Source organism: Bos taurus, chromosome 19 (genome assembly GCF_002263795.3).
Source record: "Bos taurus isolate L1 Dominette 01449 registration number 42190680 breed Hereford chromosome 19, ARS-UCD2.0, whole genome shotgun sequence".
Classification (NCBI taxonomy): Eukaryota; Metazoa; Chordata; class Mammalia; order Artiodactyla; family Bovidae; genus Bos; species Bos taurus.
In genome coordinates this window covers 15,461,664-15,604,385 of record NC_037346.1, presented here as the reverse complement: position 1 = coordinate 15,604,385, position 142,722 = coordinate 15,461,664, and the positions used below count along the sequence as shown (strand labels likewise).

Here is a 142,722-nt window from a genome sequence, read left to right as displayed (position 1 = left end):
TGATAAACCAGAATGGAAGAGAATATTCAAAAAAAGAATGTGTGTACATAGAAGGGCTTCCCTGGTGGCTCAGACAGTAAAGAACCTGCCTGCAGTGCAGGAGATCCAGGTTAGATCCCTGGGTTGGGAAGATCCCCTGGAGAAGGAAATGGCAACCCATTCCAGTATTCTTGCCTGGAGAATTCCATGGATAGGAGCCCAGCAGGCTATACAGTTCATAGAGTTGCAGAGAGTCAGACACAACTGAACCACTAACACTTTTAACATACACATGTATGACTGAATCATTTTGTTGTACAGCAGAAATGAAGCAACACTGTGAATCAACTATATTTCAATTAAAAAATAAAACAAAAATTTTAAAAATGGGTCCCATCAAACCATCAAGCTTCAGACCACCTTTCCCCTCCATCCTTGTGTATCTGGGATAGAGATGGGAAATTTTTCAGGGGAGCAAAGAAATGAACAAGTTGCCTCCTCTCCCCTGCAGCTTCTCTCATCCCCCCCTTTATGTAATCTCTGATGGTCAGACAGAAGCAGGTGCATCCGCAGGTATGGAGAATCCTTCTGCTGGGGTAGCCTAGGCATCCTTGGGGCAGCCAGGGAGGCAGCATATAAGGAACTGGCCAAGCAGACCGGGAGGGCAAGGGGACCTCTGGGTTCCCTTATACTTTGTCCAGCCTGAAATTCAGGGCAGACAGGCAGACAGGGGGCCAGGGCAGAAGCTCAGGTGGGTAGAGAGGAAAAAGAAATCCCCTATAAATTCCCATAGTGAAAGAGGAAGAAAAGAAAGAGGCAAAGGAGATTCTGGGCAATGGTCTCCATTTGCCATCCTGATCAGCCAGTTCCATCTTTCCACTAACTTGTTACGAGATGTTAAGCAAATAGCTGGTTGCCAGTTAAAGTGGCAACTTAATAGTTTTGCCTCAGCTTCTTCACCTATAAAGATGGAAAAATAATTGTACCTAGCACAGAAGATTATTGAGTTAATATGCGATCATTCACTCAATGGATATTTATTGCTCATCTATTATGTACCTGTCACTGTCTTAGGTACATAGGATAGAGATGAAAAATTCCTGTTTTCATGGGCTTTGCACTGTAGGGAGCAGAGACAGTCACAAAGAGTGAATGTGTAATACAGTAGGTGGTAGAAGTGCTATGAAGAAATGAGGCTAGAAACTGACAAGAAGAGAGGGCTGGTTTATGCAGAACCATCAGGGAAGGGAGGACCTGCTGAGGAGATCCTATTTGTGCAGAAATCTGGAAGAAGCGAAAGGGTGGAGGGGTGGGAAGGGGAACCTTCCATGCAAAAGGAACAGCATGGGCGAAGACTCTGGGGCAGGGCTGTGCTTATCAAAAGCCAGGGTGGCTACAGCGAGGGGAGAAGGGTAATGAGATCTGAGAGGCAGTGAGAGACCAGGGAATGAGGGGCTTGATGACCACCGTGCATGCTTTATCTTTTATTCATAGTGAGATGAAAGGACATTGACAGCCTTTGAGGAGTAACATGATCTGACCTGTGTTTTAAAAGGATCTCTCTGGACAGCCTGTGAAAAATAGATGGAGGGCAGCAGGGGTGAAGGTCAGTTGGGAAGTTATTGCATAACCTAGAGGAGAGACGATGGTAGCTTGAACAAATGGAAACACACCTATAATACCTCAAACAGAACCCAGAACAAAGAAAGTGCTCGGTCAGTGTTACCTAAAATTATTAATATTACTTCTGGTACCATCAATTTCACCATCATCATCATGGGTAGGGAGTCAGTAGCGACTCCAGTGATCCAGTGGTTAATGTTCCCACTCCCAACGCAGTGGGCTAGGTTCAAGCCCTGGTCAGAGAGCTAGGTCCTGCATGCTGCAACTGAGTTCACATGCTACAGCAAAGACCTCACATGCTGCAATGAATACCGAAGACCCCACGTGCTGCAACTAAGACTTGGCTGCCGTTGTTGCTCTTCTCACTCAGCCAAGTCCAACACTTTGCAAACCCATGGACTGCATGGTTCCCTGTCCTTCACTATCTCCCGGAGTTTGCGTAAACTCACGTCCATTGAGTTGATGATACCATCCAACCATCTCTTCTCTGTCACCCCCTTCTCCTCCTGCCCTCAATCTTTCCCAGCATCAGGGTCTTTTCCAACAGTTGACTGACTCTTCACATCAGATGGTCAAAGCATTGGAGTATTGGCACATAGACTTGGCACAATCAAATAAATAAATTAAAATAATTATTTAAAAAGTAGGGAGTCAGGGAGACCCTGAAACAGCCCATGGCCTCAGAGAGAATCAATACCAGGCCACTCTGGACCCCACATGGGGCTGTGTGAACCCGGTGGGCCCAGAGCCTCTGGGCAATGGTCTTCCGCTGCCTCTGTGGTTCCCTCTCAATCTGTCCCCTAAGAGACATGACAGAGCTTTTTGACACTGCATTAGTTTGGAGAATGAACCAAATGGAGAAAGCCTAGGGGCGTGGATCTCTGGAAGAAGGGGAAAGAAAATGAGATGAGCTCAAGTCAAGAAGGGCAAGTTGGTCCTATCTCCATCTGATCATCTCATTTCATCCTCAAAGTGTGTCCAGGAGGGGTGAGTTTATCTTCAGTTCTCAGATGAGAAAAACAGGCCTTAGAAAAGCTAACTGCCCAGGATCAGTAATAGAAGAGGCATCTGACATACAGGTGGTTGGTCTCCCGGGCACCCCTGCTCCTCCGGGTACAGCTCAGCCTCCGCAGGTTGGTTGCGTCCGCGCTCTGATGTAGGTCTAAGAGCCCTGTTCAAGACTCAGACCACAGGTCATATTTCCATGTGCTTCTCCATCTTCAGACTCCAATCCATGGAATCAACCAGCTCTGAGATGACTCTTCCTTTTGCACCTTTGTTTACAAAGCTAAGATTTCTTCTTCTTCATTGAGGGAAACCAGTAGATCACCAAGAAGTGTCATCCGTCTTGAGACTGTTGCTTTTGCAAACCTAAGAATGATATGCTCTTACCTGGTAGACTTTTCCAAACTTATCTCAGGGAAAGTCAGCTATCTGTGCCAATCAATCTGACCTCCTTGAAGATTTCTGGCCTTTCTGTTCTCACCAAAAAAAAAAAAAGTGGGTGGGGGGAAGCTCATCAAAGCTTTTTCTCCCTGTGAAACATCATGTATAACTATGTCAAAAAAATTGAGTATCCTTGGAGGAAAGGCTAATGCTCAGCCCAAGACAGGAAAAAGTGCAAGATAAGCCAGAACATCTTCATACCAGAAACAAGTGATCTATCAAACATTATCAACGATTATGGGATTTGTGTCAAAATGACTCAGGAGCCAATTTGAATAGGCTCCCACTGGTCAAAGCTGGTACAATTTCAGCATCAATAAGGACAATTCCTTGTATTAAAAACACATCAAAATGTTTAAATTCATGAGTTTATAATGATACTCCAAAAATAAACTTTGTCGGTCACCTCCAGAGGATACTAAGGAACAAGCTTATTCTTTTGAAAATTGGCAAATAAAGAATCAAACTCTTATCCTGCCTTTGCTATACATGTGGTGGCATTGGTAACCAAATACTTTATAAAAAGAAATTTATATTAATAGAACTGTTATGGTGGACAAATGAAGAGTGAATAACTGCCATATCATTTTGTTAAAACTAATGGATTAGTCAATCTAAGAAAGGGCAGCCACGTGACTGAAAAGTAACTGGATATTGATACCTCCTGTTGGAAGAACACAGCACCAAAATAAACCAAACCTTGACCCCAACAAGCCTCCAGACCTAACTGACTGCCAGTTTACAGGTAACCTGGGGACAAAGAAACACATCAAATGGCACCATGAAGTGTTGGTCACTCAGTTGTGTCTGATGCTCTGCGACCCCATGGACTGTATGTAGCCCACCAGGCTCCTCTGTCCATGAAATTATCCAGGCAAGAATACTAGAGTGGGTAGCTATTCCCTTCTCTGGATCTTCCCAACTGAGAGATTGAACCCAGGTCTCCTGCATTGCAGGCAGATTCTTTACCATCTGAGCCACCAGGAAAGCCCCAAAAGGCACCATAACATTCAGCAAAATCAGATTATGGAAAAGTCTACAGGATAAAGGACACAGGATCTTTGAAAAATAAATTCCAGGAAAAAAAAATTGGAAGTGTAAACTCTAGATTAAAGGATACATAAAAGACTTATCCATCAATCAAAATACACACACCTTAGTGGAACCCGATAAAAACAAGCAAAGTGTAGAAAAAACATTTATGAGATAATCAACAAAATTTTGATACTAATTAGTTGTTTAATGAAATTAAGGGCTTAATACTCACTTTGGGGTATGCACCAATTAGCTATTGCCGAGTAACAAAGCACTCCAAAATGCAGCGACTTGAATCAACAGCTGTTTTGTATGCTCATGATTTTGTGAGTCACCAGTTTGGGCAGGTATCATCTGCAATGGCTCAGACCTATCCTGCCCAGTGTAATCAGATCACTCATAGGCATGCACTCAACTATGCCTCTGCCTCTCTCCCAGGAGGCCCGTCACTTTCAAGAGGGTCAGCGTGGGCTTTAGGTGTCTTCATATGCTGGCAGAAGAATTTGCAGCAACAACAAGTAAGGTAAGGCCGTTCTCTAATCGCACAACTGGCCTTCAAGATGGCGCCAAAGAAAGACAAGAAGCTTAAGACGTCAACCTGGAAGTTCAATTTAGACCTTACTCATCCAGTAGAAGATGGAATTTTTGATTCTGGAAATTTTGAACAGTTTCTACAGGAGAAACTTACAATGAATGGAAAAACTGGGAATCCTGGCAAGGCTGTCCCCATTTCAACACTTCAAGAGTAAAATCACAGCTGTTTCTGATAAACAGTTGTCTAAAAGGCATTTGAAATACTTTACCAAGAAATAAATTCCATGAAAAGGACAATCTTTGTGATCGGTTTGGTGTGGCTGCATCTGACAAGGAGACTTGCAAACTTCATTACTTACAAATTAGTAAAGATAAAGACGGTTCCGAGTCTGAGGACTATATGAAGCCATCCTATATAGGGATGCTAATGAGATGCTTTATTTACTAATAAAACAAATAAAACATACAAGAGGAACTTCTTGAAGTGGACCTTTATCAGTTTTTTAATGAATAAAAAAAATTACTCTGTTAAAAAAAAGAGCATTTATCATCTAGCAATAAATATTCAATATATTTATATGTGTATAAATATATCTTTAATATGGCATATTATAATGTTGGATACAAATGATATGCTTCAAAGTAATCGAGAGTGGGTGGGCATGGAGATGAAAGAAGATTGTGAGTTTATTGAGACTGATGGATGAGTGTATGATGGGTGATTATATGATTGTCTCTACTTTTGCATGTGGCTGAAGTTCTTAATGATATCAAGTTCTCTTTTTAATGACTGGTTAACTTCCAAATTCCACTGGGTCCAATGACAGGACCCAAGGGAAACAAGGGCACCCTCATCATTGTAGCTGCTTCTAAATATCGTGTCCTGCTTCCGAAGGTAAGAAGGACTGAGGCAACATCAGGGGAGCTTTTCCACGCCCTCTGCTTCCTTCCCCTCTCTGGAGAGTCACGTGAAACTGAACAGCTTGCATAAGCCACGTGGCGGGTGAGTAACTCGGTCAGCCCGGGCATACCCCATACCTATGATTTTATTTATTAGCGTTCACTTTTCTTCCCAGGTTATTTTGAAACTTGGGACACGGACCTCTTCTGGATGATAAATTGCAAACTATTGTAATTATTAACATAAAGAAGAATGAGAAAATGGGGACTCGGGAGCTGTAAAGAGGGTGGGGGAAGGAGGCAGGGGCCTCCATGAACAGGAAGTTAATAGAGAAGGAGGAAGAGTAAAGGAGATGAATCACATCCAACTGGGGTCAATCAACATTCACCGCATGCATAATATGTATTGAACATTTGTCTGGATAGAAAAGGGGAAAATGTTAAAGTAAACGGGACGTTATTCGTCCTCTTTAAGTGCCTACTGCCATTTATTCACTCAAAACATGTATCGGAGTGCCTACTGCATGCCAGGCCCTGTTAGTGACTAGATGATAATGAAAAGATGATTTAACACACGTTTCCAATTGGCATTAATGAGGGCTGTTCCAGTTGTAATAATACATTACAATTCAAATCAGCTTTAAGCAGAAACGAGAGCTCACTGGCTCGTCTAACTGGAAAGTCTAGGGGTGGCTTCAGGCGCATCTGGATCCAGGTGCTCCGGTGACGTTGCCAGGAACCTGTCTCTCTCCATCTCTTGGATCAGCTTCCTTCTGTGTGGGCATCATTCCCAGACAGACTTTCCCACTGGCAGCAACAAGTTTACATCCTACCATGTTGGCAGCAAATGTCCCGGGATTGGGGCTCCCTGGAACAGCGTGGCCCAGTGCCCGTTCCTGGTCAGGGAGAAGAAATGCTCGGATGGGCCAAGCCTAGATGGCGGGCCTGGCTTTGTGACTGGGGAAGAGGCTGGACCTACTCAACCTCAGCACAGAGAGAGGAGAAGGTTCCCCAAAGGATACTCACAGCACGGTCTCTGGAGGGAGAGACGAGGGAGATTGGCTGAGCAAAGCAATCAACACTCTCCCAGGGCCTCAGAGTCATTCATTCATCCTCTGCTTTCACTCAGTAAATTTTCACTGAGTGTGTGTTGTGTTTCAGACTCTATTCTAGGTGCTGGAGATACCAACAAGACAAAGGCACTGGGATCGTATTCCAGAAGTAAGGACAGAAAACAAAGATATCAGCAACATGTTTGTATTTAAGTTGCAGATCATGGTGTCCCATGAAGCAAATAACACTGGGGACCCTTCAGAAGATGGGCTGGTGGGGAAAGCTCACTGCGACGGCTTGTGCAAGCTGAGACGGGGAGGCCGAAAGGAGCCTTGAGCATCCCATGTGCGTAGCAGGTGGGTAGACAGACACCCTGCCCAGCAGGACAGCAAGTGTTCTGTAAAATGGACAGGATCCCTCCCTTGGGACATCAGGGAGGAAGCAATGAAGTCCTCTGGAGGGGCTGAGGGAGGGCAAGCACAGGGCGGGGTCAGAAGGCTTTGCACAAACTCTTCTGTTGCTGTTGTTATTTAGAGCTGGACACGATTTAGCAACTGAACAAAACAACAACAATCCTTTTTTTTTTTTTGGCCTCCCCGTAAGGCATGGGGCATCCTAGTTCCCCAACCAGAGACTGAACCTGCACCAACTGCAGTGGAAGGATGGAGTCTTAACCACTGGACAGCCAGGGAAGTCCCCGCACAGTCATTTAAACTAAGTCTTCAAAGAAGAGTAGATACAAGGTAGGTCATGAATGAGAGAATTACAGGCAAAGGGATCAGGCACGTCTGAGCAAGAGTGAAGCTCAGCCTAGTGGACACCTGGGGTTACAACAAGGGAGAGGCTGGGCTCCCCGGCTAGGGGCTTTAACAAGGCCTTGATTGCTTTTATAACCGCCCCCCTCTCATTTGAATGAATGAGTCGCTCTCCTTTTTATCCCCCAACAACTAACACATCTTGATGAAGCCAGATAGAGGGCGAGGAGACTCACCAAACAGAGTGAAGCACGACCTCTGACCTCAGCTTGCTGGCTTGTGGAGTCCGCTAATGGACCGTGAGTGAGACTCACCTTGGCTCTGCACTGGAAAAAGGCTTGAATACAATCTAGGGCACCTTGCAATTTTCTAACTGGGGCACTGAGGTTCAGAGAGGGCAGGCACCTCGAACAAGGTCACACAGAACAGAGACCAGAATCAGCCACTCCCCCAGCTTCTGGGCAAATGAGGGCTTTACCCCTGGGACCCTCCACCCTGGGGTCCTGTTTCTACCCTCAGGACTCCTGGTGCAAGTCCAGGTTGTTAACATGTGAAGAAGAGGTGGAGACTCCTCAGCTTTTACTTCCCCAAGTCCAGTTCCTCCAGCCTGACTCCAGTGTCGCAGGGTCAGACTCTCCCCCGGACCCCACCTCGAGTTGGTCGGTCAGCCTCACAGTGCAGTGCTGGGGGCTGGACCCCAGCTTCCCACAGAGAGAATCATTGCCTCCTTTACTCCGAGCAAACTAACCTCTCCGCCAGGGTGCTGTTCAGAGAAGCAGGAGTTGAACTCAGCTCCTCCAGGGTCATTTTCAGCAACTGAAGATTCTTCCAAGAAGCCCTCCAGGAAGGTTGTTTGTGGACTGCACGGGGTTTGCACCGGGCAGGGGACTTAAGAGTGGGCTAGCTGGAGGCGGGAAGCTGCCACGGCCAGAAACGTGAGCCTGGGTCCTTCCCTCTCTCTCAGCCCTGACCATCGTGCCCACCTCTGCTCTTCCTGAAGTGGCTGCTTCGAGTGATACGTGGGGTGAGCAGAGCACTTTGCCAAAAGCCTGGAGGCCTTTTTGCCTTGTTCTGCCTTGGGCCACTTGGTCTGCCTCTCCAGGCCTCCCTTCCATCATCTCTAAAAGTGTGCTTACATGTTTACACGGGTGCCTTTCTCTTAGGCACTGCTGACAACAATCACTGATTGCTGGAGGCCACCCCAAAGCTTCCCAAAGGCCATCAGTCATCACGGTCTCTGTGCAATTATGAAACGGGGCCCTTGTCTTTAATTAAAAATGGTTTTGGTTAAGAGTTGGGACTGTGCCCTCCCAGCCAGGGAGATGCTCCCAGACCATCCCAGAAGCAGTAGGAAGGAGCCATCAAGACTAGCTTGGCCAGATCAAACGCAGACCCCCCTGTTAATTTAGATTTTGGAAAAACAATAAATACATTTTTTAGAGTAAGTACATCTCAAATCTTCCATGGGGCATTCTTATACCAAAAACAGTTATTTACTATTGATCTGAAATTTAAATTAACTGACCATCCTGTGCTGTATTTTAAATGGATAACCTACAAAGGCCAACTGTATACATATACATGTATATATACTACATGGACCTCCGCTCAATGTTACGAGGCCGTCTGGATGGGAGATTTGGGGGAGGATGGATACACGTACATGGGTGGCTGAGTTCCTTCGTTGCTCACCTGACGCTACCACAACATTGTTAATCGGCTACGTGTGCTGTGCTTAGTAGCTCAGTCGTGTCTGACTCTTTGCAACCTCACGGACTGTAGCCCCACCAGGCTCCTCTGTCCATGGGGATTCTGCAGGCAAGAATACTGGAGTGGGTTGCCATGCCCTCCTCAAAGGTAACCAGCTATACCCCAATAAAAATGTAAAAATTAACTAATTAGCTGACCATCCTGTGTTTTTATCTGCTCAGTCAGAACCAGGCCCAGGTGTTGGAGGAGGGGTTGCAGGACACTAGCTTTAGGGGTCTTCCCTGGCGGCCCAGTGATTAAGACTCCGCACTTCTGCTGCAGGGTATGCGGGTTCAATCCCTGGTCCGAGCACTAAGATCCCACATGCCAGGTCACAAAACCAAAAAAATAAGGGAAAAAAAAGCACCCGACTGCATTCCCACCCCTCCCCTCCCAGCCCTTGTCCTGCCCCTGTGTGGTCCTCCCTGCCACGGTGCTGGGAGAAGGGAGCAGGGAAGGAGACGTGGGGAATCCCTGCCTCCCCCCATCACCGCCAAGAGCAACAGCAGGGGTGAGAAAGTGTTGGAAAATAAGGCAGAGAGACAGGGCCTGCCTGGAGGCTGCCTGCCGCTGCAGGAGTGGGCCGGCAGGGGTGGATGGAGGGGCCACTGAGCCCCAAGTTCAGACCGTGGGCCCTGTGTGCTGGCCCCTGAGATGGCAAAGCTTCTTAGAGGTAAATTATCTCCCTGCGAAGCAGCGCGAACCCCAGCAGAGACAGAGCAGAACAAAAGCCGATTACTGCTGACAAGCTGGGGTTTTTTTTTTTAAGCCCTTCTAGTTCTCACTCTCTTAAAGACCCATCCCTGCCGTCAGTCGGTGCGGCCTCCGAGGGGGTGCTCAGGATGCCGGAACACCCATGATAATCGCCTTGTTTTTATTCCGTCTGAGAATGAGTGCCACGGCTGAGAGGGCAGCAGACGCCAGACTGAGCCCTGGACCCGGAGAGATGGTGCTGGGCAGATGCGCCTCCCGCTCCCCCTCCCCCGCCCGCAGAGCTCATTCTGTCTCCTTTCAGGATCCCTGCACCCTCAGCCACACTCCTGCCCTAGCCCCTGCCATTCCCCACACAGGCCCAATCCTCACTGACCTCGCCCTCCTCAGCAACCAGTTCCCCAGGCCTGGCGGGGAGCTGTTTAATCCAGCCCCATCCAGGCGCTGTCTTCTCAAACAAGCCCCTTCGGGTTTCCCAGGGGCCTTCCCTGCACAGAGCCTTGCATGACTGTTAAGGGCTGGGAGGGTCCTCAACCATGAGCCTGCACCCAAGGCAGGGATCCCTGGCATGCTCATAACCTGAGGGAAGAATGACAAGGGGCATGGCCCACCCTACTCCTACAGCCTGGAAAGGACATCATGGAGAGCCAGGAAAGGGGGGAATCAAGGGAACTTGAGCTTCAGTGTGTAAGCGGTATTGGGGGATGGTAGGGGCCAGAAACTATTTCGGAGAACTGGCAGCAGAAATTAACAAGTTCTCTCCCTGTTGCGCTTAAATTTTTCCCTGGTACCTTGATCCATCAGTCCTGTTTCTGCCCCCTGGGGCCTCCTAGAGCAAGTCCAGATTCTTTCTCATAGGTGAAGACTCTGCTGAGACTTCTGAGTCTTTTCTTCCTTAAGTCTGTTTCCTTCAACTTTGTCCCAGAGAGCTCAGGGTTCACCCACCTCCAGTTTGTCAGAGTCCATCTCAAAGTGCTGTACCTAGGACTAGATGTGGGGTTCCCACACAGAAGGGATTTTTCACCTCCTTGACTCTGAGCACCATACCTCTATTAATGCAGCCCAAGATTTTACTAAGTTTTAGCTAAAGCTTAGACTGAGTCCCAGACACTAACTCAGTCACAGTGTGGGAAGAAAACTCCCCCCAGGAGTCATATATTTGAGGAAACACAAACAGGAGGAGAAACTTCAAAGCTCTGAGTTTGACAAGTATTCTTTTTATTTTTGCACTTATTTGTCATTATTTTTTTAATTGGAGTATAATTGCTTTACAATGGTGTACTTGTTTCTGCTATAGAACACAGAGAATCAGCTCTATGCATACATATCCCCTCCCTCTTGAGCCTCCTTCCCATCCCATCCTCTTCCCACCCTCTAGGTCACTGCAGAGCACCCAGCTGAGCTCCCTGTGCTATTCAGCAGCTTCCCAGGAGCTGTCTGTTTCACATATGGTGGTATGCATATGTCATGCTGTTCTCTCAACTCATCCTCCCCTCCCCATCCCTTACTGCAAAATTTCTACTTCATCTTTCTACTTTCTGACACCTAGAGCTCTTCACCACCACCCTTCCCCCTCTTCCTTTCCTTTTCAGCTTCTTTTTCACCTCTTCTCATCCCAACATCAAATACTTATATGACCTTGGGCAAGTCACTTTGCCTCTCTGAAGCTCTCATTCCCCATCTGAAAATGGCAATAATAATCACTGGGTGGCTTACTTCCCAGAGCCTGCATGATGACTCCATTGAGATCATTAATGGATGAGAAAGTACTTTGTGAACTATTCAACACTGTGAAAATGAAAGGCATTATATATTTATTTATCCATTTATTTATTAGTCTTGCACATGACCCTGTGCTGAGCATTCCACAAAGGGAGAGAAATAAGCAGAGCTGAAGACTGCCCAGACAGAGCTTGAACCCTGCAATGTCAGAGCCAGAGAGGGATCTCTTAGGGAGCAGAGAACACACCCTCTGTATTTTACAGATGGGGAAACTGAGGCTTCTCTAGTATAAATACTTGATGTGTGGCAAATTGCTTCTAAGCACTTGTGAGCATTCAGTTATTCAGTCCTCCAAAATCCTATGAAGTAGGTACTATCATGACTCCATTTTAAAAGATGGGTAAACGGAGGCACAGAGAAGTGGCATAACTTGTCCCAGGTCACGTAGCTAAGGAGAGCAAAATGAGAGTTCTGGTCTGGACCGGCTTGCTCCAGAACACGTGCCCTTCAGCACCATGCAGGGTCAGCTGGTGTGTTGGGAGCAGAGGCTGCAGGCCAAGGTGTTTGCATTCCAGGCTGTCCCCATCGAACTGGGATTGGCCACAGAATGTAGATGGGGCCGGAGGCAGCTTAGGCTAGCCTCATCCCACGATACCCATCATTACCTTGACTTTCTAGGTATCTAGGATTTACGGCTCTGAGTCAGAAAGGAGAGGCTTGCCAAGAGGATAAGGGGCTTCTAAAAACCGAGAAGCAAGAGAGCAAAAAACAGTCTCCCCAGAAGATGGAGGCAGAGGAGGGGCACCCACAAGGATGTTGGCAGGTGGGTGACAAGGACAGGTATGGAGATACGTAGCGTTTATTCAATATCATCCCCATTTTACAGATGAGAAGATGGTGGCCAATAAAAGTCAAGTGTCTTGCCCAGTATCATAGGCTCAGAGCCAAGGCCACAACCCAAGGCTCTTGACTTCTAGTCCATAGTTTCTTGTGGCTCAGCTGGTAAAGAATCTGCCTGCAGTGCTGGAGACCTGGGTTCAATCCAGGTTCAATCCAGGTTGGGAAGATCTCCTGGAGAAGGGAAAGGCTTACCCACTCCAGTTTTCTGGCCTCGAGAATTCCATGGACTGTATAGTCCATGGAGTTGCAAAGAGCTGGACACAATTGAGCAACTTTCACTTTCCTTCCACTTTAAAACCCTTAAAGCTATTTCTGGTCTCTTTTGGGAACTTTCCAGAATATGAGATGCTGAGGCCAGGATATGTGACTGGTGACACCTTGGGCATTCATATTCTAGAAAGTTCCCCAAAGCAGATTAAAAATAGTGTTCAGGGTTTTAAAGAGGGAGGGTCTGTGGACTCAAGGGGCTTCCCTGGTGGCTCAGACCGTAAAGCGTCTGCCTGCAATGCGGGAGACCCGGGTTCGATCCCTGGGTTGGGAAGATCCCCTGCAGAAGGCAATGGCAACCCACTCCAGTACTTTTGCCTGGAGCATCCCATGGACAGAGGAGCCTGGTGGACTACAGTCCATGGGGTCGCAAAGAGTCGGATACGACTGAGCGACTTCACTTCACTACGGACTCAAAGTCAACAGTCTTGGGTTGTGGCGTTGGTTCTGAGCCTGTGATACTGGGCAAGTCACTTGACTTTTATTGGCCACCATCTTCCTATCTGTAAAATAGGGATGATAAATCTTACCTGTCTCATCAGGTTTTCCTAGGAGCACATGAGTTTCTGGTTCTGTAAGTTTGGCAATGTAGGAAGTGCCATCAGCACTGACTAGCATAGCGAGGGAAGCAGGGATGGGACAGTTAGGAAAAGGGGAGGTGTGGGGAGTGGTCGTGTGTCTGAGCTGACCCAAGGGACAAGCACCTTAGACTTGGAAACCAGCTACTGCTTCCACTGCACTCACAGCCCTGCTCCCTGCCCTGAGCTCACTGTCAAAAATGCTATAATGGGTTGTGTGAGATAGAGAGCTCCAGGACACAGGGAGGCAGAATCCCTGGTCCTTGTCCATTCGGAGCCCGGGCTGTGAGCAGAGCAGTGACACACAGGAGCAGGAGGTGGCTCAAGCTGGCACAGGAGCAGAAGCCCTCAAGACCCAGATGAAGGAAGTGCAGGTGTTTCTGCTGGAGAGGAGACGACATGGGGCACATGAATCCTCCTCTCCATCCAGGGCTCCTCCCACTGCTCCCACCCCCGACTCCCTGTGGTCCAAGCCCCCAGCAGCCTGCCCATCTGACCCTCAGCTCCACACTGGGCTGGATAATTCAGACCAGCAGCCAGTTATGAGGTCAGATGTGTAGCCAGAGTCCTCAAGGAAGGGTCAAGAACACATCTCAGCCACAAGGACCCCCAATGCCTTTAGACAGACCTGGGAGCATCTTGCAATGCAGGGCCTATTGGGAAGATGGACAGATGGAGTGACCATGCTCTACTCCTAGGTGTTTAGTAGTTCTCCATCACCTGCTGAAAAGAGTCAAAGCCTCTTTCCAAATAACTCTAATATTCTTCCTAAACTCACCCTCACCATCTTACATCTCCACCTTCCAGTCGCTTCTTCTCAATGCCCCTTCTCTCCATCTTCTCCTGTTGAAACCCTACCCATCCTCCAACATCCTTTGGTATTAGAAGGACCAGAGTCTGAATCCCAGCCCTATATCTTAATAACAGCATCACCCGAACTAGCCATGCACCCTTCCCAGACTTCAGGGTCTGCATCTGTGAAGTGGGGATGAGTGAAGGTTAAAAGTATGGTTTAAAATAGCACTTCTCAGGACTTCTCTGGCAGTCCAGTGGTTAGGAATCCACCTTCCAATGCAGGGGACGCAGGTTTGATCCCTGGTCAGGGAACTAAGATCCCTCATGCCACAGGAAGATCTGCAAACTAAAAGACCCGGAGCAGCCAAAATTAAATAATAAAAGCTAAACCAAAATAAAGTAGCCCTGCTCAAACTCTGATGTGTGTGCACTCAGCAGGGGATCAGGTTACCCATTTGCATTTCTAGCAAGTTCTTCGTGATGCTGGCACCACTGGCATACTTCGAGTGACTTGGATTTGAACGCCTCACCTAAAGCCTAGCAAATAGCATTGGCTCCCTGGCGATGGGGTATGGAGGAGCACAGTCAGATGGATGGAGGACCCAGGAAATTTCTGGGGGTTTCAAGGTGTCACCTCAGTTCCACCAACCCTGGCAGTTTTTAAACACCATTTCAGTTAAGTCAGTCAGTTGTGTCCGACTCTTTTCAACCCCATTGACTGCAGCACACCAGCCATCCTGTCCATCACCAACTCCTGGAGCTAACTCAAAATCATGTCCATTGAGTTGGTAATGCCATCCAACCATCTCATCCTCTGTCGTCCCCTTCTCCTCCCGCCTTCAGTCTTTCTCAGCATAAGGGCCTTTTCCAATGATTCAGTTCTTTGCATTAGGTGGCCAAAGTATTGGAGCTTCAGCTCATCATCAGTCCTTCCAGTGAATATTCAGGACTGATTTCCTTTAGGATTGACTGGTTTAATCTCCTTGCAGTCCAAGGGACTCTCAAGAGTCTTCTCCAACACCACAAGTCAAAAGCATCAATTCTTTGGCACTCAGCTTTCTTTATGGTTCAACTCTCACATCCATACGTGACTACTGGAAAAACCATAGCTTTGACTAGATGGACTTTTGTCAGCAAAGTAATGTCTCTGCTTTTTAATATGCTGGCTAGGTTGGTCATACCTTTTCTTCCAAGGAGCAAGCATCTTTTAATTTCATGGCTGCAGTCACCATCTGCAGTGATTTTGGAGCCCAAGAAAATAAAATCTGTCACTGTTTCCTTTGTTTCCCCATCTATTTCCCATGAAGTGATGGGACTGGATGCCGTGATCTTAGTTTTTTGAATGTTGAGTTTTAAGCCAACTTTTTCACTCTCCTCTTTCACTTTCATCAAGAGGCTCTTTAGTTCCTCTTCACTTTCTGCCATAAGAGTGGTGTCCTCTGCATATCTGAGGTTATTGATATTTCTCTCAGCAATCTTGATTCCAGTTTGTGCTTCATCCAGCCTGGCATTTTGCACGATGTACTCTGCATATTTGAAGAAGGAAATGTCAACCCACTCCAGTATTCTTGCCTGGAGAATTCCATGGACAGAGGAGCCTGGCAGGCTGCAGTCCATGAGGTCACAGAGAGTTGGACACGACTGAGTGACTAACACACACACACACACACACACACACTGCATATAAGTTAAATAAGCAGGGTGACAATATACAGCCTTGACACACCCCTTTCCCAATCTGTACCCAATTTCAAACATACTGGTACTTTATTAAGAGAGCAGTTCCACATGCTCAGCCTTTTTATACAAATCAAGTTACAAGAACCTCAGTAATGGCCTTCAAGGGACCTCCTCCCCAGTAAATACTAGCTTCGGGGATAAAGGAGACAAGATGATGGGTCCTGAAAGGGCAGACTGAGAGGCAGGGTGGGGGAGCACCCCCACTTTGGTGTTAAGGAAGAGGAGTTGGGGGCAGCTCTGGGAACACTGTCCCCAAACTTGCCCATCTGTGCATCCCATAGGCAGCCCTGTGGTCCGTGTAAGAGGGATCCTGGAATCTAGCCCTGCCATGGGACCTGGGTGCTGGCATCGCACCTCTCAGGGCCCTAGTTTCCTCGAAGTGACAACCTGAGGGCACTCAATGGTTTCCATGTCCTTTTCTGTGTTGTAATCAAGTGCTGACGGAGGAGACAGGGGGCAGGGGAACTAAAACTCAACGAGAAAAACTCCCACGGTAAACTAGATAGAGACAGGATACACAGCACCATAAAAATCAGAGTAATTTACTATGAAGCAACATTCTGGTGTATTTTGTGTTTTTCTCCCACCAGAGCCACAGAATCAGCCTAAGTCAACAGCGTGGGCAGGAGCCGGGGAACAAAGGAGATTGTGTCCCTCCCTCAGCACCAACACGGGGCAAGTCAACCCCACCTGTCTCCAGGGAAACAGGCAGGACCAGGGGGGCCACATGGCGGCCAGAGACCCAGGGCACTGCCTGCCTCTGGCGAGGGAGGCTGGACTCGGCTGAGCCCAGGAGGGAGCCTGAAAGATGGGGGCCTCATCCAGGCCAGGCTAGAGTGGGTCCAGCCTCTTAGGAGGAGCTAAACAGAGTAGGCTGTGCATCTCATGCCCTGAAAACACAGGCACCCCTGGAGAGTGAGGCTGGTCTCAGGGGCCGCTGGCAAACTGGAAAAAAAAAAAAAACAGAGACCAGGGTTCTAGTCCTGCCCTATCCCACCAACTAGGTAATGGGGTCAAGTTGCTTGAATTGCTTGGGCTTCCCTGGTGGCTCAGATGGTAAAAAATCTGCCTGCAATGCAGGAGACCTGGGTTCAATCCCTGGGTCGGGAAGACCCCCTGGAGAAGGAAATGGCTACCCAACTCCAATATTCTTGCCTGGAGAATCCCATGGACAGAGGAGCCTGGCGAGCTACAGTCCGTGGGGTTGCAAAGCGTTGAACACGACTGAGCAACTAACTCTTTCACTTTCTGAACCTTAGTGTTCTCATTTCATCTGTAAAATGGGGATAGTTCCACTCAGCTCATAGGGTAGTGGGGGAATTAAACGAGATCATCTATGTCAAGGGTCTGCTCACCAAGAAGCCCAGGTCACTAACTCAGTCCCCTCACTCAGGGAGGAAGCTGTGTGCCCTTCCACACTGCCTCCACACCCTGCCCTCCACCTGCTCCATTCCTCCTTCTCTGTCTGCTTGGCTTGATCACGAAGCCCAACAACAAGGACAGCGATGATTACGGTAGGCAGGGCTGGCCTTTCCTTAGGCACGTGTCTCATTTGAGCCTCACAGCCATCCTCGCCCAGGTGTATTCGGTGAAGAAGCAGAGATGTTGAGACACCTGCCTCAGATCACACAGCAGCGAGGCTGGAGCTGGGCTCACCCATGGACCGAGGCCTGCCTGATCCAAAGTCTGGGCTCTTAACTGCTTCCCTCCACTTCCTCTGCTGTCGTAGAAAGAATATGGCCCAGAGTTCCAGATCCTAGCTTCAGCCCTGCCCCTAGCAAACCTATGACTTGGGCAGTCACTCTCCTCCCAAGCCACAGTTTTTGGATCCCTAACAAGGTGGGGAGAGATCTTTAAGGGCTGTCTGGCTCTGATGTTCTTTGACTCTAATGAGTTGGGGAGTAAAGGGGAGGTTTGGTTCTCCACCCCAAAGGTGATGACTCTGTCAGAGAAATGACAGCCAGGCCAGGGGACACCCGCCCGGCAGCCTCATTACCTCTTCCAAGTACAGTCTGGCGCCTCGCCGCTCTGGTCCTTAGCTGCTTGGCCATGGCCCTGTGACAGAAACCAGTCCCCGCATAACTGCGGCGGGACGGGACTCTGATCTGGCTTTGGATGTAAATGTCTCACACACGCTCGCGCTCTCTTTCCCACTCACTTCTGCTCCCCAGAGTTTTTGTGATCAAAGTGCCTTTACCATAAGTCTCCCAGGGCTGGCACTGCCTGGAAGGAGGAGAGAGACAGTCTGACAGTCTCCAGCTGTGGAGAGAGAACCCAGAGAGATTTCCCAGACTCTGCCCACTGCTCAGGCTGACTGCGGAAGGCTGGGGAGACCGGGGACCCTCAAGAAGGAGCTGCCAGTAGGTGGGAACAACAACAGGTGAGGACTAGGGGTTCAGGGTCCCTTTAAAATGAAGACCATGCCCCGCCAGCTGATCTCCGATGCTCAACCAGAAAGTGATTCTGGTGTGGTCCCAAAGAAGCATCTCAGTCTGGCCAAGTGATGCAGAAAGAGGAAGGACCTCGGCTCTTATCCCGCTCCTACTATTACCAACCTCCCTGACCCCCGTTTTTCATTAATCCAATTGGGACAGTAGAACCTAGCTACTTCCTTGACTGGCTGTGATGACGACAAAGCACACGCAAAGAATTTAAGGTGTGGGCAGAGCAAGGGTGTAACCAGTAGCCATCCCCATCCTTACTGTCCCCTTGTCGAGGTTTAAGCTCCTAATGTCTGCTGCTGCTGCTGCTAAGTCGCTTCAGTCGTGTCTGACTCTGTGCCACCCCATAGATGGCAGCCCACCAGGCTCCCCCATCCCTGGGATTCTCCAGGCAAGAACACTGGTGTGGGTTGCCATTTCCTTCTCCAATGCATGAAAGTGAAAAGTGAAAGTGAAGTCGCTCAGTCGTGTCCGACTCTTAGCGACCCCATGGACTGCAGCCTACCAGGCTCCTCTGTCCGTGGGATTTTCCAGGCAAGAGTACTGGAGTGGGGTGCCATTGCCTTGTCCGCCTAATGTCTAAAAAAGGGTAAAAAGGTCCACCTGTTAAGATGGAAAAAAAATGTTAAATAGCAAGGGTAATGCGCATGGTGCTTCATAAGTGTAGCGCCCCCCTGCCCCTCCCAGTCTTGGTTTCTTTTTTTTTTTCATTTTTATTTACTTTTGGCTACTCTGGGTCTTCACTGCTGTGCAGGGGCTTTCTCTAGTTGCAGTGAACAGGTACTACCCTTCGTTGCGGGCTCAGTAGTTGTGGCTCATGGGCTTTGTTGCCCCTCGGGCATGTGGAATCTCCCTCGGCCAGGGATCAAATCAGTGTCCCCTGCACTGGCAGGTGGATTCCCAACCACTGGACCACCACGGAAGTCCCTGAGTCTCAGCTGTTGCATCTGAGAAAGAGCTGATGACTCTGATGCCCCAGACAGCCAAGGGCAGAGGTGGCAGGTAGTATATATGGCAAATGCCTGGCACTTAGGAAGCGCCCTCAATACACACGAGCCTCCTGTCCCACCCTCCCCCACGTCCCTCCTTCCTGGACTTCAACATCTGGGCCATCATAGAATTTACTGTTGGTGGTGTCCAGCCACTCAGGGCCACTGCGGAGAGCAGCGGGCATGGGGGAACTGGGTAGCGCCATCCTTCTCAGCCACCAAGCGTTACGACTGCACAGGGACCAAGCTGGTCAGGGCCTTTCTCTCCTGGCTACATGGCTGTTGGCCCATCGGCTACAGAGTGGAGGAATTCCAGCCAGGAGAAAGAGCCATAGATCTCCTGCTGCACATGGTGGCTGCAACAGTAGCCGCTCAGTTTCATGCGTGGGGCCCACTCCCGGCAGATAAGCAGGCCCATATATCTCTGTCAGAGACTCCCACTCAAGGGCAGCACCATAAATCCTGGGGCGGGAGCCAGCAAACAAGCGGGCCTACCCCTCCTCGGAGAGCATCCCTCCTCCCGGGGCCTGGCTGCTCTGCACGTGGCGGGCCCAGGGACCGGCATGGAGCATAATCTGCAGTACTACATCTGACCCAACAGGAACCCCAGGACAGGGGCCACTCTCCCTCTCCCGCTGACTCAGACAACTGCCTCTTTCTCACCTGCCCCTGAAGCAGGGCGTTTAATTCTCCCCCTGCACCAGGATCTCTCTCGCTTCTTGGAATGGTTCTGTGGTTGCCTTCCTGCCTTCTCCAGCTCGTCAACCCTTCCCAGCCCTGGAGAGGAGGGAGGCAGGGGTGGGGGAAGGCGGGGGTGGGAAGAAGGAGAATCCCAAGGGAGAGGGGAGCAGGGCTGGAAGCCCAGAGTTACAGACTCCTTCTGCCTAGATTTTCCTATCTGTACAATGGGTCTCCATTGTTTGCATTTTGATTTATTTATTTTGGCTGTGTTGGGTCTTTGTTCCCATATGCAGGTCTTCTCTGGTTGTGGTGTGCAGTCTTCTCATTGTCACAGCTTCTCTTGTTATGGAGCACCGGCTCTGGGAGCACGGGCTCAGTGGTTGTGGTGCAGAGGCTTAGTTGCTCCGAGGCATGTGGGATCCTCCTGTACCAGGGATGGAACCCATGTCCCCTGCATTGAAAGGCAGATTCTTAACCATTGGACCACAAGACAAGCCCCTCTCCATTCATTTTTTTTCAACAGGTATTTACATGTAAGGCCTTGCTCTGAATGCTCTGCCTAGCCATCACGAAGACAAGACTGTGTGCTGAGCAAGCTTGCCTTCTGGTGAACGTTCCTGGTAAACGTTGCTCACCAGAAACGTTGAGGTAAACATGTGGAAAAGCTAGATTATTTCAGATAACAATGGCTCTGAAGCACATGGAAAGGGTGGGACTGGGATGAGAACACCACTTCAGGGAAAGGTTTCAGGGAAGTCTTGGGGCTGAGGTCTCAGTGACAGTCTTGGGGCTGAGGTCTCAGTGACAGGAGGAGAAGCCCAGACAGGACATAAAGGGAAAGCATGGCAGGCAGAGGGAACAGCAATGGAGGTCCTGAGACGGGAAGGAGCTTAGCATGTCGGGCAAAAAGGAAGGCAGTCTGCTGTGTCTGGGATGTGGGGGTGGTGTGGTGTGAAATGCAGAGAAGGAAGCAGAGGACGGTCCACACAGGGCTTTGCAGGCTATAGATGGCGGGGTTAGGAGTGTGGGTTTTACCTGTCATAGGAGCCATGGGGAGAGTCTGAGTTGGGGAGGGCCATGATCTGATTACCTCTGGTACAGATCTGCTGAGGGGAACAGGAGTGGAAGAGCTTGGTGTGGAAGGAGGCCCCATAATAGGTAGGAAGACTTGATCCAAATGAGTTTAGCGAGGAAGCAGAGAGAATGTAGCTTTGAAAAGGCAGACTCAGCAAAGATGAGCCAAGAACCACCGCCACTCCCACCAGGGAGTGGCTAGACCAACCTTTTCATGGTCTGTTTACAATTAAACAAACATTTGTTGAGCACCTTCTCTGTACCAGGCAGTGAGGAATCAGACAAGAATAAGATGTTATTTAGGGACAAATTATTTCAGGCAAAGAAGCCTCTGGGCAGCCCTACCCAGAGAAATCAGGGAGGGCTTCCCAGGAGAGGTGGCGGTCTGCCAGCATTTAGGGGGGGCGGGGGTGGGGTGCGGGGGAGGGTAAGAACTCACAGTAGGGAAACCCCAGACAGTTAGACCCGAGGCCTGGACTGGAGTCCACTCTGCCAGGCACTTTCAAGCATCAGCCCACGCGGAGAGGCCCATGTGGAGAAGAACTGAGGTTTCTCTGGTGACAACCAGCTTCACCCAACAGGCAGATTCCAGTCTCCAGCCTTGGAGTTTCCAGCTGAGGCCCCAGATGTCTCGGAGCAGAGAAAAGTCATCCCCGCTGGGTCGTGACCCAACTCCTGATCCGCAGAATCCATGACATAATAAATGGGTGTTTTACTCTACTACACTTGGGCATAATTCGTTATACAGGCAAGAGTAACTGGAACAGCTCCCCACTGTCTGCCCTTGTTACGGGGCCCAAGTTCTTGACGGCACTTGCCGAGATCTCCAGGACTGGCCCCACCTACTTCCAGGCTCAGGTCCCCCGTTCTACTCCTTTGCGTCTGAAACACCTTGAGTTCTGGAACAGGGCACCCTGCGCTCCGCTCCCCGACCCCCTACCCATCTCACACGGGCTCTCCCTCTGACCAGTGCCCGCGTTCCTCCTCAAGTACGCGGGCTAACTCCACCTCCAAGTCCCACCTGGACCCCATTTCCTGCGGAAGTCCTTCTTGATGCCGGAAATCCCTGGGATACCCTCCACCCCCGGCCGGGCGATATCACTCGCTGCTCGGTCAGTACCTGCCCACGTTCCCTCCCTCAACCAGGGGCTGTGGGAGGTGACAGCTTTGTCTCTTTCAGTGGTGTATCCCGAGCATAACGCCTGGTTCATATTCATTAAAGAAATGCACCACTGAGTATGAGAGTGAGTTCATCCTCCCTGGGCCTGACCAAGTACCCACAAGGCATTTCCTGAGCCCCTCCTATGTGCCCAGCTGGGTGCAGAGAACACCCATCGGCTTCTAGGACACGCTAAGTCTGGAGAGGGCTGCAAAGAATGGAAGAAGCCCATAGGAGGAAAATCAGGACAGCTGCCACCCAGGGAGACTTCCTGGAGGAAGTGGTACTGTAGCTGGGTCCTGATGATGGAGAGGGAAAGGGGGCAGTTAGGGAGACAAAAGGAACTGTCTAAGTAAAGTCTAAGGCAACTGCCCAACAGGCTGGTGCAGGGACCACACGCTGAGTAGCACCAATTTCAGAGGCAAGACTGGGACCGGGAAATGACTCAGCACCAGGACATCTAGATGAGGAAAAGTTGACTTCACAGGGGAGAAGCCAACCTGTATGCCAGCATATAGTCCCTGAGAAAGTGCAGAGGGCGGCTGTTGGGAGCAGAGAATGAAGAGATGCATGCGGGCTGGAGCTAGAGTCTAAGAGACAGAATAACCAGACAGAGAGGCCTTCCCAGAGGCCACAGCGCCCCAGACAAGGCAGAGCTACCCTCCGTCTGCAAAGGCCCATCGTAGCTGGGTTTCTAGTGGGCCGGGTGACCTCCGTGGCTCCCAGGCTGGTGCTATGGCTCCCATTCCTTTGAGGTGTTGATAGAGCTGTGGACCCTCCCTCTGAAATGTCCCTGTGCATACGCCTTGACACACTGACCTGTCCAAAGATCCCAGAATCATACCCCAGTTAAGTACTAAAGTACTAAGCAGCCTCTTAGGCAATGTGTGCGATATCCAGAATCCAGGGCCACTAAGTCAGGTAGGGCGGAGGAAGAGGCACCCGAAGAAAGGTCTGCAGGTGCGTGGGGCAGGGGAGCTTTTTCAGAGCTTGCCTGAAGGCAGAGCAGAAGCCTGGTGGGAGGAGTTAAGGATTCCTGGGGATTCAAGCTTCGGGAGAAGGGAAGAGGGGCCAGTAAGGCTGATGCAGGCCCAGGGAGGGCAGAGGACATGGGGGTCCCAAGGAGAGTGCTGGGTGCTTGTCAGAGGAGGAGAACTCAGGTGCCTCTTGCCTCAGTTTCCCTGATTGTGAAATGGGAAGATGCTCCTCCCGTCCTTGCTTTCTCCCCTGTGGGACCCAACGAGGAGGACTGAGATAAAGCCCACCATGTGCCCCAGGCCCTCGGAGAGGAGCACTGGATTCATGCTCATATACATACGGAGTCAGTGGAACTGCAAGGGAAGCGGGTCTTGGTGAGGCATCCAGCCTTCCAGGGAGAGAGATAACGGGCGAGAGTGATAACGCTGGCAAAGGAGGCTAGAGAGCGTCTGGAGGGCTTTATGGAGATAGGAAGGGAGAAAAGCCTGCTAATATGGGTGGGGGCGGTGGAGCAGAGCTGCTCCTGAAGCCTCGGTAGGGCCTTTGAGCTCGAAATCAGGCCTTCCTCAGGGAGAGGCCTATAGGGATGTGAAAAGCAGAGCGAAGAAGCTGAGACAAGGCGATAACTGACAAGTTGGGCATCTCTAACTGGTTCCCGCCCTCTGAAGACTTCGGAAGCAGGGGTGTGGGGCAGGTGAGAGCCGCAGTTGGGTATCAGACAGACCCAGCCTCACCCCCCTCTTACTTACTTCATGACCCCGCTCAGCCCCTCGTCCCCTCTGAAGCTCAGAGAAAAGAAGCTCCCCCCGCAATGGGGGTGTTCGGGACATGCTGGCACCCATCTATTCCCGGCCAGCGTGGCTCTGTGCCTCCTACAGATGAGAGCAGAGATCAGAGGCCGTGTGCAACCCCACCAGGGTACAGAGGAGGAAACCAAGGCATTGAGAAATCAGAAAGACCATCTGACTCCAGAGCTCATGTTACTGCTCCCAGCTGCTAGTTATTCCGGGGTCCAGAGTGGATCACTGGGGTTGGAAGAGCAAAACTGGATGGTCGAGACATGAGGAGGGGGGTCCCTCCTCACAGGCAGATCAGGGCTCTTGGAGTACGCAGCCATTGTGGGGGTGCAGAGGGCATCATAGATGTCAAATGGAGGGATGCTAAGAGTACATAAGAGGCTCTCACCCGTTTATAACAGGAGTAATCTATGAGGAACCCACTGGGTGCCAGGCCTTTGACTGATGAGAGGTAGCTCATTGAGCCCACACAACTCTATGAAAAGGACTCATTATCCCTTGGGGCAGGCACTCAGTGAGGTTAAGTAAGTTGCCTCTGGTCACCCAGCTAGGAACTGGCAAGTCAGAGTTTGAACAAAGTGTGTCTACCTCCCCGCACCTGCTTTCCCTTGGCCTGCACTGCCTGTAGACAGCGTGGTCTTCAGCACTTAGGCAGGATCCTGCCCAGATCTAGAGTGGATGAGGTTTAGATCCAGGGCAGGGGGAGACCACAGGAGGAGTATTGCCCTGAGGAACTGATCTCCAGAACCAGAGGAAGAGAGCAGGAGTCAGCACCTCTCTGGTCTCAAGGAACAAACCCTTCTTGCACCTTAGGAAGGGCTCTCCCAACAAGGGGCTGGCCTCTGGCCCTGGAGGACTGTCTGCCTGGCCTGCCAGTTAACCATCAAGCATCACTGGGTCTCTGGCTTCGCTCTGCCCAGGAGTGCCTGGCAACACTGGCTTTGCTTCACATATTAATTTTTCAATCTGATAAAAGCTGTTTGTCTCTCTGCTTCTCTGCCCTGCTGGAAAGAGGCATATCCTGAATCCTGACCCTTGGGGGAACAAATGCTGTTTAAAAACTCATCAGCCTTCAAATGAGGCCCAGGGTCCAGGGCAGGAGCTTGTCACCTGGCTCTGAGCTCCAGGCTGTGTGTCAGCAGCCCCAGCCTTCACGAGCAGAGGGCCCAGATCAGTATCAGGTAGCTGACATCACTCACTTGTCTCTTGACGTCCCCCACTGCCCCGTGGCTCAGCGGTCCCAGAGATCTGCCCATTCTCAGCCTGGTCCCCTACCCCTTCTAGGGATGCTGGTATCTCTGAGATGCAAACCTGCCACCTGCCTCCATCACCATGGAGCTTCATTCACACATATATTTGTTCCTTGGCTCACTCAACACCTACTGTGTGCTAGGATCTACTGTGTGCCAGCGCCCATCCTAGATGATGCATACGAGTGTGAAAGATATAGTTTCTGTTTTTGATGGGCTCACAGTGTAGTGGGCACACTGTGGGAGTCAGCAGACTTGTGACTGAACCATTTCAAACAGATGGGAAGTTTAGGACACAGTCAGCCCAGTGGCCTAGGGAGGTGTCAGAAGGTGTGCCTGAGCAGGGAGCTACGAGCTCAGTCTCAAAGGATGGATAAAAATGAGTCACTTGAATTTCACCCTCCCTATTTTCCACTTGTTGAAATTCTACTTAACCAGCAAAGCCCAGCTTCAGAATCCCTCTCTGATCCCTTTAACCCAAACCAGTCCCAGTTTGACCCGTATGTTCCCCACTCCTTCACAACACACGCTTCTACTCTTTTTAGAGCTCAGGAGAGGATGCTTGCAAGGCCCTTGCCTATAGCCATATTCACTGTGCATCACACTGCTCAGGGCTGCCATTCCCAGAAAGGTAGGTGAAAATAGCACCCCCAGGAGTTGTGCAGTGCACAGCCTGCACAACAGGACATGGGAGCCCTGCGCTGTGAGTGATTTTTCTTCTCAGCATCAACTCCACCATCCTCTCCACAGCAGAATATCAGATGAGCCCTCATTTTTGCCACTCTGTTGCCCACCCACCTCTCTGTTCATTCCACACTACCCAACGGGCTCCTCTACTTCCTTCCTTTTTACCTTACCTCAGCTTCCAGCAGTTTGTGCTGGTATGGCTAACTATGTTTAAACTGATGACTGCGATAGTTCTGCCCAATCCCTGTTTTCAGGATTCTCCTCCAAGCGTGATTTCAAGAAATATATTGATTCTTGAAATCAGGGAGTATCAGCATGTGTGTGTGGACTCTAAGTGGAGAAGAGGAGCAACACCATTGATTATCCATTGCGTGCCAGTCACCATGCTATCTGCTTCACATAATCAGACATAGGTTCTTTTAAGGGAAGAAAGAACACGATTTCTGCTTCAGTGTTGAAGATTGAATGAGAGGGAGCAAGGCAGGAGGCATTCGTGAATGCACATGTTGACCACATATATGTATTAATATCTGTGCCTATTAAACACATCACACTCTATCTTCTCCCTCCAGCAAACTCCCTCTTGGAGTGTCCTTTGGTCTATCGTAGTGATGGATGCATGTGTGGACTGAACAAGACAAATGTGGGTTTGATCCAGTCAGTTAACCTCTCTTGACCTCAGTGTGGATGCTATAACTGGAAGCCCTTGAAGGCTGCCTGTGCCACATGCTTTATAGGGTGCCTGTCACACCTTAAGCAACACATCTTAGCAACTCATATCATTATCATTTAGATTCCAGCTTCTCTCCTGGTTGGACTTTCCACATCAGCTCGGTGTACACGTGAGCAGGAGAGTGTGTGTGATGGCAGGAGCTACAGCAGCCCTGATGGCACACCCATCATCTTGGATCCCAGCAACCTGGGCGGCAGGAGTCAGCCCAGTGCCAACTATCCTGGAAGGTCCTAGCTGGGACTCTGGTTCTGCCAAGTCCACTTTTCACAGAGCCGCTCCAGCACCAAGGGAGGAGAAATAAGCCAGAAGCATTTACACAGCTCCCACTAGGTGCCAAGAGGGTGAACGGACTAATGTTTTCCAAACAGTTCAAGGCGATCAGGTGAAATTCCCTAAATAAATACAATTCCCTAATGCATTCACAGCTGCAAGGGAGATGTCATTCAACTGACTATTTAACAAAGCTGTTTAAAGAGGGAGACTGCAAGGATCATGTTTTATGTATTAGCTGTGAAAAATTTTCTTTAAAATTTGTCTCAGTCATCTGAATGCGGGAGTTCCGATAAAACGCCAAGTTTTATGATGTATGTTTTACAAGCATTTGCCCACACTCACATCCTTCTCTGCTTTTCCCCTCCCCCACCCCCAGCCCTGGCCAAACCCTCCAGAGATACATTTAATCCTCTTCCATCCCCAAAATGTTCTAAAGCAAATATGCAGTATCATTTTTCATGTGTGCGTTAATAATTCAAGCTTCACACCAAGTTTTCAAACTGAATTGGCTTCCTAGGCCGATGTGGAAATGTCTGGGTCAAATATACTTTAAAGAAAAATTCCTTTAATTAGTTTCTTTTGAACACAACACAAAGGCCTAGCTTGATAGCAAGGCAATTTATTGCCAACTTGACACAGCATCCATGTTTATCAGTTAAATGATTCTGTTGCGTTAGAAATAGGACATCTCGGCTTCGAAGGACCTTGCGGTCTTGCATATTTGCTATTCTTCTCTCACCTGCTTCCTAGGAGGCTCTGGGCTTTGTTCTCTCTGGTTTGAAGGCAGAGAGCAGCCTAGCCAGGAGACCCAAGTATTTTGGCCAAAGTCGAAGTAGAGTCAGAACTCAGATCTTCCTGTGTCATCTGGGTCAGTTGTGTTGTCCCTCCAGCCTGGGTTTTCTCATCTCTTAGATGGGAATAAGGATGACAGATCCTTGGTTGGATCAATGTAGAGACATAACGAGATCACGAATGTCAAGTGTAGTGTTCTGCATGTAGTCAAGGCTCGATAAACTGGTGAAGATGATGACATGATGACAATCATCACTTTTAGTCTCCTCCCAAGGCATCCTCTCTCCATTCCAGAAGGTCTTGCATTAAAACCCCTCCAAGGCCTTTCCCATGATACAAAAGGAATCTGACTATCTTCTTAAAGGAATAGACAAGCCTCCTACAGCTCTGTCCTCTGGCCCAGTGCTTCTCAACAGTTAATATGCACACCAGTCTCCTGAAGATCTTGCTAAATGCAAATTCTCATTTTCAGTAGATATGGGCTAGGGCCTGAGATTCTGCTTTTCTAACAGGCTCCCAGGCAATGCTGATGCTGCTGGTCCATGGACCATGCTTTAAATAGCAAAGGGTAGTCCACAGGGTAACCATTTATTTGCAGAAAATGTACATGGAGAAGAGAACAGAGGAATGAGAGGTAGCTGGTATTTTCTCTCTTCTTTCTCCCTTCCTGTATACTCTCTCTCTTTCTTTTTGCCCATTAGGGTTGCTTTGAGATCAGGCCTTCACAGGCTGGGCCTCTGTGGTTCAAAGACCCGAGACATGAGAAATGCCCGAGCCAGGGCAATCGGTCACTCTGTCCAGGCCTCCTTCCTTCGTCTTCAACAAGAACTGAGGACATGCCCTGTGCCAAATGCTGTACACAGAGAGAAGGCCAAAGAAACAAAAACCTGTCCTCTAACCCCGAGCATTTTTCCACTGAAAGGGGTCTTGATGGCTGAAAGGCTCTGGGTCATGTCTTTACGTTGCCATCTTTCAGAAACTTGGGACCAATAAAGAGGTAAAAACCACTGCCGAGGTCATAGCGATTGTTGTTTCCATAGCCACTGTGTTCACCTGATCAGCAGGTCAGGGGGTTGCAGCCTGTTTCCAGGAACTGTGACAGGCCGGGGAAGAGAAGAGTCATGACGACACTGACCCAGACAGTACTGTCTGGGGGCTAAGCACACACTGGGGACAGGCAGGCCGAGGGCTCCAACCCAGTTCCCCAATCGGTGAGCCTGGACCTCCCAGAGCCCATTTCCTCATCTGTGACATGATCGTAAGAGTACTTCCCTCCTCCCGGGAGTGTGGGGAAAGGTGAGAGAGACCAGCGGTGCCCAGCACAGGATGTCCTTGTCTCCCCATGTCTGTGCATCCCCAACCCCATCCATTTGAGGGGGCTGGGGATTTAGTCTGCAAGTGACAGGTTGAACGGCATTGAATCATAAGGGCTTGGTTCTTTTGTTTGTTTATTTCCCATCGCAAGCTTGTCTGCTCAATAATTCAATTCAACAAGCCCTGGTTAAGCCTTCCCTCATTCCAAGGGCTGTACTGGACCAGAGGGGATAGAAAAATAAATATAAATAAGACTCTGTTCCTGCTCTCAAGGAACTTCCTGTCTTGGCAGTGAGGACGCCAGACACCCACACAGAGCCCTACTCCCAGGGGGACGATACCAGCCATCAGAAACACACACACACACACACACACACACAACTGTCATGAGTGCAAGGAATCGGCTGTGGGTCTTGTGAAGCCTAAAACTCAATTCTATTTGCTTTAGAAAACAGTTACGTTTTCTCCCATTTTTATTAAGGAAGAAAGCAAAAGCAAAGATTCTGAGCGGTATCTGATTAAAAGACAGAGCATTTAAAGATACATGCGCATTTACTCATCACATATGTATGAATAACTTAGATGTCAGGTAAAATTGAGATAGATGCCGTAGTCAAGTCACCCAAATTACCCAGATTTTAGGTGACCATTTTAGTTTCAAATATTCCATATTCTGTTGTCTCTTTTAGATACATGACTTCTTGCCAGGTATCCTGATTTGGAGTTGGGAAAATATGGTGTGTTAACAATAATGCATAGTCAAGGGTTTCCCGGGTGGCGCTAATGGTAAAGAACCTACCTGCCAGTGCAGGAGACATGAGACACGGGTTCAACCCCTGGATTGGGAAGATCCCATGGAGGAGGGCACGGTAACCCACTCCAATATTCTTGCCTGGAGAATCCCAGGGAGAGGAGCCTGGGGGGGCTACAGTCCATAGCGTCACAATGAGTCGGACACGACTGAAATGACTTAGCACACATACATGCAATGCGTAGACCAGCTCCCCAGCCACCTCGGTTTGGAGCACTTAGCGCAGTGTTGTAAAACCAACTGCTTACCAGTCTCTTCCTGGTCTTGACTCCTGGAAGGCGGAGCCTGAGTTTTTTAGGGACTGAGATACAGTGGTTGCTTTTTAAATTGAGAAACGATTAAATAATCAAAAGTGCCTTGCATCTTGCAATGTGAATGACTGACTTAAAGGAGACAGGTAAGAAAGTGGGCAGGTGAGGAGAAGGGGTTAAAAAGAATGCAAGAGAAATAGATCCCTTCCACCTGGAAGGAACTGCTCCTTGGAAGAGGTGGGAGTTGTGTCAGTTTATTATGATGATAATAAAGCCTGACTTATTCTGGCAAGTTCCCAAACCTCTGCCTTTCTCCTCCACCCCAATGCCTCCCCCGGTTAATGATTAACATGATCATGATAGCAAAGCTGTGCTGTGAGAGTCCAGGGCAGCCAGCACTGCTAGAGACAAAAAGACATTTAGAAACTGGCAGATCTCAAACTGTGCTCAGAGTTTGGGATGCTGGGAGATTTTTATAGCAAAGGGGCCAGCCCTGGGCTCTGGAAACCCAGTTGCAAACTCAACATTGTGCCCTCCATGACTCTGAGCAAGTCACAACCCACTCTTCCTTTCTGAGCCTTAGTTTTACCATCTGTGAAAGGCTGAGACATGTTCAGTGAGTTTCAAACTCTGCTTCCTGAAGTTGTAAGGGTTCCTCCAGAAAGACTGAAGCAGGGAGAAGGCCAGCTCTACCCTCACTGTGGTCAGAACAGCTCAGCTTTCATCTATAGATAGACTAGACCTCTGCATAAGCCTTCCATTTGAAGAAAGGGTTTTGAGGTTAGAAATAAACTGAAAACTACCAGATTGGACATCCCCTGAGGTTTCTTTCAGTTTTGACGTTCTACTTCCCGTCCTTGATCTGTTTCTTAAGGATCTCCTGCAAGGTAGGTGCAATATTGGCCAGTAAGGATGGACAGGTGAGCAAGCCCACTTTGTACCTGAGGACTCCAGTCTCAGGGTGGGAAAGTGCAGCCTGCATGGCAGCCCCGTGAAAAGCAGCAGTCCTGATGGCCGTCACATGACCCAGGCAAGATGGTATCCAAACCTGGGAGGTGATACACCAGAACGACTCTTCCAAAAGTGAGGCTAAATGTGTAACAAGGAGAAGCTTAGGAGCCAAAATGTGGAAATGCCTTGACCACCCCCTGGGTCCAGCCCTGCAGGCTTAAGGACACAGGGACATCAGGTGCCCACAGCCACACTTTACCTGAGTTCTTTATTAAGTCCTTATGATCCTGTAATCTGAGCCTTCTTACTCCCCTCGTTTAGATGAGAAAACTGAGGCTCAGAACCGTGAAGGGATAAGCTCAAGTTCAAAGCTAAGTCTACTGCCTCTTCACTACTGCTTTCCACCCTCTGGAGTCCAGGCCTTCCACAGCCTTGACTAAAGACCATCCAGGACTCCTCTGGTGGTCCAGTGGTTCGACCCCTAGTCCAGGAAGATTCCACGTCCTTTAGAACCACTAAGCCTAACGCACCGCAACTACTGAGCCCGCGTGCCCTAGAGCCTGCGCTCTGCAGCAAGAGAAGTCACTGCAGTGAGAAGCCCATGAACCGCAACCAGAGAGTAACCCTGACTCACAACTAGAGGAAGCCCGCGTGCAGCAACAAGGACCCAGTGCAACCAAAAATAAGTAAATAATTAAATAATTTTAAAAAATCATCTGTCTCTCCTTGGTTCTGCTATGGGGTGAAAAGGGAAGGGCCATGTGTTCAGGGTGGGGCCAGAGTGTCACCAAAGTCTCAGCATCCTCCCCTGAGGCCAGGAGGGTGGCAGTGAGAGGAATCAGAAAGGAAGCCTTTGAAACGAAGGTCGCTCCAGGCCTGCTTCCCTGTTAGCCCATCTTTCCTACGTCAACCCTGGAAGCAAAGCATGGAGCCTTTCATCCATACAGGTGCCACTTCTATTACATGGATTGGCGAGTTGGGGCGAGGCCAACCTCATCCACCCATGGTCCACACAGAATCCCCCAAAGAGGATGCTTTCCAACAGCAGCGAGCTGGTCTTCTTTACTACAGCCCCTGGTCTCCCGCATTGCAGGCATATTCTTTACCGTCTGAGCCACCACGGAAGCCCAACGGTATACAGTAGGAATCAAACTGACAATGCATTCCAAACTTGCCCTCCGCTCACTAGCAATTGGATCATGAGTAAAAAATTTATCCCCCTCTGCATCTCAGCTTCTCCCTCTGTAAAACAGAAGCAGGAATACACTACAGGGTTTTTCTTTTGTTAGGGTTAGTGCATAATTTTTTGTTTAATTTTTCCTTTATTCTAAGTTATATGTGCTCATAGGCTAAGCATCAAACCATTACGTGACTGTTATGAAAAACAGCAGCTCCTGCCCATTTCTACCTCTGGTTGCCTATTTTCCTAAGAAAAACACTTTCAATTTTTTAACAGTTCTATTGAGAGGTAATCCACATCCCATAAATTTTACCCTTTTAAAGTGTACAATGAATAGCTTTTAGTACATTCACAGAGTTGTACAGCTGTCCCCACCACTGATTTGATTTTATTTTCATTTATTTTTGGTTGCATCAGGTCTTAATTGAGACGTGCAAGATCTTTCATTTCAGTATGCTGGCTTCTTTCTAGAGGCATGCAGGCTGAGCTTCCCCCTGGCCTGTGAGTTCTTAGTTCCTTGACCAAGGATTGAACCCACGTTCCCTGCATCAAAAGGCAGATTCTTAACACCTGGACCACTAGGGAAGTGCTCACCTATCACAGATTGTAGAACATTCTGATCACCACCTCTCTCCCCAACCTCCACATCCCTTAGTCATCAACTCTGTCTCCCCATCCCCAGTTTTCATTGCTGCTGTTGTCATTAAGTCGTGTCCAGCTCTTTTGCAACCCCATGGACTGTGGCTTGCCAGGCTCCTCTGTCCATGGGATTTCCCAGGCAAGAATACTGGAGGGGATTGCCATTTCCTTCTCCAGGGTATGTTCCCGACCCAGGGATTGAACCCGAGTCTCCTGCATTGCAGGCAGATTCTTTACTGCTGAGCTACCGAGGAAGCCACCCATAATCCTAGACAACCGCTAATTTACTTTCTGTCTCTATTGATTTGCCTGTTCTAGACAGTTCATATAAATGTAATCATACAATATATGGTCTTTTGTGACTGTCCTCTTTCATGTAGCAGATGTTTTCAAGGTTCATCCATGTCGTAGCATCTGTCAATACTTCATTTCATTTTTTGCCTGATAATATTCACTGTATGTATATATGGGGCTTCCAAGGTGATACAGCTGGTAAAGAATTCACCTGTCAAGGCAGGAGATGCAAGAGACATGGGCTCGATCCCTGGGTGGGGGAAGATCCCCTGGAGAAAAAATGGCAACCCACTCTAGTATTCTTGCCTGGAAATTTTCATGGACAGGGGTGCCTAGCAGGTTATAGTCCATGGGGTCACAGAGTTGAACACAACTAAGTAAGTGAGAACACACACACATATGTGTATACACTATTGTACACAATACATTTTCCTTATCCATTCATCAGGGCTGGTGAACATTTGGGCTGTCTCCACTTCTGGGCTATCATGAATAATGCAGTATGAACACTGGTATACACGTCTTCGCGTGGACATATGTTTTCATTTCCCTTGGGTGTATACTTAGGAGCAGGATTGCTGGGTCCTATGGTAACTCTCTTTTTAACCATTTGTGGAGTCAGAGACAGCTCTCCAAAGCGTGGCAAGGTTTTATGATCTCACCCGCACTGCATGAGGCCCAGGGTTGTCCTCGCAGGTTGAACTGAGATGATGTTTATAAAGTATCTAGTGTGGTGTCTGGTAGCTCTCTTCTCCCTTTTAGTAATATGTCAGGGTCCTGAACACCTCTAACTTCTCCTAACACTTCGCCTCAATCCCCACTATGGATCTCAACCTGAATTCAAAGCCAGGGTCCCTGCTTCAATTTACACCTCATTTACATAATCGTGGTTTCTCCACCCAAGGTCACCCCAGGCAGCCATGGGGTTTTCTAGGAGTCCCACATAGCACTTTGCTCATCCTTGGGACATGACTGGGGGCAGCTCCTGGCTTTACCACACTTCGAGACCATTTTTGGCTTACACTCCATCATCTAGTGCAGGCACACTGCCCAGGAGTGCTCGGAAACCCACATCCAAATCACAACTCCTCTGATTTCTCAGCACCGCAGTTACAACTCAGACCGTGTGTATCCTGCTGGACACCCAGGATCTGTAGATAAGGCCACTAAACAAGGCCCGTCTCAGGGCAGCGTGCCAGCCCTGACTTACCTACAGCTATCTCAAACATGGTAGGAGGCTGCAACATGCTGTAAGATAAGGAGACATGCAGGATGCAAGAAATCAATGCAAGCAAAGGAACCATAGAATGGGAAATTTATCCCCCACATTTTCTGACTTTGGACTCCCACAGCTTTCGCTGGACGTCCACTTCAGGTCATCCCAAGTCCCTGAGAGTACCTCATGTATAGTGGCCGGGCTTCTTAGGGCTAAAAGTTATAAAGACTCAACTCCTGAGACCTGAAGCCAAAAGGACACTTCTACAGGCTCACTGAAAGAAGTCTGGACCAGGTGATGAGAAGCAAGGAAAATGAGGCCATCTGGTCAGCATTCTCTCTCTCACATAAATCTGTGCAGCTCTGTGTGACGTTTTCCTGCTGGGGATGGGTTTCTTCTTGGGGCTGGGTCAGTGGGACAGAGAAGGAGGTGCCATGCTTCAAATATTCCTAGGTTTCAATAAATCCAGTTTAATAATCTCAGAAGGAGGACTTCCATGGTGGCCCAGTGGTTAAGAATCTGCCTCGCAATGCAGGGGATGAGAGCTCAATTCCCGGTCTGTAAACTAAGATCCCACATGCCCTACGGAGCAACTAAGCTTGTGTGCCACCAGCTACTGAGCCCGTGACCTCTGGAGCCCCTGTGCCACATCCAGAGAAGCCCTCTTGCCACAACGGAAGATCCCACGTGCCACAATTAAGATCCCACACAGTCGGGGACAGAGTCTCCTCCCCTGAGGTCTGTGTGTAAAATCCCAGGCGTGGACACTGATAGGCCTGGCTTGGGCCTATGCCCACCTCTTGGCCACTGTCTGTAGCCAAGCACACGCTGGAATTGGCAGTCCCACCAACATTACGTGGAATGGGAGAAGGGAGATCCCCTGAAGGAAAGCTGGGGTGCTCTTTCCCCAAGAAGGGATCGCGAATGGACAAACACAAGAGGGCTCCATGACATGACTTTTCAACCTTCTCAAGAAGACCGCAAACCTCCCAGTGCCCAGCTCATGGGACCTCTATAGTCTCTGTTCCCTTATAATAACAGGTTCCTCTTATTCAATGCCCAGGACCTCTCCAGCACTTCCCACGGGTTTTCTCTAATCATCACAACAGTGTTTCAGTTGGGTGTTAGGATCCCCTATTTTACAGATAAAGAACCCAGGGCTCAGAGAGGTCAAGTCAGTTGCCCAAAGGCTTACAGCTAGACAGTGGCTGAGCTGGGATTCAAGCCCTACATGAAAATCAAGCCCTCTTTCACCTGTCCCCTCTCCCTAGCAGAAGCCCTGCAGCCAGCTGGCATCCGTGCTCTCTCGGCTGGCACAGGTGTGCTCTGCTTGCTTTCTGACAACGACTGAAGGCTTTTAAAGGAGGCTCCCTTGCCTCTCTCCATTGTGCATCACCCTTGCGCAGGCTGGCTCCCACCAGAGGAGGCTGGGACATTCATTATAAGGCTAACAAGCTTGTACACCTGTCATGCAGTCACAGTACCTGGGTAAGCCTTGCAGACTGGCACAGAGGGGCTGTCTCCCACCAGGCTGGCGTGGCAGGAGGTGCGCCAATGGGGTTAAGCCTTGTTGGGCATAGCTTCAGCCACATCGGCAGAGGGGCCTCATCACGGGTGTCTCTGGCGACTGGTGATGGTCCCCTCAGACTCCATGCGGACCCATGATAACCTGGGAGGCAGGGACCTCAGGTTCTATTTCCAAGTCGTAACAGGCAATAAAGCATATGGGGTTTGGAGCCAGACTGCCTGGTTTGAACCCTATAGTGGTAGTCACTCAGTCCTGTCCGACTGTGTGACCCCATGGTCTATAGCCCATCAGGCTCCTCTGTCCGTGGAATTCTCCAGTCAAGAATACTGGAGTGGGTCGCCATTCCCTTTTCCAGGGGATCTTCTCGGCCCAGGGATTGAACCCAGGTCTCCTGCACTGCAGGCAGATTCTTTACCAGCTCAGCCACAAGGGAAGCCCCAGGTTGAACACTAACTCTACCATTTATGAGCTCTAGATGATGCTATTTTACTCTCTGTGCCTCAGTTTCTTCATCTATGTTATCCTCAAGGTGTCATCATGAGGAAATAGTAGAATAATATTTGTAAAATGCTTTGAATGGTTCTCTTCAATGCCAGACACTACTACTCCATTGACTCCTGACCCAGGGAACAGGAGGAAAGGGAAGAGATGGCAAACTCAACCTCCAGGGGAGAATGACTAGATCTATGCCCTCCCTGGGGCAGCTATGACATCTCAGCTAGCCTCCCAGCTCTGGATCCATGATGTCCTATGACCCTGGACAGTTCTCTTCACTGCACAGAGCTTCAGCTTTCTTATCTGCAGAGCAAAGTTAGCAACACCTGCCCTTCTATATCAGAGAAGGCAATGGCACCCCACTCCAGTACTCTTGCCTGGAAAATCCCATAGATGGAGGAGCCTGGTAGGCTGCAGTCCTTGGGGTCATGGAGAGTCAGACAAGACTGAGCAACTTCACTTCACTTTTCACTTTCATGCATTGGAGAAGGAAATGGCAACCCACTCCAGTGTTCTTGCCTGGAGAATCCCAGGGACGGGGGAGCCTGGTGGGCTGCCGTCTGTGGGGTCTCACAGAGTTGGACACAACTGAAGCGACTTAGCAGCAGCAGTACTGACAGCATCGTGTGTACTCTGAGTGATGGTTAGCCTTCACAAAGATGCCTTGGTAGGAATATCAGGAGAGTAGGAGCATGAGGAAGGTAAGCAGGAGCTTTGGGCCCCTAAGGAGGTGGAAAGGCAATAAACCAGGCTCTGGCCATAAGAATCTGTAGGTGCTTTCATCACCATCACCACCATCTTCATCACCATTACTGTCACCATCATCACCATCATCAGAGCATTGATACTAGATGCCTGGTTGCATATGGCAATTGATGGAACTGTTTCTAGATTATTATGTGGACTCTGCAGTTGCCCGTGGATCAGTCTCTACCTCAGTGGTTCTCAACTGGACTGGCTCCCCCTACCCAGCACCATTTTACAAGGTCTAGAGATATCTTGACTTGTCACAAAGAGTGAGTAAAAGGTGAGGGATGCTGTTAAACATCTTACAATGCACAGGACAGGCCATAACAGAATGAGCTGGCTCAAAATGTCAGTAGTACCAAGGTTGCAACCCTGCTCAATATCTATACCCTTGATAATTAAGAGTGTGACTAAGATCACCTGGGAGCTTGTTTCTCAGGCCTACTGAATAAAAATCTGTCTACATATTAAAGTTTGGAGTACACGGTCTAAAAAAATCATGCAGAGAGAATATATAGCCAGCAAATCAAACTACTTGAGTGAGAAACTAGACATGAGTTTCCATGTCAGTGGGCATGCGTTTGAGCAAGCTCCAGGAGATGGTGAAGGACAGGGAGGCCTGGCATGCTGCAGTCCATGGGGTCACAGAGAGTCAGACATGACTGAGTGACTGAACAACAAAACCAAACTACTAACCATATAGACCAAATTTAGGGCATTTGGGGTTGGGGAGAACAGAAGACAAACAGTGGTTGATGGAAGGATGGATAGATTGGTGGAATTAAGATTTGCTGAGCACCTAACATTCTCCAAGCTTCACATTAGATACTTTACATGGGTTATGTCATTTATCTCCCAAACAATGTGGTAGGTTACCGATGCCTCTATGGGCAAAGCCTGGAGAGACCACACCATACCATGGCCTCCATATCACATATCTTGAAGTTTTTCAACATCTTCCTACTGCCATCAAAACTGAATTATATAAAGAATATGGTTTCACACATATACTTACATATAAAATCTTATTTACAGTCAACATCTAAATGTTAATTTCTAGTTTCTTACTCAAATAGAGGCACGCCACTTTTAAAATTTATTTATTTCTTAACTGAAGGATAATCGCTTTACAGAATTTTGTTGTTTTCTGTCAAACCTTAAGATGAATCAGCCATAGGTATACATATGTCCCCTCCCTCTTGAACCTCTCTCCCATCTCCTTCTCTAGCCCACCTTTCTAGGTTGATACAGAGCCCCGGTTTGAGTTCCCTGAGATACACAGCAAGTTCCCATTCAGTTCAGTCGTTCAGTTGTGTCTGACTCTTTGTGATCCCATGGATTGCAGCACACCAGGCTTCCCTGTCCATCACCAAATCCTGGAGCTTGCTCAAACTCACGTCCATTGAGTCAGTGATGCCATCCAACCATCTCATCCTCTGGCGTCCCCTTCTCCTCCTGCCTTCAATCTTTCTAAGCATCAGGGTCTTTTCTAAGGAGTCAGTTCATCACAGCAGGTGGCCAAAGTATTGGAGTTTCAGCTTCAGCATCAGTCCTTCCAATGAATATTCAGGACTGATTTCCTTTAGGATTGACTGGTTTGATCTCCTTGCAGTTCAAGGAACTCTCAAGAGTCTTCTCCAATACTACAGTTCCCATTGGCTATCTATTTTACATATTGTAAGTTTCCATGTTACTCTCTCCATACATCTCACCCTCTCCTTCCCTCTCCCCATGTCCATAAGTCTGTTCTCTATATCTGTTTCTCCATTGCTGCCCTACAAATAAATTCTTCAGTACCACCTTTCTAGATTCCATATATATGCGTTAGTATACGATATTTACCTTTCTCTTTCTGACTTACTTCATTCTGTATAATAGGCTCTAGGTTCATGCACCTCATTAGAACCGACTCAAATGTGTTCCTTTTTATGGCTGAGTAATACTCCATTGTGTATATGTACCACAACTTCTTTATCCGTTCATCTGTCAGTGGACATCTAGATTGCTTCCAAGTTCTAGCTATTGTAAATAGTGCTGCAATGAACATTAGGGTACATGTATCTTTTTCAATTTTGGTTTCCTCAGGGTATAGGCCTAGCAGTGGGATTGCTGGGTCATATGACGATTTTATTCCTAGTTTTTTAAGGAATCTCCATACCGTCTTCCACAGTAGCTGTATCAATGTACATTCCCACCAACAGGAGGCACTACATTTTTATACATGCAAAGAATTCAGTTTCCTCCTTGGTTTTCACTTGAAAGATCAATACACATTTTGTTTTGCCTTCAACAAACTTGTGTGAATTCTCAAAATCTGCATTATTTCCTTCCATTAAAAGGATACACCTAAGATTAACATTAAAACTTAGTGACACTGAGTCTTTTTTGTCCAAAAGCTCAGTGATTGCAGCACAAGAGTATAATAACACTATCTCTGCCATTTATTAAACACCAACTCTGTGTGATAAACAAGCTTTATGTCAGTACCTCTAATTGGCCACATAAGCTTATTCCCAACTTTCAGAGGAAGAAATGAAGGATAGACTGGGCCATGGCACTAAGGGATGGGTTTAGATTCAGACATGAGACCTGCCTGGCTCCAAAGCTCAAGTTCTTTGCCTGCTCCATCCAGCCTCTTGGTCAGTGTAGTCCTTGGATCACCCTGGAATGTCAGCCAAATACAGCACAGGCTTTCAACTCAACATTTTCGTTCTAGCCAACTGCCCTCATTCAATCTCTGAGACCTTGTTTGCCCACGTCTCCTGCTTCCCTCCATCAACAGGCCCACTTTCCCTCCAAGCCCAGGTTAGCCTCGGGCGTGGAAGGGACCGCACACCTCACAAGGGCCTTAGCACTAATGATGGGTGGCTATTGACCTGCATTGATGGTCAGCAGATTTCTTCTGTAAAAGGAAAAGATATTCAATAGCTTAGGCTCTTTGAGATATAGTTTCCTTCGCATTTCCTCAACTCTGCTCTCACGGCACCGGGACACCCATAAACAATATGAAAACAAATGGATGTGACTACATTCCAATAAAACTTTACTGATAAAAAACTCAGGTGGCAAGCCAGATTTGGCCCTAGGATACAGTTTGCTAACTCCTAACCTATGCAATCTCTAGTGTTTCTTCACACCCTAGTATTCTGTGGCTTACAAAGAAGAGAAAGTCCTAGATGAGATGTTGAACGTGGTGGTCTAAGCCACATACAGCCCACCCCAACACAGGTTGTGCCCAACCCAAACAGAGTGTTTCTATTTTAAGGACATTTAAAGCACATGTAACCCAAAGCAATGGCACCCCACTCCAGTACTCTTGCCTGGAAAATCTCACGGACTGAGGAGCCTGGTGGGCTGCAGTCCATGGGGTTGCTAAGAGTCCGACACGACTGAGTGACTTCACTTTCACTTTTCACTTTCATGCATTGGAGAAGGAAATGGCAACCCACTCCAGTGTTCTTGCCTGGAGAATCCCAAGGACGGGGGAGCCTGGTGGGCTGCCATCTATGCGGTCGAACAGAGTCGAACATGACTGAAGTGACTTAGCAGCAGTAGCTGCAAAACACACCCAGAAGCAGCAACTAGTACAATGAACTCACATGAACCCATCATCCAGTTTCAGCAACTATCACCCTTTACCAATCCATGTCATCTGTTTCTGCCCCCCTCCCCTGATATGTTTTTTGAGGGGATATATTTTAAAGCAAATCCAGACATCACATTATTTCACCATAAATACTTCAGTACCTCTTTCTAGCAAGATAAGTTCTTAAAAAAAAAAAACACAACCGTTGCCATCTTAACAAAATGAAGAATAATTTCCTTATTAGCATTCAGTACCTCTTACATATTTCAATTTCCCTAATTATCTTGAAAATGTCTTTATACAGGTGTTTTGTTCAGATCCAAATAAGTTCTACTCATTGTATTCACACAGAGCTTTAAAATTTTTGATTTGGTTGTCAACATGTGAAAATGTGGATTTCACATAAACATCAAATTTTCAACTTTTCCTGGGAGAAGAAAAGTTGAAATATTTGCAACTTGGCAGCTTCATCCTTGTGACGGCAGCAGCACAGAGCAGGCAGCACACAGGGGTGAGGACTTGCATTCCTTGCCCACGCCCACCCCACACCCCCCAGGGTCCCTGCAGGCATTAGAGTTTTCCGTGCCTACTCTGCGTTTTCTAGTCTCTCTCTCTCATCGCACACAGGAAGTTCCTGGGCCATCTCCAGCCCACTTTTTCCTCCACTCAATCCCAAACTGCCCCTTTATCATTATTTTTCCTCCATTAGAGTCTACAGGATTCCTCCTGAAATTGGGGGTGGGGCAGAGAGGAGGGGTTTACCCAGAAAGACTGACCAGCCCTCTGGCTTCGTGGGTGGCTGCCTCCAGGGCACTGGGAAAGCTCCCCTGCCTCTTAAAATGCTCCCAGCCGGCTCAGCTTCTACCTGATGCTGAAAAAGAACAGAGCTCCCACCAGCCCCTCTCCCAAGTAGAGAACAGGTCTGCCTTGAGTTCACTGTGTGCCCTTGAAGGAATCATTCTCCTTTTCTGAGCTGCAGGTGTACCTTCCATACAATGAGGGGGTTTGTGGGAGTGAAGTTAGGTTAGAGAACAATCTCATTTGGGTTTCTGGGTGAGACATGAGCAGTTCTGAGCCAACAACCTGTGATCCTGTGAGGCTATTGGTCATGCATGGCCTCTCCATCCCATCTCTGGGGATGGTTGGCAGGGACAGGAGAGGTGCCTCCCAGGGGTGGTAGAGCAGGAGGAAACAGTCTGCACCCTGCTTTCCCTTCCATCTTCTGAGGCCACCGTCTTCTAACTGTGGGTTCATGCTGGTTCTTGATTCTCTCCTGCTCTGGATATTGACCAGCTGTGTCTGCCCGCACCTCTCATTGGCACATACAGGATATCCACCAAGGCAGGACAGACACCAGAAACACTAACACCGCTTCTGAGCATGTGCAAGGGTGGGATATCTGTGTATGTGCAAGGGATGGGATGGCAGAGGTCAGCTCAGGATCTGAAAAATGGAATTCAGGCTACAGCCCATCCTGGGGTGCTCCGTCATGCACAGGACTCCAGCTGCAGGGAAACCCGGTGGCAGTCGCAGCCCAGTAGGGGAGTCAAACACATAAACAAACAATTATAATAAAAAAGTGATAAATGTGAGAATAGAAGCCTGCGTCAAGCATCTTGGGAACACAGAGGAAACGGTCTCTCTGTTTATGGAGTTATATATGCCTCCACCTCATTCCAAAAATGACTTGAAGAGGCCAGCAAAGCTCAGTGCAGAAAACCAAGTGAAAATGAAGTAAACGAGGAAAGAAAAATCATGTAGGAAGATGGAGGTGAAAACAAGGGTAAAGTTAACATCCAAACTATCTGCCAAGAGGTCTACACTCTGGCTAGAATCGAGGCATGAATTTGCCCGTGAGCTTCCTAGTAGTCAATGCAAAGGCGGAAACCCTCAAATTTGTACAGTTCACAGTGTTCCTTAGAATAAAGGAGGGGACTAACTCCAGAGATGCATCAGCAATCCCAGTGCCAGGACCTGAGAGAAATGCCTCTCCTAGTGGTTCTCAAGAAGAGACCTTAAAACTAGGTAAGGAACTACCTAGTTTTGGGGAACTCTCTGGGTTATATTTGAAAGCTTCCTATAAATCTAAAAGTATTCCAAAACCAAAGGTTTATAATCAAAGGTTTATTTATTAAAAAAAAAAAAAAAAAAGTCATCCACAGGTAGAGCCCCACCCTTGCTCCAAGAATTGCCTCCACGTTGCATGAGAGACACAAGTTGGCTGCATTCCTACTTGCAACCTCAAGGGGCGCCAGTCACATCCACAGAGTCCCTGACACCTATCAGGTGTTTTGTGGTTCTCTTTGTTTTTAAACTTGATTAACAATGTTGTGATAGTTTCAGGAGGGCAATGAAGGGACTCAGCCATACATATACATGTATCCATGGTCCCCCAAACTTCCCGCCCACCCTTTACCACATAATATCGAGAAGAGTTCCCAGGCTGCTGTGTTTAAAAGGGGTAACCCACAAGATCCTAATGAATAGGCTTTTTAATAAATACTGCTGAAATAATTCTTGAGTGGTCAAAATGGACATTCAAGGGACATTTAGAAGTGACTGTACATAATATAGAAAGGATATGGACTCTGAAGCCCCAAGTGCTTTAGGGGTATTTTGGTGGGAAGCTGGAGGGGGTTGTTAATGTATCATATTGAAGTATAGTTAATTTACATATATGTATTCTTTTTCATATTCTTTTCCATTATGATTTATCACAGGATATTGAACATAGCTTCCTGTCCTATACAGGAGGACCTTGTGATGTATCCATTCTGTATATAATAGTTTGCATCTGCTCTTTGGAAACTCCCACTCTCTCTCTCCCTCCCCGCCCCTCCCCCATGGCAACCACAGGTCTGTTCTGTCTGTCTGTGAGTCTTTTTGTGGTTTGTGAGTAAGTTCATCTGAGTCCTATTTTCAGTTCTACATATAAATGATATCATATGGCATTTGTCTTTCTCTGACTTCACTTAGTGTGATAATCTCTAGGCTCATCCAAGTTGCTGAAAATGGCATTATTTCATTCTTCTTTATGGCTGGATAATATTCCACTGTATACATGTACCACATCTTCTTTATCCATTCATCTGTCAGTGGACATTTAGGTTACTTCCGTGTCTTGGCTATCGCAGAGTGCTGTTATGAACATAGGGGTGTGTGTGACTTTTTGAATGATTGTTTTGTTCTGATATATGCCCAGGAGTGGGATTGCTAGATCATAGGGAAGCTCTGTTTCTAGGTTTTTGAGGAACCTCCATCCTGTTTTCCTTTGCGGCTGTATCAGTTTACATTCTTTAGCGGCATTTTAAGCAACATCAACAGGAATCAATCTTTTGATTTTTTTTTTTTTTTTGTCTCTACTAGTTTCCGCCAATGTCATGTCCCTGGGCAGTGACAAAGTCATAGAAGAGAATTTGGAGTGGGATTTACAGAACATCACAAGATTTAGGAGAATCACCATTTTGAATAAGCAAGTGGACTTTGACTCCTCTTTTTTCTTTTTCACAACTATTAACTTGAAAGTGACACAGTAAATTTTTTTCAGTAAGAATATAGCTGCTCATGGCCAGAACATTATTCAGGACATCTGACCTTAAGGCTACAAGGAAAACAAGACAGTGGGAAGGAAATTATGGAAGGCATTATGCTGAATTCTGCATTTTGTGACATCTGCCTTATCTTAGTCACTCAAGATCTTATTCCATTTGAAATTTCTAGGGGATCTCTAGACCAGTGCGACAAACTACAGCATAAATCTTGGATGTGCCTTGCAATAAATCACAAGATTCTTAATCAGAACATGATTCTTAGATTGAAAAAATGCAATCATTTTATAAAAATGCTGCAGTGTACTGTTTAGCTATATTTTTATAATATGAATAAATCTATCTGAGGTTTCCAGCCTCCTCCCCCCTCAAAAAAGACCCTGGGTGATGGAATGAAAAGCAAAGGTCTCAATCACAGCCTTGTGGTTGATACAATAATAAAACAGCCAGCTTCCCAGGGCAGGAGTATCCAGCTCTGCCTGCAGAGATCAGGGAAGCCTTCCCAGAGGAGGTGACTTTGGACTGAGTCCCGAAGGGTCAATAGGAGATTGGAAGCCCACCAAGGGAGAGAGAGTGACAGGACTTCCAGGCAGATGGAAAGACAGAACCCAGTGCACCAGATGCCTTCTATTTGCCCCTTAGAAATACTCTTTTTGCTCTGCTCTGGGTCCCCTGGCTGGACTGAGTTTAGCTAAGGGGATGCTGAAGATGCCAATGTGTTACCCACGTCAGCTAGGATTGACCTTCTGCCTGAACTTATGTGGAATCCTTATATGGCCGACAGAGAGAGAAAGGGAGAGAAAGAGAGAGGTCATCTGCCATGTGTCTCTTTTTTAAGGGCACTATCCTCATCTTTAGGGCCCCACTCCCATGACATGATTATCTCTCCAAGGCCCCACCTCCTAATATCATTACATTGGGGATTAGGGCTTCAATGTGTGAATGTGGGGTTGATGGGGACACAAACATTCAGCCTATAGCAGCAGGTTATAAACAAAGAGCCCCATCCAGCCTGCTCATCAGAGCTCTTAATTATTCCAGCCTTGAGCCAAAAACCCCATCCTGACCCACCGGGAAAGCAGAGGTGAGAGGGACACAGCTGTCTGCCTGAGTTCCAATCACAGGTCCAAATAGGTCATTTCAGGCATTTCCCCAGAAAGGACTGGAATGCTTGTCCAACACAGGAAGGTCAGGACAGGGTCAGTCACAAAGCCAGAGCCTGTGGTCTCAGAGAAGCTGCTCAGAAACTCTAGGGCTCGCATTCCTCTGCCCTCGCATCCTCTTGACCTTGGTTTTATGGCATCTTTCCAGATATCACTAGGGAAAGATTCAAAGATCAGAATAATAGCACTCAGGATTTAGTGCACATCAGAACTTGGGGAGCTTGTTAGCTTGTTGAGAATACAGACACTGAGATGGTTACCAAGCTGCGCTGGCGGCTTTGAGACACACCAGAATTTGAGCCCAATGAACCAGAGAAATCCTGGCATGAATTTTTTAAAAAGTCTTCTCTATTTGGTGAGTATTTCTTATTGTCATGACTATTACTAAATCACTGAAGAACTGAATTTTATAGCAAGTGTTTATCACAGTCAAGTAGAATAATGACAATGGCGTCCCAGGTGACTTTAGTGGTAAAGAATTCACCTGCCAATGCAGGAGACATAAGAGACACAAATTTGATCCCTGGGTCGGGAAGAGCCCCTGGAGGAAGGCATGGAAACCCACTCCAGTATTCTTGCCTAGAGAATCCTATGGACAGAGGAGCCTGGCAGGCTACAGTCCGTGGGGACACAAGAGTCAGACATGATTGAAGCAACTTAGCATTCAGAACGGAGAAGGCAATGGCACCTCACTCCAGTACTCTTACCTGGAAAATCCCATGGATGGAGGAGCCTGGTGGGCTGCAGTCCATGGGATTGCTAGGAGTCGGACATGACTGAGCGACTTCACTTTCGCTTTTCACTTTCATGCATTGGAGAAGGAAATGGCAACCCAATCCAGTGTTCTTGCCTGGAGAATCCCAGGGACGGAGGAGCCTGGTGGGCTGCTGTCTCTGGGGTTACACAGAGTCGGACACGACTGAAGCGACTTAGCAGCAGCAGCAGCAGCACTCAGAATAATGACAGTGGCAATATCCCAGGTCTTGTACCTCACATGTACTAGGTGCATTACACACGGTAAAAATGCACCCTTATATAAACAAAATATGGCATATGCAGACCGTGGAATAGTATTCAGCCTCAGTAGTTGGATACAACATGGATAAACCCTGAGGACACTATACTAAGTGCAACAAGCCAGCCCCAAAAGGATAAATACTGTGTGTTTCCATTTAGTTGAGATTCTGCGAGTAGTCAAATTCATAGAGACAGAAGGTAAGAACGGTGGTTGCCAGGGGCTGAACGAAGATGGGAGCAGAAAGTGATTGTTCGATGGGTGTGAATTTTCAGTCTGATGGTGACGGTTGCACAGCAATGTGAATGTACTTGACACCACTTAAAATAGTTAAAATGGTAAATTTTATGTTATGTACAGTTTTGTGCACACAAAGTGCTTACGATAAAGCTAGGCTGCGAGATGAACCATGAACTTCAGAGTCAGGGAAGTGTGAGCATGAAGCCCAACTGTCTGAGTGATTTTGGGCAAATACGTCTTGACCTCTCTGAGCGTCTACTTTCTCTTCTGTGATACAGGCAGGAATGGAGGCCAGGACAGGAATTAACATCTCAGGGTGCTGAAAACAGCAGTCATTCCACACACATCATCTCAAGTCGCTGTTCCCCAGCACTGTGAGATGGATGGGTATTATTAACCTCGCTCTGCTGAAGAGGAAGTTGAGACTCAGAGAGGTTTGTGACACGTCTACGGTCACACAGCTGGGGTAGAAGAGGTAGGCTTCCAAATATAAATAAGAGTATAAAACCAGGCTCTGTGTTTCATGGGGCTTCCCAGGTGGTACTAGAGGTAAATAACCAGCCTGCCAGTGCAGGAGACACAAGAGAGACAGGTTCAATCCCTGGGTCGGGACGATCCCCTGGAGGAGAAAATGGCAGCCCACTCCATTATTCTTGCCTGGAGAGTCCCATGGACAGAGGAGCCTGGCGGGCTATGGTCCATAGGGTTGCAAAGAGTCGGACATGACGGAAGCAACTTAGCATGCATGCATGCATCTGGGTTTCATGCACTGTGATCCCCCTGCTGCCCCCTTGATGCACATGTAGAATCTTGTTTAGGGTTTGAAGACTTGCAGGATGCAAACCCAGGTGCTCAATTTAGGGGTTTATTCTTCAGGTTCTGATACAAAACATATTGTTTTTGAAGCCAATACCCAGCATCTCTCGGATTACAGGCCTCTTTATATTTACAAGTCCTGCGAATGTGCAATTGAAATAGACCCCCCAAAAATGTGTCTCTAGAATCTTACGTGCTTGGAAATCAAATCAGGACACATCGGTGAAGGGAGAAGCTGTTCTGAAAGCTGAAGTCTAAATTATGGGAATCAAGTTGAAATCTCAGTTCTGGGAGTAAAGTTCAAAATTCACAGCGAGCCAGACAAGATAACAGGTATCACTGCCAAGAGAAGGGAATGGAACTTCAGCAGGAGAAAAATAAACCCATAGAGTTCTCCATCTGAGAACTCAAGGATATAGATTTTCCATCCTTGCCTCACTGCCAAGGGCACCGTCTCACAGAGTCACAGAGATTGTGCACACCTCCAGGGGGTGCCATTTTCATGTTCAATAATACAAATGGCAACCCCTCTCCCCAAAGCTGTGCAGCATGGCAACCTTCTCTGCCTTCAGGTTAGGGAGATTCCTAAGGACATCAAGCAGGGTGGGCATCCAAGGAGGATGGGGAAGAAAGATGTGGGAAATGTCCTGACTTCCTTAGGGCTTGGAGATCAGATTTTAGAAGGTGAAAGGAAGATCACCAATATGTGTAGAACCCAGGGGGTGCCTCTACCATGCTAGGATTTCAGCTGTTTTGTCTCATTTAATCCTCAGGGAGAATTGCTCAGAGTTTCAGTAACCTATCTACAGTCACACAGCTAGGGAGTGGTAGAGCTAGAACTGGAACCCAGAGCAGTGACTCCATGCCAGCACCTATCTAGCTGCTAACTGGAAAGACTGAACCTGTCTGGATGTGGATCCATCTAGGCAAGAACGGGCCACTGAGCCACCAGAAAGAGATGCAAAGAGGAAATTATGCCACAGAAAGGTGACCTGAAGGATTCAGGGATGAACAGAGCAGGGGGACAGAGACTCAGTTCCTCCAAGCCTTAAGGACTGAAGGGACAAGAGTTGGTTTGATCGGTTATCAGCAGCAGGGGTGATATTCCCTCTTCTCTAAGTCTCTGCCTTCCAGCTCTCACTGATGAACGACCAAGCTGTCTCCTGGATCTCACACATCCTGAAGATGGCTGTGCTGGGACAGGAAGGATTGAAATGCAAAACTCTGAATGGGGATCACGAAAGCCTGTCTCAGGCACTTGGGTCCAGAGGTGTCCCGTGGGCTCAGCACTGGGAGACAGGGTTCTGAGTTCCAGGCCTGCTTTGACCACTTTAGGCTTGTACCACTCTTCTCTGAGACTCCATTTCCTACCTCCATTCAGTGCAGGCAGCTGGACTCAGTTGGTTATTTGTGAGCTTTTTCTCATCTCTAACATCCTTTGGTTCTAAAATTTACCTCTGCTTCAACCAGAAAGGCTGAGGGAAGCCTTCTCCAGGGTGCTGGCCTTGTTTTGCCGGCTCTCTTGGTCTGGGTGGCTTGGCTGTGTCCTGCCCTCCCCCGGGCCACACACTCCCAGGCTTGGGGCTCGTTAGCCGATCAACAAGGGGAGAAGGACAGGAGGGGAGCAGATTCATCTCGCCTTCCCGCGTCCCAACACCTCCCTACCTTTCTAAATTTTTAAAAATGCCTTTACTCAGAATTCATCAAAGATTCATCAGGCTTGGGATTGGCCCAAGCATTTGCCTGCGGAGCCAAGTCGAGGTGAAATGTGAAAGGAGGGCAGGGGCCGGCAGGCTGGGCGGGCGCCTGGGTCCTCGGAGCTGCTCTGGGGCTCGGCCGGCCCTGGCTCACTGACTCGGTGGAGCGGGACTGAGACAGGGGAGGCGCCCTGGCCCCCCAAGGGTATTCCACCCGGGCTCTGGGCGCCCTCCCTCCAGCATGTGGACACTCCTGTCCTTAGAGTGGAAGCCCCTGTGTCTGCCCTCTGGTTTACAGCAGGTGGTGAGGATCCACAGGCCAGGAGCAAGACCCAACTCTGCAGATGACAAGTGGGTAGCGTCCCAGTTGACTCTGCATGTATGTGTTTAGTCGCTCAGTCGTGTTCAACTCTTTGCAACCCCAGGGACTGTAGCCGGCCAGGCTCCTCTGTCCACGGGATTCTCCAGGCAAGAATACTGGAGTGGGTTGCCATTTTTCCTCTCCAGGGGATCTTCCCAACACAGGGATCGAACCCCTTTCTCCTGCATTGGCAGGCAGAATTTTTACTGTCTGAGCCACCAGGGAAGCCCTCCTAGTGGACTATAAAGAAAGGCATTTGAGAGTCATTGGCAAAGAGCAGATGTCCGGGTAAGAGAGAAGCCGTGAGTCAGGCTCTCTACCACTGGTTTCCAAGCTCCCTCTTTCCTCTCCCTTCAATCTTTAGTTGCTACAGAAGATTCTCTTTAGAAAACAAGACCACCTTTAGTATTTTAAAGCTTGCAAATCATTGCAAATGTCGCAAATCCTTAAACAATCTATCCCTTCATTTTACAGATGATGGAACTGAGACTAAGTGGACAAATGAGTTGCCCAAGGCCGCTGACCAGTCAGGGGCAGAGTTGAGACTAGATGAGCCCAGGGTTCTGGCTCAGGCTGGGAGCCTTCTCCTTCTCCACTGGCCTCACCTTGATGACACTTTCACAAGGCTGTGCCCCTCCCAAACCAGAGGTGACCTTGCAGCGAGCAGACAGCCTGCCTGACATGGGAGGACCATTTCCTGGGTCTGCCTAACTAGGTTGGGTGGATCTTCATCCATTTCCCATGATGGAATATTCTGGATTGGGTGTGCCTTGTCAGTGCCCTGGTTTGAGTCTTTCTGCGGAACAAAGTGAAGTTCCTCCAGCCGCAGTGGATACTTGGACTTCAGCCCTCGGAGCACTGGGTCACCTGGTTCAATTCTCCAGTTTACAGAAGATGCTGAAGCCCAAAGAAGCCGCGGGTCAAACTGGCCCAAGGCCTCCCAGGCGCCAGGTTAGTGCTCTTTCCACCACATCACCGCCCCTCCCCAGGTCTCTGTCCTCCTTCAGAAGTACTCCTCCGTCCCCACGGCCCCCTCCTCCCCTAGGAGGTGTGACAAGCCCAGAAATCAGAGCAGACCCTCTCTGGGGGTCTTCATTCCTATCAGAGAGTCTTGGCCGGCTCTCAGCCCCGAACACCCACCTCGGACCTAGCGAGACAATAAACCATGATAATCATGTTTTTAATAATTGCCTGCAGTTTGTTTAACATACAGTCTCGGCCAGCAATAAATCCAAATTAAAAGCCCAACTGGGAGGCCTAAGTTAAGCTGCCTGGTTGGAAGAAGGAGGGAGAAGAGGGGTTGGAAAAAGAAGGGTGGGGCCAGGAGAAGGGGTGCAGCCTCCCCTCATGGACAGGATGCTCTCAGCGGGGAAAGGAAGGTACAGCAAGAAAAGCGGCAGATCCAGGTCTGGCTGCAGCATCAACCCCAGACCTAACCTGTGTGTGGCTTGCTTACCCGAAAGCATTTCTTCAATGGTCCAGGCAGAGATAATAGCTAAGTTCCCAAACCTCAGAGCTGTAAAAGAGACAATATTCATCTCCCTGCCTGCAGGCACACCAGCTCCCTACGGCAGGACCTTGCTTGTCATACACAGTTCTGCTTCCCCAGGCCCCTGGCTTCTAACAGGCAATCAGCAAATATTTGCAGAATAAACAAATGGATGGGTGAAGGCGAGCGAAAGCTTCCCATCCTTTTATTAATTGCCTTGGGTTTTCCCCCTGCAAATATCTATTGCGTCTACAGCACCATTGGGATGCAGAGAAGCAAGATCTCTGCTGTCTAGGAGCTCACTGCCAAGGGGAATGGAAAACTGATAGATTATTTTTGTCTGTTTGATGTGCACTAGAGAGAGCGCCCAAAAGGATAAAGGGCAGGATCAAAAAGGGCTTCCAGGAGGAAGGGGCTTCCCAGGTGGCACTGGTGGTAAAGAATCTGCCTGCCAATGCAGGAGTCGCAAGAGGTGTGGGTTTGATCCTGGGGTCTGGAAGATCCCCTGGAGGAGGAAATGACAACCTTCTCCAGTACTCTTGCCTAGAAAATCCCACTGACAGAGGAGCCTGGTGGGATACAGTCCATGGGGTCACAAAGAACCGGACACGACTGAGCGACTGAGCGTGTGCACACCACGCACCAGGAGAAAGCTGAGTCCTGAGAGCAAATCAGTGCTAAGTTTGAGGGGGAGAGGGCAGGGTTGGAAGGTGACACTGACCTGAGCCTGGGATTCCAGACAAAAGAAACAAGCGTGTGCAGGGGCAGGGGAGCGAGAGAGGATGTCAAGTTTAGAGAACTGAGGAAAGTTCTGTGAGCTGGAGAACAGAATTAGGGCTGAAACATGAGCAGGGAGGGAGGCAGGTGGGTGGACGTGGGCAGGGGCCAGATAGCAAGGCGATACATGAGCATGCTAAAGAGTTTGGACTTTATCCTGAGGGCAAAGGGAAGTTATTGAAGGGTTTTAAGCCCGGCAAGGACATGACCAGAATTGCAGTTTGGAAAGCTCACTCTGGCTGCAGCATGGAAAATGGATTCGAGGTGAGGGAGCCTGGGGCCAGGCAGAGCAGTTAGAGGAGGCTGCAGCACTGAGATCCTGGCAGGGAACGCAATGGCCTGGACCAGACAGCCGTGAGGAGATGGAGGGACCGGGACATGTACACTGGGAAGGGTCAAAGACAGGGGCCGAAGAGCCACAGCAACTGAATGTGGGAGGAAGGCGTGGAGGCAGGGGGACATGCAGGACATGCAGGGGGACATGCGTCTTGGGTGGCTGGGCGGATGGACACACTGCTGGGGATGGAAGCAGGACATGCCTAGCAGAGGCACTAGGTCTGTTGCAAACACCTTGTGGGGAGAAAATAGCCACTCGTCCCAGCGTCCACAACTCTACAGGGAAGATGGGCAGAACATTCCAGAGCCACCCAGACCGAGAAAGCCCGCCACCCAAGGCCACCACCCGGGCGGGAAAGACTTACACTGACCTTCGTGACTGAAACAGAGGCCAAGTCCAGAACCCTAGGGGCCACTTGCCACCGAGCCTGCCATTTCTAAAGGAGATGTCTGTCCTTCCATAATCTGCCTTCAATCCAGTTTGCTGCAGTGACAGGCCCAGGGCCTCCCCTGGAAGTTCAGGCTGTGAATGCTACAGTGTCTAAGCTGGAGCGGGCCTCTGAGAAACATCTCCATCAACCCTTTCATTTGACAGCCTCGGAAACCAAGCCTGGGAGGGCAGGGATTTGCCTGAGGTCACCCAGGGAGTTGGTGGCAGGGCTGGGAACAGAGTCCAGGCGTCCTGACTCCAGGCAGAGATGGGCTACAGAGATCGTTCCGGGTGCTGAGCATCTGGCTGGCACTCTCTGAGCCTCAGTTTCCTCAGCTGTGAAAAGAGAACCAGATGGGCTGGAGATAAGAGTTGAATAAGAAGATGGACCTGAAAGGCCTTTGGGGATTGAAAGCACCACAGTTAGGTATCGGCTTTCTGCTTCCATCGTTATTTTTGAAACAAAGACTTGGCCTCGTCCAGTCCAGAGGTGCCTCTGAACGCCATGGAGGGTGCAGAGGTGACTGGCTCTGGGGCTGCCAGTGGGAACGGCCCCTCCTCCCCTGGCTCTGCACCCTGGAGACTAGTGCATTTCAGCAGGTGGTTCCTTCCTGCCAGGGTCCCCCTCGCTGCCTCTGACCTCCCTCCAGCCCCCGAGACCCCACCCAGACCCATCAGCCCAGGGAGGGGACTATTGGCAAGCCATCCAGTATTCATTCAACAACCCTTTATTGTATGCTGAGCTCTCTGCCCCCAGAGAACAGACAATCTGATTGCCCTGAGGTGCAGAGCGGTCTTACTTGGAAACACATCAAAAGCCAAAGCCTTCCCGGGGGTCTCAGGGGTTGGGGGTGGTCTACCACACTGACCTCGTGAGCCAGGACTGTCTCTCCTTCCAGTCACTCCTGCCACATGTACCCCGCCCCCCCCACACACACTTTCCTTCAAACAGCCCAAGAACAGTAAAACCACAAGGCCTTAGCATTCGCTATACCCTCTGTCTGAAGTGCTCCCCCACAAATACCCACACGGTTCCCTCCCTCCCTCCATTCAAGTCCTTACATAAATGTCCCCTACCTCGACAGGGCTTCCCTGATCACCCTAGCTAAAAGCCACCCCCTATCCCTTTCCCTCCCCCATCCTGCCTTGTGTGTGCGTGTGTGCTCAGTCGTGTCCACTCCATCCTGCCTTGTGTATACGTGTGTGCTCAGCCGTGTCCGACTCTTTGAGACACTCTGGACTGTAGCCCGCCAGACTCCTCTGTCCGTGGGATTTCCCAGGCAAGAACACTGGAGCAGATTGCCATTTCCTCTGCCAGGGGATCTTCCCAACTCAGGGATCGAACCCAAGTCTCATGCGTCTCCTGAATCTCAGACAGATTCTTTACCACTGAGCTAGTGAGGATTCTTGCCTAGAAAATCCCATGGACAGAGGAACCTGGCAGTCTACAGTTCATGGGGTTGCAAAGAGTTGGACACGATGGAGCGACTTCACAATTTTTGTTGTTGTTGTTGTTGAGGAAGCCCCACCCTGCCTTACATGTCATCAAAACTCTGACTATGACCTTCATCTCCAGTGACTTAGATTAGGTTTTTATTAGGTTGTTTGTTTACATTTTGTTTCTCCCAATGGAATACAAGCCACATGAGATTTTGTTTTTGTTCATTGCTTCATCTCAGTGGCTAGAACAGATTCCATAAATCTTGATGGATGGATTGAATGAGTAAATGAATAAAGTCAATCCTTGTGGTCCTCAGGCCATGAGACAAGCACCTACCGCATGGCCCTGTTTCTAAAAGGCAAGTCTTAAAAACAACTGCCCAATTCTGAAATGTAGATATGCGTACTTAAAGCAGGGTTTCTTCCCCCCACCCCCACAAGCTATTATGAAATCAATGGTGCATCTCACAATCAATGGCCTCTTCCAGTTGAGGAAATGCACAGGAACCCAGAGAGGCAGGGACTCCTCCTCCCCAGGGAGACTTGCTGGAAACTTCCCCAGGCAGAGCACATTTAGCAGAGCGAGGGATGAGTGAGCATTTTCTGTAATGAGGTCGTGGAAAGGGCATTCCAGTCAGGAGAAACAGCAGACACAAGGGCACAGGTGTTACCTTCTCTTCTTGGGAGGTGAATAACATTATGATTCCCATTTCACAGATGAGAAAACTGAGGCTACTATCTCAGCACCTGCCCATGCCTGGTCCATGGGTGTATGTGTGTATCACTCAGTCGTGTCCAACTCTTTGCGACCCCATGGACTGTAGCCCACCCTGCTCCTCTGTCCATAGGATTTTCCCTGGCAAGAACAGTGGAGTGGGTTGCCATTTCCTCCTGCAGGGAATCTCCCCCATCCAGGGATCGAATTTGTGTTTCTTGGGTCTCCTGCATTGCAGGCTGATTCTTTGCTGCTGAAGCACCAAATGCCTAGTCCATAATAGACACTTAATAAGCACTTTATTAACTGAGCATCTATTGTGTACAGGCGCTCTGGCAGCTTCTACTTCTAAGTAAACTCTGTACCTCTCATGCTCATTCTGGTCCCTCTGCATAGAGGCCTTTACCACCTAAAAAACACCTCGATACTTGAAGATGCTGCTCAGATACCATTTTGTCTGTGGCCTCCCCAAGCAGGACCTGTCACTTCTACTCAGCTTTCCTACTACTTCACAGGGCCCTCTGCACAGCACGAAGGGGTTCACTTCTGCTTCCCCTTCTTTTAGGGCAAACACTGGGCCCCACACACCATCTGGCATGCATGCATACACGCTCAGTTGCTTCAGTCATGTCCGACTCTTTGCGACCCCATGGACTGTAGCCCCACCAGGCTCCTCTGTCCATGTGATTCTCCAGGCAAGAATACTGGAGTGGGTTACCATGTCCTCCTCCAGGGGATCTTCCCAACCCAGATATCTAACCCATGTCTCCTTCATCTTCTGCATTGCAGGTGGATTCTTTACCCAGTGAACCACCTGGAAAGTCCCTGGCACTCAGTAGGTTCTTCAGAACACACTGACCACTTGTGACAACCAAGTGATCCACAAAAAGGTGCTGCCCTAATGGAGACCAGAATCAAAAGGGAAAACCAAACAGAGCTGAAATATGTGTCAGAGAAAGCCAGCCTCACCTTCCTCTGTTCAGTCAAGCCCTGGAACACTCCGAGCAAGGAGAGAGGGTTTCTGGACTTCCTCCAGCCAGGGGCGGAGGATGAGGAAGGTGTTCATGGAGGAGAAGCTTTGCACAGGGCTTTGGATGGGGACAGGAAGCCCTTTCCTAGGAAGAGAAAGGGGGGTTGAGGACAGCCAGGCACGCTTGTCCTGACAGCAGCCACGCCTGGGGAAACCAGGGGCTAGAGTGCTCATTTAACAAATGGAGCTGGCATTCCACAGCCCTTCACCAGCAGAACAAAAGTAATCTTTGGATTTGCAGTTAATTTGTTCTTTTAATGGACCCATCTTGTTATCAGCTATTAAAATGGGTTTTCCCCATTAGCAATTGGAGTCCAGGGAGGCAGCTGGTTTTCCAGCACCTCTGCCTCAACAAAGAGCAAATGGGCTGGCACCTGTGTGTCCAGCACCCAGGGTCAGGGGGAGCTGTTTACTTGGCAATACACACACTAGCTCAGGCGCATTTGCCCCCTGTGGATATGCACAGTGAAACTTACACAGGGTATGTTGAACACAAAGAGTTGTGAATTTCACAAATGTCTGCGCGCATGTGTGGAAAAGACTTAGTGACTCCTATTTATATAAAAAGGCAGAGCTGAAAAGGGCCTTAGGGACAACTGAGCTTACAGCCTTGTGATAAATAAAGGGAAAAGCCCAGAGAAGGAAAATAACTTTCTTGAGGCTGCACAGCACCTTGATGCCAGAACCAGATCTGGAAGCCAGGTCTTCCAGTGTCCAGCTGCTCTGACCTCCTAAAATATCAGCTACAAAGACTGGTCCAGCTCCCTCAGAACTGGGGTTCCTAACAGTTCCCTAGGGTCCCCCTTCTAGTTCATTTTCTACTGCACCAACCTGTCTCTCAAACCTAAATCTGATTATGGCATCACAGCTCAGCTCCCAATAGTTATAATAGCTACACTCGCAGGCCTGTGTGCAGCACTTTACAGTTTACAAACCACTCTATCTCATTAACTCTCTGTCTCAAAGGTAGGCAGAGCTGGTATTATTTTAATCCCCATTTTCCAGATAAGGAAGCCAAGGCTCAGAGCCGGTAAGGGATTTGCCCAGGCTCACAGCTATTGGAAAGATAAGGCCTGGATTCAAAGTTTCAGGCCTCCCAAATCCAAATGCCAGCACCCCCAGGGCAGCATTGTGACTGCTGGGTGCAGAAACCAAGGCTCCTTCACCTATAAACCATCCTCAGAAACATGAGCTTGCAGGCACACACACATGCACCCATCACCCCAAGACATGTGTCTGCACAAATGAGCAGGGCAGAAGTGTGTGCACAAATAGCCTCCCTCCACTCACATACTCCTCCCCCCAGCCAAGGCTGGCCCCAATCTGCCGACACTCTGGGCACTTAATAAGCAAAAACATCAAGTCACTCAATCAATAAGCTCAGCTGTTGACAACAAGCGAGGGCCGCGTGCTCCTAAGAGCTAATAATGCTTTGAGCTATAAACATGGCCATTAGCCGGGCTTCCGCCCTGCCAAGCGGGCTCTGCTGCGGTGGGCAGGGGCACCCGCGCCTGCAGCCGGCGGCCATGGCATTTTGAGGTTGGTTGAACCCACTCAGCCTGCCCAGCTTGCGTTGCTGCTGCCATCTCCCTCTCCTGACTTGAATCCCCCTGGAGACCCCTGCTCAGGACCCAAGAAGGAGCTGCCAGACTGAGGAGGCCCCAGCTGGGTGGTGCCAGAACATGCGGGAACCCCAGAACACGTGGGAACCCCGAGGGCCACCTCTAAGATTGCTGACTTTGGAATTCACAACCAGCAGTGCCACCGTTGGGGAGTTGCCAGGGGAAGATGTTACACACCAGACCTCAAGGGGGCGCATTTTCAAAGAGGTTGTCTGACTCTTGGCTGAGCCATTTACCAGCTCTAAGACTTTGAACAAATTACTTTTCTGTACCTCAGTTGCCTGATCTGTAAAATGGGGATAACCATGATCTCCCAAGGTGATTGGGAGACTTGAGTATGATCCCTATGCCTGGCAGAGTGCCCAAACAAAACAGCTGCCTGATAATTAAGGAAGGAGGAAAGTGACCCCAGAAACCGCCTGCAAGGCTGGGAAAGCCAGCACAGTTGGAAACGGGAAGGGAACAGGAGCCAAGTGACATACCTTGATGTCAACCCAGTCAGGCAGCCAGCAGGAAGTCTGCCTGTTTCCCCGGCTGTTTCTTCCAGATGATGCCTGACCTTAAAGACCTGACCCGGCCAGGGCAGGTGGGGTATTAGCCGACCTGGATGGCACGGGACGACAATGACCAGCCAGAATGCCAGCCCTGGATTAAGGAGGGCACTGGGGGTCCCATCACCGATCTAAATGCAGGCAGGAGATTTCACCAGCCTCTCCTTTGAAATGAATCAGCCCCGGCAGGATGTGGCAACATCTAAGGGTTACCCTTAATTAGTTATCGTTTCAGCAGATAGAATCAAGGGGCATGTACTCCCCCAACTTCCCAGAGGAAAATAATATGCCTTCTTAGTAAGTAGGATTATTTGAAAGTGATGTCAAAACAAATGCCATTTTTTTTCCCCTCTCTGGAAATCTCTCAGCATTTCTGAATTTACAGTGGCCTCTCCCATCTACCTCTCTCTCTTTCTCTTTCTATGTGTGTGTATGTGTGTCTTCTCTGTGTTCTTTTCTGTCTCTCTTTCCCTATGTGTCTCTATTTTGTCTCTCCTTTATCTCTGAGAATGTCTGTGTGTACACATGAAAGTATACTCAGTCTTATTTCTCCTATGACTGACTCTTCACTAAGTTCAGAATTTCTGGAAACTTCTGGATAAGAGTTCCCACCAATGACCCAAGATTGATAAAGGAGAATTGCCTTCTGTTGGGGGCAGGGTAGGGGTGGGGGTGATGGTTCAGGACCATGGACAGAGTTTCATGTTGTCCACACAGGCCCAGAGGAAGAGGTTCTGGGTCAGGGTGGGTTGGGTATAGAGAGGCTGGGAAAGATGATGCGAAGTAGCTCCTGGAACTGATGAAGGCAGAATAGGAGGGGCCTGAAGCGATGGGAATAGGGTGGGTTGGGGACATAGTGAGGATAAAAGTAGAGTGAGGGTGGAGAGCCTCACTCTATACAGTGAGTATAGAGGCTATGAGTTAGGGGTCCTGGAGCAAGAGTCAGGTGAGCAGAACTGTGTACACCTGTGAGTGTGTGCAAGAGCACGTCTATTTATTTGAGTGGATGTGAAGGCAGATATGAGGGATGCACAGATGGGTTAGAGTCAACTCAGACTTAGAACTGGGCTGCTCTCAGTCTTTCTATTCCCTCCTCCTTACCTCCTGGGGGGTAGTGGGGGCCACTCACAGGGCTCAGCCCCAGGGCAGGGCCGAGAGGCGGGAGAGCTGAGCTCACACACTGGGTTCTGCTTGTGGAGGGGAGGCAGCAAAGGGAAGCAGGCCATTCCACCAGGCTGGTGGGTAAATATTTAGAGGGCTGTTTCCATGAGTATAAAAACTCAGCCCGTCTGCTAGGCTATGTTTGCAGAGGCTGGGAGGGGAGAGCTGGATCTAGGCCAGCCGGGAAGCCTGTTTAAACCCTGGAACACACAGCTCCCCCAGCCCACGCTGCACCGGCCTTCTGGCTCTCAGAGACACACACAGGGCACTCAGCCCACTGACACACATACCTGCACTCACCAGCACCCTGCACACGGGGATGTGATTATACACACACACACACACACACACCAGCCCCACTATATCACACACAACCAAACTGCATAGTTTCCATATCATTACAAACACACCCATGGTGGCCCACACAGTTCATACAATAATACATACACACACCCGGTTCATGAGGCATCATGCCCACAAATGTACCTGTGACTTAAACACACAGAGATCAGTCATCATGCGTGCATGATAAGTTACTTCAATCATGTTCTGCTCTTTGCAACCCCATGGACTGTAGACCTCCAGGCCCCTCTGTCCATAGGATTCTCCAGGCAAAATACTGGAGTGGGTTACCATCCCCTTCTCCAGGGGATCTTCCAAAGCCAGCAATCAAACCCAGGTCTCTTACATCTCTTGCATTGGCAGGGAGGTTCTTTACCACTAGCGCCAGCTGGGAAGCCCCTTAGTCATCATAGATGAAACAATATCACAGGAGGACAACCATGTACCCAGAACGTATACATGATCCCTCCCAGGGATCAAAGTAGACTTTACATAGCATGTCACTTATACATATAAGTGCAAGCACACACACAGAGGCATTGAACACTTAAGGGCTCACACACCTTTGACATAACCACAAGCACAGTTTGTTTATCAAAGGCCCTAGATATGTCCTGCAGCATCACATGCTGTCTTGCCAGGTGACTCACCGCTCTCTGGAAGGCTTTATACTGCAAGTGTGTTTATTTGGTGAGAGTGAAAGTGTTAGCTTTCACTTTTTGTGATCCCATGGACTGTAGCCTGCCAGGCTCCTCTGAACATGAAATTCCCCAGGCAAGAATACTGGACTGGGTAGTCATTCCCTTCTCCAGGGGATATTCCCAACCCAGGGATTGAACCTGTATCTCCTGCATTGGAGGTGGTTTCTTTACCATTTGAGCCACCAGGGAAGTCCCATAATGTTTATAGGATAATGGTTTAAAGACTCACTCTGGAATCAGTCAGCAAGGGTTAGAATCCCACCTGTGCCATTTATGAGCTGGTCTTGGGGAGGTGGGGGCATGTAATAATTCAACAAATTCATGAACCTAGAATGGTACCCAACACGTGGTGAGCACTCAGAAAACTCTATCTATAATTATCACAGAGTCTGCATATATAATTACTGCCCCTACGTCATAAATAAGGAAGTTAAGGCCCAGAGAGTGGAAATGACTTGTCTCAAGTCATAAGAATGATGACAAAGACAGTGGTAGGGATGTTGCTGCTGATGGTAATATAACAGTAGATACTTATTCTGCGTTTATGAAAGCCAGGTATTATTCTAAGTACTTTCATTATATACTATCGCATTCAATCCTCATAACAAGCATAGGAGAGAGGCCCTGTTATTATCTCCACTTTGCAGTTGTGGAAGCTGAGGCATAAAATTGTTGAGTAACTTGCCCCAAGCTACACAGTAAGGGTTAAGCAGGAGGCCGCTTCAGAGTCATTGCAGAGCTGAGTAGACCCTGCCTGCCGTCTTGGTCCACTTGCTCCCCAGCCACCCTCCACATGCACTGCAGGCCCCTTAAGTGGCCCTGTGCTTTCTCTCTGTGACTCCTACTCTCTCCATCTGCAGAGGCCTTGCTCACTGGCTGTTAAGACCTCTTTTCTGGTTTGCATTCTTTTCTAGGAGTCTCAGCCTTGCCCTGGTCCAAGACATGAGAAACCCAACAGGACTGGAACCAAGAGCCTAGATTCCACTCCCAGGTCTGGGACTCAAAAAACCCAAGGCCTGGCCAAGTTCCCACACCTCTCTGGCACCCAGTTGGCCATCTGTGAAATGCGAATGACTGTGTCTCCCTCGGATAGAACGAGCACATTCATGAGCACAAATGGCCTTTGTAAACCGTAGAACCATCTATAGATATTGATGGCAGCATCAGGGAGCTAGCTAGCTCCCAGAAACCTTGGCTTTCAGGTTCAGGGTCTCAAGTTAACTGTGGTGGGAATGTCCACATACACTGGGGTCCTTCTTAAGAAGTGTTTATGGACCAATGTCCTGGGTCCAACAGGTGCCTTAGAAGCAAACTGGCCTACATGCTTTTTTACAGCAATGAGAGAAAGATATGTCTCAGGCAGGATGGGTCACTTACACTGGAGCAACAAATAGCCCAAAATCTCAGCGGTTGAAACCAGAGTATTTCTTGCTCACACTAATATCCATCAGTAGGTAGCAGGGAGCTCTGCTGCTGGTCATCACTGGATCCAGGCTAATGGAGTAGCTACCATCTCTCCTGTCGCCACTCACTACTTAAAGGACAAGAGACCTCTGGGTTTCACTTTGGCAATTAAGTGCTTGGCCTGGAAGTGACAGATGTCAATTCCGCTCACAAGTCGGGAGTCAGAATGAATGTAGAGCCCCATGCGAGGAGACTGGGCAATGCGATCCTACCGTGTAGGTGGAGACAGCTGGAAATAACTGGATCACAGTCCCGATGGTGACCACAGGAGGAAGGCGGAGCAGCTGTGACGACACAGGGTGCCCGGCACCCGGCAGCCGCAGCTCCCAGGGAGACCCAACCTGCGTGGCAAGCACGCCCAGTCCTGTGAATCATCCCCTCCCAGTGACTTTCCAGCAGGCCATGGACTGTGGCGACCCAGAGGCCTGGGTTCGAACGCTGGCTCTGTGACTCCATGCTATGCTATCACAGGAAGTTCTGTACTCTCTGAGCACGTTTCCTTCTGTAAAACAGAGTAAACTCCCTGCCAGAAACATGTCACAAAGATTGCGCCTGTCTTGTGCCTGCTGCACTTGGTCCATAGAAGGCGCTGGATTGACAGTGGCTTCTCCTCCCAAGGGCTCAGGTACCAAAGAGACCCATCCTCTAACCCGGCTCCAGCCTTGCCCCCTGGGTCTCCCCTACCCTATGAGCCCCCTGCTGGCATGGGTTTCCACAGCTCCATCATGCTTTGCAGTGAGGCTGACCCATCTTCTGCAGGTGGTACCCACCCCCATGGAAGGAGAGACAGGGATGCTGGCTACCTGGCAGAGGGTGATCCGAAGGAAACCTCAGTGGCTGGTGTGCATGCTCATTAATGAGGAAAACAGTCATCTCTGAAACCTAGGGACTGGAGACGGAGAAAGCTGTTCCAAACAGCACAGATACCCTGATCTTGAGCATCCTAACCTCCACAGAAGGGCCAGTGGGAAACTCCCAGCTCAGGTGCCCGGTGAAGGGGGAGTTTGTCCTCTACAAGTCCATCCCTGCCCAGCTTCCTTATCTTCTCTCTCTATTCCTTCTCCCAAGCTCCAGGCCCAGATGCCCTTTTTTGTCCTGGGCACCCCTGTGTCTGAGTCCACAGACAACCCCAATTCAGCCTGCCAACCCCACTCATTGTCTGTCCCCAGCCTGCCCCAAACCTGGTCTTCCCCTCACAATCCCTATGTCTGTGCAGGAACTTTTGAAGCTATTCATTTGTTCAACATGGTTGTAATACTGTCTGCCTGCCAGGAGCTGGGGATGCTGAGATGAAAGACATGGTCTCGGCCCCCAGCAAGGTCTCTGTCTAAAGGGGAAGACAGACCGGGAGCAAGAACTCCAGGGCAATTGCAGGGGCTCGTGGGGCAGGCAAAGGAGGGACCGACTTTGCAGATGAGGCAGGGGGTGGTCAGGAAACTCCCAGCAGAAGCCATCTGAGGGATGAGTGTCCCGGGAACAGCTGGGAGGGGGCGTTCCAGGCAAAGGGAATAGCACAATGCTAAACAGCATGGTGTGTTCAAAGAACACAGTCCTCCATGGCGAAAGCATTAGGGCCAAACTGGATGAAAGGATGGCTTCCCGGGTGGCACTAGTGGTATAGAACCTGCCTGCCCATGAGGGAGACTAAAGAGACGCAGCTCCATCCCTGGGTCAGGAAGATCCCCTGGAGGAGGGCATGGCAACCCACTCCAGTATTCTTGACCAGAAAATCCCATGAACACAGGAACCCGGCGGGCTACAGTTCATAGGGTCACAGAGAGTCGGACACAACTGAAGCGACTTCAGATGCACGCCTGCACGAAAGCAGTGAGTGGGGGAAAGGGGTGCAAATAAGTGGGGTCACATATTCAGTGTTGCCTTGTTGGGTCTCTCCCTCCACCGATGGGGGCGTCGTTGGTAAGAAACTCAGGAGACAGGTGGTCTCGCCAGGGAGTTGGAGCTCTCTGGGGATCCCCTAGCAGAGCCCTGGGGCCACCGGAGCCTCTGACCTGCACCCCACTTCCTCCTTGCCTGTGCTCGCGTGACCTCTTCAGACTCTGATTCTGCCTCATTTTCCTGGCCTCTTTCACACTCTCTAATCCCCTGGCTTCCCAGGTAATACGGTGGTAAATAACCCACCTGCTGATGCAGGAGACCCAAAAGATGTAAGTTTGATCCCTGGGTAGGGAAGATCCCCTGGAGGAGGGTATGGCAACCCACTCCAGTGTTCTTGCCTGGAGAATCCCACAGACAGAGGAGCCTGGTGGGCTGCAGCCTGTGGGGTCCCAAAGAGTCGGACACGACTGAGCATGCATGTGGCCTCTACCTTTTTCTAGTCCCCTACTGCCTTGGGTTCCCTGTCCCTGAGTTCAGTCCACCCCAGGTCCAGCTGACTGAGATCTAGGGAGGGGGCCTGTGGCTGCCCCATAGGGGTGGGGGTGGGAGTGAGCAGCCCAGCCACCTCCAGGTCTGGCTGGAGAAAATCCAAGGAAGAACTTGGACCCCAGTTCGGGGGTGATGCAAAGCCATAGAGAGGTTCTAGAGAGGGATGCGACAGTGATGGATCTGTGAATTAAACAGATGATGGGAAGATGTAAGTGATGGCCCCACGGAGTACTTGGGTGAGAAGAGCCTGCTGGGCCGCTCAGTAGGGGGGCAGCCCTGGCCCGTCTGCCCACAAGGCACAGAGTGCACTGATGAGAGCCAGACTTGAAAGAAGTCAGTTTCCTTCTCTGCAGGAGGCAAGGATCGCTCATTCCCACCTCTTCACGTCCATCAGAAGCTCAAGGTCACTGTATGAGCTGGTACGTGAACTAAGCAGGCACCCAGTCTGCAGGCCAGGGTAGCGGAGCCTCTGTGGCCGAGAACTGACCCGGGGGCCTCAAAGGAGAGAAGAAGCCATTCGTGACCTCCTGCAAGGGCACAGGGAGCCCCACAGGCCCCACCCCAGCTCCCTTATGAACACAGCCTGAACCTGCCACCCGATTGCTTCCACTTCCCCATTTTCCTGGATTTAACATGACAAAGGCAAAGGGAGCCAGATCAGCACCATTCACTGGCTGCCGAGAGGGCAGCGCTAGGGAGAGTTAGAAAGCCAGGGTGGGAGTCCCAGCATCCTTCCTGTTGTCCAAACAGAAGATTCCCACAACCTGTAACTCAACACATGGGGACGCACATGCATGAACACAAAAACACCCTGAAGCCGGGCTCACAGTCACAGCCCTTCAGAAGCACCTCAAGGCAGCACAGGCTGTCCCCTCTTCGTTGTTTGTTATTTCATTGCTAAGTCGTGTCTGACACTTTTGCAAGTCCACGGACTGTAGCACAAGTCAGGCTCCTCTGTCCATGGGATTCCTCAGACAAGAATACTGGAGTGGGTTGCCATTTCCTTCTCCAGGGGATCTTTCTGACTGAGGGATCGAACCCGTACCTCCCGCTTGGCAGGCAGATTCTTTATCACTGAGCCGCCTGGGAGGCCACCTGTCCCTGCTCCAGGTAGTCTTCACCCTGAAACAGGACAGGGGCCACGTGAAGAGACCACCACACAGAGCGGCAGGCGACCCGTCCTGCTTTTCCTCCTGGGCTTCGGCCTCTGAAATCTCCTCTGACATGTTCTTGGTCGCTCTCTTGCTTTCTGTCTCTGTCTCTATTTCTGTATCTTCCTGGATCTTAATGAGGCTTTCAGCTATGTCTTCTCTGGTCTGTCTGGATCTCTGTCTTGGTCTATGCGTGTCTACATCTCCATTTCACTGTCTTTTTCTATCGCTTCCTCTGTTCTGATGACTTTTTTCTGCAGCACCATCACAGTCTAGAAGGGTAGAAAGAGCCCTCAGACTTCATCAGGTCCCAAAGGTACTTGTGGAGATGAGAAAACTGGAGCCCACCAAGGGGAAGGCAAGTGCCCCTGGGCAGACACCTGGGCTTGTACTATGACAGCCAAAGCTCTCTTGTTGTATCAAAGCTAGAACCTTCCTCACCAGTTCATGCTGATGCCAAGCAGGAGGAGGAAGCACAGGAGAGAGGAAAATGGTGGTTCTCCAGCAGCGAGGTGGTCGCAGGAAGAGTTTTGAGCCAGTGGCCAGAGCTCAGTTCTAGTAATAGCTTGTCGGTGAGATTGCTGTTGAACCTTGGTCATGGTTCAGCACACCATCATCAAGCCTCAGTTTTCTCTGCTGTGCAATGGAGATGATCAGAGCAAGGCTGCCTGTTTCACCAGCCTCTGGTTAATTTTTTATTAGACAAAGGATACAGAAGTGCTTTGAAACAAACTGTAAAGCCTCAGGCAGGCCTGGAGGGCGGGACAAGGGAAAGGACTGATGATGGTGATAATGACAACCCTTGACGTGGATGGTGACGATGATGATGGTGGTGATGACCTCAATGGTGGCGGTGATGATGATGGTGGTGCTGGTATTGGTGGTGCTGAGAGTGGTGACCGTGATGATGGTAAAGAGCGAGATGGTGGTGGTGGTGATGGAGATGGTGCCGAGCACTGGGATGATGGTGATGGCGCCGACGACAGCTGTGATGCTGGTGATAATGAGAGTGGTGACGTCATGAGAATGACGCTGGAGATGATGCTGATGGTAGTAACGATGGTGACGGTGGTGACGATGATGAGGGCTGTGATGAGAGTGACTCTGGTGGTCACAGGGGTGTTGACGGTGATCATCTTGGATTCAGCCTTCTGGGGCTGAGATGTATTCTTTGGCGCGAGAGCACCCCCTCCAATTCCCACTTCCCCTTTAAATCACCCCAAGCTGTAGATCCAGGTCTCCAGCTTTCCCGTCTCCTCCAGCTCCTCCCCTGCAGATGCCACACTAGCCCGAGCCTGTGTGTCACCTCTCTCTGCGCAGCCTCAGCTTCCCCTTCCCCAGCCACCTTCCCAGCCTGTTCTTTCCCTCGACTCACTCCTACGCCCAGGCAAGGAGAAGGAGCACGCTCACCGTAGCTATTTATACCCAGGAACACCTCACATTTCTCCTGCCTTGGCCTCCTCCATTCCCCACCGGCCTGCAGCCAGCTTTCTAAGATGGGAGGTAAGGTGGACAGGGCCCTGCCTGCTGCCCCCCACCTGCCCCCCACCACCCTGCTCTTCCTTCACCCCCTGGGACCACTGCTGGGTGAAGAGGGATGCTCACGTGGTGACACCACCAGGTCCAGCCCCCTGCCTCAGTTTCCCCACAAAGAAGTGACCTCTTAGTCTCCAGAGACAGTGAGAAGAGTTTCCTGCCCGGCACAGGTGAGGGTCAGTGGCTTCCAAACTCTGTTATCACCCTGGCCAGTCCTCAGCAGACTGGAGCCAGCAGAGTGACAGGAGGCTGAAGGATGGGTTGGGTCTTATCTGTGTCCTGGGATATCCATGCCCTCTTCTACGGCCCTCCTCTCAGCACAGGAAAGAGTCGGGACTGGCCGGGGACCAGAGGGGATGGAGAGAAGGAGGGAAACAGAGCTATTGGCCAGAAACGAAAGCAGAGGGTTTCTCTGGAGGCTCAGTGGAAAAGAATCTTTCTGCCATTGCAGGAGACACAGGTTCGATCCCTGATCTGGGAAGATTCCCGCATGCCTTGGAGCAACTTAGCCTGTGTGCCACAACTACTGAGCCTGTGCTCTAGAGCCCAGGAGTCACAACTTCTGAAGGCCGTGCACCCCAGAGCCCTTGCTCATCAGCAAGAGAAGCCACTGCAATGAGAGACCCGCGCACCGCAACTAGAGAGGAGCCCCCGCTCGCCTCAACTAGAGAAAACCCTGGGCAGCAATGAAGACCCAGCACAGCCATAAATAAATAAATAAAACGTTTTTAAGAAAAGAAATGAAGGCAGAGGTTTGAAGCTCTGGCATCCGCATCCCAATAACATCTTCCCTTATGTCACCCTCTCTTCTTGTGCCTCAGTTTACCCTCTGCAGGAGACAGAAGCCCATTGGGTACCCTCCCTGAAGAAGCAGTCAGGGACTGGCAGCCTCCCACCACCCTGGCCTCCCCAGGGTCACTCACAGACTCCTCCCTCCACCCCGCCATGGCTGCACCTTTGACAAGAACCACTGGGAAATCAATCACCCCAGCAGAGCCAGGCCCCGGCCCCTGACATTCCAATTAAACACTTCACTCTGACCTTGGTTGCATCATCTTGGCTTGGAATAACGTCATCTATCTTCCGCAGACGGAAGGAGCCTACAGGCCAGGCACGGGGGACCAGAAGTCTCCCACCCTCTCCCCACCAGAGCTGGCCTCAGTGCGACAGGGACACATTTCAATCAGGGGGAATGGCAGCACTTTCAGGAAGAAAAGCCGTCAGCCTTCCCAGGGACAAGCATTCATCTCCACAGGGGGAGAAAAACAGCCTTGGTCCCTGCCAAGGGGAGCCCCGAGTTTATGCCTCTGCCCTTCCCATTAGTCGGGCTGTCACCAGCCAGCCGGGCCAGCCGTGAACTCTGAAATCCCAGGAAGGGGCCAGCAGGGGGAAGGGAGACCTAGGACAGGGTCTGATGGGACCTCTTTGGGGGAGGGCAGGGCTCCTGGGTGGGGTGCTCTTCCCTAATGAGGCAGCTTCAGTCTTTCCATAAGGGAGCCCCCAATCTGAGGGTGTGATACTACCCCAGAGCCTCTTCCAGACTGATGACAGCCTTGTTTTAGGGGAGTCCCAGATTAGGAGGAAGGTTTGCCCTGGGGACACCCCTTTCTGAAGGGGGAGACATAACCCTGCCTTGTAGAAAACCCAATCTGAGAGACAGTCCCTGCCCAGGGGACCTGCCACCCCAGGCGTAAAAAGGCAGACACAACACCCGCCTTGGGAAACATATTTAATGGCTAAACCTGGTCTCTGCTCATGAACACGTGTCCTGCACGCCCACCTCGTGGGCCCTGGGGATGGAGAGCCCGTAATGCAGGGCTTCCCGAAAGATCCTTGGCATCAGGCAGGCTTGACCTGAATTTAAATGCCAACTATCTGCCTTCCTTCCTGTGTGTCCTTTAACCGGTGACTCAGCCTCTCTGAGCCTCCGATCTTTAACCCAGAACAGGGAACCTGCCTTGAGGAGGAGGTGGGAAGGCTGTGTATGTGAAGCACCCAATGGAGTGTCTGGCACAGAGGGACCCTCAGTGGAGGGCTGTGGCCTCCAGGACAGGTCAACTCACAGGACTGGGCAGAGAGGCAGCCTGGCTAGCTCAGGAAACCCGGCCCTCAAGAGAGGGGAAAGGAGCCCATGTCCCACAAGGTAGTAACTGAGCCAGCAGTGAGATAAGCAACGGAGCCCCAACAGCCCTCCTTGGGCATCAGAAGATGTCATAAGGCCAGAGGCCCACAAGCATACTGAAGATGACCCAGCAGCTTAGAGTCTGGGGGCAGGGAGCCAGGACCCACCACCCAAAGCAACTCCAGATTGTAAATTAGAATCTATCACCCCAGAAGCAACAGCAGAGGCTTCTTGGACGCCCCCACCTCCAAGGAACAGCTTTGGGGCTGGCACTGCTTCCCTTGGGGTTATTTTTAGCTTGTTTTCCCAGTAATGATCCTTTCGGGTGGATTTCAGGGTTGTGGCTGCGTGCTTTCCGGGAGACAAGAGCAGTATCCATACAAAAAAAAAAGAGAGAGGGATTTTTTTATTCATAGTAATTCAACTGGATTTGTAAAGTTATTATTAAGCGTTTGTCACCACAAAAGTCACTTTGATTTGGTTTTCTTTGGAGCTGCCCTCCCTGCCCAATTTTGCTTGCTTATCTTACACAGGACACTAGGGAGTTTGGGGGTCCGTTAAGAACACACAGGGGAATAAAAATTAAAAAACGAAGACCACTCTTCACAGAAACCCCAGAGGGTTTGCCTCTCAGGGAGGAACATGAAACTGATACCAATGATATAAAACACACAGAGTTTACCAGTTACTGCTCCCAGGTGCTTGGCCATGCTACCAGGAGCATACTATCCCTGTTCTCATTTTACAGGTGGGGAACTGGACACACAGAGGTTAAATCAAGGTCACACAGATAGTGGACATCAGAGCTCGGGATTTGACCCCAGGCAATCTGACTCCAGGAACTAGACCCAAATCACCCTCTAGACTTGCTCAGACAGTCAATGATCCGCTTGCAATGCAGGAGACCCGGGTTCGATCCCCGGGTCAGGAAGATCCCCTTGGAGAAGGGGATGGCTCCACACTCCAGTGTTCTTCCCTGGAGAATTCCATGGACAGAGGAGCCAGGAACTGCAAACAGTTGGACATGACTGAACGACTAACACTTTCACTTTCCCCACTAGACAGCCCCTGGTAACTGCCCATGAGTTTCTGAGAGACAGGCGGTGAGGTAGAAACCAAGACGCCTTCCAATTAGCCTGAGGATGGGGCCAATCTCCGAGGAAAACGTTATAGTCACTTCAGAGTCTTTCTGGGATTCCCCTGCTGCCTGATTCTGAGGTGGGCTTGAGGAGTCCTGGGGAGACCATTTGAGAGGGTATATATATAATCCTATGTGCTCTGAACAAGTGTAAAGAACACAGGCTTTGGGGCAGACAGAATCGAATCCCAGCTCTCTCACTTTCAAGCTGTGTGACTCTGAGCAAGTTGCTTTGTCTCTCTGATCCTCGGCTTCCTCATCCCTCAAGGGAGATAATATTCATATCCTGGTCAGAATTATACTGAAGATTCAAAAAGGTAAGAGACAGGAGGTACCCGAGATACTGAAGGACACTGGTGTCCAGACTATGGCCTTTTTTGCCCTTCGTTCATTCGTTCATTCAGAAGAGATTTATTAAACACTTACAGGCTTGTATGGGACTGCATTCAGTGTTGTGGGAGATTGAAGGATGAATAAGATATAAGCTTTGTCCTTAAGGATTTTATACGCAGAAGCTAAGAGAGCAGGTGAATTCCAACTACAAGGCAGACAGTGATTGATTCCGTCTGGAGTGATGAATAAGGCTTTGCAGAAAAGGCTCCACAAGGAGGTTGGAAAGGAGGAACAGGTATTCCGAGCAGAGATTATGGCAGGCGAAAAGCACCAAGGCAAAGAAGCATACAGCCTGTTTAGGGAAAAGTGGTCAAAGGCGGGCGGGGAGTGGGGAGCTTCTCCAATGGCTGAGCTGTAAAGAATCCACCTGCAGTACAGGAGATGTGGGAGACAAGGGTTCAGTCCCTGGGTCGGGAAGATCCCCCTGGAGAAGGCCACAGCAACCCGCTGCAGTATTTTTGCCTGGAGAATTCCATGGACAGAGAAGCCTGGAGGGCTACAGCCCATGGGGTCACAAAGAGTCAGACATGACTGAGCAATATAGCATGAGTATGCTCAAAGAGGGAGAAGGTATGAATCAAGCACTGAATGCAAATCTGAAGAATTGGGAATTAATCCTCTAAGCAGTGGGGTGCCATAGATAATTTGTAATTTAATGTTTCTTTATATTTGGCTGCCCTGGGTCTTCGGTGTTGTGCACAGGCTTTCTCTAATTGTGGCAAGCAAGGGCTCCTCTTCATTGCGGTGCGAGGGCTTCTCATTACAGTGACTTCTCTCGTTGTGGAGCACAGGCTCTCGTTCCTCGGGCTCAATAGATGAGCTAAGTTGCTCCGAGGCATGTGGGGTCTTCCCAGACCAGGGATCAAACCGGTGCCCCCCTGCATTGGCAGACAGATGCTTAACCACTGGACCATCAGGGAGGTCGCCATAAATGTTTTGGTAACAAGAGTGAGACAGGAGGAAACTGAGAATCAGATTTGAGAGGTGGGGTGGGAAGCTAAAGTGAAGATTCCCATCTTAAGGGAACAGGAAGCAGAACCTGGATTTTGATTCAAACCCTGAAATGAGTTCCCTCTGTCCCCCAGAGGGATCACTCACTGCTTTGCTCTCCTTCCCTCCTATAACACTCATTGATTTCCTGGATGGCCTCTAACAATCACACACATCAACGGTGCAAGGACTTTCTCTCCAGTCGTGGCTCCCCTCTCATCTTCCCCAGCAGCCCAGCCCGGCGATCTCTACCCAAAGCAAGACTCCTGGGCACTGCCAACCCCAGGAGCCGGGCAGAGCTGGATCGACAATTCTGTGGGGGTGCAGACAACGGCTGGGGAGGCTCTGGGGAGAAGTTGGGTCCCTGGGTCCTTCCTCTTCCCCTGCGTCTGGCAGCCAAGTTGGTGAATGAAAGAGAAGCTGAGTAAGTTGTAGGAACATCACAAGTTGACTGCCATTTAGCTGCTGGGCTGTGGCAAAGAGAGCGTGCTTGCTCAATCTGTATCTTTCTCTCTCTCTCCCTCTGGCTCTGGCTCTGTACTTCTCCGCTTCACATTTGATCAGAGCTCTGCCCTGGAATTAAGCAGAGCTGCGTGGGGGCGGGGAGGAAAAGACGGGAGAGCACAGCCCAGCCCGCATGGCCTGAGTCCAAATCCTCCCTTGGCTGGGTGCCTGGGGGGTGGTGCTAGCTCACTGTCTCCATGTGCCAGAGGGAGGAGGGATGGGGGATGGATGGCTAGATCAGGGTTTGGTAGGGGGTGGGGTGGCACAGAGTGCGCTGCCTGCTGAAGAACTCAAGGTGGGGTGCTCCAGGGAAATGAGAGTAGAAAAGCTGTAAACAGACAGTTCAGGGGGCAACGCATTTTGTAAAGAGTTGGGGTGTGTGTGTGTGAGTGTGTGTGTGTGTGTCTGCACACGTAGGCGCTAAGATGCTTTACAAGCATCTCTGAGTCTTTGACCAGTGTACATGTGAAATTTGGTGCAACTGAGCATCATAACCCAGGGGCAAGTGTCATCACAGGCACATAGCTTTGTGTGCAGAGGCTGTGCGCCTGCTCATCTCGCCAGCTCCCTCCCCAGCACCTGACCCCCAGCTCTCCATGCTCCGGACTTCTGTTTCCTGATCACACTGTATTCCCCCCTCCACTTTAGCCTTTATAAATAATCTGCTCCTTCTTCCTTCAACAGCCTCTTCCCTTCCCTCTCCTCCCCATCTCCCTGGCCCACACAGACTTGTTCTTCCTTTAATGCAGCTCACCTCCTCCAGCTTCCTTTTAAGCTCACCTCCTCCAGGAAGTCCTTCCTTTTCCTGCAACACCCATGACCTAGGCCAGATGGCCTCTTTCCGGGCCCCGCAGCGCCTATGCTTCCCTCTACCGCATCCCTTACAGCCACCTTTGTGTCATAATCCCATGTGTCTGCCCACTTACCTCTTTTACACAGTGCTGAGCTCCTTGAAGACAGAGACCATTTTATTTAGCTACCATAGCTCCAGATACATAGTAGCTGGTTAATAATTTATTTATTCAATAACCATTAACTGATGTCTTGAGAGTCCTTTGGAGATCAAACTAGTCCACCCTAAAGGAAATCAACCCTGATATTCATTGGAAGGACTGATGCTAAAGCTGAAGTGCCAGTACTTTGGACGGCTGACGCGAAGAGCCAACTCACTGGAAAAGACTGATCCTGGGAAAGCTTGAAGGCAAAAGAGGATGAGATGGTCAGATAGCATCACCGACTCAATGGACATGAATCTGAGCCAACTCTGGGAAATAGTGAAGGACAGAGGACCCTGGCGTGCTGCATCCACGGGGTTGCAAAGAGTCGGACATGACTTAGCGACTGAACAACAACAAACGGAGGTCAGGTGAGGGGCACACCATAGGGACACTCTTTAAAAGAGGAGACAGACAAAGCAACACACTCTGATGCGTGCTTAGATGCAGGAATCGGGGCCTGAGAGATGCACAGAACAGGGATGGGATGTGGGCAGTGTCGAGGAAGGCTCCAGAGAAGAAGACATGTCCGAAGTGAAATGGAATGAGTGAATGAGGATGTAAAGGCAATTCCTAAAACTGGAGTCCAAGATTTGAGCTAAAGCAGCAGCCACACTGAATCAGGATTGAACTCTCAAAATAATGACCTGGGGAGCCTCACCCCCTCCATCAAATGGAAGATTGGTTCCCAAGTCCATGGTGGAACTGAGCCAGGTATTGAAACTTTGGGGATGGGAACACTGTGGGGAGGGAGCCAGGCCCATCCTTGCCTGGGGGTATACTCCTGTCTGTGTCCTTGGGCCAGCCACTAGCTCTCTCTGGGCCCTGTGTTTTTTCAATGTATCAAATAGGAGGAGGGTAAATTCTGACCTACAGTCCTAATGGAGAACATGACCTCATCCCAGAGGAGATTTACTGGGTAGTGATGACTGGGTCAATCCTAAAGGAAATCAGTCCTGAATATTCATTCGAAGGACTGATGCTGAAGCCAAAGCTTCAATACTTTGGCTACCTGATGCGAAGAACTGACCCATTTGAAAAGACCCTAATGCTGGGAAAGACTGAAAGTAAAAGGAGAAGGGGACGACAGAGGATGAGATGGTTGGATGGCATCACCGACTCGATGGACATGCATTTGAGCAAGCTCGGGGAGTTGGTGATGGACAGGGAGGCCTGGCGTGCTGCAGTCCATGGGGTCACAGAGTCAGACACGACTGAGCAACTGAACTGAATTGAACTGATGACTGGGTGCTCAAGATGCAGAGAAAACTGGAGCAGAGGGCAACGACATAGAGACTTGAACCCTGACTGATTCCCCAGACTCTGTTCACTTCTTTTTCTCCAAGAAGCCATGTAACACTATCACACTGAGTCTGGGAAGACTCTTGAGATAGAAAGTTAAGATGGGTGGGATTTCATTTGGCGGAGAAGAACATCGCTGCAGCAGGGAGTATAGCACAGCAGAAGCGTGGAGGCAGGAATGGGTCTGGCAGGAAGAGGGACATGCCTGGTGGTGCTGGTGGCTGGCCTGGCCTGGCTGGGACAGAGGATTCAGGCTGGGGAATAGTAGGAGACGCAGATAGTTCTTGCGTCATAGCCCAAGCCCTGACTAGTCAGGGTGAGGTTGGCATGACAGCTGAAGGGACTCCAGCCTCAGCAGAGACTGGAGCTGGGACACAGTAGGAGCTGGCACAACCACAAGGAGCATCAGGGACAAAGGTGACCGGGTCAGTGGCCTCCTAGGCTCTGGAAAGTCTGGGGAATGAGGTTTCAGGCAGAGCCCTTAAGTGAACTCAGCCCCAAACCTGACTATAAAGACTGGGTATGATCAATGATCTGAGTACAGAAATCAATGAATATGGATAAATAATCCCACTTATTTTTTTTGAATGCATATGCCAGGCATTCTGGGCACTGGGGTACACTGGTGAACAGTTCATAAGAGCTTACATTCTATTACAGGAGACAGATTAAACAAATTCTAAAATTAAATGTCAACTGCTGTGGATCAAACTATAACAGGGTGGGACTTCCCGGGCGGTCCAGTGGTCAAGACTCTGCGATTCCAACGCAGATGATGTGGGTTCGATCCTTGGATTCCCACAAAATAGAGCAGGGCATGAAGATAGCGCGATGGGGCAGGGTGAGAGTCGTGTTATTTTAAATCAAGTGGCCCGGGGAGGTGTCTCAGAGGAGGTGATAGTTGAGCAGGACCCGAACGAAGTAAAAGAGCAAGACACAAGTTCCAGGAGAAGGGCGTGCCAGGTGGAGGTAACGGGAAGCGGAAAGGCCCTGAGGCTGGGATATGTTTCCTATTACTGCAGGGAGGCCTTTGCGGCTCCAGTGTAATAAAACAGGAGAGTGGTAAAATGAGTTTGGGAAAGCAGCTAGGGGTCAAATTATCTAGGGCTTCGTAGACCATAGCGAGTTGTGTGATTTCAATAACAGTACCAGCCAACGTTGCAGAGCATGCGTTTTGCCCAGTACTACTGGGCAATCAGTATGCATTAGCTGGTAAGTGACGAGGGCTTGCTATGATTATCCACATTTAACCAATGAAGAAACAAACTAAGGCTTGGAGATGTGAGGCCCTGAGCATTTGCTCTTAGCTGCTGACAGGTTCCCAGTCTCCCGGCTTGATGCACACATCAGTGCGTGCACGCGTGTGTGCAAAGTTGCTTCAGTCATGTCCAACTCTCTGCGACCCCATGGACTGTAGCCCGCCAGGCTCCTCCGTCCATGGGATTCTCCAGGCAAGAGTACTGGAGTGGGTTGCCATGCCCTCCTCCAGGGGATCTTCCCGACGCAAGGACTGAACCCACGTCTCATCTCTTGCACTGGCAGGCGGTTCTTTACCCCTAGCGCCACCTGGGAAGCCCTTGAGGATTGGTACGGGTCCTGGAATCTGAGCTGGGAGATCAGCCTGCAGGGTTGAGGCAAGAGATTATTGTAATAGCTACACACATACAAGACTGTGTATTAACCGGGTGTATATCTTTTTTAAAATTAATTGTTAGCCGCACCGTGTGGCATGTGGGATCTTAGCTTTCTGACCAGGGATCAAACCCGAACCTCCTGCATTGGAAGTGTGGAGTTTAACCACTGGACTCCAGGGAAGTCCCAACTGGGTACATATCTAAGAGCATGAAGGTTTGAGTGTGGGTGCTGAGGACAGAGAGGCTGTGGAGAGAGCGCAACCCTTTCATCGCAGGCTCCTGTACCCCCAGATCCCCGTGCTGGCCTCCACAGCACTGCCCCCTCCCCACACTGAACGACCTGTGGATGCTGAAGTCACAAAGGAGGGCTACTCACTGTACCCCCTCCAGCCGGGAGTGGTAGCTTTGTCATCTATGTAATCCTGGGATCTTACACCTCATAGTAAAGTGATTCAGTGGGTTACATACTTGAGCTGTGGCTCAGCTACTTTCCAGATGTGTGACCTTAGGCAAGAAACTTACCTGTTCTGAACCTTACCTTTCTCATCTGAAAAACAGCAGTAAGAATAGTAATAAGTAGTAGTATCTACTTAACAGGGTCCAGATAACGCATGCAAAATGCCCAGCACAGTGCCTGGCAAGTAAAAAGTGAAAGTGAAAGTGAAAGTGTTAGTCCTTTTTCATGTCCAACTCTTTGGGACCCTATGGACTGTAGCCCACCAAGCTCCTCTGTCCATAGAATTCTTCAGGCAAGAATACTGGAGTGGGTTGCCATTTCCTTCTCCAGGGGATCTTCCCAACCCAGGGACTGAACCCAGGTCTCCTGCATTGCAAGCAGATTCTTTACTATCTGAGCCACCAGACACGTAAAAAGCACTCAGTAAATGTTAGCTATTAATAGGACTCAGCGCTCAATATGGGTTTGTGGAACTAAGCCCTTGAACTTCCCCACGGGGGTCTTGTCTGTCTATTCAACTTATGTATTCTGCTACCTAGCACAATGCTGCACACACAATTTAGAGCTCAATAAAAAAAAAAGTCAAGGTATTTAAGAAAATGAAGGTATTTGCAGCTGTAAAATGAGAGAGCTAGCTTAGAAAATCCCTGAGGTCCTCCCCAGCTGAGCCAGACTAGGATTCCAGGAGGATCCCAGGAGCCCCGCGCAAATGGTGAGCTCCCTCAGGCCCACATTGGCCTGTCCTATCTTCTTCTATGGGCGTGCATGCATGCTAAGTCGCTTCTGACTCTTTGTGACCCTATGGACCTTAGCCCGCCTGGCTCCTCTGTCCATGGGATTCTCCAGGCAAGAATACTGGAGTGGGTTGTTGTGCCCTCCTCCAGGGGATCATGCCAACCCAGGGATGGGACCCACATCTGTTACGTCTACCTGCATTGGTAGCCGGGTTCTTTACCACTAGTGCCACCTGAGAAGTCCTCTTCTATGAGCAGGGGTCCTGAAAAACAGGGGCAGATGTCACTAGGTCCACCATGGTGGCAAGTCAGGCAGAAGAGGAAGTGGGGGCCAGATTCTGTGTGGGTCCCTGGTGGGCATTCATGCAGGGCACTGGGCCCAACCTCAGCCCAGCTGCCTGGCAGGAGGCTAGGACTATTCCAGGGCCCATGAAGGTGGACCCACATAGAAGGTAACTGGAAGAATCTGAGGCTGAAGTTACATTCTCTGATGACAGCGAGTTGCCTCCCCACAACCCTCCCTGACTCTGGGCCTCAGTCTTCTCTGTAAGATGAGCAAAAAATGCATATGTTTTTATGCAGCATATCTTATCACAGTTGTAATCAATTCCATGCTTAGTGTCTGCCTTCCCCCCACCCCCAGAATGGAAGTTCCATAAGGACAGGCTAGGTCTGTCTTGCTCACTGTTTTGAGCAGGGGCTTGACATCAGAAATATGCACCATCTCTTGTAGGGACAGAGGGAGGGAAGGAGGGAGCAGGGGAAACTGAGTGGGCCAAGAGAGACTAGCTTCTTGTTACCTAAGGGCTGTAGGTGGCAGGGAGTGGAGAGAAGAACCAGAATACCGAGCTCAGTGCCCGGTCTCCAGAGGAGGCCAGGAGAGTGGGCTGAGATTGCTGATCCACATCCTGGGGAAAGTGGGTCCTCGGCTCAGAAAAGCAAACATGTCTGTCCTCTGGACTGGGCCCCTTCCTTGGGGGGAGGTGGGCAGAAGTGGGAGACCTCCCTGCACCCCCCCCCATCCCTCTACCCCAGCAGGGTCTCAGGAGGCAGTTTGTTTCCCCCTTTCTCCCGTACAGAGCCTGATTGCTGGCTCGCCTCTCAGTGGGATGGTTAATAAGCCCTTGGGTGACATTAATTGCCAGCAGGCATTAGGGGCCTAATGAGAATCGCCTGCCTTGACGACTCCAGCACCTTCCATCCCCAGGGCCTCCGAGGGCCAGGCCAGCTGGCCCCAGGCTGCACCTCAGAGCTCCACACAGATGTGGGGTTGGGGAGCCGCTCTCCACAGGCCCCAGTACCAAGCTGAGGAGCCACAGCCAGCAGGCCGGGAGGAGGAAGGCTTCTGAGACCCGTCCAAGCCCATTTTCCAAACAGGAGATGTCACTTTTCTAGATGAAAAGGAAACTCACTGTGTCGGAGATCTAGGACCAGTCAAGCAGATTGAGAGACAGAGAGGAAGCGCCCCAGGGGGCCTTGCTCTGACCTGCCTCTACCCACATTCTCAGTCAGGATGGGTGAAGAACTTTGGTGGGAGGGTGACCCTAAAGGTCCATACACCACCGCCCCCACCCCCAAAAGAGCTATGTCCATAGGACTGAAGACCCACTTCCTCCAAAGTAGAGTGGGATTGAGACCCAGCCCTTGGAGTGTTGGGGCTTGATACCCAACGAGGCTGTAAAATCATTTCTATTGATCTGATGCCTGGCTGACAGCTGACGGTTGACTTGTCTGGTCTGATCTGGGTTGCGCTCTAATGGAACGGGCCTGACGGTGGGAGAGAACACCACCCCAGCCCCGCTCCCCACCCCCCATTAGCAGGTGCCTGGGTGAGTGTGCAGGAGGGCAGCTCCCCACCCCCACGCCACGTCCCTTTAAAGATTTGCAAAACAACTTGTGGGAAGGCACGTTTCCTCCTCTCCGCGCCCCCTCCATCCCCAGCAACGCAGAGGTTTTCCGGGGACCGGCGCCCCGGACCCCATCCCCAAACGAAGCTGGGCGCGGCGCCCAGGCTGATTGCTACCCGGAGCTCTGGAGAGACCCCACGCCCAGACTCTGGGGGTGTGGATAGGGTACCCTCGCCCCGCGCATCTGGCCGAGAGGCTGCAAAACGGCTCTGACGCCCAGCGAAGAGCGAGCATCCTTTGAAAAGGGACAGCGGGAGGCTGCGGTTGGCGTCTACCCGGGGCGAAACGCGACCGCCGCAGCCGGCCGGCGGGCCCCACTCGGGCCCCAGCGCTAGCCTACACTGGGGAGGAAAAAAATAAAACCGCGGAATCGCGAGGTCGGCCCTCGCCCAAGTCTCATTAAGGAACCGCGCGCGCCCCCAGGCTGGGAATGCGGAATGGACACGTGGACCGGGGAGGGGGAGTTCGAGCGGGGGTGGGGGGGTCTCCGTGGCGCGCGAGTCGTGGGCCGCGCGCTCCGAGGCCACGTGACCACGGGGAATCTGAGAGGGGAGGGCAGAGGAGCTAGCGCGCCCGGCTCGGCGCCCGCTGCCGCCGCCGGGGTGGGCGCTCGATCCCGGACGGGGGAGGAGGGCGGGCGAGCGCTAGTGTGTGTGTGTCTCTCGAGTCATTTACGGCGGAGCAGCCGGCGCGATCGCCGAGGAGGCGGCGGCGGCGGCGGCGGCGGCTGCTTCGTGCAACTGTGCCCCCCCCCCCACCTCCTCTTCCTTTTTGCTCCTTGATTTTTCTTCTCTCCCCCCACCCCCTTCCCCACATTCGTCCATGGGGAGCCGGCCCTCCTGCCGGCACCTCCTCTCCGCTTGGCCCGGTAGGCACCAGCTGCCGCCTCCCCGGCCGCGGGCTGCGCCGGCGCCCGGTGCCCCGGCCCCTGGCGTGGCGCCCGGGTCTCGCCGCCCGCAGCCCAGGCTGGCGCGGCGCTCCGCTCACCCAAACTGACTCCGCGAGAGGAAGAGAGAGCACAAGCGGATGCCCGGCTGCACCGAGACCTCGGGCGTCCGGGGGCAGGGCGGGGGCGGCGGGGAGAAGGAGGCGTCGGAGACTCTGAACCCCGGAAAAGTTCAAGGTTTGTGCAGGCTCCCCCGGGGAAGGCGAGGAGCGCGGCGGAGCAGCGCGCCCCTCGGCTGAGACAGCGAGACCCGGGAGGACAGGGAGGCGACCAGGGGTTGCCGCGAGCTGGCCGAACCCCTCTCCATCCCACTACGCTCGCGGCCAGGAGGCTGGAGTCGGCGCTCGGGGCAGGAAAGGCTGGGCTCGGGCGATGTAGCCCGCCTTCCCGCTCCGTAGCTTCTCCAAACCCCATCTTCATGGGGCAGCTCGTTCCGGCCGCCCCACCCTCGCCCCAGCCGCGGTGCCGCTGCCCGGGCAGACGGCGCTGAGCCTGCCCGTGTGGAGCCCGGGCCCTGGTCGAGACTGGAGAGAGAGCCAAGCAAGGGAGCTCGGCGAAGGGACCAGCCGCTGGCCGCCCACCCCGGGGCCCTCAGTGCGGGCGTTGTCTAGGGTCGTGGCGACCCGCGCCGCCGGTCTCAGCACTGCACGGAAACTTTTCCTTCTCTAGATGGATTAAAGTTGCTTGGATTTTCCCTTTCATTTGCGAAAGAAATTATTCATTTGCGCCTAACCTGGGATTTTTATGCTGGAGCTGCTGCTGCTGTTGCAGGCTGTTGGGGAGGAAGAAAGCCGCGCTATCCATGTGGGGTTACTACCGAAGCCGAAGAAACTGGGGCTTGCTTTGGAAATCTGCACCCTCCAGCGAGTTCGGATTCGAGCTGGGCCGCGGGGCTGGGGAAACGGACACTGGGCTTTAGGCAAGGCTGCGAGACGCTAGTGGCCACCCGGCCCGGGGCCCGCACGTGCGACTCCCCCGCTACTAGCCGCACTGATCCTGCAGGGGGCACCAGACGGGGGGAGTTAGAGGCTCCTCCCGCCCCGAGCGGCGCCCCCACCAGTTCTGAGGGTGTAGCCGGCGGCGCCTGGGACGCCCCCTCCCCTCAAAGTACCCCCAATTGCACTCCCTGGCCCCCGGAGCCTCAGCAGAGACAGCCGGGCGCCCACGGCCACCTGAAGTTGGATGTGACCAAGCCCAGCCTAGGACCAAGTCGTCGTCGACCGCTGCCCCCTGCCGCCCCTTCCTCGGCCGGCCATGGCCCCAGGGATGCCGGGCCGCGGCGGCGCCGCCCTGCTCTGCCTCTCGGCGCTGCTCGCCCACGGTAAGTGTCGCGGCGCGGACTCGGGAGTGAAGATGCGGCGGGTACCGCTGGAGCCGGCAGACAGGAGCCCGGAGAAGACGAACCCCCATCCCCTGGACTCGCAGCCGCCGCTCCCAGCTTAGCATCTCGGGCTGCAGATCGAGTTACCTCTAGCCCCCGCAAACCCTTTGGCGGGAGCGGAGGCTGCGAGCCCCGCCCTGGGGGCCGAATCCGGCCCTGGAAAAGGACGGGAGGGTGCAGGGGTATCCCTTCAACCCTCTCCGGATTAGAAAGAAAGGTCCAAACCCGGGAGTCTTGGGGGCGTGTCCACCCACGGAAATCTAAAGGGACCCGAGGGATCCGGCGGATCGCGTCCGGGCCACCCCTCCGGTCGCTCCCAACCTGGCAACCGGCGGGGCCCCGGGGAGCTGCTCGGGTCCGCGGGGATTGTGTCTACCCAGCCACTGGCGCGCAGCCGGGTGCGGGGCCGCGCCGCCCACTGCCTCGCTCCCTGCGGCGGTGTTGGAGAAGGGGAGTGGACTGACAGGGGCCCGGGGAGCCGCGCGACTCGCCCGCCCGCCGTCCTGTGAGCTGCATCTAAATGGCCGGCTGAGCCCAGCCGGAGGGCGGGGGTCTGGGCCGCGGGTGCAGGCCGGGGCGGCGGGCGGAGGGAGCGGGCTCCGTGCTCTCTCTCTCGCTCGGGTTCTGCAATCTGTTGCGTCTGCTCCCCAGGCTCGCCTCGGGCTCCGCGGTAAAGGGGGTGGGAGAGGGAGGAGCCGGGGTTGGCGCGCTTTGGCAGTGGGACGGCAGGGATACGGATGGGGGCCCGAGGGTCACGGAACAGCACCCACCCCTCCACCCCGGAGTGGGAACTCAGATCCGACGGAAGGAGGCTGCAGCGGGCCTTACGCAAGCTGGAGGCGCTCCAGGAGGTCAGGGGCGCTGACCAAGCAGGGAGGGAGAGAGCTGGAGGTGGGGGGGAAGAATGAAGAAAGAGATGCTCCGACCCCTCCCAACGGGAGACGAGCGGAGCTGGGACACCCTTAGCCAACCCGCAAGGGGGTGGGGGACCTGGTTGCCCCACGCCGAGGGGTGAGCCTGGCCAGCCTGGAGAGGGGCTAGGATAGAGGGGGCGGAGGGCTCTCCGCATGGGCGGAGGACCATCCATGTGCCGCGCTCAGCTTTTGCCCACGTCGACCCGGTTCCTAGGAACATGACCAAGCGGGCCGTGAGCGCGGCCAAGGTCTCTAACCAGCGGCCTCTCTTACCCTGAAAGAATAACAGGAACAGGCTCTGGGAATCTAGGGTCCTGAGGCTAAGAGTGGGTGGGGAACGGTCTGACTTCCCTCTACTAGTAGATTGATTCTCCCCGGCTTCAGGGGAAGGGGGTGGCTCAGGGTAGGGGGGCTGTTTTGCGTTCATTTCACCAAGAACAGCCAATCTCAGTGCTTTATCAGAAGAATGGGCTGGGGGAACGCAGCTGGGAACAAGAAATCTGGGGCTCTGCGTGCAAGACTGCGGGGGCGGGGGGCGCAGATGGGGAGGGGGGCCTCTGGATGTCTGAGCACTGGAACTGCAGGGGCTGTGCTTGTGGCCTGTTCCCAGGGCATTTGGGGGTGCAGTAGGAAGGAAACACAGCTCAAGGCTGGGTCTAGGCACGGTTCTGCCCCCACCCCCTGTGTCTTGCTACCAGAATTCCCTTCCAAAAGCCCAGTGAGGGTCCCACCTCCAGGCAGCTCAGACACTCTCAATAGTTCCCACGGTGCACCCTCCTCACCCCTGAGCCTCCTATTAAGGATCCTTTGGCCTCCCTCACCTGCTAGAATCTCACCTGCTTACTAAACCCCAGCTCCAGTAGGGCCTCCGTGTCCTGGCTTTGCTTCTCTTGGAGTAAATCTATCTACCTTGCCTTCTCCTTAGATATCGGTGTCTTCTCTGTGCTCAGTTAGTTCTGGAGTAGTGCAGGCAGGCGGTGGGCTTTTTCTGCTCTGTCCCCCACACCGCCAGGGCTTAGCACAGTGCCCAGGACACTCAGGGCCCTGGGTGGACAGGTGATTTGTTGTTGTCCAGTCGCTAAGTTATGTCCGACTCTTCGCAACCCCATGGACTGTAGCCTGCCAGGCTCCTCTGCCCTTGGGATTCTCCAGGCAAGAATACTGGAGTGGAAACATGCACACTAACATATGTAAAATAGATAGCCAGGGGAAACTTGCTGTGCGACTCAGGGAACTCAAACCGGGGCTCCGTGACAACCTAGAGGGGTGGGAGGGAGTGGGAGATGGGGCACGAGGCTCAAGAGGCAGGGGATATATGTATACCTGTGGCTGATCCATGTTGATGTATGGCAGAAACTATCACAATATTATAATTATCCTTCAATTAAAAATAGATTTTAAAAAAGAGAAAAATGTAACGTGGACACATTTTGCTGAAAAAAGAAAAGAATACTGCAGTGGGTTGCCACTTCCTTCTCCAGGGCATCTTCCCAACCCGAGGATCAAACCCTAGCGTCCTGCCTTGGCAGGCGGGTTCTTTCCCACTGCCACGGGGAAACCCTAGACAGGTGGTCAGAAGGAAGCAATTTGAGGAGATGGAGCAGGGTCCCCCCACGGAGCAGGCAGTTCCCCCTCCTGGTTTTCTGTCTCCCTTTCCAAGTTTCTTCCCTGAATCCCCATCCCATGCCTCAGTCTCCGCTTCCTTAGGGGAGGGTACCAGCAGATGCTCAAAGCTTGGGAACCACCCCCAGATGGATAAGGCCAAAGAAGTTCCTCCCCCCAAAATATCATCTCCCCTGGGCCTTCCTCCTTCAGGAATACCTAAAACCCGCCCACCGGAAGCATGCCTCTATCAGGAAAAGGATACATGGATTTAGTCTCATTTCAAGCTGGTTGGGTTCTGGGCTCTTCGAAGATGCTGGGGTGGAGGTGGGGGTGTAATTGCAGCTTTTCATGCCTGGCAGGCTCCTGAGGCCGCAGGGCTCTGACCACACAGCCAGACTGGGAGCCAAATAGCCTGGGTTTCTGACTCTGGCGCCATCGAGTGGGGTGACCTTGGGCTGCCTCCCTCATGTTCCCCATCTTTCCCAAGCAGTGTGGCCTCTGGCCCATCCCTCCCATCCTCACTGTCTGTCAAGACTCCGGGCCAATGGCGTCTGGGAACAGCATCCTGCTACCTTTCAGGGCCCAGCTCAGCCCCGGGGGTGGCAGTCCCTACGCTGCTGTCACCGTCAAGGCTTCTGCCAGAAGGTATCTGAGAAGGCCACTTCTCTGGGGAGGCCTTCTGCTCCATTTTTAGTTTGGATAGGAGTTTAGTGAGGCATGGTGGTGGTTTAACCTATTCAAGGACTGATTATGTCAGCTTCCCACTCAGTAGCCCTCACTGGTTCCCCACTGCCTGTACGATCAAGGATATACCCTTTGCCTTCTTAACATACAAAGCCTTTTCTGTTCATGTCTCAATTTACATCGTCACTTCTCTGGTACTGTCCTCTCTTCATCCTCTGTGCCTCTTTTGAGATATCATTCTTCTCACCTTTCTGCCTTTCTGCTTTTGCACCCACCAGCCCCTCTCTATCTGGAATACCTTGCCTCCAGAAATCCTTACCTTGCCTTCAAAGCCCAACTGAAATGTCACCTCCTCCAGGGAGTTTGCCTAGATTACTCCTTGGCTTCTCATCAGCAGCATCAAACCCCCAACAGAAATAATTGGTCTCTTTCTGGTGCTGCTTTGGCCCCTCATGCTGCCTTCCCAGCACTCCTCAGGAACAGCAGTGTGTGTGTGTGTGTGTGTGTGTGTGTGTGTGTGTGAAGGGTATGTGTGGGCATATTTGTGGTAATATTTATATGTGTACCCCTCCTGATCCCCACATACTTGCATTTAGGGCAGGAGCCATGTCTTGTTTTTGCCCAACTCTCCAGTTCTTGACACATAGTAGGCACTCAGAAGAGATGAATGATGTGGGAAGACAACTCTATTGTGGGGTTCTCACAATATGCAAAGGGAGCTCTGGGGTGTGGAGCATAAGAGGGCAGAGGGAAGAGACAGAGACACCAGGAAGAGAGCAAGGGGGTGGGGCAGGGCTGTACCACACCCCTTAAGTGGCATATACAGGATACACATGTCTGGGGTGACATGTTATATAACACAGATGTGAAGGTAATGTTTCGTGATGCTCCGAGTAGGTGATCCCAAGTGCCTCTGTCCTCACCTTTGTGGTCACCAGCCTGGCTTCTCTTCCAGGCTGTATCTGTGCTCTCGCCACCCCACTGATCACCCAGGCTCTGGGCTCCTTTGGAGATGCAGGAAGGACATGGCAGGAGGACAGGGTCACTGCTGGTCTTGGGAGGCCCCCTCGCTGCTGGAAGTGAGAAATGATGCTCCCCTGCGCCCCCCAACACACACACCCATCTTCCAGGCCACATGGAGCCCTACACAACACAGCCTTGTTAACATTTAAGACCAGTAGGTGGGGATGTGTTATAAACTTGGTGGCAGAAAATGAGCTTTATTGGAATCCATTCTGAAGATAGCTCAATGCTTGGCTGCGGGAGGTAAGGCCACTTTGGAGTACCAGGGAGGGACCTGGGTATCTCCTAGGTCCTCAGTGGGGGCCTGTCTGAAACCGATAGACCCCTCAAGCCTGAGATCAGCCGTAAGTACTTGTGATGCTGCAGACTGAGACCCAGAGAGGCACCAGGGCAGAGGGATGGAGTGGCCGGTGGAGGGGGTCTCTCTTTGTTGCCCTGCCCACAGTGATGTCCATTCACAACCCTGAAACTAAAAGAGATTGCAGAAGCTTCAATCCAGCCCTCGTGTAGAGGTGGAAATGGACACTCGGGCAAGGACCAGCCAAGGTCATCCTGCCAGTTCATTCTGGAAGCAGAACTAGTGCCGGAGTCCAGCTTTCGAGACTGGCAGTCTGCTCCTGGCCCCGTGGCAGAGGTTCCACCTCCTCTGTCATACCCTCTGTCTGCGGCTTCGGCTTCATGCAAAGATACACTTCTGGCCTCAAGCTAGCCTCGGGTCCCACACAGTCAAGATAATCAATCACCAGTAGTGTTAACAAACCTTGCCAAGTACTCCAGAGGGCACGTGAATGGGCTCAAAACCTAGTCGTCAACTCCTTTTCATGAGCTTGAAGTCCAGTTGGGGAGAGGAGAAAAAAGACTCTGATTCTGACATTCGAGGCAGTCTGGAATCAGAGTCCCCAGCATCCAACAGATAGGGCTTCAAATCCGGACTTGGTCCTCACCTGCTGTGTAGCCACAGGACAGTCATTCTCCCTCCAAGTCTTGTTTTTCTCCTCTGCCGAGTGAGAGCGGGTGATGCCCAGCCTGCCCCCCTTCCAGTTTACTGGCTGTACCACGGAGAAGCCTCTGGTCACCTCCCTGGTCTTCCCATTCTTGGAGACCAGCCACGGATGCTAACGACTGGATACGATTCTTCCTCTCTGGCCCTTCCCCAGGTCTTTACTTCTTCTTTGCCAGTGCTCAGCACAGAATTTTAATAAGAGATTAATGAACCAGTTGTGGGTTTGTTGTGTTTTTGTTTTTTGGAAAATTTTTTTTTCTATTTTCCTGCTCTGTCTTTTTAAATGAAAAGTGGGCCTCCTTATCATCAATTCACCTGGCGATGCCATACTCCAGCAGTCCCCAAGGATGGGGCAGTGTATCAGGGAGCACCAACGCTCTGTCAGCTACCGCATCCATCTCTGGAGGATCACAGGGCTGCCAGGGTGGGAAAGGATGCCCTAAGATAGGTGTGGCCTCGCGGGAGACAGGCCGAGTGTCCAGAAGTCATTATCTCCTTTCCTCTGCTGTGTTCACCCTTTTCTGATCCACCACCACCTCCCCAGCTCCGCCTTCCCACACCTCCACCCCAGGCCCTGCTGGCTGGCAGACAACCCAGCAGGATGAAGTGGAAAATGGAAGCAATTACCTGGATTATTCAATGCTTGTTACACAAATGAATGAATGCAAGAATGAATAATTCAGTGCAAAAAAAAAAAGGTAATTGAAGAAAAAATTTTTTGTCCAAATTATCTAGATAATTATCTGCTTTTGCAAAGTTCTGCTTTTTATCAAACTTGAGTCCTTTCTGCTTCATTCTCGCCCACACTTTTTTTGGCCCATGAGGGTGGACAACTGGTTACTGTCTTCTCTTGTGTGGTTTCCTGGTCCGTTCAAGCTGTAGGGCAGTGGGTAGGCTGTGTGCTTGCTGGAGGAATTTCTCAGTTTGTGTCTGTTTCCTGAGCCCACCATTTAGGATCCTTGGGGCTAGGAGAGTCACCTGGATAGAGGATGATGCTCAAAATGGTCCAGGTTCTCAGAGGCATCTCATCCAAGGATCCAGGTCTGAACATCATCAGACCCTATAGGACGGGCCCCTCACTCTGGGAGGGAACAGGCAGCCAGGGCACCCTTAAGCCTGACCCCCTTCCCAGGGACACCACCCTGGAGGTGGTCAGCCCTTAAACAGAATCAGCCAGAGTCACATTGAGTGACAGCCTCACTGCTATTCTGGGGGAAGAGGGGAAATGATTCCTGCCCACAGGGAGTGCCTCCTATGGCAAAGGAGACACTCATCTTCAGAGAGACCCCAGTCTGATGAGGGAGGCCCCAATCTGACAAGAGAGGCCCCCATCTGACGGGAGGGGCACTGCCCCAGCCCTCAAGGGTGGCCTTTGTCCTCCTGCACGTTTAGGGTCCGATGGTGAGAAACAAGATGACCTTGTTGGCCCAGCAGTTGTAGGACCCCACTTTTCAGGCCTCCCTTCTCCTTCCCCCCAGCCTCCAAGGCTGTTGAGGAGCCTGGCTCGGGGCCAGAAGCAAGTGTATTTTTGGCATCTTGGGACAGATGATGCTGCAGACTTGTCACGGCAGGAGAACGGTGTCAGTGGGAGCTGGCAGTGCAGTGCGCTCAAACGCATGCCCACACGGTCACGGGCACTCACCTGGATGCTTGAGGCTCCCAACAGTTCTTTGGAGTTTAGCTTCGCGATATTTGATTCTCCCAGCAGCCGCCAGGTAAAGGCAGCAACTATGATCCCATTTTACAGAGGGCAAAGCTGAGTCCCAACAGAGTCCTGGCCACACCAGCTCTTGCCGTCAGGTTTTCTGACCCTGAATATGGAGGTCTTCTTGCCCTACCCCTCTGTTTCATGCATATAGGGAATCAGCCCAGACAGGCACCAACGGCCACATGCCCACGTACCTGAGTGAGGCCCACCTATCCCACCCCACTCAGCTTGCCAGTCCTTTAAATGAGTCACATTCTTTTTTATGTCAGAGCCTCTGTACATCCTGTTCCCTCTGACCAGAACACTCTCCCACCCCATCTCCTACTCAGCCTCCAGGCCCGAGTGTATCCACACTTCCTCCCGGAAGCCCGCCAGATTCTGAGTTGAACACAGACCCACCATCCCCTGCCACCCTTTCGTTTTGCCTTTTTTGTAAACTGCACTGCCTGGCCTCCCTGCTGGCTGTAAACTTGGATGGACCTTGAAGGTATGGATCACTTGCCTGCTGCTGTATCCCTTGGGGCCTATCAAGATGTTAGGAATAAAGTAGGCATTTAATGGTTTGTCAGATGAGTCAATGGACATACAGTCACTCAAATACATGTGGCAGAGACCTCTTCCTTGTCTCTCAGCAAGTATTCAGCTAGTGGCTACTGTTCTAGTTACTTGGTCTTAATCCATGAATATAGCAATGTAGCAAAAAGTCCTGTACTCCTGGAGCCTTATTCCTGTGCAGGTGGAAGGGAGGCAGATAGTAAGAAATAAATGTGAAAGTGCAAGTCGCTCAGTCGTGTCCGACTCCTTGTGACCTCATGGACTGTACAGTCCATGGCACTCTCCAGGCCAAGATACTGGAGTAGTGGGTAGCCTTTCCCTTCTCCAGGGGATCTTCCCAACCCAGGAGTTGAACCCAGGTCTCCCGCATTGCAGGCAGATTCTTTACCAGCTGAGCCACAAGGGAAACCCAAGTAATAAATACATATGATAAATAAATTATATGATGTGTTAGAAGGCAACGAGAACCAAGGAAAATAAGAAAAAAGGTAGGGCATGGGAATTGGGGCTTCCAGTGTGTGTGAGTCTGTGGGAAGGGGTTGTGCAGTATTTAAGTGAATGGTCACTTGATTAAGTGTCATTAAGCAGACATGAATGAGTCAAGAGAACAAACTAAGCGAATGCCTGAATATTACACTGGGACCAGTCCTAGGGCAGGGCTGAGTACCATTCCAGACAGCAAGGAGCCAGTGGGGCTGAGCGCGGGGGAGGTATTGTGGGCTGGGGAGGGTGCAGGGAGGTTAGGGGAGTAGGGAGGCCCTTGGGAGAAGATGAACTGGTAAGCTGAGTGAAATGGGGAGCTGTAGCAGGCTTTGGAGTGGGAGTGACCTGAGCTGCTGGGAGCTGCAAGCTTGCAGAGCTCCAGACCTGTGGGGGTGGAGAACCCACCCCTGGCACCACAGAGAGGGACCTTCCTCTGCTCTCTTTATAACCCCTTGCCCCTCACCATCCTGGCTGTGACTGTCTTTCCTGCCATCCTGCGGCCATCCTGTCAGAGGCAGGACCACGGTGTGCAGGGGGCAGGCTGCTGCAGAGACCACCCAACGATTGGCAAGGCTGGCTTCCAGACACATCCAGCCAAATTGGCAATGGCCATAGGCCTATTCTGTGGGCTCAGGCCTGCTGTCTGTAAAATGGGGCTGCAGCCAAATCCAGTCTGTCCAGATCTCTGAGAAGTCCCATGGGCGACTCCAGATCACCTGTTGCTTTGACCCCCTCTGCTTGTCCATGGCATGTCTGCTGGGGTTCGGTTGGTCACCTCCTCCTCCCACGTCCAGCCCCCTGCTGTCACGAGATTGCAGGAGCCCACGCCTCTTAGCCAACACGGTGAACTGCCCCCAGGCTGACCCACACTCTCCCCTGCCCTGCCTCCCCTCGGAAGAGAGAGACATGTGGGGCCTTTGTCCAATAGGAAGGAACTCTTGGATAGGGAATAGGAAATTTTGCCATTTTCTCAGCTGCCAACACAGCAGAGAAATGATCTCAAATTTTCTGTGGCTGTTCTCTGCGGGAGAAAAACTGCCAGCCACCAGGACCTTCCATGAAGCCTGATGCTGGGCAAAGGGAGCTGGAACTGGAGGGGGTGGTCAGATGAGAAGCAGGGGTGGGGGCCAGGCTGGCTTGGCACAAAGGACTGGGCTTACCACTTGGCTGCAGCCTTCCTGTCTGGGAAGCCCTTCCCCACCCAGCCCCGCTGACCACGCACATGGGTCTGAGCAGCTATCGGACTATCTAGTTACCTTCACAGTCACTTACTACTAACAGAGCACCTGATACACGTCATGGCCTGTGCTGGACACCCTTGGAGCCAGCAGTCGGCTGTCCGGTTTCTCCTGACGCTCAAAATTCTCTTTTTCCACCCCCACCCTCTCCCTGTACTGAGCTCTAACACCAAACTGCCTGGCTTTGTCCATCCCCTTGTGATTTCTGGGCCAGTTGCTTAACCACTATGCCTGTTTCCTCATCTGAAAATGATTATAAAAACATCCAGCTTAGAGGGCTGTTGTGATGATTGAGTCATTATTCCAAGTCAAATATTTAGAATAGCACCTGGCACAGAGTGTCCGAAAATGATAGTTCTCAGTATTATTGTTACTGATATTATCATCGCCTGCCAGACACCGTGTTAAAAATGTGAAAATGAAGACAATACAAGTCCTGTCCCACGAGGAACTTCTAAGGTGGTGTCCCGAGGAGATGAGCCGCTTCTGCACAGACTGTGATGAAATTCTGCCTCGGATGTGCTGGAAGGGATGCAGAGTCCGTGAAGGGAGAAATCGTGAATCTGCTGGAGAAATCGGAGGAGGCTTCGGGGAGGAGATGCCACTGCAGATGGCTTTAACAAGTTCAGGAATCCTGCCTCTCAAGACTAATCGATCAGCATCCATTGTGTGTTCAAGACCCTGAGGGAGACAGAAACACAGGACAAAAGTGGTCCCCGGCTTACCAGCTCTGAGCCCAGCATGGAAAGAGCCACAGCTGCCTGTGAGGGAATAGCAGGCCAGGGGGGCTAAGTGTAGGGTAACCTGGATGATCTCTTAAGATTTCTCAGAACTTTGACCCTGTGTTCCATGGAGCACGAGGGAGCTGTGGAGCACTGTGGAGCGAGGGAGTGGCTTGATCAAAGCAGAAATCAAACAACAGTGACTTGACTGGGGGCAGTTTGCAGATGGTAGCAATGCTAAGAAAGGTATTCGAGGAGCCGATCTCGGGGGCTGAGAGTAAGGGCTCTTGGGATGGGGGATGACCACTGGAAGTCATCAGACATGCCACCACATGGCAGAAGGCCCACTCTGAGAAGCAGGGAGGTGGATCTGAGAGCTGGCTCTGCCTCTTAGCTCTGACCTCTCTTTTCTACTCCTTGGTTTCTGCCTCTGTAAGACCAGATGGCGGGCTTCCCAGGTACTGTGAGTGGTAAAGAATCCACCTGCCAATGCAGGAAAAGTAAGAGATACTGATCTCTGGATTGGGACAATCCCCTGGAGAAGGAAACGGCAACCCACTCCAGTATCCTTGCCTGGAGAATCCCACGGACAGAGGAGCCTGGTAGGCTACAATCCACGGGATCACAAAGAGTCAGACACGACTGAAGTGACTTAGCACAACATTAGATGGGAAATGGGGAGTCCATAGCATGTGGCTTAGTAGTTGGAGCTTTTTTGTTTATTATTATTATTTTAGCAGCTGAAGTCCAGAGAGCAGAAGGGCTTCCCTTCCTAGGAAAGCAGTCTCAAGCCTCGCCCCGCCTTCTCGGGACCTCTGCCTCCCTGAGTGGAGGAGGCCTTCCTGGGAACGCAGCTAGCCCCAGCCCATGCAATGCCAAGGTGGTACCTGGCCATCAAGGCTATGGCATCTCAATATTTGCATCTCCTCCACAGCAGCCCCAAGCTGGGCGTAAAAGCTGCCTGTATACCATCACAGCAGGCAGCCGGTGCCATTGCCAGAAATAAGATCTAGGGGTGTAAGAAGTTTCTGACAGAGCCCAGGGGCCCCTGAACTTCTTCCTCTGGTGCCTCCTGCAGCCTGAAAGCTTGTGGAGACCCCGATCCCAGAGCTGACTCCTCCTGCTTTTCAGTCTCGGATTCCTCATCTGCGAACGGGAAGAAAAGCAAAAGCATCCTGTATGGTTGTTGGGGCCTGGAAGCAGAGACGTCACCTTGCCGACAAAGCTCCATATAGTCAAAGCTATGGTTTTCCAGTAGTCATGTACAGATGTGAGTGTTGGAACATAAAGAAGGCTGAGCACCAAAGAATTGATGCGTTCAAATTGTGGTGCTAGAGCAGATTCTTGAGAGTCCCTTGGACTGCAAGGAGAGCCAACCAGTCAATCTTAAAGGAAATCAACTCTGAATATTCATTAGAAGGATTAATGCTGAACCTGAAGCTCCAGTACTTTGGACAGCTGATGTGAAGAGCCAGCTCATTGGAAAAGACCCTGATGCTGGGGAAGATTGAAGGCAAAAGGAGAAGCGAGTGACAAAGGCTGAGACAGTTAGATAGCAACACTGACTCAATGGACATGGATTTGAGAGAATTCTGGGAGACAGTGAAGGACAGAGAAGCCTGGCAAGCTGCAGTCCATGGGGTTGCAAAGAGTTGGACACAACTTGATTATTCAATAACAATGGAAAATAGTCAGAACTCAGTCTCTATAACCATTTATAATTCATCATGAACCCTTCAGTAAGTTCAGTTCAGTCACTCAGTTGTGTCCAACTCTCTGCGACCCCATGAATCGCAGCACGCCAGGCCTCCCTGTCCATCACCAACTCCTGGAGTTCACTCAAACTCACATGCATCAGGTTGGTGATGCCATCCAGCCATCTCATCCTCTGTCGTCCTCTTTTTCTCTTGCCCCCAGTCCCTCCCAGCATCAGAGTCTTTTCCAATGAGTCAACTCTTAGCATGAGGTGGCCAAAGTACTGGAGTTTCAGCTTTAGCATCATTCCTTCCAAAGAACACCCAGGGCTGATCTCCTTTAGAATGGACTGGTTGGATCTCCTTGCAGTCCAAGGGACTCTTGAGGGTCTTCTCCAGCACCACAGTTCAAAAGCATCAATTCTTTGGCGCTCAGCTTTCTTCACAGTCCAACTTTCACATCCATACATGACCACTGGAAAAACCATAGCCTTGACTAGACGGACCTTTGTTGGCAAAGTAATGTCTCTGCTTTTCAATATGCTATCTAGGCTAGTCATAACTTTTCTTCCAAGGAGTAAGTGTCTTTTAATTTCATGGCTGCAGTCATTATCTGCAGTGATTTTGGAGCCCCAAAAAATAAAGTCTGACACTGTTTCCACTGTTTCCCCATCTATTTCCCATGAAGTGATGGGACCAGATGCCATGATCTTCGTTTTCTGAATGTTGAGCTTTAAGCCAACTTTTTCACTTTCCTCTTTCTCTTTCATCAAGAGGCTTTTTAGTTCCTGTACTCTTCCTGCCATAAGGGTGGTGTCATCTGCATATCTGAGGTTATTGATATTTCTCCCAGCAATCTTGATTCCAGCTTGTGTTTCTTCCAGCCCAGCGTTTCTCATGATGTACTCTGCATAGAAGTTAAGTAAGTAGGGTGACAATATACAGCCTTGATGTACTCCTTTTCCTGTTTGGAACCCTTAGGAGTCCTCAAATGTCCCAATCCACCCAGCGGGCCCTCGTCTCCCCAGCGCCCTACCAGGTTCTCCCTTTCCTCGGGTGTTCTCTCAGCCAGTTACTTGCCTTTGGACAAATCCTTTCCTCCTTTCAGAGTTCAGCTTCCCTACCCATGAGACCAGGGTTGCCATGCTGGGCCGGTGCTGTTCAACAGAAATGTACCATGAGCCTCATATATAATTTCAGTTTTTCTAGTTATCACATAAAAAAGTAAAAAGAAACAGGTGAAATGAATTTTAACAGTATATTCCAACCAAAATATTCAAAAGGCGATCATTTCAATATGCAAAGATTTTTACATTCATTTTTTTTTTCCCTTTGTGTTACATCTTTGAAATGCCCCATGCCTTTTACACTATCAGCAGCTCATCGCAATTCCAAACTGGCCCCGTTTCAGCTGCTCAGTAGCCACACATGGCAAGTGGCCGCCATCCTGGAAGGTGCAGGCCTGGGTGATCCCCAAGGGCCCTACCACCTTCTCTCCCTTGAGAAGTAATTTTGGGGGCGAGGATTCAGTGCTCTGGGGACCTGTGAGCCCTGGGGACTCTCTGCGGTCCTTCTCGGAGATTTCTTGTCCAGCCTGGAGCTCACTCAGCTCCTCCCCAGCCCTGGCATGGTGCCTGCTGGCCTTGGGGGCTCCCATTCAGGCAGGCAGCAGCTCTCAGCTCCTTCCCCTTCTACTGGGAGATTCTGTAGACCTGTAGACAGTAGGTCTTATCAAGTCACCCTCCTGCTCAGAACCCTTGAGCTCACTGAGAGTGAGAGCTTGAGTCTTTCGGGGCGGACAAGGCCACTTGATTGTCCCTTTTCCCAACAATGCCTCTCTGACCGTATCTTCCTCTCCCCCACTCAGCTCCAGCTGCACTGTCCCTTCTGCAGTCCATACCCATGCCAGGCACCAAGCCTCAGGTCCTTGCTACCCCTCCGCCTGACCTTTTGCCCCACAGAAGCATGACTCACCACCCCCTCCCTCTTTCAGGTGTGTGCTCGAGTGCATCTTACGAGAACAGCTCTCCCCGGCCATCCTCTACTTAAAACAGCCCTGCCCACCCCTTCCTCTGCCCCGACCCTGCTCTATCTTCCTCCTTCTGACAAACTATACAGTTATGTCTCTGTTTGTTCATAACTGACACCCACTCCCCTTGGAATGGAAGCCCCCAAGAACAGGGCAACATCTGTTCACAGCTGTACTCCCAACACCTGGACTGGCGCCTCACCCAGAGGAGATACTCAGCATCTATTGTGTGGAATGAATGAACAGAAAGGTTGCTCCTTCCCCTCCTCTCAGTGTTTCTTCCCAGGGCACCACCAGGAAGAAACATCTGGGTACCGAGTGGATGACAGGGACCAGAGGGGTGATGTTTATTTCTTCCCGCCTTCTTGTGCTCAGTCACTCAGTCATGTCCAACGCTTTGGGATCCCACGGACTGAAGCCCGCCAGGCTCCTCTCTATCCATGGAATTTTCCAGGCAAGAATACTGGAGTGGGTTGCCATTCCCTACTACAGGATATCTTCCGGACCCAGGGATCAAACCCACATCTCTTGTGTCTCCTGCATTGCAGACAAATTCTTTATCACTAGCGCCACCTGGGAAACCCCCCAACCTGCCTGCCTTCATTCAAACATTCAGCTGCCATGTCCTGGCCTTGAGGTCTTGGGAAAATGACTTCACAACACTGTGGCTTAGTTTCCACACCTATAAAGTGGGATAATAAGAGTTCCTTCCTCATAGGGTTGTAGTAATGAACAAATAATTAATTCATGGAGTGTGCTTGGAGCAGAGCCTGGCTTGTAGTACATGCTCAATAAAAAGTAGGTACAGGTTGCTTCAGTGTGGGTTTTTGAATATCTGCTCCAGGCCAAACACTGTGACAAATACCAGTCATGTGGCAGGAAGATATGGTTACCGGCTGATGTGGGTAGAGGATGCAAATAACTTCAGTGCAGGGGGGCAGAGGTGAAGGCAACCAGAGACTGGCTAAGCTGGACTTCAGAGACTGCAACCAGTGCCAAAATCTCTGTGATCTGGTGTGATGAGTTCCAGCAGCCACATGGGGTGACCTTTGCCCACCTGCTACAGCAGTGAAAAGTCCGCAGCATGGCAGCCAGGAACCCCTACTCTGCCACCAACCCGGAGGGAGTTACTTCTGTTCCCTAAGCCTCAGGTTTCTTATCTGTAAAGTGGGAGAAGAGCAAATACCACCTGTATCTCAGATCATGGGGATTCAGTGAGCCGATGTGTATAGAGTGCCCAGCACTGCCTAGAGGCTCTATAGACAGGAGTTGCTATCAGCCCCCTCCCTGCTGAAGTACTGGCCAAAGGGAAGAGAGCGTGTGAAACTCCGTGGGCAGTGCCTGAGTATAGCTGGCCCTCCATCAGCACCTGTTGTATGCACTGGAAGCTGGTTTGCACCCTGAAATCCTCTCTAGACTGTGGCACAGAGGGGCCGCTCAGTGAGGGGGAGATACTAAAAGTCAGGGGAGATAGATTGGCGCTCCTGGCATCTCTTGTCCTGGAAACACTCCTATTTGGAAGATGGGGAGACTAAGGTCCAGAGAGGGGACCGATCTTAGCCCAGCACACATAGCGGTCAGGAGTGGCAGAGCCAGACCTGAGGCCCAGGTCTCTTTTCCCAGGCCAGTGGGCTTGCTGTTGTGTCTTCAGAGGTTTTACATGAGGGTGTTTGAGGTTGAGGGGGAGTCAGCACGGCCAGCCACAGTTAGAGGAAACTGATTGGTCACAGATCAGAGCGCCCCACCACTCCCCCTACCTTCAGCTTCCCCAGGAGCATTTCCAAGGGATGAGCCAGCCGGCATGCTGTTTACATGGCGTAACCAGATTCCGTCTCCAATGATCACGTCACAAACAGCCTGAATATAAACTGCGGGGAAGACTTTGATAAATGTATGGCCGGTTTTCTCATTTTCCCTCTGTTTCCCTCCCTAGGATCCCCACTCGTCTTCCACATCACGTGCGTGTGGACACACACACGTACCCACACCCCTGAATTCCCCAGGCATCCCCATCAGGCCTCTGATCCCGGCTCGGGAAAGGCCAGTTTTGTCCTAGTCTAGCCCTAGAAGTGTGAGTTCTCCATCTTGGGAGTGGGCTCAAGGAGCAGGTATTTGAAAGTCAGGTCCTCAACTCTGAAGTTTCCCCCTGTTTTCCACCATGACCAAGGCTCCTGGAGCCACTGGCAGTTGAAAAAATGGCTACACTTTACGACCTTATCACAGGTAAGCCTCACCTGTGAGGTTGACATGCCAGTCATGTGGATGGATGAGGAAACTGAGGCTTCGAGAGGTGAAGTGATGGGCTCGGGTCTCAGAAGAGAGGAGGTGGAGAGACTGTGACTCCCACTCCCCCAGGGCCCTAATCTCCTGAGTCTGCAGCTCTAGGTCCCAGGGCCCCTCCTCTGGGCCCCAATATCCTAGAAGTGACACACCCGTTCAGCTTGGTCCCCGTGTGGTTCGTTCACACCTGCAGGTGTCCTGATTACAGAAGAGGAAGCTGAGGCAGAGCGGCTGGCTCACCCACCCATGACCCTCCTTCCCACCTCCTCCTGCATTTCAGCCATTTCTGCTCAGGGCACCCTCCCCACCCATCCCTTTTTCTCAGTCCCTGGCTGCTGCCTGGGGCGGGGGCAGGGGGGTGCTCCCAGCCAAATTTATCAGACCGGAGTCCTCCCCTCCTTCCCACACCTTTAAGAATCCAGACTCTCCTTCCTTCTCCATATCCCTGCAAAGCCCATCTGCATAAAGCCATCCCCAGGCCCTGCCTTTAAAAGTCTTCATCTTTTCTCTTCTCCCTAAACGGCCCCTAAATGATTTCTGTAAATTGCTCTAAGTAGCTCAAAAAAAAAAAAAAAAAAGAAATAATAATAACTCAGCCACTGGCTGCCTGACCGGAATGTTGATGGCTCCCCTCCTGCCTGGCCGCAGCTCCCAGCACCTTGCTGCCAGGCACCCAGATGCATGCTCCTCCGCTCCAAACCCAGGAAGGGGTGCATGGCCTCTGAGCCCCAGCCTCGCCTCCTCCCTCAGGCAGGAGGCTGCCCACGTGTGTCTCTCATTAGACGGGGAGCTCCCCCCAGGCAGCAGCATCTTTCTCTTCCTTTCCCTCACCCCCACCAGACTGCAGACTCTCCCAGGAGACAGCTGGGTTCCATCATCACTCTGGGGCACCTCCAGAGAATGCTGTGCCTCTCTCATCAGACTAGGGGCTTCCCCAGGAGAGACTGTGCGTGCCAGGGGATTCTCTCTGGACAGGGCTGCGGGGGGCATTCAGCAGCTCCTCTGAGTCTAACTTTCCTGGTTCTGCAACCTGCTCCCTAACAGGGCCTCATTTCTTTCATTCTGGATTAGAAATCTAGGTCTTGCTTCCTAGACTGAGATCTGCTTTGTTTATTCCTTCCTTCCTTCCTTCATTCTACAAAGCTTTCTTTAATACTTGCTGTGTTCCAAATGCTGATCAGACATATGTCCTTCTGTAGATGTGGCCCCTTTGAGGTGCTCCTGTGACCAAAGCCCCCAGACATGACCTGGTTCTCCATGGAGTAGGGCATCCAGCCAAAGGGCCCCGTGGACATGAGTCCAGCCTCAGCCCCTGGTCACCACCCATGACCTCCTGGCCTCTTTCCAGGGTGGACCAGAGAGGGGTCCCTCTTGGAGGGCAGAGGGCAGAGGCCAGAGGTGGGAGGTAGGTGCTTCCTACAAGACCCCAGCCTGGCTCACCCTTCCATCCGATCCCCATCTCACTTCCTGCCCCTGGAGTGCCACCATCTCCTGGCCACTAGAGAGTGAGATCAGGGCCAGCAGGCCTTGATCCAAGCAGCCTAACCTCTAAAATGGTGGTGGTGTGTGGACATGAGCAAGTCCTTTCCACTTTCTGGGTCTGTTTCCTTTTCTGAGATGTGATAGGATGGCACTCAATCATTTATTTTCTTTTTTTTTTAACCAGAAAAATGCATAGTACATATAACATATAATACATTATACTATACAACATATTGGGCTTCCCAGGTGGCTCAGCAGTAAAGAATCCACCTGCAACGCAGGAGACTCAGGTTCGATCCCTGGATCGGGAAGATCCCCTGGAGGAGGGCATAGCAACCCACTTCAGTATTCTTGCCTGGAAAATCCCATGGACAGAGAAGCCTGGAGGGCTGCAGTCCACAGGATCACAAAGGGTCGTTGGACACGACTGAAGCGACTTAGCACAGCATGCACCTATTATGTAGAGTACAGGTGGTATATAATGTAGATCAGAGCAGAGCCGCTGGTTGGATGGAGAGCAGCAGTGTCTCCCTGTTATCTGTCCCACGCTGTCACCCAGTGGCAGCCCTGGAGACCCGCGGTGAGCCTATCTGTAACCTGTCCCTGGGGCCCTGATGCTCTGCCATTGAAGAAATCTGGATGGTGCTGCTTGATGGGGGGAGGTCCCTTCACTTTGGCCGCCGATTCTTTAGGACCCTACTCAGTTTGAGGGGCAGGGAGCCTGTAAGAAGAATCCGCTCTTGCCTGGGCACCCGGCACCCACTAGGACCGTTGAATGAGTCCAGCAACCAGTTAGAAATGCAGGCGTGAGAGTCGCTCAGCAAGGGGCAGGGGGCCCCAGCCCAGGACAGCCCCGCCCACCCCAAAAGAAGGCAGGACTGTTCCAGATTCACGAAGCCCCATTGTCATCCTCCCTGCACTCTCTTTGATGTGCAGAAGGAGGAAGGTGGGGGAACAGACACAGCCCTCCACTCCCTCTCTGATTTAATTGGAACCCAATTAAGTGAGTAATTGTTACAAATGTGAAATCACCTTCCAGCCACCTGAGGATGGAAGCCCATGCTCAGCGTGAGCCTGTGGGACCCAGGCTGGGACCCGGCCCTGGCCCAGCAATTGAGGGTTTCCACGGGGTGACCTACAGAACTCCTGACCACCCCACCCTGTGGGAAGAGCTTCAGAGCAATCCAGTCCAGCCCCTGCTGCTAGAGCACAGCCTTGGGCCCCCAGCCTCTGGTAACCACACTGAAACACACGGCATTGACCGAAGTGTGGACCTGCCATCCCAGGTCCCAGCAGATGGAAATAGTGTCATCGTGGAGGCACGGACCTGAGTCCCAAGGAGAAACAGAGAGGTGGAGGGGAGTAGGGAGAGAGGGCAGGGATGAGTTTTGGTCATCTGTGGATGCAGGGGTAGGGAAGGGAAAGCTTCTGTGAAAAATAGGACAACCCAAGCAGTGATTCTCAGGGTTGCCTACACAGTCAGGTGTTGCTTTTTACTGGAGTATAGTTGCTTTGGGCTTACTCTGGTGGCTCAGAGGGCAAAGAATCCTCCTGCAATGCAGGAGACCAGATTTGATCCCTGGGTCAGGAAGACCTCCTGGAGAAGGGAATGGCAACCCACTCCAATATTCTTGCCTGGAGAATTCCATGGACGGAGGAGCCAAGGAGCCTGGCGGGCTACAGTCAAAAAGCGTCGCAAAGAGTCAGACACAACTAAGCAACTAACACTTTCACTTTTTCATAGTTGCTTTATAAAGTTGTGTTAGTTTCCGCTGTACAACAAAGTGAATCAGCTACGTGTATACACATTCCCCTCCCTCTGGGCCTCCCTCACACACCCCCATCCCCACTCTGTGTCATCACAGAGCACTGAGCTGAGCTCCCTGTGCTCCACAGTGGCTTCCCACTAGCTATCCATTTTACACACGGTAGCGTATATATGTCAAGCCTAATCTCCCAGTTTATCCCCCACTCTCCTTCCCCCAACGTGTCCACACTCTGGTCCTGCCCTGGAACTAGGTTCCTCCGTATACTGCTGTTCTAGATTCCACACACATGTGTCAATATACAATATTTGGTTTTCTCTTTCTAATAAATGCATGTGCCTTGGATCCCAGCCCCAGAGATTCTGGATTCACTAGTCTGGGGTGCAGTCTGGTCTCCCAGGTGATTCTAAAGGGAAGCCATGATTGAGGCTCGCTACTAGAGCTGAACAAGTGTAGGGGCAGAGGGTATACGGACTTCCCTTCCACTTGGTTTTGCTGTGAACTTAAAACTGGTCTAAAAACTAAAGCCTAGGGACTTCCCAGGTGGTCCAGTGGCTAAGACTCTGCACTCCCAATGCAGGGGGCCCGGGTTTGTTCCCTAGTCAGGGAACTAGATCCCACATGTCTCAACTAAAGATCCCATGCCGCAACGAAGATCAAAGAACCTGAGTGCCAAAACTAAGACCCAGCATAGCCTAATTAATTAATTTAAAAAAAATCCTAAAGTCTGTTTCAAAAAAAAAGCTCTGTATTAGCAAGTTATTCAGGGTTTTTTTTCTCCCTAAATATGAGACTTTGAGAACTGTTCCAAAGGACATGAACTTGGGCAAACTCCGGGAGCTGGTAAAGAACAGGGAAGCCTGGCGTGCTGCAGTTCATGGGGTCGCAAATTGCCAGGCATGACTTGGTGACTGAACAACAGCAACAACGAGAGCAAGACTCTCTAAATGTGGTAGAGGGGGTGGAAATAGTAGGAGTCCCCTCTCAGGACCCACCAGAAATTCTGGATTAATTTGGCTGGGGAGGAGCTTGGGAACCTGCATTTCATAAAGCTCCCTGAAACTGGGATGATCCTAGAGGGGCCATCCCAGTGCTGGGGGTTCCATTGGGGAGGGGAGACTAGGAAGCCCCAGAGGAGAGGGGCCCTGGGAAGGAGGAGGCATGTGGAAAAGGTGTTGATGATTGGACTTGTCCTATTTTTAAATGATTTGCAGGGAAGCTTCTTTCTCTCTCCTTCTCTTTCTCTCCCTCACTTAGTCCTCTGTCCCAACGTAGAACCACTGTTCAGTCTCATGATAACCCATAGTAGATGCTCCATAAATATTTATGGGATGGATGATAAGTAACAGCTTTTTGGTGGGCTGCCCTGGGAGGTAGCTGCTATTGATAATATTATCTCTATAGAGAAAAGGGTGGAATTGTGTTTCCAAGTTCTAACAGCCAATTTTCAAGTGGCCCATGGACAAGTTGGAGAGAGGGGGAGAAAGAGAATGTTCTGGCCTCATTGAGCCAAGCATGGACTCCACCCTTGGGGGTCTGTGCTTTGTAATACCGGCACCCAGATGGAACCCAACAGTGTTTATGGAGATGAAGAGAGGAATATGGTCGGAGGGAGGTGGGCCTGAATGATGGCTGGGGAGAGAAGCATGAGGGAAGAGCCAGGGAAGGGTTGGTCCTTAAGGGAAGGCAGACCTGTGGAAGGGAGGGGCAGGGGCTAGAGTAGGGGCCCAGGAAGGATCTGTGGAGTGCACAGAGTGTCGGGGTACTTGCCACACAGCCTCTGTCAGCGATGCAAGGACAGTCCTGGCAGATCAGAGATTCCCAGCAAGAGAAAGACAGGTGCAGCTGGAGAGGGGCAGCTATGAGCTGGAGGCCCTGAGGTCTCAAGACCAGTGACCCGGTCACAGGACCAGCTGAGCCCAGGCCCAGTTCCCAGTGGGTGCTGCGGGAAGGGAAGGGAAGGGAGGAGGGACAGTCCCCACCAAGCAGCAGGTAGACACCAGGAGAGGGTTGGGGGAGGGGGGAAGAGTGTCCTGCCAGCCTTGTCTTGGTGTGGGACTTCGGCAGTAACAGCCAAAAGTGATTCTGGTGACAGTGTCACCAGAGGCCAAGGAGGGCTCCAGCTAGAAACCTTCTAAGGGTTTGCAGGAGACTCCGGTTTGATCATCGCCCCAGCATCACCCCAGCCGTCATGGTGGAAAGTGGAAAGAGAGAAGCAAAGCCGGTCAAGAGGCCTGGGCCACCTGCCTGTCAGTGAGCCTCCGTAGGGAGCATGCGTTGGGCAGCATCTCAGAGAAGGCGCGCTGGTCAGCCAGCCCCAGTGGAGCCCTGTTGCTCCAAGGGGTGGCCGTGGAGCTCAGAATGAGGGGCTTCGGAAGAAGCCCCAGCTCCCGGGGCTGCCCCGTCTCAGATCAGGCTGTCTCTCCTGAAGCCAGGCTCCGCACTGCAGGGCGCGCCGACCCCTGGCCACTAAGGCTGTCTTTGTCCTCAAAGTCGCAGCCCTACTTCCTGCTGACAGAGGACACTCCAGAGAGGCGGCTTTCATTAGGGGAGATGACCCTAATGGCCTTGGGGGAGGGGGCCGGCCCTGACCACACAGGGTGACAATGATTAAATGTACCGGCAGCTGGGCCATCGGGGCGTCCCTGCTGCTAATTTGGGTCAATTAAGCCAATTTGTCTTTGTCGACTTGAAGTCCCTCCTCTGTAATGGCTCTGTCCCCTCTGGGGCCTCCGAGGAGGAAAGGAGGGAACGAGGGGGCAGTGCCCTGGCTACAGGGCTGCCTCTCTCCCCCTTCCTGTCCCAAAGCCCTAGGTTCAGGGACATTTCTGAACCTGTGACCCCTCCCATGACACTGCCCAGGAGACTCCACAGCTCTCCTCCCTGCAACCGCCCTATAAGGCAGGTCAGGCAGGGTTAATCCTCCTCAGGCAGATGAGCAATTGAGGGTCCTCCGGGGAGGAAGTGTCTCTAGGTTAGGGGACGAGAAAGGATCTGAACCCAGCACTCTGTGCCCTGGGCCAGTCCTCCTCTCCCTGCGTCATTTGGGCCCGTGATCACCTCCAGGTGCTCTGTCTGTGGGCCCCCAGAGGGGTTCCCAGGAACGCAGTTTGGGAACCACTGGCTGGGAAGTGAAGTGTTCCCTCTCTATGTCCATTCCCAACAGGTGTGAGCAGGGGGGACACGTGTCACCTCGGGAGACCGGCAGGGATGAAGAAGATCCAGAGCTTTCCAGTGTCCTCTTCAGGAGGCTGAGTTCAAGTTTCAGCCCCATGGAACCAGTTAGAACCTAACTCTCATTGCAGAGGGACAGCGTGACCCAGGAAGTGGTTCCTGAGGAGGTCATCTGGGGAAGAGAGTCTGGGAACCATGCACCAGCAGGGCCAGCGTCCACTATGGAATTAGCTAAGCTGCCCTTTCAGACCCTGCCAGTTGGCTGCCTTTAACCCATCTTGCGACCAGAATCATGTACATCAAGGGCAGAAGGTGGGGAAGCAGGTCTAAGCGGGATGGAAGTAATCCGACTGTCCGCAGAGAGAAAAGAACCACCTCTCAGGAGATGTTCCTGGAAATGCTGGTGCAAAACACCAGCAGCAGCTACAGGAGGCAGAGTGGGAGAACTGTCTCCCAGGGAGGGGGGTCCTTCTGCAAGATATGTCCCCCTGGCCGAGGCCTGGCTTGCATGTGATGGAGATGGACCGGATGGTCTGTGCAGGGCCCAGAAATAGTTTCCGAGGGTTAATTTCTTAGATTAGTTCATCTCTGTGGCTGCATCTTGGCTGATAGTGGGATGGGGGAGGGTCAGGGTGCAGGATGGTGACGAATGGAGGAGACCGTTCCCTCCTGTTTATTGTCTCCTGGTTTATTCCCTTTGAGGATAAGCCAGTGCTGCATCTCAAACGTGTGTGAACTCAGAGTCCCCAGCCGATGGGTACAGGGGCCACCACGGAAAGAGGCTGCAGGGTGACAGACCACTCAGAGCCTGAGGGCAGAGGTCATCAGGGCTGGATGGGTTTTCAGGGAACCCCCTCCTATTATTACTGGTGGGGAGACTGAGGCCCAGTGGTACACAGCCTGTCTGAGGTCACACCATACAGAGGTGCTCCCTGGAGGCCAGCTGATGACCCCAAGGCTCAGCCAAGTGTTGCTCTCTTGATCATATTTCATAAGCCTCCACGCCATGCCACAATGGACTGGTTTCAAATTGAGAAAGGAGTATGTCAAGGCTGTATATTGTCACCCTGCTTATTTAACTTAAATGCAGAGTAAGTACATCATGTGAAACGTTGGGCTGGATGAAACACAAACTGGAATCCAGATTGTCGGGAGAAATATCGATAATCTCAGACATGCAGATGACCCCACCCTTATGGCAGAAAGTGAAGAGGAACTAAAGAGCCTCTTAATAAAAGTGAAAGAGGAGAGTGAAAAAGCTGGCTTAAAACTCAACATTCAGAAAACTAAGATCATGGCATCTGGTCCCATCACTTCATGGCAAATAGATGGAGAAACAATGAAAACAGTGACAGACTTTATTTTGGGGGGCTCCAAAATCACTGCATATGGTGACTGTAATCATGAAGTTAAAAAACACTTGCTCCTTGGAAGAAAAGCTATGACCAACATAGACAGCAGATTAAAAAACAGAAACATTACTTTGTCAACAAAGGTCCATCTAGTCAAGGCTATGGTTTTTCCAGTAGTCATGTCTGGATGTGAGAGTTGGACTATAAAGAAAGCTGAGTGCTGAAGAACTGATGCTTTTGAACTGTGGTGTTAGAGAAGACTCTCGAGAGTCCCTTGGACTGCAAGAAGATCAAACCAGTCAATCCTAAAGGAAATCAGTCCTGAATATTCACTGGAAGGACTGATGCTGAAGCTGAAGCTCCAATACTTTGGCCACCCGATGCGAAGAGCTGACTCATTAGAAAACACCCTGAGGCTGTTTTCCTTCCTCCAGGAAGAGAAGGGGACAACAGAGGATGAGATGGTTGGATGGCATCACCAACTCAAGACATGAATTTGAGCAAGCTCTGGGAGATGATGAAGGACAGGGAAGCCTGGTGTGCTGCAGTCCACGGGGTCGCAGAGTCAGACACGACTGAGCAACTGAACAACCATGTCATGCTGGGTACCATGGGAAATGGGGATGCGTCCAGCCCCGCCTGCCCCTGCGTGGGTATAGAGTGGACAGGACACGCAGTGGACGACACAGGTGGTGATGCTGAGCGGACCTTGGCCAGGACCCTGGAGGGAGCCCTCAGGGGCCAGTCCTTCCCTGGTGTGGTCTGTAGCATGCTCCTCCTCTGGCCAGCTCTTCCCTCTGAGTGTCTCGGTGCCCTCTGACCCTGCCTTCTCAGCCCCAGTGCGGCTCCTCTTCAATGCCCACCACTCTCAGCCATGGGCCTCTGTGGGCAGCCCTGCCCTGTGGCATCTCAGCCATGCTCAGAGCCCCGAGTGCCAGGCCTGGCCCCATCCACCATCTCCTTTGGGTCCCCATGGCTTCCCCAGGCCTGGTCCCCCTGCTGTTCCCCCGTCTCACCCAGTGGAGCTGCCCTCCTTCCATCCAGAGGTCAAAGTGGGACACTCGCCTGTCACCCCCGCTCTCTCCCTCTCCCTCTCCCTCCCTCCCCGCGCCTGGCCTTGGGTCTGGTCAATTGTGCTGCTTTAGTGAAAGTGAAAGTCGCTCAGTCATGTCCAACTCTTTGCAACCCCATGGACTATACAGTCCATGGAATTCTCCAGGCCAGAATATTAGAGTGGGGTAGCCTTTCCCTTCTCCAGGGGACCTTCCCAACCCAGGGATCAAATCCAGGTCTCCCACATTGCAGGCGGATTCTTTACCAGCTGAGCCACAAGGGAAGCCCAAGAATACTGGAGCGAGTAGCCTATCCATTCTCCAGCAGATCTTCCCGACCCAGGAATCAAACCAGGTCTCCTGCATTGCAGGTGGATTCTTTACCAACTGAGCTATGAGGAAAGCCCTGTGCTGTTTTAAAGTAACAGTAAAAGTAGTCGTCACTTTCATGTGCTTACCTACTTCCAAGCATCTTTTTAAGGGCTTTGCACATTAGCTCATTTAATCCTCACAGCAACCCTCCAAGGTGGGTCCCAGTGCTGTCTCCACTTGGCAGGCAAGGAAGCAGGCCCAGAGAGGATGGTAACCTGCCAAAGGTCACACAGTAGCAGTAAAGTGTGGAGCCAAGACCCGGCTCAGGCAGACAGGCCCTGGAGTCTTCAGAATGAATGGCTTTACGGGAAGGGTCCTCTCCTTCCTCACTGTCACCATGCCACTAAGGCCCCCGCATCTCTCCCCTGGACCACTGCAGTCACATCCATAGTGCTCTGCCTGGTCCCAAGCTCTCTCCTGGGATCACCCTCCAGGAGAATGTCTTTTTTTTTTTTTCTTCTTTTTGCCTTGCCATGCAGCTTGCAGGATCTTAGGGACTGAAATCCAGGATGTGGCAGTGAAAGCTGAGAATGTTAACCACTAGGCCATCAGGGAACTCAAGAGCGCTTCTTTTCAAATTGAAAAGCTGACTAGGTCACCACTTCCCTTCCACCTTTAATAGCTCCCATCTCCCGTCGCGTGTGTAGGATGGCTCCTCCGAGCTCGCCATAGTGATACCCGACGCCCCGTGATCTGGCCTTGCCTATTCTCCTGTGTCATCACCCATCCCTGCCTTCTCCCCTCCAGACACACACACTCAAAGTGCACCCCCACACTAGTGCCTGAACTTACCAAGTTCTGAGCTGTCACCCCGCCCCGCTCATCCCCTGCTCCTCCTGGCAGAGTCCTGCTCACCTTCCCAGCTAAGGGCTCTGCTGACTCTCCAGGCCAACTCCATCATTCCTTGCTCTGCACACCTTCAGCGTCTTAGCTGCCTGTGGATCCGTCCCCCTCAGAGACTAACCGTGACCTCTCTGTGTCCCATCCGGCCCATGGGAAGCCTTTAAAGGACCAAGTAAAGGAATGACTGCTTCTTGGGGAAGATAAATTCCCGAGTCTAATGACAATGACTTATTATTTTTTAATTATTATAAATAAGACTGCAAGGAGATCCAACCAGTCCATCCTAAAGGAAATCAGCCCTGAATATTCACTGGAAGGATAGATGCTGAAGCTGAAACTCCAATACTTTGGCCACCTGATGCAAAGAACTGACTCATTGAAAAGACCCTGATGCTGGGAAAGATTGAAGGCAGGAGGAGAAGGGGACGACAGAGGATGGGATGGTTGGATGACATCACTGACTTGATGGACACGAGTTTGAGCAAGCCTCAGGAGTTGGTGATGGACAGGGTAGCCTGGCGTGTTGCAGTCCATGGAGTCACAAAGAGTTGGACACAACTCAGTGACTGAACTGAACTGAATTATTATAAAATTATTTAATGATGATTTACTACTTTTAATGTTTATTTATTTATTTGGCAGCATCAGGACTTTATTGCAGCACAGGGGATTGTCATTGCATGATTCGAGTTCTTTCATTGTGGCACTTGGACTGTATAATTGCGGTATGAGCTTAGTTGCTCCATGGCACATGGGATCTTAGTTACTCAACAAGGGATCGAACCTGTGACCCCTGTGTTGCAAGGCGGATTCTTAACCACTGGACCACCAGGGAAGTTCCTGGCTTATTATTAATAGTCCTTGCTCACATGTGTCACCGAGCACTTCTGTGCCCGGCTTCACGCACAGGACCTGCATTCGTCCTCAAGGCCACCCCATGGAGTGTCTGCTACTGTCATGAGCCCTAAGAGGAGAGATGGCAGAGGCTTAGCGAGGGTGAGCTGTCTGCTCAGGGTCACACAGCTGCAAAGAAGCAGGACTGGTATTCAAAGCCAGGTTTATCTGAGTCTGGCAGCTAAGCTGCAGACTTCTACTGCCTGCAACTCCACTGCCCAGAATACCAAGGCGGAGGGCCGGCAAATGCTTAGGCAGCACTGAGAGAGCTGTGCCTGTCCCCGGCTGTCTAAAGAGCTGCTTGCATTTCCTTATGTAATCAGCCGCGAAGCCCTAAGTGAGCAGACTCAGGTCCCTCGTCCCTGACTGTCACATGGGCAATTGAGGCCCTCGGAGCATGGTGTGATGAGACCACACGGCTCCAGAACCACGTGGCTCTTCAAAGCTCAGCTCAGCAAAGATGCCTCCTTTTGGAATGAGAGGGGCCTCAGTGGTGGGGTTAGCGGCTCCTTCTGCATTATCCAGAACAGGCTCCGTTGGGCCAGGCTCCCCAGAGACACTCCATCCCGAGAGAAGCCTGGCCCTGTCCTGCTGCCCCTCTTGGGCTGCATGGAACCGCCTGTGCCACCAACAGGCTGTGGCCTTGTCTACAGGCAGAAGGGCTGAGCCAGCCCCTCAAAGCCCCTCCTCAGCACCAGGATTCCATGCACCTAGGAAAGATGTATTAGTCAGCTATGACCATGGTAACGCCACGTAACAGACTGCCCCCCAAATTCAGTGGCATAAAATACTACACATTTATTTCTTGCAAGACTTCTGCTGTCTGGGGTTTGGGTGTTCTGGACTGGGATTGGCTGGCAGGACTCCAAGCTGATGGTTACTCCTTTTGTCCATGTTTCTTGCGTCTTTGGACCGTGTGCGACTTGAGGCTTATTATTCTGATGAAAAGGCCTGATTGTGCAAGCACATTTCAAGCCTCTTTGTGTGTGTCATTTGCTAAAATCTCATTGGCTTAGACAAATCCCATGGCAAAGCCCCGAATCAGGACTTGGGGAAGTAGATCCACTCCCCACAGGCTGGGGCAGGGACACGGCTGTGTCATATTATTGCACAGCCCAGAAGAATAGAGACAATAATTCTGTCTACCATGCAGGGAGAGAGTGGTCCAGAGTCTGAAGTGGAAAGGGCCTGAGAGGTCACAGGTACAGAAGCTGAGGCCCGGGGAGGGCAGGGGATGTGCCCATGTCACACAGCAGACGCTAGGCAGAGCTGGGTACCCAGGGTTCTGGTTTGGTTCTGCCTCTCAGGAAAAACTGAGGGCAGGAGGAGAGGGGGACAACAAAGGAACAAATGGACTCAGCATTGAAGAGGATATCCTCTGTCCTTGTACAGCCTCTTCTGGAATCTCAGGGCTGTAGGGACGTCAAAAATGTCTAGTTGGGTACAACCATCTGATGCCAGGAGTCAGGAGGGTGAAGACCGTGAAGATGTGACATTGAAACCGCTGTTCCCATCCGGCACTCAGAGCAGACATCATTCATTGATTATCGCTCTTTTTCCCTGAGTGAGGGCTCAGATTCTGAACCACTCTCAGCTCAGATTCCATTATAGCAGCCCAGACAGGCTTCCTGGAAGAGGTGGGATTTCAGCATCTTTTAAAATGGTGGGTGAATCACAGTGAGCGGAAGTGGGGAAAGCGTGATCTAGGTGTGGAGTTTGGGGGGATGTCTAGGGAGCGTCCTGTGCTCGGTTCTGCACATGGGCTGGAGGACAAGCCTCTCGGCTACTCTGCTGTCTCAGCACTCTCATAACAGGTGCTGGGCAAGGACAGAGGAGGGGATGGATTAAAGCAGGGTGAAATGGGGATGGGAGAAGGAAGAAGGGGAAAGCGACTGTGAGCAGAAATGATCATCAGGTGAGAGGAGGGTGAGCTGGGGAAGGTGCCTGCCGGGAGTCTCTGCCCCTTCACCTAAGGATGTCAGGAGCTGAGCCCGGGGCAGGGAGCCCAGGCCAACCTGCCAGGTTGTTTAGAAGCTCAGGAAATTAATCATAGTGCTCGCTTCTCACGCTGTGTATCAGCCCCTCGCAGCAGCAGCTTTATCCATCTCCCCTGCTTTTGCCCCGCTGTCTTGGGGGTATATGGGGGGGAGGGGACAGGGAGACAGGGCCAGGTACCACCTCCTGGTGTCACTCCCCACTGCTCAAGAACCCTGGCGGCTCCCCCTCGCCCATGGCATGGTGGGCAGACGTTCAAAGGCGCAGGAGCCATTATTTCCTAGGTGGAAATTCATGACTACCAAAGCTGATGGCGATGGCTGTGAATCCTCCCTGCGCTGGGCCTGGATGCTTCCACGGAGCCTCAGAGCTCCACAGAACTCAGTTTGAAAATCCCTAGGATGAAATCCTCAGATGCCTCTGCCTGGCATTCGAAACCCTCTGCTCCCTGATGCCCACCCAGTCTCAGCTCTCCCTGGGACATGGCACTCAATCCAAAGCGGCCTTTAACACCCCCGGCCCTTTTGCCACACTCTTCTCTCCACCTGAAAGGTCCCCAACACATCCAGGCAGCTGTTGAATTCCCACTTATTCTTCAAGACACTATGCTCTCATCCCTCCTCCTCCTCCTCCTTCTTCCCGCGTTGCTTGTGTAGACATCTGACCCTTCTTCCCATGCCCAGGGAGCTCTGCTCTTCTGGGAAGCCTTACAGTACTTCCTACCTTGTAGCATGGTTATTTATGTACTTGTCTGGTCTCGCTGGTAGCCAGCAAATTCCTTAAGGGCAGAAACCAGCTTCTTTGTCTCCCTAGGCAGTTCCCAGCAGGGTTGTGAGCGGAGAAAGGGCTGAATAAATATTTATTTGTTGACTATATTGAGTGTTGGTTATGATACGGTACTAGGCAGACAGGCTGCAGAGTGAAGGTCCCGCTCCCTGCCCTCAGCAAGGCTTCAGTCTAAGAGAAAGCAGAGGACTTGCCTGGTGGTCCAGGAGTTAGCACTGCGGAGCAACTGAGCCCCGCGCCACAGCTACTGAAGCCCACGTGCCTAGAGCCCATGCTGCTCAACAAGAGAAACCACCTCAGTGAGAATCCTATGCACTGCAACTCGAGAGTAGCCCCTGCTCACTGCAACTAGGGAAAGCCCACACACAGCAACCGAGACCCAGTGCAGCCTAAATAAATTATTTAGGAAAAAATAAGAGAAAGCAAAATCTGTAAACGAACAGTACAGAGGGGAAGGAAGGTGCAGCACGATGTAGGCAGGCGGATTCTTTACCACTGAGCCATCAGGGAAGCCCATTATACCATGACAGTCTTGAGCAAACCAAGACGGACTGGTACCCCCTGCATTCTGCAGAAGGTGAGTGGGAGCCCAGATCTCTCCTTGCAGGTGGCGGTTCCCTGGTCCTTGAGTTTCTTCCATCTCCAACACACACACACACTTTCCTCCTTCCCAACCGCGTAAGTGCGAGGAAAAAGGCTCCCATCTCAGGACTGCTGTCAAGACATTAGGGATGGTTCTGTGGCCCAGCAACAAAATCTTACCTTCATAATCATGCCTGAAGCTCCAATACTTTGGCCACCTGATGAGAAGAGCCAACTCATTAGAAAAGACCCTGATGCTGGGAAAGATTGAGGGCAGGAGGAGAAGGAGGTGACAGAGGATGAGATGGTTGGATGGCATCACTGACTCAGTTGACATGGGTTTGAGCAAACTGGGAGAGAGTGAAGGACAGGGAAGCCTGGCATGCGGTGGTTCATGAGGTCACAAAGAGTCAGACACGACTTAGCAACTGAGCAAAAGTCATGCCCACCTGCAGTGCCAGTCTGGGAACACAGTTTATTTGATCGCCTGGTCTCCAACTTCCAGGCTCCAATGCTCCTTCTCAATGAGCTCAGGGAACTCAGAGGGGCAGGTGGGGCCTCACCCCAGCTGTGTGTCCCTGGGCAAGCCCCTTAGCCTCTGGGAGCTTTGGGTTCTTTCATAGGCAAAAACAAGGATGCTAGTCCCCAGGGTTATCAGTGAGGAATCTGGGACCCAGTCCAAGTGCCTGCTCTCCATAAGCAGCCTCTAAATGTGAGCCTCGGGCCCACCCTCCACCTCCGGAGGGGCAGGGGCTGCTGTTGGCTGCAGCCCTGACCCCCGACCTGATGGAATGAGCTAGAACAGTGATGTGGTTCTCCAGCTTCCCCCAGAGCCTTCCCCGCAGGAGCGGCAGGGGGAGGAGAGTGTGTGTGTGTGTGTGTGGCGAGAGAGGCCCAGCTCCAAACCCACCCCCACTCACCGCAGGCACACTCAGGAACACGCTCTCTCTCTCTCTCACACACACACACACACACACACACACTTTCTTTTTCTGTTGTTTGCGGCTAATTGTTTATTAGGAGATGCAGGCGACTGCGCCAGTGGGAAGGCTCAGCTTGCTCCGCTATAATTAGGATAATGCACATTAGTCATTTAGTGTAACTCGGAGAGCAGCCCCCTCCCCTGGGCTCCCCTCCCCCACCGCTCCTGCTGCAGCCCTGGACTGGGCTGTACAGGTTTGCCCAGGTTCCTGGGTCAGGCGGGCTTGGGGGGCTGGTCCTGGGCCTGGGCCCCCAGCCCCCAGCCTCCGTCCTATGCCCACGCCTCATCCCCTGCCCTCTGCTCACCTCCTCCACCCACTGGCCGCCCGCTCAGATGGAGTTACCTCCTCTCTGTCCCCCACCACTCTCCCCGCACCGCTCTTCCCCCCCACCTCCTGCCATCCTTGCCTTATTTCTGCTCTTTCTTTCTCCCTCCCCGAGCCCTCCTTGGCAGCCTGACCAGTGGTCTGGTTAGGTCGGTCAGTGAGCGGGTCAAGGCCGGGTTTCCATGCCCTTGGGGTGGGGTCAGTCCTCCTGGGTGGTGTGACCTCCTTCAGGCTTGCTCCTTTTGAGTGTACCCCATCCCCGCCCCGCGGCTGTCCGCCCTTCTTCCCTGCCCAAGGCTCCTGATGCTTGCTCAAGGACTGGACTGGCAAAGGCAGCCCTTTGTCTTGAAAAGCCCCTTCCCACATCAGTGAGGCTCCGTCCCTCACTCACTCAGGGAGGGGCTTCCTGAAGCGGGGGAAGCCGGGCTGCAGGAGAGGCGAGTGTGTTTGGGGTGAAGGCGGGGGCTCCCCGAGGGCTGGGTCCCCACACAGCCTTTGCGTCACTGAAAAGACGTCACATCCGGCCCACTAGGCGGGGCAGACTGAGGTCTGGGGCTGAGGTCGTGCCCTGGCCTTGCCGGTGGTCACCGGGGCCAGCGGTGAGGATGGGGCCCCTCCAGATTTTCAGAAGTAAATGAAAGAGCTGTTCCGGGTGGGGAGGGGGGCGGTGAGCGATGCTTGCCTGAAAATACAGGCCTCCTTGTCTTCAGGAGCCTGTTTTGAGCCTCTGGTTCTGATCGTGAGGTCACAGATGCAGACAAAGAGACAGACACCTGCTCACAGCTCACAAGGGCAGGCTCACGGAGCAGGCCCTAGGGAGGTGGCCACCTGCAGCCCAGGTTCACCGTCTGAGTGGTCCATTTCTCAAGGTCCTCGCCCCCCAGCAGGTCCACATCCTCACCTCCCGGGCTACCCTTTCTCACCCTCCCTCTATGTCGTGGGTCCCAAGGCTCTGCACCTTGGTGTCATGTATGAAAGTGAAAAAGTCACTCAGTCGTGTCAGACTCTTTGTGACCCCATGGACTATGCAGTCCATGAAATTCTCCAGAACACTGGAGTGGGTAACCATTCCCTTCTCCAGGGGATCCTCCCGACCCAGGGATCGATCAAACCGGGGTCTCCTGCACTGCAGGCAGATTCTTTACCAACTGAGCTATCAGGGAAGCAGCTCACAGGATTCCTTGAGAGCAGAAGCTGGAGGGGAAGGAGTGATCTCAGCCCAACCAGTCTCTTGGGACCAGGAGACATTTCCTCAGTCTCCCGTTGGGATTGCTTCTGTCTAGCATCGAGGCTCTGGGGCCGGTAAGAAGATGCTCCTGGGAGAAGCAGGGCAATAAGAACCCTGTTCCCTTGGGCCTGTGGCCTACTTTTCTGTGTACCCAGCAGGTCTTCCTTCCATCCTGGAGCCTCAGGCGCCCTCCCTTGGGCCCAGAAGCAGGACTAGATGGTCCTAGCACACAGGGGCTGTCCCAGGAGCACCTCCTTGGGGGCCCATGGCTGCCTGATCTTCTGGTGTCCTAGTCCTCTTTTGACCCTCAAGAAGCATCCCTACCTCCCACCTTAGCTGATTTTGGTTCCTTCTTTCATCCACCAGCATCTATTCCTTCCCTCCGCTCTTTTTCACCTGTGTCTTTCTGATTTCCTGCAGTATCTGGTCCAGCGGAAGGATGGATTTTAGGCCGTGAAAGCAGAAGGTCAGGAGAGGAGAGATGGCCAGGTCAGGAGAGATGGCCTGGGATACGGCCACCCCAGCCGTTGTTTCATTCATTCATGGCTCTGTGCAGGGTGCCAGGGAGAAAGAAAGCAACAGGCACCCACCCTCAGTGGCACCAAGTCAGCCACCTGTCAAAGCACGAGACGATTAGGGTAGGGGTTCACGTATGGGGAAGGGGAGCCCGTCACTGGGTTTCCAAGGATCTCTGGGCCTGGACTCAGGAGGCTGTGTGGGGATCCATTTAATAACGAAGGTAGTAACACCCAAACAATAGCTAACATTTCAGGAGGGCTAACTGGTGTTAGGCTTCCCAAGTGGTGCAGTGGTAAAGAGACCTCCTGCAATGCAGGAGATGTGGGCTCGATCCCTGGGTTGGGAAGATCCCCTGGAGAAGGAAATGGCAACCCACTCCAGTATTTCTTGCCTGGGAAATCCCATGGATAGCGGAGCTGGCAGGCTACAGTCCACGGAGTTGCGAAAGAGTCAGACACGATTTAGCAACTAAACAATAGCTGGGTGTCAGGCACCGTTGAAATGCTTTGCTTCTTATAATGGTAGCATTTAATTATCAAAGTAAGCCTCTCAGAGAGGCATCTCTGACTTTCCTCGTGGTCCAGGGGTTAAGAATCCACCTGCCTATGCAGGGGACCCAGGTTCAATCCCTGGTCGGGGAAGATTACACATGCCACGGGGTAACTAGGCCCATGGGTTACAACTACAAAGCCCGTGCACCCTAGAGCCCAAACTCTGTGACAAGAGAAGCCAGCTCAACAAGAAGCCCAAGGACCGCAGCTAGAGAGTAGCCCCCGCTCTCCGCAAATTGAGGAAGCCCGTGGGTAGCAACAAAGACCCAGCACAGCTAAAATTAATAAATATTTTTAATAGTTAAAAAGGAGACTGCTATCACCTCGTTTTGCAGTTTTTCAATGTGAAAGTGAAAATGAAAGTAGAAGTCGCTCAGTCGTGTCCACCTCTTTGCAAACCCATGAACTGTATAGTTCATGGACTTCTCCAGGCCAGAATCCTGGAGTGGGTAGCCTTTCCCTTCTCTTCTCCAGGGGATCTTAGCAACCCAGGGATCAAACCCAGGTCTCCTGCATTGCAGGCGGATTCTTTACTAGCTGAGCCACCAGGGAAGCCAGGAAATCCAATAGAAGGATGTTAGGCCTCTTGCCTAAGGTCACACAACTTATAAATGACAGAGTCTGTCTGACCCTCAGTTGCTTTATCTGTAAAATATGGGGGAAGGGGCCCTGCCATCCTTCAGTTAAGACTCCGGGAGTTCCCAGGCAGATGGCCGGAAATGACCTGGCCAATCACCCAGTGCTACTGGGACTAAGCAGGCCAACGGAATTTAGGGCAACGTGGGGGAAGGGGGCCCCTCCTACTTGCCCCTCCCCCAGCTCACTATTCCGGTGTTGTGCTCCAGCCCCACTGGGGATGGGACAGTACTGGGAAGCTGCTGCCCCAGGATTTGCAGCCTCCAAGGAGGCAGCAGGAGCCCCTGGGGGCTACAGGGGCCACTGGAGACTTCAGGGGCCACCCTGACCCTGCCCCCGCCCCTGCAGTGAGTTATTAACATACTCACTGAATGGAAGTCCTCCCCACCAGCTCCTGCTGCTCCCAGCCCAGCCCAGGCTGCCGGCACACAGGGGCCCTCAGTGCTGGGGACACAGGGGCTAGAGGACAGGGAGCCTCCAGGTTGGTGGGGGGACACACAGCCCTGCCCCAAGGGCGCTGCTTTGGGAAGGAGTAGAGCTAAGTGGAGGAGGGAGGTGCAGGAGTGCTCGGAGCGGAGGTGGACATCTGTCTCAGGCCCCAGACCTCAGGGAGCATCCGTCTCCTCTGCTGGACTCCTTCTCCAAGGGGTGGATTATCACCGTCCCACCTCGGGTATGGTCTTGCCTGTATGGACCAGCCTATAAAGCATCTTTGTCAGTTTGAAAAGAGACAGAAACAGCCTCGCACTAGGCGCTGGGTTTGATGAGCAGAGGTGGGGCTGGGTTTGATGAGCAGAGGTGGGGCTGGGTTTGATGAGCAAAGGTGGGGCTGGGTTTGATGAGCAGAGGTGGGGCTGGGTTTGATGAGCAGAGGTGGGGCTGGGTTTGATGAGCAGAGGTGGGGCTGGGTTTGATGAGCAGAGGTGGGGCTGGGTTTGATGAGCAGAGGTGGGGCTGGGTTTCAGCATCGTTGTATAAGACCCAGACTGCTCTAGAGTACATAGAAGCCCTACCCTAGCGGAGGGGTGGGGGCGGGGGGTGTTTGGGGCCTGCTGGGCCCAGCTGTCACCTCCCCTTTATCCGGCCATCCCTGCCTGGATGAGAACCCACCAGGATTCCCTGCACACATGGCCCCTGCCCAGCCCAAGGTCACCCATGTGGCAGGCAGGGCAGGGACTAGCCTCTTCTCCCAGGTGAGGACACTGATGCCCAGAGGGAGGAGGAAACTGCTGAGGTCAGGTTCCTGGGCTGGGTTCCAGGGACCCCAACAGCGAGCCCTCGTTCCAGCCTCAATGCCACTTTCCAGGTCCTCGGGACATTCTGCTCCATGTGCCTGTCACCTCAGCACTTGTCCTGTTTAACTTAACAGATGTTGACAGGGAACCTGCCAGGAGCTAAACAATGCACCAAGTTCTGGGGAAAAGCAGGTCAGCACTTCCCTCCTCTCAGAACCAAAGAACCAGTAAGTGATGAATGAATGAATGAATGAGCACTGATCACTGACTCTGTTTCAGAAACTATGCCAAGTAATTTGCTTATTTAGTCATGACAACTCTATGAAATAGATTCTGTTACACTCATTTTGGGCTTCCCTGATAGCTCAGCTGGTAAAGTATCCACCTGCAATGCAGGAGACCCCGGTTCGATTCCTGGGTCGGGAAGATCCCCTGGAAAATGGAATGGCGACCCGCTCCAGTATTCTGGGGCTTCCCTGGTGGCTCAGACTGTAGAGAATTCACCTGTAATGCAGGAAACCTGGGTTCAATCCCTGGGTTGGGAAGATCCCCTGGAGGAGGGCGTGGTAATTAACCCACTCCAGTATTCTTGCCTGGACAATTCCCATGGACAGAGAAGCCTGGAGGGCTATATTCCATGGGGCCGAAAAGAGTCGGACATGACTAAGCACAACACAACACGTCCTCATTTTACAAATGTGGCAATAGAGGCTCAGAGAGGTTATATAACTGACTCAAGTTCACACAGCTAAGAAGTGTCAGATCTGGGATTTGTATGTGAGTTTGTGTGGCTCCCAAACCACATAGATTCTTCTTCCTTTTATTTTTTAATGTCCTTATTTATTTTTTTTTTTAATTCTTGAAACAGCTTCAAACACTTTCCTTCATTTTTAATGACATTTATTGTTTTCTTTCTAATTTTACAAGCAATACATGTTCTTTGCAGACAACTAGAAATACATAAAAGCATAAAGTAAAAAATAACAATCATGCATAATGCTCACCCCCAGAGATAACCACCATTAGCATTTTGATGCATTTCCTCCCAGTGTCTACATATTTTTATAAAAAATTGATATGCTGCCATATTGCCAGCTTTGCATCCTCCTTTGTTCAGTTCAAACTATTTGGGGAGCATTTTCCCACCTGAGTAAATATTTTTTGAAAACATCCATGCTTAGGCATTTGCTTTTATTGAACAATACCCTGCTTTTGGACATTTAGGTTGTCTCTAATTTTTTACTAATAGGCATAGCATTGTGGTGAATATCTTTCAGCAAAAATCTTTGAACCAGTTTCTGCTTAATAGATTCCCAAAGGCAGAGTTACTGGGGCAAGGAGCATGAATGATTTCAAAGCCTTTAAAACATATTTTGAAATTGCATTCTAGAAAGTTTGCCCAGTTCAGCCCCCAATAGTAGGTCATGTGAACATCTTATATCTTAAAACCCTTACTGACACCACATATCACTAATTTAAAAAACAAGGTCTTTCTCAAGATGTAGGTTTTTCCTACTCCAACACTCACTTTGGAGTAACTAGTGTGTGTGTGTGTGTGTGTGTGTGTGTGTGTGTGTGTGTTAGTCGCTCAGTCATGTCCAACTCTTGGCAGTCCCATGGACTGTAGCCCACCAGGCTCCTCTGTCCATGGAATTCTCCAGGCAAGAACACTGGGGTGGGTAGCCTCTCCCTTCACCAGGGGATCTTCCTGACCCAGGGATCGAACCTGCGTCTCCTGCATTGCAGGCAGATTCTTTACTGTCTGAGCCACCAGGCAAGCCCAGTAACTAGTACACTGGTTGCTAAATCATCATATTGCTGATGGGGAAGTAGGGCCTCAGAATGCAGAAATGATGCGCTTGCACTGGATCAGATCCACCCATCAGCCAGACATCCCTCCTCTCTCTTCTAGTTCAGGGCTTCAGTGGAGAGTTTCCTCCACTGCCAACTCCTGGGCCAGGGGAGTGTATTCTGTAGGTCATACCCCTCCTGTGGGCCTGGAGGTCAGGGTTAGGAGGGGTCACTGGATATAGCCCATCCATGGGCTCTTGATTCTGGACCACATGGCCTCCAGTGCTGTCAAACCCTAGTACATGTGCCCAATACCCAGTGAGGCCAAACAAACTAAAAGGTTGGCATTTGGAGCAGAGAAAGTTTTACTGCAAGGGCCAAGCAAGGAGAATGGGTGGCTTGTGCTCAACAGACCCACATTCCTGAATGGCTTTCAGGTGAGGGTCTTTAAAGATGATGTTAAGAGGGAGGTTTGGAGGATGGGTGATCAGCTCATGGACCTTCTTCTGATTGGCTGGTGGTGAGGTCATAGGGTGATGTTTTGGGAATCTCAACCTTCTAGTCCCAGCCACTCTGGGGTTTGCGTGCTTGTGGTCAGCATATAGTCACCATCCTCCACCTGGGTCAGGAGGGGAGTCTTAGTTTCTGCAGAACAACTCAAAGACATGCATCAGACTGTTGTTTTCATCCTTGCAGGAGGACCCAGGAGCTCTGTGACTCTATTCTCCGAATCGTTAACTGCTTGTGCCTGCTCTTTAGAACCCAGGGAAGATTTCCCCAAGTTCCAACTAGGAGACTGAAGCCTTTTTCCTACAGACAAGAAACGAGGGGGCAGGGAAAGGCTTTAGTACCCAGAAGGGTGCTGCAGGGTCCTGCTCAGCTTCACTAGCATCCTCACCACCTGCGTCAACCCCGCCTCTTGCTTCCTCTCTTGTGTCACCCATCTGTTTCTAGAGTTGGCACCAGTGTGTGCCTGGCACTGTTCTAGGCTCCGGATGCTTCATCCTGCACCGTCAGCATGGCCACCTGATGGCATGCAGGCCACAGCCCTTCAGCATCTCCCAATCCCGCCTGCTTAGTGCTGTGTGGTCCAAACTCCGATGATAATGGCAACGCCTGGGAGGCTTAATAAGCATACAAGGGGCCAGGTCTCTCCCTGAACACTGTGACTGTGTCAGCCTGAGTCCAGCCTTTCTAGAATCTGTTTGCTGTGGCTGTTTTATTTTCTGTGGCTGTGTCTTACATTCAGGCAAGTTCAAGAGTAAGTGCTGAAGGATCCCTAAGCACCAGACATTGGGTGTGGTGCTTACACACACACACACACACACACACACACACATATGAGCAGGCGCTCTCCCAGCACAAACCTGCACCCTCTGGCCTTGCTGACATGCCCTGCTGTGACCCCACAGCCTCAAATTCATAAAGCTAATGACAATCTTTTTTTTTCTTTCCGATTTGCAAGTGATTAGTTTTAATTTGGGGACAATTAGAGATAGAAGCAGGAGGCATCTGATCTTGATTAGAGGCAGGGAGATGGCCAGAGGTGCCCCCTCCCCTGGCCCTAGCCTCCACGCAGATTCATTTATAGATTTGAAAGGATGGCCTTTGTGTCTGGGGAGAAGGTATGACGCATATCTGGGGGTAGCAAAGGCCCCTGCTGCCCTCCTAGACACCTGGGGCCAGGCTGAGGCGAAAACGAAGGGCCTATGTCCCAGCCAGTGGCCCTAAGCATGTGCCCCAAGCCTTAGAAGAGGATAGAATTGACATTTGTTAAGCACATACACACACCTACGTGCGTACCACTCTGCACACTATGTGAAAGTGGTTAAGTCCAGTATCTGCCCGGATCCCAAGCCAGCTGGAAAGGCGAAAGCATAAATAAGTACCTGCCCTCTGGTCCTGGAGGTGACTTGAGAGATGAAGAGGCACGTGGACCAGCATCCTGCCCACCCCACCCCGCAGGGAGCATTCACAGAGGTGACCAATGAGACACAACATCGATTTTGCATTTCACACTCATACCAGGGCCAAGCTCCAGATTAGCCAGAGTTGGAGCTGCACAGAACAATTTACCACCCAGGTGATGCCAGCGGAGATATACAGGAAGGCTTCAGGGAGGAGGTGATGCCTGGGCCAGGCATGGCAGAATGAGGGGTCCTCACTACCCCACCCCCCACACCCTGTGCAAATCTTCTCTTCAGTGCTGGCGGGTCCAGTGTCTTTCTCACTCCAGTGATGCCTTAGTCTCTTTCTGGAACAAGAGGGGAAGGATGAAGCCTGCTGCCTCCCAGCTGGGCATCGTCCGGAAGCGGCCTCAAGGATGGTGCTCCCAAGGGTCCCCAAGCCTGGGCAGGTTCAGAGCCCAGGGGAGGGGGCGGGAGATTGATGGAGGTTGGGGATGGGAGTTCAGACCTCTTACATTCACAGACACCCCATCCTAGTTACTGTCTGAGCCAACAGGGAAGCCCCATCCATAGTCCCCAAATGGTAAAGACCTGGATGCACCCTCCCAGGGCTGCGGGAGGAAGGAGTGATTTCAGTTCAGCTGGGAAGGGTCCCAGGCCAGGCACAGTCAGGGGAGGGGGCTGGGAATGTACCTTTATTATCACCGAAGACAAAAGCTGCATGATTCCAGGGATTTCCCTGGTGGTCCGGTGGTTAAGACTCCACAGTTCCAACACAAGGGCTGCAGGTTCGATCCCTGGTTGGGGAACACACGCCGAGCGGCCAAGAAAAAAAGTTGCATGGTTCCAGCCTGTCTTCCTCCTCCACCCCCTTACTGTGTGTCCACATCTCACTGGGGAAACTGAGAATGTGAGGGGCGGAAATAGCCCATCCCTCCTATCATTAACCTGCTTGGGCTGCCAGAATAGGGTGGCAAAGCATCAGGAACTTATGTCCTTGCAGTTTGGGAGGCTGGAAGTCTGGGATCAAGGTGATGGCAGGGTGGGTTCCTTCTGAGGCCTCGCGCTGTGGCCCGTAGATGTCCGCCTTCTCCGTGGGTCTTCACCTCATGTGTGTCTGTGTCTTAATCTCCTCCTTTAAGGGCACCGGTTCTGCTGGATTAGGGCCCATCCGTATGACCTCATTTTAATTTAATCACCTCTTTCAAAGATCGCCATCTCCAAACACCGTCACATTTCGAGGTGCCGGGGGTTGGGACTTGGAGGGGGCACAACTCAGCCCATAATGCCGATCATGAGATATGATGAGACAGGGAGAACCGCCTTCCTAGGGAAACAGCAACGGGGTCGGGAGCAGACCCATATGATTCCGCAGGCCCAAGGCTATGTGGATGGTGGGGTGGGCAGGGGACAATCCAAGTGATGCTCCTCGGGGAGGGGAGGCCACTTACAGGAAGACAATGCTGTCTGGTCCACAGGGCAAGCCGAGCTGAATCAGAAGTCAGCAGGTGGAGTTTGGGGTTTGGCAAGTCAAGCGGAACCGATGAGAGCTGGGGCAGCAAGGGCTCAGAACCACCTGTCAAGGGGTGCCTGCTGTGGGGCTTGACAGACAGGTGTGTGCCCGGCTCTATGTGAGCACGAGTGTGTGTGTGTGTGTGTGTGTGTGTGTGTGTATGCTTCCCACTAGACTGGAGGGAGTTGAGTTGTTTCCAAGGCAGGGTGAATCCAGGCCGGCACATCCACCCCTGCAGGACCCCTTCCCCACCTCAGGACCTAGCTCGAGGTGGAGGCCAGCGTGCACCTCTGCACATGCACACGTGCACACACATTCACACACCGTGTCCCTGAAACCTTGATCTGTTGGCAGCTCCACCAGTCTCCCCTTCCTCCCCGCAGCCCCACCAGACTGCTTCCAGGGCCTTCTCCACCTCCCTGGGGAAACTGAGGCCCAGAGAGATCAAGCCACTTCCTTTAGGCTCCAGAGTTAGTGAGCCGGAGAGCAGAGATAAGCGCGGGGGTCTCGGGGACACCTCCATCCCCGCTCAGCCCACAGAAGGTCCTCAGGGCCCCAGAAGATAGAATGATTCATGGTAGTGATGGGGGGGCAGTGTTTGTGTGTCGTGATGCCATCAGTACAAAAACTGTGGTACCCGCACACTATCTTCTTTCCTGGCTCCCTTTTCTAAATGCTAGTTGGTTTCTTAAGATAAGTTGCTTCCCGTTTCAGAAGCACAGTCTCCTTATCTGCAAGGTTGCTGGGAAGGGTCAGGAGTCCCAAGCCTAGGGCCAGCAACCCTCTGCCCGCTGGCCATCAGGTCTCCCCTGGAAGCCCCATTGAGGGTGCTCTCATTAGCCTGTGCTTTCCCAGTTGGTGCTGAGAGGTTCATTCAGAGAACTGCATTCGTCCAGCTAAAATCTGTTGAGGGTGGAGGAGGGCAGGCAGGCATGTTTTTCCAACCCCTTCCTCCACGCCCCTCCGCGTCTGCTGCCCGTCTGACGGTCCCACCCCAACTGTGCCTCTGGGGGGGTCCAGATGGCCAGCCCTCAGGTTGGGACGGTGAGCGGCTCAAAGGGGATTAAGTGCCACTTAGCAGCCTTTGGGGTCTCCTGGGGATGATAAGCGAGGTGGGGCCGGTGGTTCTGACATCCATGTCCCCGCCCTGTCCACCCAGCCTGAGCACAGTCCTGACAGCCGCTGCCCTGCTCCACCCCCGCAGGACGGGCACGGTGGCCTCTCCCCATCTCGGCTCAGTACCCACAGGCCCTGGACATCCCATCACGTGTAGCAGTGCCCCCACCTTTGGTCTTTCAGCTCCCCTCAACATCTCCATGAGGGGCCTGATGTTACCACCTCGATTTTAGAGATGGAAACTGAGGCTCAAAATGGGAAGCAAGTTGCTGTTTGAGTGTGGCAAGGATAAGCCTTGAATTTGAGTCTCGAAGCTTCTGTTTGCCTGCTTCCTGCTACTTCCAAAGCAGTTGGTTGGCTGTGTGCCCTGGCCCAGGTCACCATCCCAGATCCCACCTGTGTGCCTGGGACCAGCCCCTCCACACACACACCTTCTCAGAGACTCCAGTGGTAACCATGGGGCAGGGATTCCAGGCACCAGCCAGGAAGTCTCTGTCGTCTCTCCAGACACCTTCCCATCCTCATCTGGGACCCGGCCCCCACCTCCACCCCATCACTGAAAACTGGCTTACTTTGCAGCACTGCAGAGTGTCTAGTGGGGAAGGGTGGCCTGAGAACAGAGTTCTCTTGGAAACGGAGGGAGCAGTCTGATGATTAAAGTACAGGCTGTCCAGAGGACCAGGGACCAGAGGTTTCCCCAGGTAATGGGAAGGGCTGCTTGGGAGGGGCCCTAAAGGGTCACAGACACCAGGTTCCACTCCTCTTAGGACATTTGACCCAGGGTCTTTGTCATGCCCCTAGCTCATTGCCTCATTTGTTAAATTAGAAAATTAAACCACAGGTTTAAATAAAAAATCAGACACGGACATCAGAACTTCAAGAGCAGAGAATTTTTAGTTCGTTGGGTTTATGAGGAATTGGGTGTGAATGTCTGTGGAACTGTCAAGGTTTCATTGATGGTAGTAAAATAATAATATGCATATGTGGCAGTAACCGCCGTGTAATCAATTGGGAGTCTCCTCCTTGGGCTCGAGGTCTCTGTGAATCACTCAGTGTCAATCAATCATGATTTGTTAAAGGCTTGCTGAGTGCAAGGCCTCATAGATAATTGTCCCGCCAGGCAGGATGAGAGGTCCCCACAGAGAAGGGCAGAACTCTGAAGAAATTCCCAGGAGTAGAAGTCATTTCTTGGAGGGCTTCGTGGAGGAGGCGCCATTCGAGCAGGGCCTTGGAGGAAGGTTTGGATTTGGATGTGGGCAGATAGGAGAGAATCCAATGCAGAGAGCACAGCATGAGCATAGGAGGTGCGATAAGGCAGCATCATGCCAAGTCGCTTCAGTCGTGTCCAGCTCTGTGCAACCCTATGGACTGTAGCCTGCCAGACTCCCCTGTCCAAGGGATGCTCCAGGCAAGACTACTGGCATGGGTTGCCATGCCTTTCTCCAGGGAAGGCAGCATCAGCAAGCACTAACCAGAAGTTGTTTCGTTATGCTAGCAGCAGGGGCTTAGGAAGAGGAATGCTGGGGAATGGGAAGCCTAGAGCCCCCTGTTAGAGGACCCTGAATGCCATGCTCAGGCGCAAGGTGAGCTTGAATTTTATTCTGTTAGAAGAAAGAAGAGAGTCTTTAACAGTATACACGTTTGCATTGTGTTGCATGAATTATAGGGGAATTTCTTGATTCTCAAAAACAAATGACAACACAACATCAAAAGTGAAGAACACAGCTCAGAGGTCCATCGGAAGATCCAGAACCGATTCTCAAACCTCAGACCTCCCCACATCGGTCCTTCTTGCCCCCTGACAGTGTCAAACAGGTGCTGAGCTGGGAATGAGGAGCCAAGCATTGGTGTCTGGGGGAAACAAATCCCTCTGGCTGCGATGCAGGGAGGGGATGAGAGAAGAACTGGAGAGAGGACAGACCCAGTTAGATTCTGTTATGTTGTCATAACAACAAGAGTGAAGCCACAGCTGGAGCAGGAACCTGGGGAGGGGGCCAGCAGTAGGATTTGAACCTGCGCCCACCTGGCTTTCAAACCCAGAAACGGAGCACCAAGGGGTGGAGTTGCTAGAACCTGGCGCAATCCTGTGAGGATGGGGAGAGGGGCCAAGAGGAGGGGGAAGTCAAGCCCAAAACCCCAAGGCCCACGTGTGGGTTTGGGGAGTGGCGATCCACTTCCCTGTGTGTATCTGTGGGCTGGTAGGGCTTCCCAGGTGGTTCAGTGGTGAAGAATCCACCTGCAAAGCAGGAGTTGTGGATTCGATCCCTGGGTTGGGAAGATCCCCTGGAGAAAGAAACGGTAATCCACTCATGGATTCTTGCCTAGAAAAATCCCATGGACAGAGGAGCCTGGGGGACTATAGTACATGGGGTCACAAAAGAGTCAGACACGACTTAGCAACTGAGCATTCATGTAAGCATAAAGGGAGTTGGGGGGGAGCATATGGAATCGCTGGGGACCCTGCACCACCTGAGGCAGCTGGAGCCATAAAGGCTTGGGTCTGAAAGCCAGGTAGCCCCGGGTTCGAATCCTACTGCTGGCCCCTTTCACTCATGTGGACTTGGGTAAGTTATTTAGGCTTCCAGCCCCTTCATTTTTAAGAGATAAGTATTGGATAAGTATAGGCCCTCAACGAAGAGAACTTGCTGATAGAAAACTGGTTGAATCAATGGAGATCATAATAATACTTGGTTCAAAGGCTTAATTGGAGGATCAAATAAGTCACTGCCCGTCATAATAATACACAAATAATCATTTGATTTTAATAAACAATTTTAAACCATTAAATATGTACTGCGTGTGCGTGCTAAGTGACTTCAGTCATGTCTGACTTTTTGCGACCCTGTGGACTGTGGCCCACCTGGCTCCTCTGTCCATGGGATTCTCCAGGCCAAGAATACTGGATTGGGTTGCCATGCCCTCCTCCAGGGGATCTTCCTGACCCAGGAATCGAACCCACATTTCCTTAGGCTCCTGCACTGCAGGCAGATTCTTTACCGCTGAGCCACTGGGAAAGCCGGTAATATGTATTGCACTGTACCATTAATAACAGTAAGAGAAAACTTACTGCCTCAGCACCACACTCTGCTCTGGGCACTCTACACACATGACTTTGGTAAGTCCTCACAAGAGCACTTGGAGGCAGAAACAATTTTTATAGTCATTTTACAAATGAGGATGCGGGAGGAAAAAGCCTCTTTAAAGCTTCCCAGTGCTTTGTACAGGGATTAGCTTTACCCTTACCTCCGGGATGAAGCAATCAGCAAAGAGGGCAATTAACACACCAGTTAAGGTGGGGCCAGGCTTGGAGCCACAAGGATGGAGAGCATGGTCTGGCAGGGAGTGGCCAGCCCTCTGTCAAGGTGAGAGGCTGGGCTGCCCTGGGGTCCGAGAGCCCCCTCTCCTGACCACTCTGGGGTCTTTCTTCTGTCTGTCCCCAGCCTCTGGCCGCTCCCACCCGGCCAGCCCCAGTCCGCCAGGGCCGCAGGCCAGCCCGGTGCTGCCGATCAGCTACCGCCTGTCGCACACGCGACTGGCCTTCTTCCTGCGCGAGGCGCGGCCCCCACCGCCCACGGTGGCCAATGGCTCCCTGCAGCGCTCCGAGCCCTTCGTGGTGTTCCAGACCAAGGAGCTGCCCGTCCTCAACGTCTCCCTGGGGCCCTTCAGCACCAGCCAGGTAGTGGCCCGGGAGCTGCTGCAGCCGTCCAGCACTCTGGACATCCCCGAGCGCCTGACGGTCAGCTGGAAGGTGCGCGCCTTCATCGTCCACTCCCGCGTGCCCGCCTCGCAGCCCGTGGCCCAGGTGCTGTTCTACGTGGCCGGCCGCGACTGGGATGACTTCGGCGTCACGGAGCGACTGCCCTGCGTCCGCCTGCACGCCTTCCGCGACGCCCGGGAGGTCAAGAGCTCCTGCCGCCTCAGCGGGGGTCTGGCCACTTGTCTCGTGCGGGCCGAGCTGCCCCTGGCCTGGTTCGGGCCCCCGGCTCCGGCCGCGCCGCCCAGCGCCCGCCGCAAGTCTCCGGATGGGCTGGAACCCGAGGCGACCGGGGAGAGTCAGCAAGCCGAGCTCTACTACACACTTCATGCCCCCGATGCGTCGGGTGGGTGTGGGGGGACCCGACGGGGTGCCGGACCCGGAGTCGGGGCCCGGGCCGAGAGCCCCACCCAGCACCCGCTGCTACGCATCGGAAGCATCAGCCTGTTCCGCCCGCCCCCCAGGAGGACCCTGCAGGAGCACAGGCTGGACAGCAACCTGATGATCCGCCTGCCAGACCGGCCCCTCAAGCCGGGGGAGGTGCTCAGCATCGTGCTCTACCTGGCCCCCAACTCCTCCTCTCCCTCCAGCCCCAGCCTGGAGCACTTCACTCTCAGGTAGGGGGCTATGGCTGGGAGGTGGGGTGTGGGGCCTGGTAGAGGGGGGAGGGTTGGGCGGGAGCTGGCTGGCTTCCTCCCAAGATCTGATGTACACCTGAAAACCTTGTAGGGGGCGCGCCCAGACCTGCTCCTCCAATATCCTAGTCTCAGTTCTTCCTGTTATCACTTAGCAACTTCAGAAAGACAACTCACTGATGAGCCTCAGTGTTCTCTTCTGCCTCATGGCCACAAAATAGCAGCTCTGACCTCCCTATCTCACAGACATAGGGTCATGGTTGGTCAGTTCTGTCACTCAGTCGTGTCTGACTCTTTGTGACCCCATGGACTTCAGCACACTAGGCCTCCCTGTCCATCACCAACTCCTGGAGCTTGCTCAAACTCATGTCCATTGAGTCGGTGATGCCATCCAGCCATCTCATCCTCTGTCGTCCCCTTCTCCTCCTGCCTTCAATCTTCCCCAGCATCAAGATCTTTTCCAATGAGTCAGTTCTTCACATCAGGTGGCCAAAGTATTGGAGCTTCAGCTTTAGCATCAGCCCTTTCAATGAATATTCAGGACTGATTTCCTTTAGAATGATTGACTGGTTTGATCTCCTTGCAGTCCAAGGGACTCTCAAGAGTCTTCCCCAACACCATGGTTCAAAAGCATCAATTCTTCAGCGCTCAGCTTTCTTTAGTGTCATGGTAGAGAGGAAATATCTATTTTCACAAGCAAGGACATCCAAAATGATAGAACTGGGGCTGGAAGGGCCCTTAGACGTTAATGGGTGCAGCTCCCCCATTTTACAAATAATGAGACTGAGGCCAAAGAGGAGACATGGACATCTGAGAGCAGCCCCTTGACTGCAAGCCAAAATAGGAACAGGAGAGTGTCCATGTGTCAGGACATTTGGTTAATCCTGGGGTTAGGAGAAAAGTTGGGGGGAGTCCCAGCTTTTTCTACACCCTGAGAATGATACAGTTCACAGATTCAGAATTGCCTTCAATCATATCACATCCCCACAAAATATAATGATGTCTCACAAGCAGAATCCATGGTTTGAGCCTTACTGAGTGATTCTGAGGATATAAGAAAAGCCCCACCAAAATGCTCCCCACCAACCCAAGCACACGATACATGGGGCCCGAAACAGTACCATTAACCTCCAGCTTCTTCAAGTATTGCCTTCTCTCCTGAATGTCTTACCCTGAAGTACAGATATTCCTGGAGAGCTGCTGCTTAGCTACTTTAGTCGCATCCGACACTGTGCGATCCTATGGACTGCAGCCAGCCAGGCTCCTCTGTCCATGGGATTCTCTAGGCAGGAGTACTGGAGTGGGTTGCCATGCCCAGGGTGATACCTAATTCAGTGATTAATACCTGAATGTGAATGTGAGTTAAATCAGTCCTCAGAGATCTCAGGCTACATTAATGGGAGTAGAGAGTGTAGAATTACTACTAAGTCGCTTCAGTCATGCCCGACTCTGTGCGACCCCACAGACGGAAGCCCACCAGGCTCCACCGTCCCTGGGATTCTCCAGGCAAGAACACTGGAGTGGGTTGCCATTTCCTTCTCCAATGCATGAAAGTGAAAAGCGAGAGTGAAGTCGCTCAGTCGTGTCCAACTCTTCGAGACCCCGTGGACTGCAGCCTACCAGGCTCCTCCATCCATGGGATTTTCCAGGCAAGAGTACTGGAGTGGGGTGCCATTGCCTTCTCCGGTGTAGAATTAGGGAGGTGATAATCGTTTTGCTTTAGTTAGTGTTAATTAGAGCACCGCTGAAGACACTACACTTTAGATATATCTCCGAGTGTCCAGAGGAGGGTGACTAGGCTATGGGCGACTTGAAACTATGGCCAAAATTGACAGTTGGAGGCCCTGAAGCTTTTAGGCCTGAAGAAAAGAAGATTCGGAGAATACCTGCTCACCTCCCCAGGTGTCTATTCGGGTGGAGAATTGCTCTCTCTTGCCCCGACAGAGCCCATGACTGTTCTATTTCAGCTAATTATAGGGAAGAGGCTTCTCCTTTCAGGGACTTTCTGAAAATGCAATGTGATGTGTGCCGAAGTAGTGAGTCCCCTGTCACTAAGGTATGCAAATGGAGGTATGGCAAGACCTGGTAGAGATATAATAGAAGGGACTACAGCTTCCACTGAGGGCAGAGGTTGCAGCTATGTGATACCAGAGTCCCCAGATTAGTTTCAAGCTTTGAGTCTAGAACTTGGGGTAACTTACTCAGCCGCTCCCCCTTCTCCCAGCTGCAGCCTAAGCATGGTAGCCAGGTGGGCAGCCTTGGGACCCCAGGCTGACCCTCTCCCTCTTCTTCCTGCTTTGTCCCAGGGTGAAGGCCAAGAAGGGTGTGACCCTTCTAGGAACCAAGTCACGGAGTGGTCAATGGCACGTGACCTCGGAGCTGCTGACCGGGGCCAAGCATTCAACAGCCACCGTGGATGTGTCCTGGGCCCAGGGCACACCGCTGCCCCCCTGGTGAGCCGGGGTGGCTCCTCTGTCCACCTTTTTGCAGGACACCACGGGGGAGTGTGAGGGGAAGTCTTGATGGAGGAGGCCAAGCCGGCAGAAGGGCTGGGGCTTAGTTTCTAGGGACTCCCCAGGCTGGGGAGGGCTCAAAGAGCCCCGGGGCGGGCCGTTGAGGAGGGATAGAGTCCCCAGCAAAGGTTTTGGAGCCCCTGAGCTGCTCCCAGCCCTTCTTCCTGGGCTCTCGCCCCTTCCCCCACCATGCAGGGAGGGCCAGGGGCCCCTGGAGATTCTGCAGCTGGACTTTGAGATGGAGAATTTCACCAGCCAGTCAGTCAAGCGCAGGATCATGTGGCACATTGACTACCGGGGCCATGGAGCCCTGCCGGACCTGGAGAGGGCCGTGACTGAGCTGACGGTCATCCAGCGGGATGTGCAGGCCATCCTGCCCCTGGCCATGGTGAGTTTCCCTCGCAGAAGGCAGGCAAACTCTGTGCCTGGTGCTGGAATGGGACAGTGACTGCTGAGGGGCACGGAGGTGAGAGATGTCACCATGGGGGGCTTCTTGGAGGAGGTGAGCATACAATGGAGCCTTGAAGGACTCATGGAGGAAGAACTCACACAGCGAAGATTATGAGGGTGCTCTAGGCAGGGGATCTTGTGCACAAATGTGCAGTGATGGGAAAGGGAATAGTTTATTCAAAGAAGCAATGGGTTTTAGGGAGAGTGCACTGGAATGATTGTCTGGGACCAGCCCAGGGGCATCTGGAATGGCCAGGAGGAAGTGGAGCCAGCCTAGGGGAACGTGGAAGAGCCAGGCAAATGTGCTGGATGTTCTTCTGAGCCTGGACGAGCATCAAAGATGTTGAAAAGATGGTGCGGGATTAGGGAAGCATTGTTTTCTGGCAGCAGAATGGGGTAGACCCTGAAGGCACCCATGGGAGTCCACATGAGCAGAGCATCAGAGAAGACACATGAGGCTGGGTAGATGCATCTGTCTGTGCATGTGTACCGGTGTCCTTCCAAGAAGGACATCCATCTGTGGGGTTGGGGCAGCCAGGAGCTGGGGGCCTTGGCTGGTGGTCCTGGGGGAGCAGGGGGCCTCAGGCAACTCACAGAGCCCACCCTCCTCTCCTCCCTGCAGGACACAGAGATCATCAACACTGCCATCCTGACGGGCCGGACAGTGGCCATCCCCGTCAAGGTCATCGCCATCGAGGTGACCGGCCTTGTCCTAGACGTCTCCGCCCTGGTGGAATGCGAATCTGACAATGAGGACATCATCAAGGTGGGCTTCCTGGAGGTGGGGGCCCTGGGAGAAGGGCCTCAGACCTTCAGGGGGAGTAGGACACCAATCTAGAGGGCAATTCACATCTGAGACAGGCTCCCTTGGTAGACAAGAGGAGGGAAGTGGTAGGGGATGGGGGAGGAAGAGCATCCCACGTCCAGCCTGAGCAAGGGGAGGCCCTAGAAGAGCCCTTCTGGCAGGCTGATGGGAAACGGCAGCGTTGACAACTTGAATTCAATCCCCAAGTCGCTATGGACCCCTGCTATCTGGCAAACATTGGGTAAGGCAATAGGGGAGGGGGTCCTGGGGGTACTCAGAGACAGGCCCTAAACCTGGGGGCTGGTGAACAGATGGAGATCCAGCCCAGGGTGGAAGCCTCCAGAAGAACATGAGTTAGGAGACTTCCCTGGTAGTCCATTGGTTAAGAATCCGCTTTGCAATGCAGGGGACGTGGGTTTGATCCCTGGGTGGGGAACTAAGATCCCATATGCTGTGGGGCAGCTATGCCCACGAATAGCAACTAGAGAAGCCTGCACACAGCAGCTAAGACTCGATGCGGACAAATAAATATTAAAACATTTAATAATGTTGTTAAATATTTATTTAAAATATTTTATTTAATGGATAAGAAAGCTATGGTACATATACACAATGGAGTATTTCTCAGCCATTAAAAAGAATACATTTGAATCAGTTCTAATGAGGTGGATGAAACTGGAGCCTATTATACAGAGTGAAGTAAGCCAGAAGGAAAAACACCAATACAGTATACTAACGCATATATATGGAATTTAGAAAGATGGTAACAATAACCCTGTGTACAAGACAGCAAAAGAGACACTGATGTATAGAACAGTCTTATGGATTCTGTGGGAGAGGGAGAGGGTGGGAAGATTTGGGAGAATGGCATTTAAACATGTAAAATATCATGTATGAAACGAGATGCCAGTCCAGGTTCGATGCACGATACTGGATGCTTGGGGCTGGTGCACTGGGACGACCCAGAGGGATGGTATGGGGAGGGAGGAGGGCGGAGGGTTCAGGATGGGGAACACATGTATACCTGTGGTGGATTCATTTTGATGTTTGGCAAAACTAATACAATTATGTAAAGTTTAAAAATAAAATAAAATTAAAAAAATAAATAAATAAATATAAACTTAAAAATAAATAAAATTTAATATTATTTAAATGTAAATATTAAATACTAGATTTAATATTATTAAAAATTATTTAAAAAATAAATATTACAAATATTTTTAAAATGAAGAAGCAGCAGCTCATTAGTTAGGCCAGGAGTGAAGGTTGTTATGAAAGGACCCACTCTGGGAACACCCACTGCAATCCCTCCAACTCCCGAAGAGCTCTCCCTGAGCTCCTCCCCAGGGACCCCATCTGGGCCGAACATCCTCCATGGATGGTGGCCATGGATGGTCAGTGAAGGCCATCCCACCCAGTTTGCCATCTCCCCCCGGAAGGCCTTCAGATTTCCCCTGGCTTTAGACAGTGGCCAGAGGTGAGATGTGGGGAGAAGGCAGCGGAGCAGGCAGTGATGCGAGAGGCATCCAGCTCTGGTACCTGGAAGTGGGCGAGCTGCTTGCTATGCAGCTGCCAGCTGGTGTCAAAATCGAATGGTCAGACAGCAGGATCTGTCTCTGTTCCTGCAAATCCTTCAGCGGGGGCACCGGGGATATGAGTTTCCTTCTCCCTCCCTGGGAATGTTTGCTGTCTCTCTCCACGCTCTACACTAGATCCCTCCAGGAATGGGGGTGCCCGAGACTCACCTCCTCCTTCCCCCACATTCAGGAATAATGTCCCCAGAGTGAGCCAGAGCAGATGGCTTGGTACCACACGCCCACAGCCTCCTGAGGACCAGAAGCCTTGCCCAGGCCCGTGGGGCTCTCCACTGCTGGAAGGCTAGGATGGGGAGAAGTGGGCCTGCCCCCAAGAGCCCTCACCCAGCACCTTCCTTTGCCACCCAGACTCCCCCAGCCCCACCCCAGAGTGGACCAGAAGAGTCACTGTGGCTTAGACACCAAAGGGAATTAGCAAAGATTCTAAATGGAATTAGTTTCCATTCTCAGCGAAATATGCTCAGGTTCTTTCTGGAGTTTGCCAATATTCTAAATGGGATCTGCCAGCCTTCAGCTGGGATTCTCTGCCTTCCAAAGTGGGAAATGAGCATTTCTGGCGGGGTCGCCATCCCACGCCCCTTCACCCACCACCCACTGCCAGATGACTAAGAGAGCCTGGAGGAGCTTGGGACCGTCAGGGGCTCTTCTCTACAGATGAGCCGCCATCCCAGCCCCCTCCTCACCACCCCCCACCAGAGCCTTCGGGGTGTCATCAGCCTACAGGCTGCCTGATACACCCTCCTCCAAATGCAGGGATGGACACCCCTGGGTGTGCACAGGTTGAAGCACCTAATTACATTGCACGCAGGATTCTCTCCAGGCGTGCCAGGTGTATACATGGGCACTTCCACATACACCAATTGCATCTACCCTGAAGTACTAGCACGGACACCTCGGTGAGTGGGCACAGCTCTCCGCCAAGATGTGTTCAGTGAGCATATGCTCACCGGGGAACCTCTAAGAATGCAAGGTGGTGTCCCGGTGGGCATGCATTTGCAAAAAAGCTCCTCCCATTGGTGGCAGTCATCCACCTGTCTGTGCTTAGGGTTCTCTGGTCCTGAAATTCCCTCTCTCTTTCCCTCACCTCCACCTCTGGCTGGAACAGCCCCCTCCTGAAATTAACCAGCTGGCCCATCTGCCCGGAGCCTTGGGGCCAGAGGCACCTTGGAGGAGCCGTTGGCCTGCCCCTCCGCCACCCTCTCCTCCATGACCTCCTCCCCACCTAGTCACACCCCAGTGTCCTGCTCAGGACAGGCCACTCCTCTGCCATCAGACACCTACTCCAGAGCCCAGGCGGTCATGCTGGGGAGGGGAGCCAGTGCAGGGGACCCTCAGCCTGCAGACTTGCCCTCGGTGTGGCCTGGCACATCAGAAGCAGCCCCTTTCAAAGGAATGGCACATTGACTTCTTGCCAGGGAGCAAAAAACCTCCCACAGGAGCCACTAAGAGATGATCTCTGGAGACAAGGAAAGCTGACACCTCCTCCCAGAGGAGAAGGAAATGGCAACCCACTCCAGTACTCTTGCCTGGAAAATTCCATGGATGGAGGAGCCTGGTGGGCTACAGTCCATGGGGTCGCAAAGAGTTGGACAAGACTGATCGACTTCACTTCACTTCTTCCCAGAGGAGCTAAATTAGGAGCCTTTTCCCTCCCGGTCCCGCCCCTTCAGCCTCTTGTGACTGGCACTTTCTCTATCCAATGGGCTTCTGGCTGACTTTCCTGGTTAGACTGAAGTCCTTCCCCTGCTCTGCCCCTAGGATGACCTGTAGGGCAAAATAGGCCAACCAAGCTCTCTCCCCACCCCCCACCCCCCAGGTATCCAGTAGCTGTGACTATGTGTTTGTTAGCGGAAAGGAATCCCGCGGATCCATGAACGCCAGGGTCACCTTTCGCTACGACGTCCTCAACGCCCCCCTGGAAATGACCGTCTGGGTGCCCAAGCTGCCCCTGCACATCGAGCTCTCGGATGCCCGCCTCAGCCAAGTTAAGGGCTGGAGGGTTCCTATCCTTCCCGACCGAAGGTACAGCCCCACCACACACCACGGATGTTGGGGAGACTCATCTGCATGTGTGTGTTATGATCCTAGGTGTACACAGTCTGCAGGTCGGTTATGCAATCAACAAACTTTTATGGAGCAGCTACTGTGTGCCAGGCTCTGAGGCGGGGATGGGGTCAGTGTGGCCAGAGCCTGACCCAGCCAAGCTCTGGGTCCATCAGGGAAGCCGTCATATATATGCTGCTGAGCAGTGGATGGGGGAAGCCCCGAGTGCAGAGAATCAAATGGCACAAAGGAGAAAGCCACCTCTTCCTCCAGGAGAAATCAAAGCAGGCTTCCTGGAAGAGGTGACTCTGGAGCTATGTTTTAAAGGATAAGTGAAAAAGGAGTTGGCCCAGTAGCAGTCAAGGAGAAGACAGAATGGAGTAGAAACACCACCACAGGCATACCCACAACTGTACATGCGTGCCCAAGCCTGGGCACAATAGGGACACACTTGTGAGTATGTCAGCCAGGTACACAGTGACTTACACTAGGCCCCCTCACTGGGATCCAGGCTCACACACCTGGACGTGTGCCCATCTGTGGGGCAGGCTCATGGGTACTCAGCATGCTCGCTCACCCACTCATCGCTGCTGGAGAGACAAGCCAGCAGAGAAGAGAAGAGAGGCAGAATGGCAGGCAGCTGAGCGGGAGGGGTGGGGCTGGGGAGAGAAGCAGGTGGCACAGTGAGAGTTGGGCTCAGCTCAATTCCGCAGAGATTTGGAAAAGCAAGGCGGTGTAGACCAGAGCCTCTCAAACTTGCACATGAATTACCTGAGGATGCTGTTAAAATGCAGATTCTGATTCTGTGAACCTGGGACAGGGCTTGTAAGCCTGCATTTCAGGCCAGCTCCTGGGTGATGCTGAAGCTGCTTTGAGTAGTGAGGACCCTAACCCTACAAAGTTTGAACACTGGCCACCTGGGTCTCATAACTAGTTAGCATGCCAGACTCTCATTTGTTGTCAGAATTAACCAGAATTCTGAAGCCAGATGGCCTGGATTGAAATCCTGACTCTGCCATTTGCTAACTGGGCAACCTGAGGCTACTGTGCCTCAGTTTCCTCATCTCTGAAATGGGCACATTAACACTTAACTCAGAGGACTGCTGTGAGGATTAAATTAGTTAACATAAAGAACCCTCTATGTGAATGAATTTTCCAGTGGTTTGATCCTTGTGAAGCACTAGCCACACCCTCCTCTCTCTCCAAAGCCTGCTTTCCTGGGTGAACCTCCTGATTTTCACATTTTTTGGCAATCTGGAGAGTTTGAGAATTTCCCCAATTGTCAAGTCCGGGTTCCCTTTTGCTTGCCAGTTCCTCCCTCCATTTATCCCTCTCCTCTTGCATTTCGCTGTGAGCAGTCACAGGAAGCCAGGACACACCTCCCACACGCCACTTGGAAATCTCATCAACTAAACATCCAAATTCTGCCTGCCACACAGCTGTAGGACAGGAGGCAGCTAAGCCCGCTGGCACTCGAGCAAGGATCGCCTTTGCTCCAATTTAGAGCTGAGCCCAGGCCCCAGCACATGCTTAGTGCTGAGAAAGAGGCAGCATTTGCTGATATTTGATGCCAGCTAGTCACAGGTGTGGATTCAGCCAAGCAGGGGTGGAGAGGGACCTGGGGTGGATGGGGAGGGTCAAGAAGCTACCCATCTGGGATAGCAAAGCCTGAGACTCTGGGCTTCAAGCTTGGCAGAGACAGAAGGGATGAGCCCAGGCTTCTACCCACGGGAGCCAGGGAGGGGCCGGCAGGGCAATGGAGAGAGTGGGACCTGTGCAGGTCCAAGCCAAGGTGGGGAGCCCTGATCTCCGGCTTCTCCCACCCAGGTCAGCCCGGGAAAGCGAGGATGAGGACGAGGAGGAGGAGCGGCCGCAGAGCGCGAGTCGCGGCTGCACCTTGCAGTACCAGCATGCCACCCTGCAGGTCTTCACACAGTTCCACACGACGTCATCGGAGGGCACCGACCAGGTGGTCACCATGCTGGGCCCGGACTGGCTGGTGGAGGTCACCGACCTGGTCAGCGACTTCATGCGGGTGGGTGACCCCCGAGTGGCACGCATGGTAGACAGCAGCACGCTGGCTGGGCTGGAGCCGGGCACCACTCCCTTCAAGGTATGCATGTGGTAGGGAGTACACCATGATACCGACATCCCCAAGACAGGATTTCTGGGGCTTCAGCTTCAGGGAGTAACTCCAGACAGCCGCCGAAACACACTTGCTTCCCCACCTGCCCTTTTGCTGGAAATTCCATCATCGAAGGTCAAGGTCAACTTCACCTTGGCGAAGGTTCTCTCTCCCAGGCTCATCAACCTCGCATGGCTCGGTGTGGTCCCTGAGAGTAGATGGGGGTGAGGAGGGGGTGGGGGCGGGGGGAGGGCTCAGCCAACCCAGAGGCCAGGAAAGGGAATTGTGGAGATCTAGGAACTCAACTTTGACCTTCCTCCTTGATAACTGGGTGCCTGGGCAGATATCATCCACCTAAAGGATTATAAATAGTGACTCATGAGCTGAAATATGCTTGTAGACATATTTGGTTTAAAAACCAATGGATCCACCATTTAAAAATTGGGAGGTTTCCCTTTTTTTTTTTTTATTAATGTAAATTTCTGATTTTAGAAAGTATGAATCTGGCCACACTGGGTCTGCATTCTGACCTGGCATTCATCAGCTAGAGTCAGTACTGATGCCTTTTTGACATGTGCAGGAATTCTCCCTTTTGCCCCAGTCCCCACCACTCCCTTTTGTCTCCCTGACATCGAGGCTGACCACCAATTGCTATTTACCAATGTGGGGGTTGGGGGGAGGACTGCTGTTTTCTTTAAAACTCAACCTACCCCTCTCATCTGTGCTCCTGTGAGCCCTTGACCCTCACTTTGCCTCTGGGCCCTCCTGGTTGTGGATTCCTCCCTGGTTGGGGATCTGGGGGGGCCGTCCTGCTTTCTTGGCTCTCACCCACTCTCACCCCACTCTGCTGCAGGTGGTGTCCCCCCTGACGGAGTCCGTGCTCGGGGAGACGCTGCTGACAGTGACGGAGGAGAAGGTCAGCATCACACAGCTGCAGGCCCAGGTGGTGGCCAGCCTCGCCCTCTCCCTGAGACCCAGCCCTGGGAGCAGCCACACCATCCTGGCCACCGCTGCCGCCCAGCAGACCCTCAGCTTCCTCAAGCAGGTAACCAGATGCCCAACTGGCCAGCCTGGGGGCTTGGAGTGTGGAAGGAGAACCTGCAGGCTCTGGCTGCAGGTCCCCCCAGATTGGGGCTCTGATAATGGAAGATCCGTTTACTCTTCATGCCCAGCAAGCCTGTCCCACCCCATCACCCTGCCAGCTGCATAGGAGTCTGGCCAAGGTCTCGCTTCCTGCATCTGCCACCACAAGGCATTCCAGCAGAGGGTTCCCTCCTGGATTCTCAGAAGGCCCGTTAACTTTTCCTCCACCCCCAGGAATTACCCTCACCCATCTCTGGATGGCCCCCCACCAATCAACTACAGCTGCCCCTCCCCACAGATATATCAGGACACTGGCCATGGTCTAAGGTGAAAAGTTACATGTGGGGACACAGGGAGGGCAAAGGTGGGTATTGAGCACCAAGCCAGAAGTCAGGACTCAGGAGTTCTCGGCTTCAACTTGCTTTGTGACCCCAGGCCAGTGGCTTATCTCTGGGCCCTGCGTCTCCATCCACAAGGAGGTCAGGAGGTCAGTTCTCAGGAGGTGTCACACACAGAAGACAAGGCTGAGGCTGAGTATGTCGTGTTCTCGATGTCCATGTGTCTGCTGGGGGTGATCCCAAAGTCAGGCAGGGGGTGGGGTGTGGCTCCTAGAGCAGGAAGGAGGATTCGAGTTAGACCCAAGGTGGGATTTACCACCAACTCATCCAGGGGAGAAGGGTGAAATGGGCGAGGATACTCTCGGGGAGGTACGAGTCTATTCTGTGTGCCCTCTCCACCACCTCCAAAGGAGAACTCCCATGCAAACAATGGTTCCCAGCACTGGTCACCCACCAGGCTCTGTTCCAGCATTGGGAATAGCAGGGAGCTCAAGATTCAGCAGGGAAGCCAGCCCTAAGAGTTCTCTGACTCCTGTCCTCTCCTGCTCCTCCACCTCCAGGAAGCCCTCCTGAGCCTCTGGCTCTCCTACAGCGATGGCACCACGGCCCCACTCTCCCTCTACAGCCCCCGGGACTACGGGCTGCTGGTGAGCAGTCTGGACGAGCGCGTGGCCACGGTGACCCAGGACCGGGCCTTTCCGCTGGTGGTGGCCGAAGCCGAGGGAGCCGGGGAGCTGCTCCGCGCAGAGCTCACCATCGCCGAGAGCTGCCAGAAGACCAAGCGCAAGAGTGTGCTGGCCACGACCCGCGTGGGCCTGCGGGTGCACTTTGGGCGGGACGAGGAGGACCCCACCTACGACTACCCGGGCCCCAGCCAGCCAGGGCCCGGCGGGGGCGAGGACGAGGCCCGGGGAGCTGGCCCGCCGGGCACGGCGGGACCCCGACCCGAGGCCGCGGGCCCTGGCACTGCCAGCCCGGCTGTGCCACCCACGGAAGACTTCCTGCCGCTGCCCACCGGCTTCCTGCAGATGCCCCGGGGGCTGACGGACCTGGAGATCGGCATGTACGCGCTGCTGGGCGTCTTCTGCCTGGCCATCCTTGTCTTCCTCATCAACTGCATTGTCTTCGTGCTGCGCTACCGGCACAAGCGCATTCCGCCCGAGGGCCAGACCAGCATGGACCACTCTCACCACTGGGTGTTTCTGGGCAACGGGCAGCCGCTGCGGGTGCAGGGGGAGCTGTCGCCGCCCGCCAGCAACCCGATGGAGACCGTGCCCGCCTGCTGCCACGGTGACCACCACAGCAGCGGCAGCTCGCAGACCAGCGTCCAAAGTCAGGTGCACGGGCGGGGCGACGGCTCCTCCGGCGGCTCGGCCCGGGACCAGGCCGAGGACCCCGCCAGCTCGCCCACCTCCAAGCGCAAGCGGGTCAAGTTCACCACCTTCACCACGCTGCCCTCGGAGGAGCTGGCCTATGACTCGGTGCCCGCCGGCGAAGAGGACGAGGAAGACGAAGAGGACCTGGGATGGGGCTGCCCGGATGTGACCGGCACCACGCGGCCCGCCCCGCCCCCTGACCTGCACAATTACATGCGCAGAATCAAAGAGATTGCGTAGAGGTGCCGCCCCGATTCCCCCAGCCCGACTAGGGCAGGGTGGGCTCTGTGATTCACAGCCGGGACCCTGCTCACATGTGATGTGGGCCGGAGCGAGCGAGTGGATTTTATAGTCCGGCCCCTGCAGCTTTGCTCCTCCGGGGTGGGGAAGGCCGCCCCCGCCTCACGGTGGTTCTTCTTCCCCGCTTCCCCCTACCCCTCCTCTGCCCCCAAAGGTGGAGGCGCCTTCCTCCTGGAGCTGGCTAAGAGGAAAGCGATCCCAGCCCTCCTTCTCCCCTTTCCAACCCTCCTCCCATCTTAGACAACCCCCCTGCCCCAAGTTGGGGCACGGAAGTCAAGTTTGGGCCGAGAGGGCCCCGCCTCCCCCCATGTCTCCTGCTTCCCCCATTCAGGGGGAGGGGTTCTGGGGGGAGCCTTGTGTTACAAGCTGCACAAAGACTTTTCTCAAACCACTATTCAGGGATTTCTGTCCTGCAGGGTTGGGAGGCAGCGGCTGCCTGCCCTGCCGAGGATCTTGCTGTGGACAAAACATTTGGGGGCGGGGGGGGGGAGGGGGGGAGGCAGGGAATGTTTGTAGCATCTGCTGGCTTCCGGGTGCCCCCACCCCCCATCAAGTCCCTTCCTAGGATCTGGGAGCTGACTCTATAGAGAAGTCTGGGGTCAAGCCAGACCCCTCTCTGAGATCTCAGGACTCCATCCTCTGCCCCCAAGGGCTGTGGGCAGGCCCTCAGGGGGAGGAGTCCTGGGTCCACCCCAGAGCACTGTGGTCTGGGCGCCCAGGAGCCCTGGGTGCCTCCGGCCCACCCCTCAGCAAGATCAACACCACGCCTTAGCCCCCACTCCCGCTCCGCCCACCCCCTCCTTCCTCTCTGTAGGGGTGGCCACCGCCTCCCCCACCGGGCAGCGTCCCGTGAGAGGGGGCGAGGGCACCAGGCATCTGCTGGGAAGGACTGTGGGATGAGCAAGGCAAAGGGAACCGCGGCTCCCTGACCCCATCCCACGGCCTCCCTTCTCTCGGATTCTACCCACCACTGTGTCAGATTTTTCTTAAATAAACGGAGGCAACAAGACTGGGGGTGGGGCAACAGCTCCCGGAGAACAGACAGCACGCGGTGGCTGGCTCTGTGTCCCTTCCTTGCCGTGCAGGTGCGTGCACACGCGCACGTGTACACACACACACATGGAGATCACACTAAATGACGTGAGATGGAAACAGGTTGAGCCGCCTGGGATTCTGCGCCTCCTTCTCCAACATCCGGGTCCCTTTAAATCCTCTGATGCTGGAGGGATGTCCACACGGGGATGGAGGACTCTTAGACCCAGAAGTGTGCCCTTATAAAGAGATGCCTCCTCTAGGAGAGGGGTAGGGGGGACAGAAAAATAAGGAGAGAGGTGAGAGGGCTGTGTGCACAGCAGAGCTCACACCAGCTTCCTCCTCTGCCTTCAGTCCACCTTTCAGAGGGTGACCAACCTTGTCACCATCAACTTCTCCCAGGGAAGCCTCTCTTCTCCAGGGATTGATGGGGACAATCTGGGGGTCTCTGGGTCAGAAAACCACATGGGAGAGAGCAATGTCTGTTGGGTGAGCCCCTCCACAGCTGTTGGGTGAGCCCCTCTGCAGCTACTCACGGCCTCCCTTGGCCCTGTGAGACCTCTCTCCAGTGCAGGCCGCAGCCCTGGGGACCACCAGAAGCCTGGGGGGAGCAAGAGCCCAGCCAAGGTGCCTTGGCCAGCCTTCAGCACCCTGAACAGGTGGCTCCAGCTGGTTGCATCTGTCCCAGAAGGGATCAGGGGCAGGACGAGCGCTGTGTTTGCAACTGCCCCAAACGGCTGTTGCCCATGACCAAAGGAAGACTGCCAGCCAGGATCCTCTGCTCAACCGACAGGGGCAGCCTTGGGGTTGGGATGAGGATTGGATGAGATCATGTCTGTAAAGTGCTGTGCACGGTGCCCAGCAGCAGACAAAGCTGCGGGCACAGATCCTGGCAAGCAGAGATGTTCAGTAAACGGAGATTGCAACATTCAGGTCTTCGTGTTCAGGTAATATATGAGCCTGAAAGAAGGCTAGCTCTGCCCCAGATGTGCTGGCAACAAAGAACAGGTGTGGCTCAGCGGCAGGGAAGCCGGGAGCTGCCAGAAAGCCATGTAGGGCAGAGCCATAGGTGGGCTTGGCATGAGGGCGCTCCTGGAATGTCCAGGACACCAGGTACCTGCTGTTCCAATATGCCTTGACGGTGGCCTCCTAGAGGGTCCTAGAGGAGCAGGGAGGGGGCTCTCTGTCAGTTTCTTTCACCCATGGTGCCCAGGATTGGCAAGTGCTCAACAAATATTTGGTAACTAAAGTCCAGATGCAAGCTATGAATGGCTTTCCATTTCAATGGCTTCCCATTTTTATTTCCATTAATCCCCATCCACTCTGCCACTTCACCACTTATCCACGCACAGTTTCAGGGAGAAACAAGAAGGACATAGGTGTGTGTCAAGGAAGGAGGAACATCTCAGCTGGGGTGTGTCTGCATGGGAGGTACTGGTGTGGAATCTGGAATGAGGGTCCAATTCGTTTATTTAACACATCAAGCTCCTACTGTGTGCTGGGCCCTG

General features: G+C 51.9%; 1 protein-coding gene, 1 long non-coding RNA gene and 1 pseudogene across 2 annotated transcripts; all 3 read left to right on the top strand.

Moving 5' to 3' along the window:
• The first annotated feature begins 4,643 nt into the window (after positions 1-4,643).
• On the top strand, positions 4,644-5,065 carry LOC789304 (ribosomal protein eL22-like; annotated as a pseudogene).
• Positions 5,066-78,954: 73,889 nt separating this feature from the next.
• TMEM132E (transmembrane protein 132E) lies at positions 78,955-142,146 on the top strand. Its single transcript, XM_024980650.2, has 9 exons — positions 78,955-81,066; positions 126,606-127,536; positions 129,861-130,007; positions 130,263-130,455; positions 131,140-131,283; positions 134,734-134,939; positions 136,788-137,073; positions 137,939-138,130; positions 139,067-142,146. Exons 1-9 carry the CDS (start codon positions 81,000-81,002, stop codon positions 140,120-140,122), a joined length of 3,222 nt encoding a protein of 1,073 aa, XP_024836418.1. The 5' UTR covers positions 78,955-80,999; the 3' UTR covers positions 140,123-142,146.
• On the top strand, positions 116,549-119,833 carry LOC132343018 (uncharacterized). Its single transcript, XR_009491657.1, has 2 exons — positions 116,549-117,065; positions 119,326-119,833. It is a non-coding gene; the product is annotated as an uncharacterized lncRNA (long non-coding RNA).
• Positions 142,147-142,722: the final 576 nt, after the last annotated feature.

Excerpts from the sequence above, each read along its gene's own strand:
- TMEM132E (XM_024980650.2), top strand. The coding sequence starts at position 81,000 with ATGGCCCCAGGGATGCCGGGCCGCGGCGGCGCCGCCCTGCTCTGCCTC. Across the intron at positions 130,456-131,139 it reads CCATCCTGCCCCTGGCCATG|GACACAGAGATCATCAACAC; the intron begins GTGAGTTTCCCT and ends TCCTCCCTGCAG. Across the intron at positions 138,131-139,066 it reads CCCTCAGCTTCCTCAAGCAG|GAAGCCCTCCTGAGCCTCTG; the intron begins GTAACCAGATGC and ends CTCCACCTCCAG.